Source organism: Vicia villosa, linkage group LG1, assembly GCF_029867415.1.
Source record: "Vicia villosa cultivar HV-30 ecotype Madison, WI linkage group LG1, Vvil1.0, whole genome shotgun sequence".
NCBI lineage: Eukaryota > Viridiplantae > Streptophyta > Magnoliopsida > Fabales > Fabaceae > Vicia > Vicia villosa.
In genome coordinates this window covers 94,743,213-94,887,391 of record NC_081180.1, presented here as the reverse complement: position 1 = coordinate 94,887,391, position 144,179 = coordinate 94,743,213, and the positions used below count along the sequence as shown (strand labels likewise).

At 35.4% G+C, this 144,179-nt stretch overlaps 9 protein-coding genes and 1 long non-coding RNA gene across 11 annotated transcripts; 1 reads left to right on the top strand and 9 right to left on the bottom strand.

The window, feature by feature from the left end:
* Positions 1–725: 725 nt before the first annotated feature.
* On the bottom strand, positions 726–1,730 carry LOC131612786 (heavy metal-associated isoprenylated plant protein 39-like). The gene is made up of 2 exons (XM_058884535.1): positions 1,389–1,730; positions 726–1,237 (listed from the first exon to the last, which is right to left on the bottom strand). The coding sequence occupies exons 1-2, from the start codon at positions 1,392–1,394 to the stop codon at positions 827–829; spliced, it is 417 nt and encodes a 138-aa protein (XP_058740518.1). The 5' UTR covers positions 1,395–1,730; the 3' UTR covers positions 726–826.
* A 3,393-nt stretch (positions 1,731–5,123) lies between these two features.
* Positions 5,124–5,540, bottom strand: LOC131612768 (uncharacterized). Its single transcript, XR_009287475.1, has 3 exons — positions 5,459–5,540; positions 5,270–5,365; positions 5,124–5,185 (listed from the first exon to the last, which is right to left on the bottom strand). It is a non-coding gene; the product is annotated as an uncharacterized LOC131612768 (long non-coding RNA).
* A 49,163-nt stretch (positions 5,541–54,703) lies between these two features.
* On the bottom strand, positions 54,704–55,808 carry LOC131612752 (heavy metal-associated isoprenylated plant protein 39-like). 2 transcript variants are annotated; one of them, XM_058884510.1, is made up of 3 exons: positions 55,670–55,808; positions 55,438–55,513; positions 54,704–55,323 (listed from the first exon to the last, which is right to left on the bottom strand). In XM_058884510.1, exons 1-3 carry the CDS (start codon positions 55,673–55,675, stop codon positions 55,013–55,015), a joined length of 393 nt encoding a protein of 130 aa, XP_058740493.1. In that variant the 5' UTR covers positions 55,676–55,808; the 3' UTR covers positions 54,704–55,012. The 2 variants fall into 2 exon arrangements, with proteins under 2 accessions (XP_058740493.1, XP_058740487.1); XM_058884504.1 differs by having other exon boundaries at positions 55,660–55,732.
* Positions 55,809–58,614: 2,806 nt separating this feature from the next.
* On the bottom strand, positions 58,615–59,646 carry LOC131612739 (heavy metal-associated isoprenylated plant protein 39-like). Its single transcript, XM_058884497.1, has 2 exons — positions 59,486–59,646; positions 58,615–59,329 (listed from the first exon to the last, which is right to left on the bottom strand). The coding sequence occupies exons 1-2, from the start codon at positions 59,489–59,491 to the stop codon at positions 58,769–58,771; spliced, it is 567 nt and encodes a 188-aa protein (XP_058740480.1). The 5' UTR covers positions 59,492–59,646; the 3' UTR covers positions 58,615–58,768.
* A 15,094-nt stretch (positions 59,647–74,740) lies between these two features.
* LOC131643593 (heavy metal-associated isoprenylated plant protein 39-like) lies at positions 74,741–75,636 on the bottom strand. Its single transcript, XM_058913851.1, has 2 exons — positions 75,472–75,636; positions 74,741–75,315 (listed from the first exon to the last, which is right to left on the bottom strand). Exons 1-2 carry the CDS (start codon positions 75,475–75,477, stop codon positions 74,920–74,922), a joined length of 402 nt encoding a protein of 133 aa, XP_058769834.1. The 5' UTR covers positions 75,478–75,636; the 3' UTR covers positions 74,741–74,919.
* On the bottom strand, positions 74,783–116,189 carry LOC131643591 (heavy metal-associated isoprenylated plant protein 39-like). The gene is made up of 3 exons (XM_058913848.1): positions 115,972–116,189; positions 115,326–115,817; positions 74,783–74,795 (listed from the first exon to the last, which is right to left on the bottom strand). The coding sequence occupies exons 1-2, from the start codon at positions 115,975–115,977 to the stop codon at positions 115,422–115,424; spliced, it is 402 nt and encodes a 133-aa protein (XP_058769831.1). The 5' UTR covers positions 115,978–116,189; the 3' UTR covers positions 74,783–74,795; positions 115,326–115,421.
* LOC131643592 (heavy metal-associated isoprenylated plant protein 39-like) lies at positions 80,183–81,597 on the bottom strand. Its single transcript, XM_058913850.1, has 2 exons — positions 81,380–81,597; positions 80,183–81,235 (listed from the first exon to the last, which is right to left on the bottom strand). Exons 1-2 carry the CDS (start codon positions 81,383–81,385, stop codon positions 80,840–80,842), a joined length of 402 nt encoding a protein of 133 aa, XP_058769833.1. The 5' UTR covers positions 81,386–81,597; the 3' UTR covers positions 80,183–80,839.
* Positions 89,832–90,858, bottom strand: LOC131643589 (heavy metal-associated isoprenylated plant protein 39-like). The gene is made up of 2 exons (XM_058913846.1): positions 90,561–90,858; positions 89,832–90,415 (listed from the first exon to the last, which is right to left on the bottom strand). The coding sequence occupies exons 1-2, from the start codon at positions 90,564–90,566 to the stop codon at positions 90,017–90,019; spliced, it is 405 nt and encodes a 134-aa protein (XP_058769829.1). The 5' UTR covers positions 90,567–90,858; the 3' UTR covers positions 89,832–90,016.
* LOC131643590 (heavy metal-associated isoprenylated plant protein 12-like) lies at positions 102,455–103,315 on the bottom strand. Its single transcript, XM_058913847.1, has 2 exons — positions 103,160–103,315; positions 102,455–102,973 (listed from the first exon to the last, which is right to left on the bottom strand). Exons 1-2 carry the CDS (start codon positions 103,163–103,165, stop codon positions 102,575–102,577), a joined length of 405 nt encoding a protein of 134 aa, XP_058769830.1. The 5' UTR covers positions 103,166–103,315; the 3' UTR covers positions 102,455–102,574.
* Positions 116,190–138,540: 22,351 nt separating the features above from the next.
* Positions 138,541–139,015, top strand: LOC131649594 (uncharacterized). The gene is made up of 2 exons (XM_058919349.1): positions 138,541–138,675; positions 138,770–139,015. Exons 1-2 carry the CDS (start codon positions 138,541–138,543, stop codon positions 139,013–139,015), a joined length of 381 nt encoding a protein of 126 aa, XP_058775332.1.
* Positions 139,016–144,179: the final 5,164 nt, after the last annotated feature.

The window sequence follows — 144,179 nt, the reverse complement described above, 5'->3', positions numbered from 1 at the left end:
CGGCTTTCCAGATGCGGGAAGAGATGAAACAGACATCAAATAAATGGGATATCGATTCGTCTTCGGTAAAACAAAAAACGCAACACTTATCTGAGTTCAAATAAATAACTCCTCTCTTTGATAGTTGATCCCGCATGGGCAGTCTGTTAATGATGAGACGCCAACAAAAAATGAGAATTCTTGAAGGAGCCTTTAAGTCCCATAAGAATGCGAGTTCCGTTCTGATTTCAGTGGTCCAGAAGAAGAGAGAATCGGCCTTAGAGATAAGGTTGTAGCAGGACTTCATGGAGAAGTTACCGTCGGAGGTTGCAGCCCAAGAAAACTTATCAGTACCATCCTGGCAAGAATAACCAGCAGTAATACCAGATTGAAAAATTCGTCCGCAATAAACTGTGTGTCGACATCCAATCGCGGCCCGTCTTTAAGAACACTCCTCCACAATTAAATATCTATCTAAGCGAATTAACTATAATTTTAGTGATTAACCAAATGTCTCACGTCTCATGTGTATGAAATATCCCATATTTTGAAACTAGGCATCGAACCTTTATCATGTTTTATAGTTATCTACACCACTGGGCTACACTTTTGTGAAAGAACAAAGTTGTTAATAGTAAATCCAATAACTCAGAGAATTGATGTTTAAGTTTAGATAGTATAATATTGATTAAGAATGTACTTATACAAAGAAAATGCAAAAGAATAGTCTTGCAAAACTCATACGATAATCAATGCTATATACATCATGCTGCTTTTACAAAACAAACAAAAAAATAAATTCAATAAATTTTCAGATTAACTTTTTATGAAACATAATACACAAAACTTAGATGATGACACAGCTATTAGGATCCTCTTCAACGCTAACTGTGCCGTAATAAGGATTGTATTGTGGTCTCATCTGATGATTATAATAAGCATGTGTTCCATAGAACATCAAAGGATCAATAATATTTATTTTTGTTGAATCATTCTTAGCATCTTCCTTCTTTTTAGGCTCGTCCTTTTTAGGTTCATTTTTCTTTTCCTCTTTAGCTGGTCCAACAGAAACGATTTCAGCATGACAAAACTTCCTTAGCTTAGCCACTACTTTTACTGGATCAATATCTCTTATTAAGGTCAATATCTTCTCTTTCATATCCACTGAAACTGACTCAACCCCTGAAAGGCCAGAGACTGCCTTCATAGCTTTTTGCTTGATTCTGTCTTCATTTATTTCCAACTTTAACACTATTTTCTGTAACACAAAATGAACTAGTTGTTAGGACAAAGCAAAGATTCAAAATTCAGTCTTGAAATTTAAAATAAGAAAAGAAAATTCACCAATTATATTTTGGCTATGATATAGAAAATAATAGTAATTAATCAGGTGTAAAGAATTAACTAACCATCATTGTTATGGAAGCTTGTGAAATGTGAGAGGAGAGCTATAAGATAGAACAATTATTGATGCAAAATAGAATAGAATATAGAGATGCAATGAAGAATGGAGATATGATATTTGAAATTGAAAAGAAGTTATCAAGTGAAGATGATAGTTTGAGGGTTTTTATAGTAATGAAAGAAGAGTGATTGATGACAAAGGAGGGATAAACGTAAACAAGTCAAGACAAATAGTGTATGTGGTTTTCTAGGAAACTTAAGCAGCAGAAATAAAGGACCTTTTCCAATATACGTTCCTTCGTGGAACACTGGAACCTACATATACCAAATTCATGTGAGAAATTTATTATTTTAGATATGGCAGGTTCAATGGTGGACCTAAACTAGACTGTACTAAAGAAAAGTATTTATATATGGTCACTCATTAAGCGAGTACATCCATTTGCCCCCATACTACTTGATGGTGGTTGAGGATGCATGGTCGGTGGTAGACTACGGCGGACACCCCTCTTACTGCCACCACTATCTATTATTATATATATTAAAAGTAAATTTTTATCAACCCAACTCAAAAAGTTAGGTAAGATTACCTCCTTTATAAAATGTTTTGAAAACAACAAACAATTGTAGTATTTAATAAATAATTAATTATGTTAAAATTTGATGGTATAATGTGATTGGTTGGAGATATACTATCCAACTTTTTGTGATGGGTAGAAAAGTTGTCCCTATTAAAATATACTTCAGCATCTTAAATTTGTTGGGGGAGTTTTTTTTTTTAAACGGGAGCATTAATACATAGTGTAGGACTAGACATTTTTGGGAGAGAGACACCACTTATTCACCCAAAATTTTTAGGTGATAGGTGAGTGATTCTCCCATGTTCAGATCACCACATTCCTATCCAATGTGAGACTATCTCCCCGCTTACTTACCCTTGTATTATTATTCTAACAAAATTTATTAATTTAACAACTAATTACTAATAGCTTCGATATAAAATAATTTTATAAATTTTAAGAAAATGTTTATATTTTTCTTGCAATCTTTACATCTATTTCATCATTATTAATATATTCTTAAAAAATATAATTAATTTTAATTATTTATTTAATATAGATAAATTATTTAAGTCAATATAATACAAGTTTTGTTTAGAAAAAACAATACAAACTACTTACAAAACTTAGTTAATAGATAAACATATAAAGTATAAAGTAAGACAAAAAAAAAAGTATCAATCTTAAAATATTTACACTAAAATTTCAAATTCGAACGACTCAAACTCTATGTAATCAACCATCACCGTTAAAATCAAGATATAAGATAAATCTCTCTATTTTTCGAAGAATTTACTTTTTATTTTATTCCTAAAAATCATTAAGTTATATCATTAAATTTTATTAAAATGACGTGAATAACCTTATTGAAATAGACAATCTTTTATCTTTTAATTTTTGGTGAATTTGTCTCTCATCCATAAAATAATGAAGATTTAACATTTTCAAAAATATTGGAGTTAAGAAAGAAAAGAAAATATAAAACAAAATTATTAAATTTTTTTACTATGATGATTTGTTGTATAGAGTCTGAGTCGCTCGAATACAGAATTTCTTTCATTCTTAAAATGATGAAGATTTAACGTATTTAAAAATATTGGGAAAAAAAGAAAGAAAATATGAAACAAAATTATTGAAAAATTCTATATTTCCTAAGTCCAAAGACAAAAAAAAAAACTAAAAAAAAATTTTTTTAGCAAGATGCTTATTACTCAACTAAAAAGATTATTTAAAATTTTAATATTGATCAATGACCTCCTTGAAGTTAAAGTTGAGATAAAATTAAGAGCTATATATTATTTGAAGAACAAAATTTTTACACCATATTTGATACTATATCTCAATTGTAGTATACAATTGTCTCTATATCTCTTTTTTTATCTCATATATTTGTACAAATTTTAAAAATACATTGATATACACCATAAAATTACAAATGACACATTTTTGACATTTAATTTTAAGTGTATAAATATAATTTCTCTAAAATTAAAGAGGACGACTTCTCTATCCATCACAAAATGTTTGGTAGTATATTTTCAACAAATCAATTAATGACAAATCATTTTATTGTATTTAATTATATATTTAATAGTTTAAAATTTGGAGATTTTCAATGCACTTTATTCTATGGGATCTTTTTGAAGTGGATAAATAATTTTTTTTCTTAAATATATTATAATAGATAAATTAATATTCGATGTTATGTCTGTATCATTAAATACCTTCGTTTGTCAATAGGGATAAAAGCCACAACCAGACAAAGGTCATAACTCGGATGATCAACTTCTACCATGAGACGTCAAAAATCAAAGGTAAGACAAATGTTTTAAAAATCAGACCGGAGATCGAACCAGTGAACCTTCCAGTTTAAGATTTAATTGGTTCAACCAGTTAAACCTAAGTCGAACAAGTTTTGGTAGGTCCAAAAAAAATTAGACTTAGCGTCGGCTTAGGCCGATACTACACAAATACACATCACTAGACAGTGTTGTAAGAAACCGACACTAAGGAACATGTACAAGATAGATAGTGTCATCTTAGGCTGAAGCTACATAAATGAATACAACACTATAGTGTCTCCAAAGACCGATGATACATGGTTATATAGTAACTAGCGTCTCCCCAAGCCGACACTAGCTAAATGAATACAACATAATAGTGTCGATATAGGTCGATGCCAACACTAAACATGTTTGTACTATAGCGTCGGCTTTTATGTATTATCATCCATTTAACATTTCCTTAAGTTGGCGCTAGATTTAGTGTCAGCTGAATGCCACGCTTTGCTTCCAAATTTGAAGTGTCCGTCCTAACCGCGACACTTAGCTGACACTAACACCCTTTAGAGTTGGTTTTTTTTCCTTTTAGTGAGGCACTACAACGCGCAAGGCTTTTAAAAGCGCTTTTTTTGGCCTTTAACAGCGCTTTAAAGCGCTGCCAAAGCCAGCGCTGGCATAGGCTACGAAAGCGCTTTTAAAAGCGCTCTGGTAGGCCCCCCCTATAAGAGCGCTTTTCTGAAAAAGCGCTCTTGTAGGCCCCCCTTTAAGAGCGCTTTTCAGGAAAAAGCGCTCTGGTAGGCCCCCCTTTAAGTGCGCTTTTTCCAGAAAAATGCTGTGATAGGCCCCCCTGTGAGAGTAAAAAAAAAAAAAAGCAACATACTAAAGCGCTTTTGTAAAAGCGCTCTTATAGGGTGGGCTTTAAGAGCGCTTTTTCCAGAAAAAGCGCTGTTATAGCCCCCCTATAAGAGCGCTTTTACAAAAGCGCTTTAGTATGTTGCTTTTTTTTTTTTTTTTGCTTTTTTATTAATCTTTGGCAGCGCTTTTAAAAAGAAGCGCTTTTGTATGTGGGCCTTTAAGAGCGCTTTTTAAAAAGCGCTTTAGTAGCTAAATGAGGTATTTTAATGTGCAGCCTGTAATTTAATCCTCCCAGTCGACCTGTAATATTTTCGACCTGTAATATGTTTTCAGCCTGTAATATTTTCGACCTGTAATTTATTTTCGACGATATTATTTCAGCCATCAGTAAGACAATATATATATATATATATATATACTAATATAATACCATTATAATATCCAAAATTATATATATACATCATTACAACATCAATAATATTATAGTACTTCAATTCGACACAAATCCTACATGAAAAAGCGCTTAATATAAAAATGACACAAACCCTCTTTTATTTCTTCCAACTTAAGTTTCGGGTATCCAGCGGTACGGAATTCGTCAAGGTACTACAAAACAAAAAAAAATATGAATGATACATTTAGTTAAATGTAATAAATTATATGAAATTATCTTAAGTTATAAATTCATACCGTGAGCGGAATCTCTAATTGATTTGCCTGAAGGATTTCTTTCATAAACCTCAATACAAAGTATCCGCAATCGTAACTGTTTCGCTGTTGCGGACACTACATAGAAAAACAAATAAGATTCTATAGTTGTGCATTGTTTTATCAAGTAGCATAAATATATTATAAGCAACATTGTGAAAAATAATGTACCTGCACTTGGATCCAAGTAATGTTGCTAGATTTAGTTCGGGATACCTGTGCGTCCCGTTGACTTCGGAACACTTGTATTGATCTAATTAACAAATATATAAAAGCATATGTTTAGATCAATCCCACAAATAAGTAAATATATATATAAATATACACGAATATATATTTAGAACGATCCCACTTACAAATCAACGATGTCCTTCATGGCCGGATAATTGGTCCATTCACCATTTACCGAATTCAGATAATACACGACTTCCCTTATAGGGTTGATAGCAAGCAGCAACCAGTGTGCTCTATAAATAAAAAACAATAGTACTTCAGCTACCAAGGTAACACCACTATTTTGCATAGTACTTTTATCATCCTGTTCTTTGGTATAAAATGTGTATCCATTAATAGCGTATGCGCTATAAGAAAGCACAATTACAGTTGGACCATAGGCTAAACATCTCAACCTTTCTGTTACTGAAGCAGGATCTGAACGATACTTTGAATAAATATGATCCCTAAACCACGGTATGAAACTTCGATTGTGCTCTCGTACTATCCAGTTCTCATTTCTATTTGGATTTAAATCTCGGAGAACAACCTTGTGCATTTCAACATACGGCTCAACCTCAATCTCATTGTGCAGAACATACAAGTGCGCTTGATCCCGTTCGAGCATTGATACTGTCACAACTTTATTTCCAATTAGCCTTTTTCCTTCTTTTTTTTCGACAATATGAGATTTGGGGAGTCCAATTGATTGAACATTTGACAGATATTCAGTACAAAACTCAACCGCTTCTTCAACAACGTATCGTTCGGCAATACAACCCTCCGGTCGACTTCTGTTTTTCACGTACCCTTTTAATATTTTCATATAACGTTCAGCAGGGTACATCCATCTCATATAAGCTGGTCCGCACAATTGTGTCTCTTTCACAAGATGAACGACTAGATGAACCATTATGTCAAAAAACGAGGGAGGAAAATACATTTCAAGATCACATAAAGTAACAAATATCTCTTTTTGCAATGTTGGTAAGATCGCGGGATCGACCACCTTACTGCAAATTGACCTGAAGAAGAAACACAACTTAGTTATTGCGCTTCTTACTTTTTCTGGCAGAATAGAACGTATACCTATTGGTAAAAAATGTTCCATTATAACATGACAATCATGCGTCTTCAAACTCTTTAACTTGAGATCTTTCATGGACACAAGTCTTCTAATATCTGAAGAGTAGCCTTCTGGAACTTTAACTTCACTGAGGAACTTACACAATGTTTTCTTCTCCTTTCTAGATAGAGTGTAAACAGCAGGTGGCAGATATGTTCGTCTTCCTTTCGTCACGGGTCCCAATTCAGTTCTCATCCCCATGTTTACCATGTCCTTCCTTATGTTAAGGCCATCCTTAGACTTTCCTTGTATATTGAGTAACGTACCTATGACGCTGTCAAATACATTTTTTTCAATATGCATAACATCCAGGAAATGTCTTACGTACAACGACTTCCAATATGGAAGTTCAAAAAAAATGGACTTCTTCTTCCACCCACCCTTGACAAGTGAATGTGCAAAAGGCTTGCCAAACTGAGTGCTCACATCTTTCACCTTTTCAAAAATTTGATCACCTGACAAAAAAGGCGGGGTTGTACCATGTTCGGCCTTTCCGTTGAATGCTTTTCTCCACCCACGGTAGTGATGATTAGAATTTAAGAATCTACGATGGCCGAGAAAGACATTCTTTTGACAAAGATCCAATCGTGTCGTATCGGTTTCATCTTCACAAACGGGACACGCCTTTTGACCTTTATTGCTGTACCCGGATAGATTTCCGTATGCTGGAAAATCATTAATTGTTCCAAACAACATCGCCCTCAAGTTGAAACTTTCCTTCCTATACCCATCGTAAACCTCCACACCGTTGTCCCACAAAAACTTTAAATCTTCGATTAACGGTGCCAAGTATACGTCTATGTCATTCCCTGGTTGTTTAGGCCCAGAAATTAGCATTGATAACATCATGTACTTACGCTTCATACATAGCCACGGAGGTAGGTTATAGATCATAAGAATCACAGGCCATGTGCTATGCGAGATACTTTGAATACCATGCGGGTTCATTCCATCAGTAGACAATGACAACCGAAGGTTTCTTGCTTCTTTTCCAAATTCAGGATAATCAGTATCAACTTTCATCCATTGTGGTGAGTCTGCCGGATGTCGCAACTTTCCATCAATAATTCTTTCATCTGCATGCCAAGTCAAGTGTCTTGAATCGGTCTCACTACGATACATGCGTCTAAATCTCGCAATTATAGGAAAATACCATAAGACTTTAGCAGGAGACAACTTTTTCTTATATCGAGGGGCACCACATTTAGGACACTCATTCAACGCTGCATACTCGTTTCGAAACAAAACGCAATCGTTTGGACATGCATGTATCTTATCATAGCTCATGCCAATAGAGGACAACATCTTTTTGGCTTCATACGTTCGATTGGGAAGAACATTATCCTCTGGTAGCATATCTTTCATAAGGGCTAATAACTCTGTGAAACTTTTATCCGACCATCCATTGTCCGCCTTTAAGTTGTACAACTTTAACACCGCAGACAATCTTGTGAATTTTGAACAACCATCATACAACGGTTTCTCTGCATCGCTTACCAACCTCTCAAACATTTTGGGACAATCCGCAAGATCTTCTTCAAGCGCTTCTGCAATCTCTTCGACTCGATCACAATCGTATGTGTCTGTGCAATCGTCGTTTGAAGCATACTTCCTATTACAACTCGACCCAGCATTCCCGTTACTTTTCTCACCATGCATTGTCCAACATGTATAACTTCTATCAATTCCAAACCGTAGTAAATGGGATCCCAACTGTTTCCCGTCAACCTTATCCCCATAACAGCAACCCAAGCAAGGACACGACATTCGAAGCGGGTCTTCGGAGTGCGCAACCGCAAACTCAACGAATTTCCATACCCCTTTCTCGTACTCTTTCGACAATCGGTTTGATCTCATCCATGTCTTATCCATGACTTAATTAAGCTAAACAAATGCTTCTTGGTTTCTCTATCAGGTACTAAGGAATTCTGTCAAGATAATAAATAGCTATCATCATAATAGAATACCTAATCAGAATACCTGATTTCTTAAAGAAGACATTACCTTATTTCAAGGTAATATAAGTCCACAAACCAAAAAATTGGTTGAGAGACACTAAATTGATATTAAAATTTAAAAAGAAGAAAATAACAAACTATAACAAACTATAAATTTAAAAAGTGAAATTTCTTTTTATATTAAAATTCAAACATTTTTTATGAAAGCAAATTTGAACTAAAAAATAGAGAAACACATGTTCCTTATATTATAAATAAAAATAGAGAAACACATGTAACCAAAAAAAAAAAATAGAGAAACACATGTATATATATTTTTTATTAAAATGAACTAAAGTGCATGCAATAAAATTATTCATTTTTAAAGAAAACAAAAAGTGTCAAGTTTTAACATTTTAAAAGGATGAATTCAAGTATTTTTGGAAAATAAGAGGGTGTTATTTCTCTTAAGAAGCAAAAAGTTTAAAATGCAACTCTTAATTTCTATTACTATAGCAACCGTTTGTTATAGTTTTTGTTTTTTTTTATAAATTTCTTTGTATCATTAAAAGTGGTTTTTTTTAATGATACAACAACCATATTTCCATCTTCTAATTTTACTCCAATTCAACAAACCACAACAACCAACAAACAAAAAGCTACGCCAATATTATGGCATAAGAATGACCCCTAATTATTTCCTAATTTTGATCTATCACCATTCATGGAACAAGTTATACACATGTTTTAACTATCAAAACACCATATTTCCATCTTTTAATTTTACTCCAATTCATCATTGAATCTTAGTTTTATGTCACAACTCAAACCACCTAAACTCTCATAAAACTAATAAGGAAGATTCAAAACTCATAATCATACATGTAAGATTTACTAAATCATAATTCTACCATGATTATCCAAACAACAACACAAAACATGATCATCCAATTTCATCAATTCACCATAACTATGAAACTCCCCAGAATTTCAGAATTTCCTCAATCTTTCCACCAAAACTCAGTGTTGTTCCAAATGTCAGTGTTGTTCTAAATGTCAGTTCTAAAGATTCTAAATGTTCCATATAAAATTCCAAACAAATTCTCATAAGCATATTCAAAAACATATAGCAGTATGAATAAGAACATATAGCAACCCACATACAGCATATTCAAAAACTTAGAAATTACCTAAAGGGATGCAGGGAGAACGGAGAACGGAGGGAGAACGGAGAACGGACGGAGGCGGAAACGGCGAACGGAGGCGGAGACGGAGGCGGAAACGGCGGCGGAGACGGAGGACGGAGGAACTGAAATTGATTTAGGGAAGAATCTGAGATTTAGGGATTCTGGGTGTTTGTTCGCGAGGAGAAGAAGAGAAAGATACTGAGAAGCGCTTCTGAAATTAATTGGGGCAAGTTTAATTTGTTTTATTTTAAAACACCTACGAGGGCGCTTCTGAAAAGCGCTTTAGAAGGGCCACCTATGCCAGCGCTTTCTCTTAAAAAGCGCTTTTGTAACCCCCCCTTTAAGAGCGCTTTCAAAAGCGCTTTCATATCCCCCACTATAAGACCCCTATAAGAGCGCTTTTGAAAAGCGCTGTCATACCCCCCCCCCCCTTTAGGAGCGCTTTTAGAAAGCGCTTTCATAGCCCCCCCTATAAGAGCGCTTTTGAAAAGCGCTTTCATTACCCCCCCCCCTTTAAGAGCGCTTTTTTAGCGTGTTTTTTTATTTTGTTTTTAGTGCAACCTATAACAGCGCTTTTTACTAGAAGCGCTTTAGTAGGTGTGCTGCTAAAACTTAAATTTGGCGTAGTGAGGGCTTTTAGTGGATGTTATAATTCAGTTTTCTTGGATTGAAAGTTGTTAAATATTGTGATTGAATTTTAAATCCACTGGTTTCTCTACATAGCCTACAAATACTAGCCCAATAGAATTTATGGAGATATTGTACCCCCTTCAGTCGACTTCCTATAGTTTAGACTTAAACTCTTTGCCTGGAGAATATAGATTTCAAGGATCTAAGGGCTATGCATACTTAATGTGGTGTTACCCGGTCCTTCAAATCGAGTATATCAATCTCTTATGTTAGTTCTGTGATTTTATGATAAGAATCAATTTTGATAAAACAGTATCATAGAAAGATGTTGTGTAAGATGTCTAGACATACTGGTCAAAAATCACTGCAGATAGATGTTAAGCAGGATATCTTGACATGTTGTACCAAACATCAGTGCAGGTTCAGGTTTTACTTCTTGGAAGATTTGATTTATTTAATGAGAGATCCTATGTTATTTTATCTCTCATATTTTTGTAGTACAAGAATGATTTATTTTGGAACAACCGTTTCTATTCCAGTCGTGCACTTGTTTCATAAAATAGGTCAATGTTGAGACATTTTAGGAAACATGTGATATTTGTTCGTTATTTTAAGGAGAAGATTATGTAGAAGATTTGGACCTGCTATTTTTGGATATGCGTTTCAAATCAACTAAAGAGCACGAAGCCCGTGCTTATGAAAATCTATTCAATAGAACATTCTAAACCTAATGGTGTAACTAAGTTGTGCGATTGAAGTGTTTTTTTAGGGTTTTAGTTTGTTCATTGTTCATTGTGAGTCACTCTATTATCATCTTGATATTAGAGTTGGATTGAGTTTGAGTTGTAATTTGTCAATCACTCATAAGCTTTTAAACAAAAGTGGATTGTGTGTCTTGGAAGAGTGTCTTCTATATTTGATTGTCTTTGTTGTTATCACTGTTGTGTGTTTGATGGGAAGTGAGAATGGTCTCATATCTAGGAGTGTCTTAGATAGAAATAGCACGGGTAGTGATTAGGTGAGAAAATTGTAAACAAGAGGTTGTTTACTTAGGCTTCTAACTAATACAAATTTGGTGGATTTCCTCCCTAGCTTGGATGTCCTTAGAGTAGGTGATGTTGCACTGAACTGGGTTAACAATTACCTATGTTATTTACTTTCAACAACGTATTATATCATTATAATTGTTATTGTTGTTAGGACTGGTCTATTATCAGTGTCGTGACATTTGATTTGACATCTAGTATTTGTGTACCAGAATTTCATCTTATGTGGTATGGTATTTGGTATGTGTTTTATCTTTTCTGGTGCATGTTGTATCAAACAAAGATTATCTGAATCGATTGCTGCAAGCCACTAAGGTAGAATGTTCGACAGTGATTTGAATGCGGTTTGGGGCAAATTATAATACATAGAATAAAATGTTGTGATGGGAGGCAAAAGGTAAGAGGAAGTTTTTGGAGAATAAAGTTTAACACACGTGTCCTATTAAATCACACACACACACACACACACACACACACACACACACACACATATTTTATGACCCACTGTTGGATGTTAAGTGTGAAGTGTAGTTTAATTTTCATGCAAAATTGTGACACTTTTAAGCCTTTTCCTTGGCTTTTGATTAAAATAGCTTATGTAAATAAGTGATTCTTGCAAAATGTACATATTTGGTATTTTTAACGTGTTTGCTAGTTTTTCAGTGTTTTATGATCACAAAAGTGCAACAAAAGTTGGGAGAAAAGTCGAATAATCAAAGATTTGGTCGACGCAGAAGGTGTCTGTGTTTAGAACGGCTGGCCCGACGAATTGTGTGGTGTGTAGGCGAGCGTTCGCCCGACGAAGCTCAGGAATATCCGGGCGAGTGAAGGCAGTAGTCCCTGGAGTGATTGGCTTGGGGATTTTCCCGACAAAAGGGAAGGCGAGCGAGATTCGCCAGGCGAGATATCTGGTCTGGCCGGCGAATGGAGATATTTTCTACTTCTCTTGTGCACTATTGTTGGCACGTGTTTTTTGTAAAGGGGATTCGCCCGACGAATCTGGGTGTGCGGCTCTTGTGTATTTAGGCACTTTTGTAGTTATTTTGGGAATATTATCATCATAACACACTTTTGTGACCTAGAAACATTGTGAGAGCAAAAATACCTTTTTCTTCATTTCTTAACGAAAAGCGTAGTTTTTAATCTTCAATCTTTGATCTTTCAAGTTTGAATATCCAAAAGCTTTGTTTGTTGCTTGTTATGCAAGTCATTAGGGAAATGGGTGGCTAAACATCTCTTTGTGTCAAGATTAGAGGTAGATAATCTTATCATGTGTATGTATTTCTCTTAATCTTGTGTTTGTGAACAAGTGATGATTAATATATGGTGAAAAACCTTGTTTTATGGTTTATATTTGATTTGGATCATTATTAAGAAATGAGTTTCATATCTTGACATAGGTTTTTAATCTACCAACAATCAATCTCTAGAAATAATCTTGTGAGTTGATATTCACTAATATCAAGCTTGTATAGTAATCATTTTGATAGTTAGGTTAAGAGATCATATATGGATCAAAATGATAAAACTCACAATATGTTTTAGAGATGAAACATATTGAGAGGATATATGTGATTATATTAATCATTTATGAGTTCACATGCTTTATTAAGAAAATACGTACGAAATAGAATATCAAATCCTAATCTTGACACGTTTTTACTAATCGTTTTTAAAACCAAAACTCGTTTACTGTTACTTAAACTTTTTATGTGATCATTCCGTTGCGAAACAAAAACTCTTTTGAACCTTATGCTCAAAATAATTTCAACTATAGAACGGCGGTAATATCACCAATCCATGTGGATGTGGTAAAGAAAATACCTGTCCTATAAAATGTTTCAACACTGGACACAACAAGAAGCATATTGCATGAAACTGGACAAGCTCAAAGAAGAGATAAGGATCCAACTAAAGAAGAGTGATATATATTTTTCCTAATTGTAATTCATAATGTTGAATGATGCACTATTGGACACAACAAGAAGCATATTGCATAGAACTGGCCAAGCTCATAGAAGAGATAAGGATTCAACTAAAGAAGAGTGATATATATATTTTTCCTAATTGTAATTCACAATGTTGAATGTGTTCCGTGTGACTTTACTAGGTTGTTGGTTGAATATTTGTTGCATTAGTTACTATATGAAAATGTTCGGAAAGTAAGTTATTGTATATGTAGGTGTGGAGTTTCTTGAATTTGGCTTGCAAGCACGTGATCAGTTATTGTATATGTATTTTTCAATGTGATGTTATGCTCAAACTCATTTTGTTGTATTGAGTAGAAGTACCCTTCTACTTCCAATAATACAAATTTTCTTATAAAAAATAAAAAAAAGAAACAAACTAAATTTTTTAAAAAAAGTTACACTCTCATGTCAAAATTGATGGGTCATCAGGAGGATAAGCATTCACATTGAAACAAACACTCAACTAAAATTCAAAGAGTGACCCAAACAAGTTTGAGAGATGTCATATATTCACCAACAACCTTAAGTTAATAAATGTACGGGTCCTCTTACTTATAAAATGTCCAACCTCCACTTTTTCACGCAATACGAGACTTACACAACTCACTTGTTTCTCAACAATCTCTCCTTCAAGAGTCCATCCATTATGCTCCATCTCAAGCGGAAGCTCTATCATTCACATATTTTCACTACCGTTAACATACACTCTTACCACGTCACGAACACATCGACATAACACGCTGCCTGAATACTACTATATCAAGAAGATTTTTGATATAAAGAGTCAGTCTCTTACTTGAACCATTGGCTCTAATATTACTAATAGGTCATTATGAGATGAAAACATTTACATTGAACCTAATAGTAACCTAAAAGTCAAATACTCAGCTAAACAAATATGGGTCTTTTAACATAAAAGTACTCCTCAATGTCCACTTTTTTATGGGGACAACTTCTCTACCCATCACAAAAAATTGGGTAGTGTACATTCCACAAATTATATTGCATTATTTAATTTTGTCCTATTTAATTAATTATTAAATAGTATATTTTTTGATTGTTTCCAAAGCATTTTACATTAAAGGTAACTAATTCCAACTTTTTATGTTGAGTAGATAAGATTCAATTTTTTTTTTATATAAGACATATATAATTCACATTTATTTGTAAAAAAAAAAAACTAAGAAGAATTGAAAGGAGTGTATGGAAAATAGTATACATGTATAAGTACTCTTAAAAGTTAGGTTGGCGAACAAACGCCAAAGATAGATAGCTAACCTCACTTCTTTATGTTAATTCCCACTTTTACCTCTAAACTCTCAATCTCCTATTATTAAATTAAACTTAGTTCATCTTAATATAATGGATATAGTTGACCTTGCAGCTAGCCGCCTTAAAAGATCTCGTTGTCTTATTAAAATGTAAAGTTATGTGTTTTATTAAAGAATAATTTTTTTTTAATAGACATTGGTATTAAGAAATCGCACCAGGAGTGCAACCCTTACAAAATTTTATTTGGAGTTGATACTATTTAGAGGTAATTTATACCAATCATAGAAAATAATCTTAGAGTTGGAATCATTATTACATAACAATCTCCAAGAGTAAAACATAATATTGAATATTCCCGGATTTGTATGATTTATCTCCCAAGAAATTTTGTTCGGTAGCGGAGATTTTGAGTTGGGTTGACGGAAGACATTTGTGGAATGTTCAAGTTTTATTTTCCCGGGAAGACGGTAGTGATTCGGCGGTGGGGGCAGCTGCGGCTTCTTTGCCGACTTGGCACCGGTTTCGTGAGCTAGTGGAGGGTTACATTCCGAGTGATGTTGCGAGTGACACTTACGGTTGGTTCATTAATTCGGATAAGGATTTTACGGTAGCGGGCATTTCGTGGATAATTAATAACTCTAAATCCGTAGCTTGGGATCTTCATGTGATTCGTTCTTTGAAAGTTATGTGGAGCATTCCATTACCGCCAAAGATTAAGATGTTTTCTTGGAGATTTTTCGTCGAGCGCCTTCCATCAAAAGATCTTTTATTGTTAAGAGGAGTCTCTAATTTGGCTAATCCGGATTGTGAGTTTTGTGGTGATCATGTTGAAACTTCTTTTCATCTCTTTTTTCATTGTCATAGGGCGAAAGAGATTTGGAAACATATGTACGCTTGGCTTGGCATACCGGAGGCGATCACCATTGCGGAGTTTCTTGATTTTGGGGTTTTACAAGAAAAGGTGAAGAACATTTGTAGAAAGGCTAAGATCAATGTGGTATGGTTATCTACGATTTGGTGTCTTTGGATCATGCGGAATGCTATCATATTCGACGGGAGTGTTTTTTGTTTTGATGTCGTTTGTTCTAATATTATTTTCCTTTCTTGGAGATGGTTATCTAGCGGATATTCTAAGTTTAGATCCAATTACTACGATTGGTTTAAACTTCCTTTATCCGATGCAATCATTTTCTAGTGTTCTCTATTTGTAAGGGTTGCACCCTTAGTGCGAGCTTTATCAATCAATTGCCTATTAAAAAAAAAAAAAAAAAACAACCCAATAAACTATTAAAGAATAACTTATTGCTCTTGTTTCCGTCATGCATTACATCTAACACATATTTATGTACCGAAAGCTACATGTGATCGTATAATAGTTTTTCAACTAAGTGAGTTTCTAGACCTCATTACCATTTAAACACATAGATTAATGGGAATCATTTCATTTACGCGTTTAAATAAACCATATATTAACTTAGAAAGATCCCAAATAATCAGACCATTGTCATCTAGTATTCATGCAGAAGAGTCAACATTAATTATTAATCTATCTATAATAGATCTATCCTACGTTTGGTGGAATGTTGAACAGTGAGTAACTATATATTGAAAAAATATATAATATTTTACATATGGATCAAAACAGGTGAGATTGTTTTCACACGAGACTAAACAATACAGAGCAAACCTTGGTTCACATGTTTGATTTATATATACAGACGAAGTTGCCAGTAAGGAGTGGAATTATTATAATAAGAAAAAGAAAACTATTAGATCAAGGGTCTATTATTCGTCAAGGGACTTGGACCATTTGGACTATCATATCATTTTTAGGCATGAAGCTACTATGCATTAATAATATTGTGTCAATCTTTGTTTTTGTTAAAGAAACTTGAAATTAATAAACGAGATGGAATTATTATATTGATGACTATTAAATATCGAATCTAATTACTCAAAATAATAAATAGAGTCTACTCCCTTTGGTCTCAAATATAAGCAACAAAAAAAAACTGGGAAGAGTCTATTAAATCACTTGTTTTTGCTTATTTATGACTTGTACATTATCAACTAGTTCATCAACTAGTTGTTCATTTTGTGGGCTATGAAGGTTGGGTTGTTGTCTATGTGTGTTGTATGACGGTAATACAACTAAAGAGACAACAATTTGGGAAGATTTTTTAGGTGAAGAAGATTCTTCATGAGTGTCCATAATATCCACTTTACGTTATTTTTCACTCCCATTGAACTGATCATTTTCAATAAACTGAGCATTACCAAACTCAATTATTTTCGTACTATGACTAGGAAATAAAATATATACCCTTTTAATATTTTAGGATACCCAAGGAAAAAACCAATAATGGTTCTTACATCAAGCTTCTTTTCATGTGGATTATACGCCATTTTGTTGTGGTGTGCCAGACATGATATATTGTGCACATATGCCACTACTTTCAAGAAACTTTGAAAATGGACTTGGACATTGTCATTTCTCGTTATACTTTTCATAATACCCACCACCTCTACCAAACCCCACTATTTTTACTTTTCTATCTAACTTCCTTTCTACCTCATCAATGAATATCTTTGTAATACCCGACATTATATTTATTCGATCTTTATATTTACTAATAAAATCGGTATAAAATAAGATGGATAAATATGATGTATATTCTACTAATTGGTTTTTAGTGCTAACTAAACCTATTAGTGGCAATAGGAGGGGTATAATGGTATTTTTGCCCTTAAGTAGAATAGAGACATGTTTGGATTCCTCATTCTTTCCTTAATCAAAAACAGAATTTTGGGAGAACGAGAAAGAGAAGGAAGCGTGGAAAGAGAGGAAGAGGAAGAAGAGTTCCAAAACTTGGTTCAAGCTTCATCTTTGCATGCAACCGACTTTGTCCCAAATCTTGCTCCTTTCATCATCTCCATCTTGCTTTTAGCTCTGTCATCACCATCTTCTTCAGCCCTAAGGTGAGCCCTTAGTTAGATACTTTGGGTTTGCATGTGAGGGTTTCAATTAGGGTTTAGGGAATATGAGTGATGTATGAATCAATAATGCTAATCATGTTAATTCTGCTATAATCCTTGCCTACTGATGTTTCTAAGTGTGTTTGTATATTATAATTTCGTTAGAACTGAGTTGGAAGTGTAGGGGATACATTTTAGGACTTTGGGACTATCATAGACTCTAGAAAACGCAGAAAAATGATTCTGGTACAGTGTAACCGGTTACGGGTTTTGGTGTGACCAGTTACGCTGTTGAAAATTGGGAAATCTGGGCATTTTGCATGACCGTAACCGGTTACGGTTCCTGGTGTAACCGGTTACACTGGGCGCAGAAGGAAAAATTCAGCAGATTGGGGAATTCATATCTCCCGTTTCGCACGTCCGTTTGATGCGTACCATATACCGTTAGAAAGCTAATTAAGTGTACTATCTAGGAAAATTAGCCTTGGTGTTTAAATAATATTTTTCGGTATATCTGACATACCTTCAGCTAAAGTGCGACACTGATATTGTGTAAATTGTGTATAGTTAGACTGAATTAGCTCATTATTTCTAACTGCTATGTTATGCTGAAATAAGAATGCTATATTATGATGAAATATGATCATTCTATTAATGCCCATTGTTTCGGTTAAATAATTGGGGTTGTGTGCTTGCGTGCTTGTTTATGTGTGTGTGCTGAATCGAAGTAGACCAGGTACTAAGTTACGATTCGGACCGTGGGTCTTTGAGTTGTCTGTGGGACTGCCCTGATCATGAATCTTAGAGGCACATACCTGAACTACCGTTGCAGTGTGCTTGTGAGGGTCTGGAGGCATTTTACTCACTTGCTGTATACACACTCGCGTACTCGGTATGATGGCGTTATGCGGCTAAGTAAGCCTACGCATAACAGGTAAACCATCTCTAATGATGCCATGTAGGCTACATCATTAGGTTCCTACCCGGATGGGCTCATGCGTCGAGACGGCGTGTTGCACTTGCCGTTAACACCACGTGCGTATAGATGGTTAATGGGACGGTGTCGCCTCTTAGGCAAGGTCACCTCGCAGCCGTGTAGGCTTGTGCGAACCCGTTTAACCATGCTTGCAGGGTGCTTGTGCAAGTCTCTTGACAAATAGGCATGGGTGAACCCACCGAGGGTGTGTTAGTAACTTAGTCTGGTGGTATTAACGTACTTCTGGATTCCCCGTTCATGGATGCGGGTTTTGCATACTTGGTTGCTATACTGTGTGTATTTGTTTGAGGCGAGTCCAATGGTGGACAAGTCACTTTGTTTACTCTGTATTTGTACCGGAAGTGAGAATAACCCCGAATCCGTGGTGGATTCGTTCATTTTTGTATGATCCCTATAGATCCGAGCGGACTAATAGGATAGGCGGACTCACTGAGATTTAGTAATCTCATCCCATTCCAATTATTTATTTTTCAGGTGGCTCGAGGCAAGATCGCGGTAAGGGAAAGATGGATTAGATCTCTTGGCGATGCTTGGATGTCTCTTTTAGTTTCTTGTCGTGCTTACTAGTTCGTGTATTTTGGATATGTACTGATATGATGTACTCGTCTTTTGGTCATGATACATTCGACTTATGTATTAGTGTACTTCTATTTCCGCTGCAAACATTATGTAATTGTTGTCCTATGAACCATATATAATACTTTATGCATATTATTCTAGACAAATATGTGTGGGGTGTTACAGTTGGTATCAGAGCAGGTCGATCCTCGACTTTGCTAAGACGCATCATAATGCAGTACAATTCTGCCTCATATGTGTATAATCAGTATGATTCCTTATGTCTTATTTATGGCATTGAGCCTGATCAACTTGATTCCATGCGTAGGACAGACAGGGAGATGGCTGAGCAACGCAGAGGTCCCGGAAGGCCCAGAACTAGGAATGTGGAGCCCGAGCAACCATCCGGAAGTGCAGGCGTGCCTTGGCAACAGATGATGCAACAGATGATGCAACAGAACCAGATGATGGCTCAAATGATGCAAGGCATGCAGGGACAACAACCTCCTACTCAAGCTCCCGTTCCTCAAGCTGCAACTGGACCAGATTTTCGTGCCTTCTTCAGGATGGATCCTCCAGAGTTTGTTGGCGGACTTGATTCACTCTTGGCTCATGATTGGTTAGCTGGTATGGAGAGGGTGTTTCAAGCTATTCAGTGTACTGAAGAAGAGAAGGTGATCTTTGCTACTCAGAAGATGAAGGGACCAGCTCTTAGGTGGTGGAACACTGCATCTACCTATTTCACCACACAAGAGATTCCTAAGGATTGGCAACACTTCAAAGTAGCATTCTTGGAGAAGTATTTCCCTAATAGTGTGAGGACTCAGAAGGAGCGAGAATTCCAGAACTTTAAGCAAGGTGACATGTCTGTTTCAGAATATGTAGAGAAGTTCGAGGACTTGGCAGACTACTCCAGACAAGCTGTTTATGCTCCAGATGAACTATGGAAGATTGATCAGTTCATGATGGGTTTGAGGGCCGACATTGCTCATAGTGTATCTCAAAGAGAGTTCACCACTTATGCTGAGTGTTTGAGGCAATGCTATGTTGCCAAAAACAGTTTGAAGAGGGTTCAAGAAGAGCAGAACCAGAACAGAACTAATTCTAGGGAGCAAGGAAGATCTACTCAACACTTGAGGCCCCGTAATCCTCCCCCAAAGATGAAGCAAAGCCACGGTGACCGTTTCCCTCGACCTCCCTTTTGTGATAAGTGTAGGAGGAAGCACACTGGAAATTGTGACATCTCTTATGTTAGATGTTATGAGTGTGGCGAGCAAGGTCACATGATGAGGAACTGCCCGAAGAGGAGAGCTCCAGAAAAGACAGCAGGTCGTGTTTACACTTTGGATTCAAGAAAGGCCAAGGGAAACAACAATCTCATTGCGGGTACGTGTTATGTTAACAATCAACCTTTATGTGTTTTAGTTGATTGTGGAGCCACTCATTCTTTTGTCTCTACTGAGTGTGTTTACCGACTTGGTTTGGAAGCTACTCCATTACCCAATCCTATGATTATTTCTTCGGCAACGGATGATACCGTGGAAGCTCGACTAATTTGCAAAGATTGTTTGGTGTCTTTTAATGGTCGTGACTTCCCGATTGATCTAATTTTCTTACCCCTCAAGAAGCTTGATGTTATTCTAGGGATGGATTGGTTGTCTCTTAACTCGGTGTACATTGGTTGCAAAGAGAAGGCCATATTCATTCCTGCTGAAGAGATTTCTTCCGATGATGCAATTACCAAATTGATAGAAGGTACAATCAGCACGGTTAATTATCTCTTTTCTCAAGAAAGATCATTTCTTTTGATTCTTTCCAAAGAACCCTCTGTGAGAGTTTAATTGTCGGAGATTCCGGTAGTGTGCGAATTTCCCGATGTGTTTCCTGAGGATATCACTTCTCTTCCTCCGGAGAGGGAAGCGGAATTCTCAATCGATCTTGTTCCTAGAACGGCCCCAGTTTCCATCACTCCTTATAGGATGTCTCCTATTGAACTCAGAGAACTGAAGCGCCAATTGGAAGAGCTTCTTGCTAAGCATTTTATCCAACCCAGTGTTTCTCCATGGGGAGCTCCTGTTCTTTTGGTGAAGAAGAAAGACGGAAGTATGCGCTTGTGCATTGATTACCGTCAGCTGAACAAAGTTACCATAAAGAACAAATATCCTTTACCACGGATTAATGACCTCCTAGATCAGTTGAAAGGAGCCAGTGTGTTCTCGAAGATTGATCTTAGGTCAGGATACCATCAAATCCGAGTGAAGAGCTCAGATGTGCCTAAGACTGCATTCAGGACTCGATATGGTCACTACGAGTTTTTAGTTATGCCTTTTGGTGTGACTAATGCTCCGGCAGTTTTCATGGATTACATGAATCGAATCTTTCAGCCATATCTGGACCAGTTTGTGGTGATTTTCATTGATGATAAGTGTGAATTTTGGCTATCCGAAGTAAGTTTCCTTGGTCATGTCATCTCAGGAGGAGGCGTGGCAGTGGATCCTTCTAAAGTAGAAGCAGTGGTGAATTGGGATCGACCAAAGAGTGTGACTGAAGTCAGAAGCTTCCTAGGTTTGGCAGGTTATTACCGAAGATTTATTATGGGGTTTGCTAAGCTAGCCTTACCATTGACAAGGCTTACGCGAAAGGAAGTTGTTTTTGAATGGACTTCCGAGTGTGAACAGAGTTTCCAGAAAATTAAGAAGAAGTTGACTACTGCACCCGTGTTAGTGATTCCGGATCCAAACCGATCCTATGAGGTATTCTGCGACGCTTCTAAGAAAAGTTTAGGAGGAGTATTGATGAAAGATGGCCAGGTGGTAGCTTATGCGTCTCGAAAATTGAGAACTCATGAAGAGAATTACCCGACCCATGATCTTGAGCTTGCTGCAATAGTTTTTGCACTTAAAGTGTGGCGACATTACCTATATGGCGTCCACTTTGAGATGTTCAGTGACCATAAAAGCTTGAGATATCTTTTCGACCAGAAGGAGTTGAATATGCGACAAAGAAGATGGATGGAGTATCTCAAAGATTATGACTTTGAATTGAAGTATCATCCAGGAAAAGCCAACAAAGTGGCAGATGCCTTAAGTAGGAAAGAATTTCGAGTTGCTGAATTGATGATGTTAGAGCATGGATTGTTGGAGAAGTTTCGAAATCTTAACCTTCAGTTTGAATGGACGCCCAATGGTGTGTTGATTAGTAACTTGAGCATCCAGAATGAGCTACGAGAAAGGATTCGGACATCACAGGAGTATGATGAGCAATTGAAAACGAGCGAAGGCATGTCTGATTTTGTGAGAGCGCCTGATGGAGTAATCTTGTTTAAGCAGAGAATGTGCATACCGAATGATTCTGAGTTGAAGCGTTTGATTCTTGATGAAGCACACAAGAGTAGATTTTCAAATTCATCCTGGATCGACCAAAATGTATCAAGACTTGAAGAAGGACTTTTAGTGGCCAGGTATCAAGAGGGAGATTGCAGAGTATGTAGCACAATGTTCCATTTGCCAACAAGTTAAGATTGAACACCAGAGGCCAGGAGGAATGTTGCAACCACTGGAGGTACCAACGTGGAAATGGGATTCTATCTCTATGGATTTCATTGTGGGATTACCTCGTACTCGAGGCGGACATGATTCTATATGGGTAATAGTGGATAGGTTGACTAAGTCTGCTCACTTTTTACCTGTAAAGACCACTCACAAGGTGATTCATCTTGCAAGGCTTTTCATAGAAGAGATCGTACGGTTGCATGGCGTGCCATCTAGTATAGTGTCCGATCGTGATCCAAAGTTCACTTCGAGATTCTGGAAGATGTTTCATAAGGAATTGGGGACTAGACTGGATATGAGTACGTCTAACCATCCTCAATCCGATGGGCAGACGGAGAGAACAATCCAGACGATAGAAGATATGTTGAGAGCTTGCATTTTAGAAGAAGGTGGGAGTTGGAAGGATCATTTGCCGTTGGTAGAGTTCGCATATAATAACAGTTACCATGCTAGTTTGGGTATGGCTCCCTATGAAGCTCTATACGGGAGAAAATGTCGATCACCATTGTGTTGGGCCGAAGTAGGGGAGAAGAGTATTCTTGGATCGGAGATTATACAAGAAACCACCGAGAAAGTTAAGATGATCCAAGATAATCTCAAGAAAGCCCAAGACCGACAAAAGAACTATGCGGACAAGCGAAGGAGACCTTTAGAATTTGAAGTTTGTGATCATGTGTATTTGAAGGTCACTCCAAGATTGAGATTGGGAGGACCGTTCAAAACACGTAAACTTAGTCCGAGGTATGTGGGACCATATCAGATTACGAGCCGGGTAGGTGAAGTGGCTTATCAGTTGGTATTACCACCTTCACTATCTGGGCTGCATGACGTATTCCACGTATCTCAACTCCGGAAGTTTGTGCCCGATACTTTCCATCCTATCCTTCCGGATTCTGTTGATGTAGAACCAGATCTTTCCTATGATCCTCAACCTTACCGTATCCTGGAGCGTGCAAGCAAGTCTCTACTAAGTAAGGAGATACCTATCGTGAAGGTGATGTGGGATGAGACGCGTCCTGAGGAAGTTACGTGGGAGCTTGAGTCAGAGATGCGAGAATCCTATCCTCACTTGTTTTGGTAAGCTTTCTTTGAATTCGAGGACGAATTCTATTTAAGGGGGGGAGAATGTAATACCCGACATTATATTTATTCGATCTTTATATTTACTAATAAAATCGGTATAAAATAAGATGGATAAATATGATGTATATTCTACTAATTGGTCTTTAATGCTAACTAAACCTATTAGTGGCAATAGGAGGGGTATAATGGTATTTTTGCCCTTAAGTAGAATAGAGACATGTTTGGATTCCTCATTCTTTCCTTAATCAAAAACAGAATTTTGGGAGAAAGAGAAAGAGAAGGAAGCGTGGAAAGAGAGGAAGAGGAAGAAGAGTTCCAAAACTTGGTTCAAGCTTCATCTTTGCATGCAACCGACTTTGTCCCAAATCTTGCTCCTTTCATCATCTCCATCTTGCTTTTAGCTCTGTCATCACCATCTTCTTCAGCCCTAAGGTGAGCCCTTAGTTAGATACTTTGGGTTTGCATGTGAGGGTTTCAATTGGGGTTTAGGGAATATGAGTGATGTATGAATCAATAATGCTAATCATGTTAATTCTGCTATAATCCTTGCCTACTGATGTTTCTAAGTGTGTTTGTATATTATAATTTCGTTAGAACTGAGTTGGAAGTGTAGGGGATACATTTTAGGACTTTGGGACTGTCATAGACTCTAGAAAACGCAGAAAAATGATTCTGGTACAGTGTAACCGGTTACGGGTTTTGGTGTGACCAGTTACGCTGTTGAAAATTGGGAAATCTGGGCATTTTGCGTGACCGTAACCGGTTACGGTTCCTGGTGTAACCGGTTACACTGGGCGCAGAAGGAAAAATTCAGCAGATTGGGGAATTCATATCTCCCGTTTCGCACGTCCGTTTGATGCGTACCATATACCGTTAGAAAGCTAATTAAGTGTACTATCTAGGAAAATTAGCCTTGGTGTTTAAATAATATTTTTCGGTATATCTGACATACCTTCAGCTAAAGTGCGACACTGATATTGTGTAAATTGTGTATAGTTAGACTGAATTAGCTCATTATTTCTAACTGCTATGTTATGCTGAAATAAGAATGCTATATTATGATGAAATATGATCATTCTATTAATGCCCATTGTTTCGGTTAAATAATTGGGGCTGTGTGCTTGCGTGCTTTAGTGCTTGTTTATGTGTGTGTGCTGAATCGAAGTAGACCAGGTACTAAGTTACGATTCGGACCGTGGGTCTTTGAGTTGTCTGTGGGACTGCCCTGATCATGAATCTTAGAGGCACATACCTGAACTACCGTTGCAGTGTGCTTGTGAGGGTCTGGAAGCATTTTACTCACTTGTTGTATACACACTCGCGTACTCGGCATGATGGCGTTATGCGGCTAAGTAAGCCTACGCATAACAGGTAAACCATCTCTAATGATGCCATGTAGGCTACATCATTAGGTTCCTACCCGGATGGGCTCATGCGTCGAGACGGCGTGTTGCACTTGCCGTTAACACCACGTGCGTATAGATGGTTAATGGGACGGTGTCTCCTCTTAGGCAAGGTCACCTCGCAACCGTGTAGGCTTGTGCGAACCCGTTTAACCATGCTTGCAGGGTGCTTGTGCAAGTCTCTTGACAAATAGGCATGGGTGAACCCACCGAGGGTGTGTTAGTAACTTAGTCTGGTGGTATTAACGTACTTCTGGATTCCCCGTTCATGGATGCGGGTTTTGCATACTTGGTTGCTATACCGTGTGTATTTATTTGAGGCGAGTCCAATGGTGGACAAGTCACTTTGTTTACTCTGTATTTGTACCGGAAGTGAGAATAACCCCGAATCCGTGGTGGATTCGTTCATTTTTATATGATCCCTATAGATCCGAGCGGACTAATAGGATAGGCGGACTCACTGAGATTTAGTAATCTCATCCCATTCCAATTATTTATTTTTCAGGTGGCTCGAGGCAAGATCGCGGTAAGAGAAAGATGGATTAGATCTCTTGGCGATGCTTGGATGTCTCTTTTAGTTTCTTGTCGTGCTTACTAGTTCGTGTATTTTGGATATGTACTGATATGATGTACTCGTCTTTTGGCCATGATACATTCGGCTTATGTATTAGTGTACTTCTATTTCCGCTGCAAACATTATGTAATTGTTGTCCTATGAACCATATATAATACTTTATGCATATTATTCTAGACAAATATGTGTGGGGTGTTACAATCTTTATGATGTCAATCGATTGAGACCTTTCATGCAATAGTTACAAATAATAGTAACACGAGATCTCACTAATTAAGGTGATGAAATAATTTTCTCTGCCCCAAGAAAGGACATTGAAGGGACCACAAATATCAGTTTGTATTAATTCAAAGAGTTCATTGTTTCTTGTAGGCGAATTCTTTGATATTTGTTTGGTGTGTTTTCCTTTAATGCAACCCAAACATATGTTCCAGTCACCAAAATCTAATTGAGGTAATATTTCACCTTTCATTAACCCAATTATTCTTTCTTTGGATATGTGACCTATCTTTCATTTTCTTTTATGGGTTGGATCAAAATGAATCCCTGCATAATATGTGACACATGACTAGTCACGCATGAATCAAGCCACAAAGTATTATTCGATGTCTCAATAAGATTTGATTCAAAATTTACAAAAATATTAAAAAAAAATCTTTTTGAACAACATCTTGCTTTTAGGAAAATCCTTTTGAAGTGTCTATTCTCCTTGCAGAAATATCACTTATTTTTCTTTTGGACTCCACCATTTTTAACCTTTAGTGGAGCTTTGCCCTTCTACTTGTCCTTCTTGTCGGGCTTGACTTTACTACAACTGGCTCCATCATGAGTCATGAGATGAATATGACTATCTTTCATCTTCTTTATCTGTTGGAATATGCCTTAAAACCTTTGTTGACGGAGAGAAAGAAAACATATTTTGAGATTGTCAAGAATTCAGAAAGCCGAAAAGTAATGTGGTTCGAGTGATTTACGATATCGGGTTCGGTCGGTTCGGTTCATTGATCCATTCATTAATGTTAGAATATTTTATATTAATTTGGAGATCATATAAATTGATATACAAAGATATTATAATATATTTATAATATTCTAAAAGATATTATAAGATATATTTATAATAGTCTAAAAGATATTATAAGATATATGTTTATAATAGTTTAAGAGATATTATAAGATATTTATAATATTTGAGAGATATTATAAGATTATAATAATATATTTTATTCTAACAATTAAGGAGATATTTTTGGGATTTGGTATGGATTTGTTGGATATTGGCTATTATAAATATGTATCTCTTCTATTATTATAGTGTGACAATCTTAGAGTTTACAGCAACAAGGGAGAATAAGGGTTTAGGGAATTTCAAGGGAAAACTTAGAAAGACAAAGGTTTTTGGAAAACCTTTGGAGTTATCTAATGGGATTGGAAAATACTTCTAAACACCTTGGGTTTGAGTGATTCTTATATTGAGAGTTGGAGAGATTGGGAAACACTTGGGTAGAAAATAGAGTTTGTTCTTTGGGAACTGCGAAGGCTATTTTCTTGTAACTCATCTGTAATCTCTTGTAACAACTTTCTGAGTATAGTGAATTGGAGAGCTGCTCTCTCCCTCAAAGTAGATAGTTTGATCGAACTAGGTAAACAAACCTTTGTCTTTTTCTCGCCTTATTCTGTTATATTATCTGTGTACGAATTATTATTGTTGTATATCATTTATGTTGGTTGCTACTTTTCTTTGCCTCACAAATTGATATTGAATTTTGTCGTAATTAACAAAAAGATTCACAACATTATCTCTTTTCTTCTTGAACCAACGTGACCTTAATTTTTTGAAAGTTCCATTTTTTCTTTGATGGTGTTGAAATTCACCTAAAATTGACAAAACTCTAGGGGAGACGTGTTAATGATAAATTGTATAGGAAAAAATTCATTCACATAGTTTAGACCATTGAACTTTTTCATTGTATTACTCAAACAAATATATTTGTTACAACTGCAAATTTAAGACATGTTCATACATTATGCTTTGAATAAATGTTATGAACTCAAACTAGTTTAACTGCAATCATGTATCTAAATTCCCCCTTGGGCGATGCCTTAATACATTAATTAAAATAAATTGATGCTAAATGAACATACTTTAACGAAAATAATCATACTCAAAACAACATGCATGTCTATCTTTGGATATACAAGCAACAAGTATGAAAAACACATATTTTTAATTTTATTCATTAGAAGTTATGATCCATCTTTTGATGATCTATATATATATATATATATATATATATATATATATATATATATATATATATATATATATATATATATATATATATATATATATATATATATATATATATATATATATATATATAATTATAATTATAATAAATTTTTTTTGAGTAAAAACATGTTGCCCATATAACATCTAAATCAAAATTTATTTCCATAATTTAGAATTGTAGACTTTAATAAATTTGACCACTTTGATGAATAGCAAATTCTTAATATAATAATTCCAAAACAATGAATTATATTTAATTTAAAAGAAAAACTATACACTATTTGAAGCAGAAGCATTTAAAAAGATTAAAATGGCAATGTTACAAGTCAACCAAACCAAGATAAGCACCCAATTTTATTAACCGGTAACAGAGCCTTTAAAAATGACATGCACTAGTACAAATAACATTTTTTATGATGAAGCTTTCACATCGAATATGCTAAAAACCGAGAGTATTAGTCCTGAGAGCGTAATAGTTGATATTTTTAAGAAAATAAACATCATTTTCCGGTTTTCTCAAAAACCGGGGTAACATAGCTATAATTGAGCGCCATATTTGATCCATAAGAAAATAATAAACCTATTCTCTCAGTTTTTTAGAAAACCAAGCGAGTATAGCTATAAAGGATCTCGCTTAGATTCCCTATTTGTTCATGTAAAGTTTTTTTAAATGATTTCCCATTTGGCGTCTTTCCAGATATCATGTTTTTCTTTCTTAATTAGTAATTCTCAAAATATTTGTTATATTACTAAACAAGAATAGGTAATAATAGAAAAGGAAATATTTCATTGATAATAATAAATAGGACAACAAATAACTATTACACATATTCAAACTTCTGACTCCACTCAACTTCAACATTATCCCTATTAACTATCTCTAGCTGAGAGACAAGTTCAGAAAGAACTCTAGCTTCCATATGGTATGAGAAAAATCATTTCACTTCTTCGTTACCTCTCTTCTTTAGTCGAGGTAAAATGCATTTTGCATCCGAGGTTAAAAGCGCTTTTTGTAGTAGTGATGTTATATATATCATGTTTCTGTATATATGCATTGATGGATACTGTAATGTTCCAATGTGCATGGATATATAACTAATACAATGTTACTGAATGTGCAAATGCTTTGATGTATAAAGCTTCAGTACTATGGATACTGTAACGTGTTATGTATTTGTACGTGTTATATACTATTGTTTTGTTCTGTATAGTTAATTCATTAACGTCCATATAACATTACAATATGCTATATATCTTTTCATTTGCATGAAATTCAAATTCGACAACTGATAGAGAGTAGAATTATATTATTTAAGTTAATTTAGAATTTATATTGATGTATTTATGTATTGTTATTTAGTGGGCTCTTATTAAAATTTGGGCTTTTAGTTTTATTATCCATTAAGAGTATTATATAATGTAGTCTCATAGAGACATTTGAAATCATCAAAGAAATCAATGAAGTTTATTTCTCATTCTTGAACATCAAAACCTCCCACGACATACCAATTTCACCCCACCATAGACACCACTCCTACCACACCTTCATTTCCATCTTTTTCATTGGAAATTTTTACACCTTATTATTCTAACACTCACGTTGCATCATCATCACCAAGTTTGTATTTAAATCATGGATATTCTCCACATCTACAACCTACATATGACCATTACGAAAATAGATCATCTGCAGCTTTTTGGGTCCAGCCTTTCCTCATGTTCTCATCAATTGGCTGAAATTTCATCAAAAACTAATAAACAAAAAGTGCAGTTTTGGAAAGAGTGAAAAATTATAAATGAAGAGGTGTGATGAGAGCATAAGAGATAGCAGAAGAGAATTGGCTGGAGAGAATCCAGGTCCGACTATTACATACCATTCTACCAACAAAATATCTCAACTCCTTTTATTCCTCCCTAACAACCCACACCAGAGCTATCAGATTCAACATCTCATCATTCTAACATTTTTCCAAAAGACCACCACAAATATCACCAACAACAAACAACATCTTCCATTTCATCTTATCTACATCCATCCTATAACATTTCCCAGCAAACTCACATGTGCACAGATTCAATTGAAGAAATTTTTCAAGAATGTCTTCCGAAAATATCTCTGGCAGAAGTAAAATACTTCAATAACAAGAAAGCTATTGATGAACAAATATAAGCTTCTTAGAAACTTTTTAAAGAAAGATCTCAACAACGATCTGATTCCTTAAAAAATCACGAGAAAAACTCAATGGAAGTTATGTATTCAAGAGAGATGCAGAACAACAAACACAAGAACAAAAATAAAAAGATAGTTTTTGTTCACACTTAATTTCTCCAACGAAACTTCCGGCGTCATCTCCGACGAAATTTTCGGTGTCTTCTCCAGCGAATTTTTGGATGTTTTCTCTGGCAGTACTTCCAACGATATCTCCGACGAAACAACCATTTTTTCTGTTTACAAACTTGTTTTCGCGAGCACTGGATTTGCAACAGCCATAGATAAAACCATCGAATCTGCAACAACCTCCGGCAAAACTGTCAGATCTGAATTCATAAGTACTGGAACCAACCGATTTTTGCATCTTAGTTTTCGACCCTGGCGGTGTTGAATACTCTTATGGCGATAGACTTACAGATTGCATCATGGTTTTTGATCCCGATGAAAAAAATAAAAGAAGAAAGTATAACGTGAGATGGAAAGAGAGAAAGAAGAAAGAGAAAAAGGAAAAAAGATGTCACGTATGGTAACCGGCTGTCTCTTGCCAACCATATTTCACTCTTGCTTTTACACGTGACACTTTTATTAAAAAAAATTAAAAGAAAAATATGTCCACAATTTGGTATTCGCGTGAATGGCATTTGGATTATGCTAGAGGAATTATGTGTTAAATGGCTAATTCTTTTGTTAAATTCTTTTAATTCTTCTCATTAATTTAGAACCTCCAGGATAAGGTTCAAGTGGACTCCGCGATAATGATAGAGAGTAGAATTATATTATTTAAGTTAATTTAGAATTTATATTGATGTTTTATGTATTGTTATTCAGTGGGCTCTTATTAAAATTTTGGCTTTTAGGTTTATCATCCATTAAGAGTATTATTTAATGTAGTCTCATAGAGACATTTGAAATCATTAAAGAAATCAATGAAGTTTACACTACGCCAAAATTCACTTTAGAAAGCGCTAGAAAGACAGCGCTTTTATCAAAACGCGCTGCAAAAAGTTGAAAAAAATCGCTAAAAAAAGCGCTGCTAAAGGGAATAGCTAAGAAAGCGCTTTAAAAACGCGCTGCTAAAGGGAAAGATAAGAAAGCACTTTTTAAAAAGCGCTGCTAAACACCATAAGTTAGACAGCACTTTCTGAAAACGCTGCTAAAGGGCATAGATTAAAAAGTGCTTTATTATAAAAAAGCGCTGCCTTTTGTCATTATATCTAAATTCTAAAATTAAAATACAAAAACCCTAAAATACCAATACACGATATTTTCTGCAACTCACTCACCTCCATTCTGCAACTCACTCAGCTGTTCTCACCTCTTTCCTCCATTCACCACTCACGGAAACCGTCGGCCTCCGTTCTCACCTCTCACCGTTCACGGAAACCGTTGGTCGCCGTTCTCACCTCTCACCGCTCGTTTTTCCTCTCACGTCTCTTCAATCTACAAGTTCTTCACCAATTCGACTTTGATTCAAACCCTAACAACGAGGATTGAAAACGTTCGCGTTTTGCCCTGCAGTGTATGCATTGTTCTTTTCCTGATTCTTTATGTTTTGATTTCGGCTAGTTTTTGTTGAGTCGTTTTGCTCTCGTTCTTTTTCATGCTGCTTATTCCACCATCCAGTGTAACCATAATCGATTTGTTTTGATATTTACTTGGTTGTAGATAAGAGCTTGTTGAAGGTGGTGATTGAACTGTTTATTGGATTGTTGCTTTGTTTCTGGGCTGCTCTTACTGTGCTTGGGAAGTTTTTGTCCATACACCCACAATCTGATGAAAATAGGTTTGTTTTTCTATCATTTTCTATGTTAGTTTCATTCTATTCAATTATTTAGGGTTCTTGCTATAGTTGTTTGTTTTTAGGTTGCATTTGTTCTGTGTGCTTATTTAGACTAGTGGATGTGAATGGTCTATTAGGAGATTTTGTCTAAGTTATTTGGTTTGAAAGATTTACTTTTATGTTAAAGAAGGGAGAAGACTTGTAGAGTGTAACCTTACTGTTATTTCAATTGATATTATTTTAGAAGAAAGCTCTCTGCTATTGATGATTTAGTTGTCAAATATTTATCATGTTAAATGGCTATATTAAATGGCTATATTAAATGGCTATGTTAAATGGCTATATTAAATGGCTCTTATTCAACAACTGTTTAATTTATGAGTAGTTTTTTAGGTAAATTCAATCTCTTTTCAAGGTTTTTTTTAGGTAAATTCAATCTCTTTTCAGTGATTTTATGAACTTGAGTTTGATCATGATTAGACCTAGAATTGCTATGTTTAACCTCTGACTCCATGTGAGGGAAACCACTGAGCTTGAAGCAGTAGAAAATATAGAGAACAGCCAGTTATAAAGTGATCTAATATTTTTCATGTGAATGATATTGGTGGGGGTTTAGTTAGTGGGATAAGATTGGTGTTTGATGTTTTGTCGTCCTAAACGGATGTGGTAATTGGTTTGCATTGAGTATATTGTTAGCAAATCTTTATAGGATATGTTGGAATTACATAGACTTCACTTTGATGTCAATTGAGTATTTATTATGTGAAATCACATTTCTGTATATGATCGAATGTTCATGATGCCTGGTAATGTACAATTGATCTGACTTGCATGTGCACGAGTTTGCACTTGTGACTTGCTTATGAGCAAAACCTTGACTAATATGGAATTGGAGAAGTTCTTGCATGGTTATGTAGTTTACCTTTTGCCATTTAAATATTGGGTATGTCTATTGGCATTAACTTTTCTTGTTTAATAATTTGCAGCTTCAAAAGATACCTACATTTATAATAGAGCTGTGGAAGGAAGATATATGCTATAAAGACGTAAGGTAAGAAGTATAATACATCTTAAAAAAATTATGACTGATTCTCCCTCCTTCATAATGTATTTGGTACAAGTTTATTCTCCAGTTATATTTTATTTATAGATTGCACCCAATGTTCTGTCTTGTCCTGTTTTAGTCCTAAAATAGAAAAATGTACCAAATATAGATTAGAACCCATATTTTCTATTTCGTATAAATCTATATTGTATACCAAGTACCAACTTTATGTTGGTATAGTACATATAATTCAGTTGTACATAGACACATGTGCAACTTGAATATTGTAAAACTTAGCATTTATGGCTTTAAGTAGTGCATACAGTTGTTACTGAGTAAAACAAGGATAATGATAACTTGATAAAGAAAGTTTATAATGAGTGTCGTTATGTTTTGCTAACAGTTTTGCTTTAGTGTTAGGGATGCCACGAGTTTAGATTTTAAATTTTTATTCAAGATATTATAGCAGGTCGGCATGCCGAGTTAACCTCACCTTGTCAATTGTGAACTTTAACTCATGAGCTGATTGAAAGAGTATAAATTCTGGCCAGACCTACGTGTAGACTTCAGATTCAAATGATGTCCAAAAAAATGTAAGTTGGTGAAGTAATTCCAGGGAGTTTGTTATGAACTTCCTACTTCCTAGCCTGAAAAGGTTGTTGCTAAGAAGACCGCGGCTAAGAAAAAACCTACTCCCAATAAGTTTAGGTCGTGCCTTTTAACTTCTTTACAACACTCTGATATTCCGCAAGGAAACACCCGTCTTGTACCTATGGAGGAAGATGTGTTTGGTATTGAGCATCAAGAAACAATTGGTATGGAGGATTTTGAACAAATTTTTGAACATACGCAATTAGGACTCGGTGTTATTAATACATACATAAGGTATATCCGATCTAATTTGTTTAATTAAATGAACAATTCATTTACTCATTTCAAATGTTAATGAGGTCTTTTATTTAAGGTTTTTGTATGAAAAATTGATGCACCCGAGTGGATTGAGGCAAAGATTCGCTTTCTTAGCTCCCTTCAATACCAACTTAGGGTTAATCATATCTAAACCAGATGAAGTCATGGCGTATGTACTCAACCGTTTTATGGCCAGCATAAATTCAGAAAAGTTGTTCTTTTTACCGTTTAATACCTGCAACGGGTTAGATTTTAATTCTAAATTCATCTATTATAATTTTTCATATTTTTACATTGTGTAGAAAGTTTTCATCTCACATTTGTTTTGCCTTACAGTGGACATTGGTTGTTGGTCGCGATTAATCCTATCAGTGAAGTTGTATATTTTCTGGATTCCTTACACAATCCAGTTAGTACATACGTAGCTATGAAGAAGTTGGTTGATACGTAAGTGAGATTGTTCTAAATATTCGTGTGTATATTTATTTATTTATGGGAATTGTTTTAAATTATGCGTTTATGTTTTATTAGCGTTATACAAGTTTTTCGAGCACAAAGAGGAAGTCAAGTACCAAAGAGTAAAGCCAACAACATCACATGGATTCGAGTGGAGGTATATTAATTAATTATCACAATTTTGATTATATAAATAGTGATGATACGTGATAAAACTTAGGTCTTATCCATATTTTCTTTCCATGTGTAGTGTTCTGGGCAGCATAATGAAGTAGATTGCGGTTTTTACATGTTGCAGTTTATGAAAGAAATTCTTCTTTCGAATCAAATAGAGATTCCGTCCAAGGTATGGATTTCTAACTTAAGAGTTATTTTAATATTTAACACATATTTCTCATATAATTAAATAGTTTTAACTTAAACATACCATGTTATATTATTTTGTAGTACTTTGATGACTTCAAGTGTGCTACTTACTCAAAATCTAAGTTGAATGAACTTAAGTAAGAATGGTGTCAATTCATGATTGAGTTGAAAGTTGTATAGGTATATTGAAATCTTATTATAATTGATGAGAATTTTGAGTATAGCCAAGTGCATGTTGCAATATTTGATTTATCTACATAGATTATTTAGTGATATGTAGGCCGTTTGAAATACATTCGTGGCAAATGTAGAATGGTTTTATGTACACTAATGTAGAATGTTTTTCACCTTTATATTATTTTGTTTTTGGTTTTCTGTTATTCTGTTTTGTGATTGTAATGGTTTGATGCAATTGCAGGATATTGAAGGGTAAAAAGGTTGGCTGGCAAGAAGAAAAAGTAGATATTTAGCATCCTTTTGACTTGTGTAAAAAATAACAATGTTTTGGATGATGCAATTGTTTTCATTGAATTGGATGTAATTTTGTTTTTGTTTATTAATATATTCTTAGCATATAAAAAATCCAAAGTTTATTCGTGTATATATATATATTCTTAGCATCTTAGCTCTGAAAAATAGAGTTTTTTCTTTGTAGTTTATATGTGAAATTTGTAATGGTATATTGTACAAGTGCAAAATGTGGTGAAAACCTGGGGCAAGCCTTTTTTAAATAGATCCATCTAAAAATTTCGTGGACATTAGACAGCGCTTTAAAAGAGAAGCGCTGCCTAAAAGCTATTTAAAAACTTTGTTTTAGAAAAGCGCTGCCTAAAGGGGGCCTTTAACAGCGCATTTAAGAAAAAAGCGCTGACTAAAGTGGGCCTTTAGCAGCGCTTGTAGGAACAGCGCTGCCTAAAGGTGGCCTTCAGCAACGCTTTTAAGAGGCTTTTTCTTAAAAATTGTTTCAGAAAAGCGTTGTCTAAAGGGGGACTTTAGCAGCGCTTTTAATATAAAAGCGCTGTCTAAAGTGGGCCTTTAACAGCGCTTTATAGGTAAAAGTGCTGACTAAAGGGTGCCTTTAGCAGCGTTTTTAAGGTGAAAAAACGCTGCCTTTACCTACGTGTTAGCTGAAGATTTCGTTTGAGAAGAATGTCCTTCGAAGATTTGGAATTCAAAGGAAGATGGTTACTGATGATCATCTTTGAAGATAAAATGACTACTGATGGCCATGCTTCGAGAATGATGTTTAAGTTGGAACAAAGATAGTGAGCGCCGAAGCTAAATTCGAAAAGAATGGTCTTTGGGACTTAGACGTTTTCGTGAAATATGCAAAGTACTGAAGCTTAGCGTATTTTCGTATTCTTGTTTCTAATTATGTTGCCACGCGTCGAAGGGAGATTCAGGCGGGATGATTTGAATTTCGAAGTAGTTTATGTAATCGAACGAAGACAGATGGCATCCCTGGATTTTCTGTGGGCAACGTGGCATTAGATTAGTGTAGGACCGTTAGGGTCGAAACTAGTATAAATAAGGGTCTTAATGTTAGGATTCCGTGTGTTCATTTTGTACAAATCACTCACATATTACTCAAGTATCAAGTGTTAAGAGAAAGAGTTCGCTGAGAAATGTACGTATGACACCAACACCATTTTAAATACATGTGTATTTTTCTTTATTCAAGTATCTTTCGATATTACTGCATTCCATTTACTTTATGTCATTTATATTCCTGCACTCTTTACTTTCATGTCATCTAATTTTCGAAGCATTTAACTTTTCTGCACTTTAAGATTCTTGCACCTTTACAGTTTTGTCTTATGTTTTATCTTTAACTTACCTTTCGCTGATGTTATATTTACGTGTTTAACAAGGTGATTGCTAATCTTTATTTCCATGATTAAGTATTTCTTATTTCGAGACGCACCAACCATAGACATAATTCGAACTATCATGAATAACAACCTTTTTGACTATGTCCTAGGATCAATCTAGTCGATCCTGCGAGTAACCAAATCATATTTATTATAGTTTGGAAGACTAGCGGTTGTTTACCGGAAATCACCGTAAACAAATTGGCACGCCCAGTGGGACAGTGTCAAGCAGATTGTTATTAATCGATTGTTTTGTTTTGTCTAGAAAATATCAAGACCTTGTATGAACCTTAGGAACGGTAAATTAACAAACAGTACACAACCGATTCCCAAACGAAGGTACAACAAGAAAATGGTCGTTACGACCAATGCAGGGGGGATCAAGATCCCCCACAAGGGTCAGGAACAAGAGCGGCAAATTCTACGCATGTTTCGACTTCTACTCAAGGAGCGCAGGATATACCGGGTCCGACTGGATCGAGACCTACGGATAGTTCCCAGGCTATACCTGAAAATAATGCAGCAACGACAGGGACTATTCCAGTTTCAGTGTCGACTACCGCGCCTCCATCCTCAAGTGGGAGCGAAATGCAACTTGCCTCGACAAATGCTGCAAATCAGTTATTTACCCCAGGATCATCCGCGTTCGAATGGAGACCAAACAGTCAATATGGAATGCCATATCCATACATGACAGGTACACGAGGAGCAGGACCTACATACACTGCAACTAACCTAGCAACATTTTCGCCAAATGCTGTTTCAGTGGGTCGAAGTGCACAAAACACTGGCTTCTCTGCCCAAATACCCAATTTTACCACAAGCAATCAAGCAGCATTCCGACAAGAGATGGACGCAAGTAACCACGATATGTTAGGAATTCTGGCCAAAGAATTAGCGTCAATCTTAAATCCATTAGCAACCAATATTGCTAATACTAATCGGGAGAATGTGGAAACTTTTCAAAAAATATCTTCCCAAATGAATCGAATGGCAGAATTCATGGGAGTTCAACAACCCAAGTGGAGAAATAACCAATCCTCTTATCGGGAAGGCGATCCCATTCTAGAGCGTATCCAAAATGCGGTTCCTCCGCCTGGTGCAACCATTGCTGGCGTAATTCCTCCACAAAGAACGACAATGGTCAAAAGGAATCGGGTAATAGATTTAGAGGCTTCGAATCAAAGAACTGTTCCCGTCCAACAAGAGTTTGAGGAGGAAAGACCCAGATTAAGGGTAGTAGGTAGGAATGAATACCCAGACGAAGTAGTTCAGAGAGTCAGGAGAGAAAACCTGGCTACAGAGAATAACCTAACTGCCATGATAGAGAGAGTTATGGCTAATAATGGCCTCTGTACTGGACTTCGACGTCCAAATTATACATCCCCCATAGCGGATTATATTATGCAAACAGAATTACCAAGAGGGACCAAAGTACCCAAATTCACAAAGTTTTCAGGGGACACTAGTGAATCAATGGTGGAACATATTGCCAGGTATCAGACAGAAGCATGAGATTTAGCAGGGAATGAGGATTTAAGGATTAAATACTTCCCTAGTTCGCTGACAAAAAATGCTTTTGTTTGGTTCACTACCTTACCCCCAAATTCGATAGATGCTTGGGCAAACTTGGAAAGATTATTCCATGAACAATTCTACATGGGTCAGACCAAGATAAGTCTGAAAGAATTGGCTAGCATCAAGAGGAAGTTCACAGAACCTATAGATGAGTATCTAAACAGGTTCCGTTTGTTCAAGTCAAGATGTTTCACGACTGTCCTAGAGCATGAACTAGTCGAAATGGCTGCTGGTGGTTTAGATTATTCAATTAGAAAGAAACTGGATACTCAATATCTAAGGGATATGGCCTAGTTGGCAGATAGAGTTCGACAGGTCGAACGCTTAAAAGCAGAAAAGGCTAGGGCAAACAAAGGCTACAAGAAAGAAAGGGTAGCATACATCGAAGCAGAAGACGTTGATAGCGAATCTTTCGAAGACTCATACAGTGTAGAAGAGGTCGAAGTAGATCTAGCCGAACTAAAAGAAGCACCACCTTACGCTTGCAAATTACTTACCCCTGCCAATGGAAAAAATCCAGTAGAGAATGATAAGAGTGATAGATTTCCTAAGAAAACTTATACATTTGATGTCACTAAGTGTGACGAAATATTTGATTTACTAGTGAAAGATGGCCAAATGATAGTGCCTCCTAATTCTAAAATTCCTCCGTTAGAACAACGGAAGAAGAGAGGTTTTTGTAAATATCATGGTTTTTTAGGCCATAAAACCTCACAATGTTTTCTTTTCAGGGATCTAATTCAGAATGCTATCAGAGATGGACGTTTGAAATTTGCTGATAAGGCCAAGAGCCACATGAAGGTCGACACAAACCCCTTGAACATTGCTGACACTAACCTGTGTGAACCACTTGATGTCAACATGGTATAGGTGTCTGAAGTCGAAGTTGCTGAGCCAGAAATGATGTCAACTGGAAAGCAGGCTACTGAAGGCCTAAATAACAATACAGTCTTCAATACTGATGTTGAAGAATCCTATAATGCAGAGACGACTGAAGTTTTGAAAGAAGAAACCAGTGAGGCCACTGAAGACCTCAGGGTGAAACTTCAACAAATTCAGATTTCTGAGGCCCCTCCAGCAGTTGTTAACATGGTCAATGTTAGACGGCCTCTGTCTGAAATTGACGAACTGGAAAAATGGTTGACAAGGCAAAAGGGAAATATTAAAATTCCGCCAAGAGGAGAAACCTTGAAAGATTATCTCTGGAATTGCCATGAAAAGACTGGCGGAAAACAATGGATGTGTCCAAGATGTTCGATCATGCGGAATCGAAGGGTCCAGGCTAACTTCGAAAGGGCCCTGCGAGAAAGATTGGAACAACCATGGAGAGGAGGAAATCCTTTGCTAAAGGTATACCCAAAGATGGAAGAAAGCTTGGTGGGCTTCCTGGTCAAATGCCACAGGGAAAACACTGAAATTGCACTATGTCCCAGATGTGGAGCAGTCTATGACGAAAAACAGGCACGGTCATTCGAAAGGGTGTATTGCTATATGGATAGAGAAACTCAGGGACTTCGTCCTAACCTATATGGTTTCGATATATGGACTCCATCGAAGAGACCTGACAGCCCACATCCTAGAGCTCGAAGAGTCACATTCAAGGTCCCTGCGGACGTACCTAGGGACAGATGGATGCAAGCTGGTGCAAGGACCAACAAATGGCGAAGTTGGGACCAAGGGGGAAGAACTGCAATGGCGTACAGGAAGCAATTCCAAACCTCAAATCGAGAGATGTACAGGTTGGAGAACTACAAAGGCAAAAATCCTATGTCCAGATCCCAATGGAGGAGACACCAGAAGATGAAGAAGGCTCAAAGAGAATACAAACCGAGGGAAATTGGAGAATCTAGTAGTAACCAAGTCCCAACCCAGGGGGCAAGGTCAAGCAAACTTCCAGTGGAACGCAAATTGTTCGATTCTGAAAATGAGAAAGAAGAGGAAAAGATGCATTCCAGCCCTTGGAAAGAAGATGATAGAATGACAAATGATTTTGACTCTGATGGGGTATCATCTATAAACCTCAACTGCAATGTTGTGTCTATACTCCCTCACGAGTTTAATCAAGAAACTGAAGTTGAAGATTGTGAAGAGGCTGACGTCGAAGAGATGGCGAAACACAGACCTGTGTGTTACTATGTGCTGAACAATGGTGCAATTGAAGAGCAGAATGCTTTCTTCGAGAGGCCTGATGCAGGTATGCGAAACCATTTGAAACCACTCTACATAAGGGCTAAGATTGAAAATGTTGGCATTAATAAAGTCCTGGTAGATGGAGGGGCAGCGGTGAACCTAATGCCCCAATACATGCTGAAAAGAATTGGTATGTTTGATACTGATATAAGGCCACATAACATGGTTTTGTCTAACTACGAAGGCAAAATAGGGCAAACCTTGGGAGTTGTCCAAGTAAATCTAACGGTGGGTTCAGTCACGAGGCCAACTATGTTTATGGTCATACCAGCAAAAGCAAATTATAACCTCTTGCTCGGAAGGGAATGAATCCATGGAGTTGCTGCTGTGCCTTCGACAATGCATCAAAGGTTAACCATTTGGAGAGAAGACGGCATAGTAGAGAATATCGAGGGGGATCAGAGTTATTACATGGCTGAAGTTAATCAAGTTAATAAGACTAACTTCGATAAGAACTTGGCAAACATAGGACCTTGCCATGCTGCGGAAGATATATACACCCCAAACAAGAATGCATTGTATTACTTGTCTTTGCACCCAAATGGGTTCCAATGGAATAGGGAAATAATGGACGGCCCAGAAGATACCGCACCAATAGAGCATTATCCAACAATACGGCCAACAGGCTGGGATGACGACGTTGATGATGTCTGAGTAATCATTCTTCGAAAAGATTTCGGCTTATATAGCCGAGAATAAAATAAAGACGGCTCTCGAAGCCGAATTATCAAACATGTTGGTTAATGCAGGTCTAAGAAAGGAAGAAACGACAGATTCGGGGATACATATGATCCCCCAACCACCTGAAGATCCAGTTCGAGTCGAAGAAATCTCAGGAGAAGATTCGAGTCAAAGGTTAGACGCAATCTACGACGAAGAACCCTTGGGATTCGAGAAGGACCCAATGGCATCAAACATAAAAATGTTAGCCCAAGATCCACTCGAAGAAGTAAATCTTGGAGACGAGGATCGAAAGAGGATAACATACGTCAGTGCGAAATTAGACCCAGCGTTGAAATCAAGAGTTATCAAGTTGTTAAAAGAAAACAAAGACTGTTTCGCTTGGGATTATGACGAGATGCCTGGTTTAGGAAGAGACCTGGTTGAACTAAAGTTGCCAATAAAGGAAGGGAAGAAGCCCATAAAGCAGACTCCTAAAAGGTTCGCGCCAGAGATCCATTCAAAGATTAAAGCAGAGGTCGAAAGGCTTTTATGATGCAAGTTCATCAGAACCACGAGGTATGTTGAATGGATTGCTAATATTGTACCGGTTATTAAAAAGAATGGTTCATTAAGAGTATGCATAGATTTTCGTGATCTGAATGCAGCAACTCCTAAGGACGAATATCCCATGCCTGTGGCAGAAATGCTAGTAGATTCAGCCGCAGGCTTCGAATACCTAAGTATGTTGGATGGATACTCTGGGTATAATCAGATCTTCATTGCAGAAGAAGATGTGTCTAAAACAGCTTTTCGTTGCCCAGGGGCAATAGGCACCTATGAGTGGGTTGTAATGCCTTTCGGTTTAAAGAATGCTGGGGCAACCTATCAAAGAGCAATGAACTCTATATTCCATGATTTTATAGAAACATTCATGCAAGTATACATAGATGACAGCGTTGTGAAATCTATTTCAGATTACGATCATCTTGATCATCTAAGCCAATCATTCGAAAGAATGAGAAAACATGGCTTAAAGATGAATCCCCTTAAATGTGCTTTCTTTGTGCAGGCTGGAGAATTCCTGGGCTTCGTGGTCCATAAGAAGGGAATAGAAATTAACCAGAATAAAACGAAGGCTATCATGGAAACTAAGCCTCCATCCACGAAGAAAGAACTGCAGTCCTTATTGGGGAAGATAAACTTCTTGAGAAGGTTTATATCTAATTTGAGTGGACGCACGCAAGCTTTCTCCCCTCTACTTCGACTCAAGCAAGGAAAGTTCGAATGGCGTGCTGAACATCAAGAAGCTTTTGATAAAATCAAGCAATACTTGATCCATCCACCAATTTTGTCTCCCCCAAATGGGAAGAAGCACATGCGCCTGTATATTTCGGCTTCAGATAATACAATTGGCAGTATGTTAGCGCAAGTAGATGAAAATGGCATCGAAAGAGCCATTTATTATTTAAGTAGAGTACTCAATGATGCAGAGACTAGGTATAGCGCAATAGAAAAACTCTGCCTTTGTTTATATTTCTCTTGTATCAAACTTAAGTATTATATCAAGCCAGTTGATGTTTATGTTTCGTCTCATTGTGATGTTATCAAACATATGCTATCAAAGCCAATATTGCATAGTCGAATTGGCAAATGGGCTTTAGCCCTTATTGAATACTCACTGATATTTCAACCTCTTAAGGCAATGAAAGGTCAGATTGTATCAGATTTCATTGTTGACCATGCAGTGGTTGAGAACCCTCAACAATTTGTAGAGTTGAAGCCTTGGAAGCTATACTTCGATGGTTCGACTCATATAGAGGGAACTGGTGTTGGAATGTTGATAATTTCTCCTGATGGAATTCCAATAAAGCTCAAGTACAAGATTGAAGGTCCCTTATGCTCCAACAACGAAGCTGAATATGAAGCACTGATTGCTGGACTTGAAGCTTTGTTAGAATTGGGGGCAACCAGAGTCGAAATTAAAGGAGACTCCGAACTAGTGATTAAGCAACTAACAAAGGAGTACAAATGCATCAAAGAAAACTTGATCATGTACTTTGTCATAGCAAATAGGTTGCTTAAAAAATTTGAATATGTGGAGTTAAATCACGTCTCAAGGACCAAGAATCAAGAAGCAAACGATCTGGCACAGTTAGCCTCAAGATACAGGGTATCAAAAGAGAAATTAGAGGAACTGATCGAAGTAAGAGGAAAAGCAATGGCTACCAAGCTTTCCCTAAGTGATCTGGAGAATTCACAATTAGGTTTTGCCAGCAAAGAAGAGTTTGAAGTACTAAACATAGACTCTTTAGCAGACACAGATTGGAGGAGTCCAATTGTGAACTATCTAAAATATCCTTCGACAGACACGGATAGAAAGGTGAAGTATAGAGCTTTATCATATTTCCTGATGGGGAACGAATTGTTCAAGAAAACTCCTGAAGGAGTCTTGTTGAAATGTCTGGGTGAAGCAGAAGCATATTTGGCTCTCTCAAATGTACACAGTGGAGCATGTGGTGCACACCAAGTGGGACACAAAATGAAATGGCTTCTGTTTCGATAAGGAATGTATTGGCCTTCTATGTTAAAAGACTGCATAGAATTCGCAAAAGGGTGTCAAGAATGCCAAGAGCATGCAGGTATTCAACACGCTCCAGCGAATGAGTTAAGTTCAATAATAAAACCATGGCCTTTCAGAGGCTGGGCACTAGATCTGATTGGAGAAATTCACCCTAAATCCTCTAAGGGTCAAAGATACATACTAGTAGGAATAGACTACTTCACAAAATGGGTCGAAGCGATACCGCTGGCGAATGTGGACCAAGAGGCTGTGATTGAGTTTATTCAGAAACACATCATATACAGATTTGGAATCCCAGAAAGTATAACCACAGATCAAGGATCAGTGTTCACTGGGCGAAAGATGCAAGACTTCGCCAAAGAAATGGGTTTCAAGTTGCTTACTTCTACACCTTACTATGCTCAGGCAAATGGACAAGTCGAATCAGCGAATAAGATAATAATCGGTCTAATAAAGAAACATGTAGGAAAAAATCCTAAGAGTTGGCACAAAACTTTGGACCAAGCGCTTTGGGCTTGTCGAACATCTCCAAAAGAAGCTACAAACACTACGCCTTTCCAACTGACATTTGGACATGATGCAGTACTCCCAGTTGAGATATATTTGCAGTCAGTTCGGATACAAAGACAGGCAGAAATCCCTCCTAACATGTATTGGGAGTTGATGATGAACGAATTAGTATACTTGGACGAAGACAGACTTCGAGCATTGGTGATGATAAAAAGACAAAAAGAAAGGGTGTCTAGAGCATACAACAAAAAGGTGAAAGGTAAAACGTTTATCAATAATGACTTAGTTTGGAAAGTTATTTTACTTATAGATCGAAAGAATCAAACACTTGGTAAATGGTCCCCACACTGGGAGGGACCCTTTCGAATCTTGAAAGTATTCTCGAATAACGCTTATGAGATAGAAGAGTTAGCAGAAGATCGCAGGATCCTAAGAGTAAACGGAAAGTATCTGAAGAGATACAAACCAAGCATGCACGAAATAAAGATTGCAAAAATGTAGATATTAAGGTATACTACGTAAGCCAAAATGGTTGAACTAACACCAAAATGGCTTTGTGTTCAAACAAACATGTATGGCAAATAAAAGAAGACAAAGAAACTTCAAAATATTTTCCATTAATATTAAAGGAGTACATTCATTATAGGAAAGGTGGTTCCCAAAATATTGAAGATTACAAAATCCAAAACATAAAAAACCTAAAACAAACCACCTCCTAGTTGATCCTTTGATCTAAACCCTCTAGGGGCAACATGGGCAAGCTTTCCGCCTCGAACATGTCCATGGATCCAGAGTTACGCATCCTCCTTACTATTCCCTTTTTGAGGAATATGTAAGATAAGAGCCTTCCATATGGAAGACACGTTACGACCCCTTGACGAGCAGCAAACATAGAAACTGCTTCAACAAGCCCTTTGAAAATCATTAAAGGGAAGTTGATTTTCTTCCCACGGAGGGCACAGAGGATAAATTCCAAATCCTCCACCATGATGCTGTTTTGATCATGGTTTCGTGGATGAAAGTTACCCACGAGGAGTTGATGACAAACCCTAATGACCTTGGCGCTGAAAGAATCATTATCCATAAGAGTCCTCAACAGAAGATGAGTAGTCATGTTGAAGCTGTTGTCGTCAAAAGTCTCACCAGAATTATTGCATCTCATCAGGTTAGAGATGGTGGAGGGAGTGATTCTAATGTGGGCACGTCGAACCTCAGAGACTATAGTGGTTCTGCCTTCCGGATTTATGCGTAGAGACGCAAACATCCAAAAGTCTGCTAACATGTTGGGATAAACAGGTCCCTCCAGGATTTCATAGTAGAAATCAAGTTCTTGGTTAGCAAAAAGGGCACTGATGCTTATGAAATTTTCCTCAAGTTCTTCTTCAGAGAGTTTGAACTCCTTTTTTAGGCAAGCCCTAATGTTGTCATGAGTGAGGGGTAGTGCCATGGGGAGAAGAGAAGTTTGAAAAGGGTTTTTTATGACTCTGTGTTTGAGAGAATGCAAGAAGAGAAACGAAGTTTTTGACAAGAGTTTTGAAGCAAGCGTGAAGAAAGAAGTATAATGCTAATCCTTTATATAGACCTGGGGCAATAAAGGAATGGTTTAATTTTAATAATTGATTAGACTGCGTTTGGTATTCCAAAGAGAAGTTATGGCTTCCGCCGTTTCCCGCCCTTGGAAGTTGAGATGTAATCATGAATAACTGGTGCACGCACGTCTCAAAGAGACGTTTTGAAGAAAGTGACGTCATCACTTAATGATGGTTACGGCTAAGGGAGTAGAAACGTCAAGTCTAGGCTAAAAGGGTTGCGAAGGATAGTCAGGTCACGTGCTTACATTTATTAAAATTACTGTGACAATACAAAAAATGTATTTTTGCAAGTTTGGAGAAGTGCTAGGGCATTACTTACGACAATTGCAAAATAAAATATGTGGGGAGATTGAAAGATAAAAGTTGCACATATGTATATATTCCTGGAGGAATTCGATTACAAAACAAAATAAGTGCGCATTACAAAAGGAAGTACAAGGTTCAAAACGACTAATTGAAATCCCTAGGAAGATTGTCCTTTATCTTCGAATATTGAACCTCCCATGAAGACATGCGAAGTTCAATCAAAGCCCGTTGTTTCTTCAATTCTTCGATTTCGGGCACTAGTTTCTGCGCAGCTTCGAAATGCTGGATTCCTAAATTTGCAACTTCAGTCAATTCCTGCTCATTGATTTGTTGAATTGTTGCCTGACGAGATTCATCTTCTTTTATCTTCTCTTCGAGTTTAGTAATTTCATGCTTCCAGGATTTGATATTCTGCTCACATTCGTCATACTCTTTTTGTTTCTCTAAGCGTTTAAGCTTGAGAGCGTCGCCCTTCTTCGTTGCATCAGTAACAGCTTTCCAAGAAGAACTATGAGAAGCCACCTTTGTAGTAAGTTGTTCATCAACATTTTGCTTTCGAAGAATGTTTGACTGAAGCTGTTCGATCAGAGAACCCAGCAAAACAATCACCTCTGAGACTTCTTTGGAAACCAGAAATAGATCCACTTTCTTCAAAAGTTGGTTTAAGTTATGACATTTGGTAGGATCCTTACTTAGAACTTCAACAAGGTTGGTTTCAAAGAACTTTTCCTTTATCTGATGAAGAAGACTAGGAATATCATTTTTGTCACCAGTCTCCGCTTGAACAGTTGAAGAAGCTTCGAGCCCAAGAGGCGAAATGCTATCAATATTCATCATGGCCTTGAGGAAGTTGAGGGGGTCAGTTTGTTTAAGTTTCTCCAATTCTGAAGGAGTAGGCTTTGCTGGGGCAGGCGTCGAAGTAATTTCAGGAGAAACTATGGTCCCAAAGGGTGAAGTTTCGTGAAGACCAGCTGTGGCTACTTTGGAAGTTTCCTCCATAGCATCTTGTTCAGATACAGTATCCTCGCTGCCAGTTAGGTGTCCAGCTGCATTGTTACTACCTGAACATTGACGATCTGCTCCCATATTTTCGCTATTGTGGGTAGGAGGAGAATCATCAGTTGAATGGCTTTCTTCAACTGGCATAGTAGGAATAATGGTCGCAAGGGGCTGAGCGTCTTCGACAACTGGCGAAAGCACGTGAGATTTGTCTGCATTGAGTAATTAGAACACATTATGATGGGAAGGTTGCAAGAAATCTTTTTGTCATAAGAAAGAACATGCACTTACCTTGGAGATTATCAAGGTCGATGGTGAGGTTGAAGGCTTTAAGATCAGAAGTGGCTGTGCCAACATCATCCTACAATCATAAGGTAAAATGTTAACTTAATTGTTTAAGTTAAAATTTATAGAGATGATTATGTTGTGAAATCCAAATACCTTGGTTGGAATGTTATCTGGACTCGAATTGTGGCTTTCCACAACGAGGACATTACTAGCGGCTTTCAGGGGTGACTCTTCAGAAGATACTTTATCACTTGGCGAAGTAATCTTCGAAGAACCAGACCCCTTTTCTTTGCCTGAAAGAGTGACAGTCTTCTGTCTTTTCTTGTGTCCTTGCCTGGTGCGAGGAGGAGATTTGTCTTCATCGTCTGAAACAACTGTATGAGAAGCTTTTTGCTTCGAATGTACCGGAGGTTTCGAAGTCTGAAGAATATAAGTTGAGCAAAGTAACTACTATCCACAAAAATATACAAGTTGGAATATAAAATGCGTATGTACTGTGGGTTTCTTGCCGGTCGTGGTAGAATCACTCCTACTTGTCTTGTTGCTCTTCGAAACTCCAGAATCCTTTTGTACAGCGGCTTCTTTGATCTTTCTCTTTCGAGCAACGACTGTAGTTGAAACTGGAATCAGTATTTCAGCGGAAAAAAGAAAAGTTAGTCGAAATTTGTCTAAACCCAAACCTTCAGGTATTGGAGTCAAGACACGAACATGTTCAAGATCTATATGAAGATGTCCTTTGAAAGTATCCAGGGTATGCTTAGTCGAGACCACTCGTTCAGCGCGTTTTTTAGTGCTTTCCTGAAGAATTTTAAAAGCGTTCCCACACACAAACCAGTCTGGGAAAGGAGGGCTTAAAGCCACACCAAAATCAGCACTTGGCAGTGGAGGGAATTTTGGAGGAATAAGTTTGAAAGCCACTTCATAACGCAGTTCTGGTCGAACAGACGGGGGCAGTTTCAACTTATCCAGTTTAGCAGAAAACTTTTCGCGTAAAATGACTGTAGCTTCACGAACGGTCCGACTAAGATCATTAGGCCTGTAAATAGTCTCAAAGAATTTTTGAAAGGCTTGGATTTCTTTAATATGAGTCGAAGTACCTTTGTGAAAGTTTTCCTGCACATCAGCAAAAGCTTCAGTTAGTTCTCGAGTAAGACTCTCAGCATCGAAGATTTGCATGATGTAGTAATCTGTCCACCATTGTTGGAAATCTGGAGTAGAATAAAAGGAAGGTTCGAAAGGAACAGGAGAGAGATTGGTAACACCAGTGTATCTGACGATTTTTGATTCACACTCATCTTCAGCTAGATACAAAGTATGTAGACACATATGGTTCCTTTTCTCATACAGGCATTTGGGTTTTATTTGAACCAATCCAAATTGTCTTGATACCAGATTTGGTTGGTAGCAGAGAAGAACACATTGGCCTTTGGAGGGTCGAAGACGGTGATAGAATAGCCTTGGGGTAAGAAAAACTTCCCAAATAATCATGGATTCAGTTTGTTGATCTAGGGACATTGCTGGAAACCTTCGAGTGAACCATTCAGGACCCACTGTCCTTTATACGAATGGAGCCATTGAAGGGCTGAATTGATAACACTAAGCAAACATCATGACATATGCTAAAAAAATTTCGCGAAGCTTCCCAGTTTCTTCTTTAGGAGTTAGCAAAGCCAACCTGGTTCCTTCTACAGCTCGATTTTTGATATTTGGATCTTCTTCGTTCACAACACCTCAAAATGGGAGTTGAGTCTCGAAAGTAGCATTGAGCCACAATTGCAGCAGCCAGAAGGGACCGACAAAAAGCAGGGATCCTGTTGTATAATTCTTAACAAGGTCTGTTGCTTCACCTAGATTCTCATAAAGAAACCCTAGAATTAACTGGCTCAGGTTTAGTTGTGTCCCAACGTGTAGTTGATTGGCCATACAAAGATACCTCTTTGCTACCTGTATGGACCTAGAACAGAAAACGCACCTCGAGAGCCATAATGCTAAGAAAGCAATATGCTCTTCGTCCGAGACTACCTCATTATTCTCGTCATGATATTGTTGAATGAATGCAGTATAAGTAACTGTTGCTGCGTTAAAGTTAATGGTATCGATATCCATGACATTGGGGTCAAAGGTTTCTCCGGTTGGTCGAAGCCCTGTGATAGCAGCTATGTCAAAAAGAGTGGGGGTGACCATTCCACATGGAAGATGGAACGTGTTATCGGAAGCATCCCAGAAATGAACTGATGCTACTAACATGGTTTGGTTGTATTCTAAACCTGTCTTAGATAATTGGATTAAGTCATAAATTCCCAGTTGTTTCCAGAAAGAAGCCTTTTGTTTTTCTACTCTTGCTAGCCAGGCGTAGTACAATTCAGGATCTTTTGCTAAAGGAATTGACCTAAAAACTTTCACAAAATTGGTTACATAGTTTAACCTAATTTTCTCTAAGGCTGAAGGGGTTACAGTCGAAGTATCTTCTGCACCATTAGGATCTGCTAAGATTGGACGGCCATCTTCATCTATCTTATTCTTACTAACTAAGGGCCTAGTTTTATAATAAGCAGGAAATAATTTATTCAAAGCAGAATTACTTTCTCCTGGTAAAGGTCCCATAAAGGCATGAGTTTTTCCAGAAAGTTCAAAGGGAATGGTTACCTGAGAAGCATAAATGGCGCACACTTCTGCAGTATTTGGGTTTGGTATGTACTCTTGATCCCCCATATGTGTAGATTTCTGAAGTTTCAAAGCGGGTTGAAGAACGTTTGAGGAAGACGCCATGAGTAAGTTTGATTTGGAAAATGGGTTTGAATGTAATCAAAGACGTTCTTTTTCTGTGGAAAGAATGAGGAAATAAAGGTGAAAGTTATGTGAGGGTAGGAGTTCAGGTATTTAAAGGTTTAACGGAAACCTTTTCAAATCTTTTGGGTAAAAGCCAAGAGACACGCGGCAGGCGTTGATTTAATCCAACGGCGGTCGAATAGTTATTAGCTTTACTCCTAGTATATAGGAGTAATGATCATGAAGTAAGACCAGAACGTGGGAATGTAAGTTATGAGTAGACATCTTTGAAAATGACAAGATGTTTTGGAAACAGAGTCATAAATGATTTTGACGTCAGTCAATAGTCTCGGAACTCTAAAACGAAACCTTATTATAACAAGAAACGCCTATTTCTCTTGTTTTTCGAAATAGGCATTTATTGGGGGCATTTTGTTAGCTGAAGATTTCGTTTGAGAAGAATGTCCTTCGAAGATTTGGAATTCAAAGGAAGATGGTTACTGATGATCATCTTTGAAGATAAAATGGCTACTGATGGCCATGCTTCGAGAATGATGTTTAAGTTGGAACAAAGATAGTGAGCGCCGAAGCTAAATTCGATAAGAATGGTCTTTGGGACTTAGACGTTTTCGCGAAATATGCAAAGTACTGAAGCTTAGCGTATTTTCGTATTCTTGTTTCTAATTATGTTGCCACGCGTCGAAGGGAGATTCAGGCGGGATGATTTGAATTTCGAAGTAGTTTATGTAACCACACGAAGACAGATGGCATCCCTGGATTTTCTGTGGGCAACGTGGCATTAGATTAATGTAGGACCGTTAGGGTCGAAACTAGTGTAGCAACCTGCCCTAAAAATTTAGACTTTTAGAGTCGCCACCTATTCTGAAGGGCGAATAGGAAACCCTACGCAGATATGAGATTCGGGGTAAGTTATTATAATCAGGTCGAGGGAAGGTGTTAGGCACCCTCAACCCTTTCCTATTGGCTTTGAATCTAAGGGTCAAGTTTATGGCTAAAATATTCAGGTTTAATAGCTAAAGAATTGAATAAGGGAAAGATTGAGATTTTAGGGAAGGGGGCGGCGGCCGCTGGCTAGGGTTTGTTAGGTGTTGCCTGCGCTGAAAGATTGGAGAAGGAGGATGAACAGGGTCGGTCGGGTCTTGGGTTTGACCCGGCCCACACGTGAACCGTCCCATGTTGCATCCTTAGCCCAATAACTCATTTGGGTCCAAAAAATGGACAAAAACCAATAACCCAATTAATTAATTTCATTAGTCAACTAATTTCCTATTAATCTTATAACAATTAACTACCAAATTCTTTTAAAGCTAACATTAATAATAATGTCTATCCGGTAAAGATTAGTTTCGATTAACTCTCCAATTAGATTAATAAAATTTTAAATAAATACTAATTTGTTGAAAAATTAATATTTATTGGAAACTTTAGAGAATCTAAATGGGCCTAATGTTGAACCCAATTTTTCTATTCCTCAAAAGACACCCCCTTATCTTTCTTCTCTCTTTTTTTTTTCAAGGAGCAAATTAGGAATGGGCCAAGTATCAATTGGATTTAGAAGAATTTGGCTATTTACACCCTCCCTTTTATTTCAAACCAATTTATACAGGAGTTTTATAGGAGAGCGAGTTTGATAATACATATATCAAACCCTATGGCTCCTAATTTTTAACTCCCTTAATAAATTGACATGAGAATCACATCGGGTAAATTTTGGGGTATGACAACTAGTATAAATAAGGGTCTTAATGTTAGGATTCCGTGTGTTCATTTTGTACAAATCACTCACATATTACTCAAGTATCAAGTGTTAAGAGAAAGAGTTCGCTGATAAATGTACGTATGACACCAACACCATTTTAAATACATGTGTATTTTTCTTTATTCAAGTATCTTTCGATATTACTGCATTCCATTTACTTTATGTCATTTATATTCCTGCACTCGTTACTTTCATGTCATCTAATTTTCGAAGCATTTAACTTTTCTGCACTTTAAGATTCTTGCACCTTTACAGCTTTGTCTTATGTTTTATCTTTAACTTACCTTTCGCTGATGTTATATTTACGTGTATAACAAGGTGATTGCTAATCTTTATTTCCTTGATTAAGTATTTCTTATTTCGAGACGCACCAACCATAGACATAATTCGAACTATCATGAATAACAAACTTTTTGACTATGTCCTAGGATCAATCTAGTCGATCCTGCGAGTAACCAAATTAAATCATATTTATTATAGTTTGGAAGACTAGCGGTTGTTTACCGGAAATCACTGTAAACAAATAGGCACGCACAGTGGGACAGTGTCAAGCAGATTGTATTAAAATTGTATTAAAATTAATAACAATAAAATTCATCAATAAAAGATAGAAACTAAGTCTAACCTCTTCATAAACATAAAATTTTGAAGAAAAAAATCACAAGTTCTAAAACATAAGAAAGATAAATATAAAAGTTAATAACACATCACAATTGATAAGAAATTGGCTATAGAATAAAAGAAATATCATATGAAAGCAACACTTTATATATTAGGTAGAACATAAAAAAATTATTTTAAGTTTATATGAAAGCAACACTTTATATATTAGGTAGAACATAAAAAAATTATTTTAAGTTTTAAAAAATGGAGATGGTGAAAAAGAAACTCAGAATGAGTGGTAGAAAAAAGAAATGATAAATAAAGACACTTACAATTTTTGTTAGTTCCTTTAGCAGTTTGAATAATGAGACAAAATTAAAATGAGATTTGATTTTGATCAACATGAACTTTAACCATGAAATATTGAAGGAATTAATAAGAGAGAAAAAGAAAGAGAACTAAAAACATATGATCTCTAAACTAAGAAAAAAGAGAGAAGAGTGTTTAGATATGATGATGATAGAGTGTTGAAGTGGTAGTATAATGAAGTAGAAAACTAGTAAGATATCCGTGCTTTTGCACGGGTAAATTTATTTAATATTGTATAAAATTTAATTAGATGCGTATAAATTAAAAATGAATGGTTTAATTATAAATTAAAAATGATTATATAAATTCAATTATATTAAATAATCATATAAAAAAAAGATACTATAAGATAGAGATAATAAAAATGAAATATTAACATTTAAAAATAAAAATTATCTCTCAATTAATAGTAATTGTTGATTAAAATAAAATAGCTACTATGTTGATAATGACCCATGAAATAAAAAAATTATTTGATGCGATATAAAATATATTTAAAAACAAATGTAAAATAAACAATAATCATGGAAATTTAATTGTATTAAATAATAATAAAAAATCGTGAGATTGAGAAAAAAATAAAAATAAAGATATTATCTCTCAAATAAAGACAATGATTGATTAAAATAAGATAGACATTATGTTGATAGTGACCCGTGAGATAATAAATAATTAGAGAAGAAAATTAAAATGAAAGTAAGAAAGTGTGAAAAAAAAAGTGAGAGAAATTGGAAATTTTAATTAAGATAGAGAAAATGTGTGATGATCGATTAAAAAAATTAAATATTGAGTTGATAGTGACCCGTGAAATAATTAAATATTTTTGGGGATAATAATTAAATGATCGATTATTAATATTTTTTGTGATAATAGATAAATGTAGAAAAATTAAAATGAAAGTAAGAAAGTATGGAAAAATGAAATGTGAAAGAAATTTGAAATTTTTAGTAAGATTAAAATTTAAAAATAGATTATTAATATTTTTTGTGATGATAAATAAATTAAGAAAAATTAAAATGAAAGTAAGAAAGTGTGGGAAAATGAAATGTAAAAGAAATTTGAAATTTTAAGTAAGAGAGAGAGAAGATGTGTGTTTGAGAGAAAAAGTTGAATCATAAACATGCAATTGACACTTGGCAAAAGAGTTGATTTTCATTGGATAATAGAAAAGTGGTTGAGTGATTTTGTTAGTTACTATTTTGTTCAATTTGTAGTGTAATGGTTTTTAGTGGGAAGGATAATTTTGACAGTTTGGTCAATTTCTTAGTAATAGATAGATAGTAGAAGAGTGATTGTGACGATACATGAAAAAGTTTTAATGTGTTAGTTTGTCTTGAACCAAATTATAAAGTGGATGAGTAAAAGAGACAAATTAGTAAGAAAGAAGAAGTAACTTGAAAATATATATATTAACTAAAGTTAGAAAAAATAAATTTTAGACATCAAATAACCTTGTCTTAACAAAATATCATAATCTTAGATTGTATCATACTCTTTTCTTATATTATAGATTGTATTATTGGTCTTAGCTTGTAATTAGAAATATAGTCCTATTATGAATTATAGCTTCGTATTCATCTCTTTTAAATTGTCTTACTAGGAGATGAATAGCCACCATGACTTTGTTTTTTTGTCTTTGAATACTTCCTATACTCTTTAAATATATCCCCTTTAACTATAAAAAAAAAGTTATGAAAGATCATAAATTTTATACAATTAACATCATCTCTCAAACGCATAAAATAACTTCATTGCTCAACAATTCATAAGCACTAACTCAGCCTCTTACAAACAACTAAATAGCAAGAAAATTAACCATTATGAAAAGAAGATCAAGGAGAAAAAAAAGTATTCCTTGTGGACTTATTTATAAGTAAAGATTCATTTTTAAGGTTCATTAAACAATGAATGTATCTGGTCTACTATGTAGACCAGATACATTCATTACTCAATTAACTTTAAAATAAAATATTTGCTTACAAATAAAGCCGGAGGGAGTACTAAAAACAATGTACTTTTTTTTCTTCCAATTATTCTAAAAGTTAACAGATAACACATGCATTAGGATTCTCTTCCACACTAGTGTAATAGTATTGTGGCTGTGCCATCATAATAGGATAATGATAGGCTTCACAAATCTTGGCAACACCAGGTGCTTCTGACTTTTTACTTTGATCCTTTTTCTCCTCTGTAACCTTCTTTTTCTCTTCTTTCTTAGGCTCCTTGGCTGGTCCAACAGATAATATTTTAGGAAGACACAACTTCCTCAACTTTGTCACTACTTGCACAGGATCCATGTCTCCAGTTAAGGTTAATTTCTGGTCCTTCATATCTAAAGAAACTGACTCAACTCCTACAAAAACCATGATTACTTTATTCTCTTTGATTTGTCTCATTTTTATGTAAGCATGGAATAACAAAGAAAATGCAAGAGAACTTAGAGTGACAACAGATTGAAGTTCCATACCTGAAATATTAGAGATCGCCTTCATGGATTTTTTCTTTGTCTTGTCATCATGTATTTCAACTTGTAGCACAATTTTCTGTCATGAAAAAAAACATTTTGAATATGTGACATGAGATCTCAAACTTTGAACCACAAAAAAACAAAAGTAAAGATTGTATGTAGTTAATTGATGAGATGTGCATGGAATAGGAAACAAAGCAAAACTAAGTAAGAAATGTGTACAAAATCTAACATTCATTGATGCTGACAGGGTTGTTGAAGTGTGAGTGAGGCTGAAACTAGAAGGAATGGTGTAGTGAAGTTTATCTAAGCTTGAGGTATTTAAAAAGAAATGAAGAAGTCAACTTAAGTCTTGGAAAACTTAGCATGAGACTGATGTGTTCAACTTGAATTATTATAAAAAGGGTCTGCACATGATTGACAGTTGTGTTTATAATATTGTCATTATTCACATACAATTAATCAATTCAATGCTTGCTTTGGGATCTACAATACTTTCAACTTCAATTATTTTGAACTTATTCAAGAGTAAACCATATAAGATACTTCCTTCCTTTTATATTCTATCTTATTTTTCAGTAATAATAAGATACTCACTTTTTCTACTAGCTAATCACATTAAAACATGGTAATTCAGTTGGTCAAGTAGTTAATTCAATTTACAAATTAAAATTATAATTAGAGGGCAAACTCATGGGGCAAGGGCAGCATGGCCCCATCACTGCCGCCACGGTGGCTATGCACTTGGCGGTGTGTGGCTTCACCTTTTTGAGTTACTTGCTATATAAGGTAAAGCACATAAACTGTAAAATACAGATTGTGAATAATGCAAATGTGTAGTCTAGTTTCTTCATCTCAATCATGGTCTATATTACAATCCTTCCATGCTTAATTTCAGTTTTAACAAAGCACGAAGGAAAAAACATGTTTTTTCTTATTTACAACGATTTTTTTAATGAAACTAAGGAAAAGCCTAGGTTGAATTTATGACATTAGATCTCAAACTTTGAATGTCAAGTGCTTGTTATTAGAATGGGAAAGGCTTATCTTGCATTACAATCAACAAAGATTTATACACAAACTTGAGTTATTTGTCCAGTAAGTAACAAGTAAACTCAACTAACTATCTCATAACTAACTCATAGTTAGTTATTATTCTAACCAATCAAAGCTCAACAAGCATTCCCCTAATCTGAACACACAACTCAGATTACAACAAAGCAATCATTGAATCAAAACAACACAACCTACAACATACCCTAGTTACATGGATTCAAGAGAACACACTCTAGGCTTTGCTCTTAACTTGCAGAATGACTCCAGCTTCAAAGATTTAGTCACCACATCAGCAAGTTGTTCTTCACTATTGCAATGACTTATCTCTCAATGGTTCCTTCCTTGGTTAAGTCTGTGAGAAAGTGAAACCTCACATCTATGTGTTTACACCTTCCATGCACATGTTTCTTCGATAGCTTGATTGTAGAGCTATTGTCACACCTAATGATTGTGCCTTCCTTTAAAGTTTGTCCAAGTTGAACATTTCGAATCCACAATCCTTGACATGCACGTGAAGCTGCAGTAACAAATTCTGCTTCAATAGTTGAAAGTGTTACAATTGGTTGCTTCTTCGAGGACCATGAATTAGAGCCAGATCCATGTTGGAAGACATATCTTGTGGTTCTTTTTCGATCATCATTGTCCCTTGCATAGTTAGAATCACTCCATCCTTGCCACATCATACGATCTGCCCTCTTGTACAAGATTCCAAGGTGTGCATACCCCTTAAGATACCTGCAGATCCTCCTTTGCTGTAGCTAGATGAGTTTCAGTTGGCCTTTCCATGTATCTTGCTACCAAACACACTAAACAAGCAAGGTCAGGTCTAGTGGCTAGCATGTACATCAAACTTCCCTCCATCTGCTTGAATTTCGTGGCGTAAAGTGGCCTCCCATTTTTATATTTTATTAACTTGAAGCCTGGAACAATGGGATTACAAATTTTGTTACACTGATCCATGCCAAATCTTGTGAGAATTTCATTTGCATACTTCTGCTGATACATGAAGATTCATATGTTGTCTTGCTTTACTTCTACACCAAGAAAGTGTCTCATTTTTCCATATCTGTCATGACTCATGGGAAGTATCTTTCTCATTGATGCTTTGAGATCATCTACATATAGTTGCTCATAACCTAGAAGTTGCTCAACATAGACATCTTTCTTTAGCTCACCATGTAGGAAAGCACTTTTGATATCAAGTTGGTACAACTACCAATTTCTGCATGATGCAAGTGCTAGAACAGTTCTTATGGTCTACCATCTTGCCACAGTTCCTCATTGTCATTCTTGCTCCACTCCCATCATTTGGACTCTGCAAAGACCACATAAGGGATGTGCACAAAAGCTACACATCCTGATACCACTATTATTGGGGTGTTCGAGAAACGACGCCTCGAAGTGTCAATGGGAAAACGTTCATAGTTCAAGAGACCTTGATGCCACAAATCCATCCAAAACCTTGATGCAGACTCTGAATAATGCAAATGTGTAGTCTTCTTTCTTCATCTTAATCATGGTCTTTCTATCATATTTCTTGCCTACTTAATTTCAGTTTTAACAAAACATGAAGAAGAAAAAAAATGCTTTTCCCTATTAAAAATTATTTTTATGAAATTAAGGAGAAGCCTATGTTGAATTTATGATATGAGATCTCAAACTTTGAATGTCAAGTACTTGTACTAGAAAAAACAAAAACAAAAAAATAGTAGTTGGCTAATGAGTTGTACATTGGAAACAGAGCAAAACTGAGTGAGAAGTTTTCAACAAACAATTTGAATTCATTTTATTGGATCATAAAAAACAAAAAGAAAAACTAGGAAGTACAAAATTTAACATTCATTGATGCTGAGTTTGGTGGGGCAGAAGTTACTAGGACTGGTGTAGTGAAGCTTATCTAAGCTTGAAGGTATTTTAAAAGAAAAGAAGACCATATAAGACTGAGAGAATGAGAGAGAAGAAGTCAACTTAAGTCACTTAGCATAAGACACTTGAATTATTATGAAAAGGTTTTATATATTACTGACAGTTCTGTTTATAATATTATCCTTATTTATGAATCAATTAATTGTTGAATATTTGTTCAACTTAGAGAATTAAAGATTAAGTTTAGACTTTATCATATTGATTAATAATGTACTTATTATATAAATAAAATGTATAAGAATAGTCTTGCAAGTCTCATATTATAACTAATTTACTACTTTTACAAAACAAGAAAGAAATATACAATAACTTTTGAGATTAACTTTTTACCAAACATAATAGACAAAATTTAGATGATGACACAGCTATTAGGATCCTCTTCAACACTAACCACGCCATAATAAGGATTGTAGTGTGGTTTCATTTGATGATTATAATATCCAAGTGTTCCATAGAACATCAATGGATCAATAATATGTGTATTTGTTGAATCATTCTTGACGTCTTCCTTCTTTTTAGCCTCGTCTTTTTTAGGTTCATCTTTCTTTTCTTCAACACGGTAATAAGGATTGTATTGTGGTTTCATCTGATGAGTATAGTAAGCATGTGTTCCATGAAACATGAAAGGATTAATCACAACATTTTCTTTTGCTGGATCTTTCTTAGCATCTTCCTTCTTTTTAGCTTCATCTTTCTTTTCTTCTTTAGCTGGTCCAACAGAAATGATTTCAGCGTGACAAAACTTCCTTAGCTTCCCGACTACTCGTACTGGATCGATATCTCCTATTAAGGTTAATTTCTTGTCTTTCATGTCTACTGAAACTGACTCAACCCCTGAAAGGCCAGAGACTGACTTCATAGCTTTTTGCTTGATTTTGTCTTCATGTATATCCAACTTTAACACTACTTTCTGTCACACAAAAGTTCAACTAGTTGTTAGGACAAAGCAATTATTGAAAATTAAGTCTTGAAATTTAAAATAAGAAAAGAAAATTCACCAATTATGTTTTAGCTATGATGAAGAAAATAGAAGAGTGGTTTTAATCAGGGAAGAGAACTAACTAACCATCATTGTTATGGAAGCTTGTGATATGTGAGAGGAGAGCTATAAGGTAGAACAATTCTTGATGCAAAATGGACTAGAATTTAGAGATGCAGTAAAGATATGAAGTTAAGATGTAATAGTTGAAGGGTTTTTATAGTAATGAAAGAAGAGTGATTGATGAGAGAGGCAGAGTCAACATAAACAAGTCAAGACAAATAGTGTGTGTGTGGTTTTCTTCGAAACTTAAGTAGCAGAAATAAATGACTTTTTCAAATCTATAATTTGTTTGATTTCCAAATTCCAATATACCCTTCCTTCGTGGAACACGGCAACCTAAATAAAAGGACATTAGACGGTGAAGAGTAAAGTTGGATTGATCTTTAATAAGAGTATTTGTAGATGTACATACATCCATCAAATATGAGTACATCCATTTGACATTTTACTACTTGTTGGTGGTTAATGTTGTAATTAGTTTAATAGTTAATTTAATGATTAATCTATGCAAGATATTAAAATTGTAAAATTATATTTAGTATGTAACGTTGATCTATAAAAAACTATAGGATTATCTGAAAAAATTCAAAATAAAAAGGTATGTAAGCAGACATGTGTAATCATGAAAGATATGAAAAAAAGAAGAAAAAAAAAACAGAACCAATTTCTCTTGTGAATTATACCTATTTGTTCTTCTCTTTGTATAACATTTTTTATCCGTCTTACACAAAAGTCCGTCAAAGAAAAGAAAACTTAATGTCATAATTAATATTATTATTTTTACTTTAAACTAATGATAATTAAAACACACTATTAACCAGAATAATTGATAAAATTACTTTTATCTCTTTTTCATTTTTCACATTTTTTAATTTGTGTTCTGCCAAAGATCCGAGGATTCATTTCTCCACGGTGGCCTAAGGTCCAATAATACGAGGCTTATTTATCTAACATGTTCCAATAAATTCGAGGTATAAATCTATATAAAGGGTTTTCAAGTATACAATCTCTAATCTCCATGCAAGTACCCCCCACCCCTAGAACTGTCGCATTGGAGATTAGCAACATCGATTCAAGGTTGTCGCTGATTTACAACGTCGATTCAAGATCAACGTTTTTGGTTTAAGAAGCACCGTGATCGCAACCTTGGATCCACGATACCGTATTAGGGAATCAGCGGTGAAGCTTCGCTCGACCGTAACTTTTCCGACCTCATCCATTTTTGGTTTCGCAACAGAATAATGGCGTCGTCTATGGAAATCGATTTCCGATTCCTGCGATTTCCATTCACGTTCGATTTTCAGATCTGAAACCCAAAAGCATTTTTGGTGGAGAAGTCGAAGTCTCACGAGGTTAAAATGTCATATCTACACTGATTGAATCCGTCAAACTCCAACCCAATTCCAATCAATCGTTTATATCGAATTCGAACCGCTGTGAAATGACAACAATAGACATTCTGAGACCGGATCCAATTCTACGAAATTCCTGTCAACTAGACGTCTCGACCTCAATTCCTAGGAAAAGTCTGTCGGTAAACACCCTCGGATCCAAATTCAGATTCACATAAGCAAAATCGATCAATGGAGAAGCATTACGGGACCCTCTCTAGTAAAATGGTCCCATATCTGGACCGTACCAAATGTCTCATCATCTAAATGATAAAAACCCGGTGTTGGGAAATCAACAAAGCCCCGGGACTATACTCGAAGCTTGACTTGATTTCTGCAAATTCAAGGAAGGCACAATATCAATAAAACATAAAAATCCACCTTCCAAAATAATCAACAACAAACACAAGAAATTATAAACATAAAATCAGAGTTGTATCACAAACCAATTATAGACTTGCAAAACAAATTAAACCAAAACTTACTGACATTAGAAAATCAACCTCCCAAAATAATATCAATACAAAAAGAAAAAAAAGGCAAAAAGTTGTATTCACATATTCTTTTAAGATATTTATTTTCTTTAAAAGATAATCAAATGTTTCAAAATAAAATATATGTTTAACACACTAAAAGAAAAGAAAAATATAGAAAAAATATAGAAAGTAAAAGTAAAAAAAAAAAATATACAGAGAAAATAGAGGAGTTGAAGATGAGAAGAATAGAGAAAGAAAATATGACACGGAAAATAACTATTATGATTTGAGTCTCATTTAGAACAGAAAACAATAATTTATTGAATAAATTTTTTGAGTCTGATTTGAGTCTATTCCAAACAATTTTTTTTTTGAATAAAAAAAATCCTCTTATGAAGAAATAGTGGAAGTAGAAACTTGAAGGAACACATACCTTGAAAAAATATCCGAATTTTATGTTAACAATGAAGGTGAAAACAAATCGGCCAAGTATATGTGAAAACAGATCGACCATGTATGTCTCATGACTAAGGTCAAGATACTCCAAAACCAGAAACACATCGTTGGTGACGTCAATCATTTATACATCATCCTTAGTGTTAATAATTTTTAGCCATCCATAAGTAACAACAAACAAAATGAAAATGAAATATAAAAAACCAAAAATGATAGATGAGAATAAAAATAAAGTTAAAAAGGAAAGAAAATATTTTTCTCTAGATTTAAAGAAACACCAAACACACATCATAGCATCATGTCAGATCTAAATCACAAAACAAAACACCATCAATGATAAACATTACGAAGAAGAACATAAAACACACAACAAAACATCATAAACAATATATCAGAAAACCATAAATGGAAGTAAGCACTAAAAAAATCGAAATCAATGATAAACTTAATGAAGAAGATGAATAGTAAAATGGAACATTCTAAATTGTAGAAAATTCTATATTGCTTTAAAATAGAACACTTAAAGCATACATTGTATTGAAAAAACCCTAAATTTCATGAGCATAAATTGTAGATCGTGAATTTTTACCTATATTGTTGAAGTTGTTTGATAATCTTTTCCTTCTTCATAATGTCAGATCTAACCACAACCTGAAAAATAAAAGAGGAAAATATGTTAAAAAGAAGGTGACAAGGAGAAAAATGATAAAGATATTAAAAAAAAGTAAATAAAGATATGGATTTAGGTTGAAGATGAATGAGAATGTAAAAGAATTAGGGCCAAAAATTGTCGGCTGCGGACAGTTTCGGGCCAAAAATTGTCCACGTGTCCGTTTCACATATCGGTTTCTGCGGGTGACGGTTCTGTCGGATGACGGTTTTTGCGGGTGGATTCAATCAGATAAAATAACTCAGAAAAATTAAAAAAAATATAAAAATCAATAACGAAAAATCAAATTTCACTTCTTTTTGAAGTAAGATCCGGAATGTATATAATCTTTGGAGAAGATCTAAGTAGGAGAACAAAATAACAATTTCTTGTTAGTAAATAGTTGGAATAAACTTAAGTATAGAAATGTTAACTAGCCATACATATGGTGGATGAGAAAGCTCGAGATCAACATGTTTTAAAAGCAGGAGTTAAATGGTGTATGACTATGGTATGAAGAGAAAGCTCGAGATTAGCATATTAATTGCAAGTGAGAGAAGAAATGAATTGATTATAAGAATGATTGTAGATAACACATGACACGTGAATATGATCATGGATATAAATTAATTAACTTGTATATAGCATTTAAAGTTGTACTAATCTGTTGTCTCAAAACTGAATAACATTTAAATAATACTAATTGTGGGTTTGAAAATTGAAGTAGTATTTAAATAATATTAATTTGTGGGTCTCAAAGTCGTCTAGGAAACGGTGTAGGAAACAGATACTATTAGTAGTACACTATACTATTCAGATCAAAATAATCACACTTTGGTCAGATATGAGTTTCGATGGATTAATTGTCACCATCCGAACCGAACCTATAGTACTCATTGAAACTCGAATTTATCAGTTTTTTCAACCGACATCCGTCTGTAACCGCCTGTTTCAACATATTTCAAATCGGTCATAGCGGAGCTCGGGCGGGTCTCGAATGGTTGTCCACCCCTATCACCGACAATTAATGCATTATTTTGAACAAATTACTTTGTTCAGTTATAGATATTTGCTTCTTTATATTTCAAGTTTTATAAGTACACAGTATGTATATTAGACATGTTAATGACCAATTTTTAGTCATATCATATCCAATTATTTGCGGTCTTCTTCAATTTAATAGTCTTTCTTTATCCAAAGGACACAACTGCAATATAGTGCATATCTTATCAACAAATAGGTTCTCTCATTTGTATATAGGAAAAAATCTATGATTGATATAAATATTTTTAAATAAGAAAAATAGTATTTATGAAATTATGATCCAATTATTTTTTATTAAAAACGATATTCAGGAAAAAAATTTATTATTAATCTAAATATTTTTAGATACGAAAATTTACTATTCATTAAGATATTCATTAAGATATTTTTTTAAGCAATGCCTAAACAAAAATAATATTTATATACGGAAAAAATCTATTATTGATATAAATATTTTTATATACAAAAAAAATGGTATTTATGACCCAAATATTTATGATTCAAAAATGGTATACGGAAAATAAATCTATTATTAATCTAAATATTTTTATATATAAATATTTTTATTATTGATTTAAATTTTTTTCTTTTAATCTTTTATCAAAATAAATATATTATGAAAATAAAGGTGTGTACCAGATCATAACCCGTGCGAACGCACAGATTTGTTACTGGTTTTAAAAACTTTGAAATACATAAGGCATACCCTCTACGATTTTTAACTCACGTTGCATTACAATGGACGATTCTTTGTAATTTTAATATTCCCTCCAAAATATTGGGCGAGAGTGCCTTGTACCAAAAAAATTTTGTTTAAAAACATAATAATTTGGTATATAGGGTAGAAAAGATGGTATTTTGGTGAAAAAATAGAGAAGTGAGGTACTTCTGTAAAAAGTTATCCACTTGAAGCACTATTTTCTGTCATAAAACAAAAGTAGAGGACTGTTAGGAGTTTAGAACCTCCAAAATCACTTTAAAACATGAAGGAAAAAAACATTTTTCCCAATTAAAAGTGATTTTTTGAAGAAATTAAGGTGAAGCGTAAGTTGAATTTATGACATGAGGTCTGAAACTTTGAATGTAAAGTAGTTACTAGTAAAAACAAAAACAAGGTAGTAGTTGTTTAATGAGTTTTACATGGGATTGAAAACAGAGCAAAATTGTGTGAGAAGTTTTCAATAAACAATTTCAATTCATTTTATTGAATAATAGTAAAATAAAACAAAAACTAGAATGTACAAAATCTAGTATTCATTGATGCTGACTTTGGTGGGGCAGAAGCTACTGTAGTGAAGTTTATCTAAGCTCGAAGGTTTTTAAAAGGAAAAGAAGACCATATAAGACTGAGAGTGAGAGAGAAGAAGAAGTCAACTTAAGTCACTTAGCATGGTTTTAAACTGAATTATTATGAAAAGGGTCTGCACATGATTGACAGTTGTATTTTTAATATTGTCATTATTCACATACAATTAATCATTCAATGCTTGCTTGAAATCTACATTACTTGTTCAACTTCAATTATTTTGAACAATAGTCTCTAGCATGGTTTTAAATTGTGGTTGTAGTAGGTTGTAGTCGCGGATGCATATGCGATTATTGCACTTGCTATGATGTATATTGTGACTGTTGTGTCATAAATTTTAATTGAAAGGTGTTTGAAATATATCATTAAAAAGTATTTGGATGTAAAGATTTTTCAATACATAGGAAGTAACTTGAGTTTCTGTGTTATGAATATTATGAGTCTTGATGAAAATCTTGAAGAAACATTGGAGAAATTGTCTGATATGATTTCTAGTGGAAGATCAGTACCGAAGCTTACTAATACCATGATAGAGAGAAAAATATTGACTGTTCTTTTTCATTGATATGGATAACATATATATACGTTGAATGTATTGGTAATCTAAAGATTAAGATATATTCACTTAAAAACTAACTCATGAATTTTTTAAAGGAATTTATCTTAATCTTTAGATTAATAATAATAAAAGATAGGATTTAGTGTCATGAAACCTTGATGTCAATCGATCATGTCCCAATAAATAATATCCTTTCTTTAGTTCCATACTCTAATATTTTTTTCATTGGAAAAATGTTAGTGGTTACTTTGTTAAAGGATAGGCAACTTATTGTTAGGCATTGAACCTTTGATCATGTTTTAGAGTTCTATGCACCATTGGGCTACAGTTTTGTGACAAATCCCAGTAGTTAATAGATTTTTTTAATAGGCAATGTGATTAAAAACAAAGGAGTATAAGGAATACTCCACCCGAACTACAAACGGAAAACTCCCATCACTCAAAACAAATGAGCGAAAGGATGTTCCAAGAATGAAAATTACAAAAGTCCACTAATTTGTAGGAGGACAATAGCCAATGCCAAGAAATAAGAACTATCTCCGACATGCATTCGGTGAAACTAAAACTCTCCTTCTTGAAAATAATGGCATTACGCTTGAGCCATAAGAACCACATCGTCGTTAGCCAAATCACCTTCACGATGGTTCTTTTAGACGAAGACTTAACCTTATCGCAAAAATAGAAGAACTCAACAAACTCCGCAATAGACAACTCTGTCATACACATAACACAAAGTAATTCATTATTCAGTTTTCTTGATAATTATAGTCACAAAAGAAAACGCTTGGAGAAATGAAGTTATAAGTGTTGGAACATTATGTCATTATTCCAAAATAGGGAGATGAATTGAAAAGTTCCTAAGTCAAGTCCCACATTGTGTGTTAGTTGAAAATGCTCTTTAGTCCCATATTGCTTAGATTAGAAATCTTGGCTAGTTTATTTCATTATATAAGGAAGTCACTTGTTTCATTCCAAAATACACCAAAAACTTATTTTGAGTTTTTCCTTCCTCACTCTCATAACTCCGCATCTTTCAAATTATCGAAGCGCCAACTTCTCCCCCTTTCTTTCTACTCGTTGAATTTTTCGAGTACTTTCTTGAATTCTCCTTAGAGAATAATGTTAATTTCTCCTCGTTTGAGTTGAGAAATTATCAAGTATAATTTTGTCTTGGATTCTCTTAGAGAATTATTGAAATTTCCCTTGCTTTGAGAAATTACTACGACTGGTTATTATACCAGATACTAAGATGGTATTTATACCATATTTGAATGGTCCTAGTACCATCTGAGGGTGTATTTCTAGACCGATTATCTAATGTGCAAGTAGTAATCATATAGTATAGAACTAGACTGTTTTATACTAGAGGCGTCGTGGTTATTAAGAGATGCTTTCCATAATTTTGGAAGTACCGCGAAACGTCTTAAAAAAAGCGTACCGATCTGCGACTCGACCTGGTAATTTCTTTGGTGGCAAACTTGTTAAAATCGTGGTCCAACAATTTTAAGACGTTTCGAATTGCCATGGCTACTGAAGAAATAATTGGTATTTCTGCGGATGCTTTCTTTGACAAACCATTCATGTTTGAGAGATGTCACTTCAAATGTTGGCAACAAATGATGATTTTCTTCTTAATGTTGAAAAAGATAGCTAAAATTTTCACCGAGGACATTTTGTTGCTCCTTTTGGATCAACCGAACAAACTAACAATAAGAAATTTTAGGATCAAAAGGAACATGTAATGGTGTTGAAGCTAAATCTGCCGCACAGATTAAAGCGAACAATTTATAGCTTAGGAAAGAAATCACCTTATAGAAAAAATGATTATAACATTATGAATGGAATCACAAATGATCTGTATGACTATTACAGTAATTGTGATACTTCAAAATATGTTTAAGAGGCTCTAGAAAACAAGTATGACATTGAAGAAGCTGGAGAACAGAAGAATGATTTTAACAGCTACGTGAAGTATCAGATAGTAGTTGAATGGTCCATAGAAACTCAAAGTCAAGAACTTCAAAAGATTGCTCATAAGATCATCACTGAAGGTATGTATTTATAAGAACAATTCGAATTCTTTTATTATTGACAAACTGCCCCTAGTTTGAAAGTTCTTAAGAATTATGTTTTGTTACAAAATAAAATAATTTTTAATTGAGAGACTGATTATTCTCATTAAATAAGAATATTAGAGACATGATTAAATAGAAAATTCTTGGTTGTTTTAAACAACAAAAAGAAATTCGGTGTGGTTCTGAAGCCATAGGGCAAATCATTAAAGAATTAGAACCGCAATATTGTGAACCGAATTAAGAATGGGAACCCTTCTATGGCCCCAATTGCTCCAACTAGACAACAACCACCACCTCAAAGAAATGAAGTTTTCCTTTTGTTTCAACTGTGGAAAACTAAGTCATATGGCTAAGAGATGTAGCCTGTAATGCTTGAACTTGGTGTAGCTCATAATGCACTGGTTAACCTGGCAAATGGAAAATTTATTCATATGATCATCGAAATCAACATGGTTGATGGATCTGATGGTTGGTGGATAAACACATGCGTCTCTCGTCGTGTTTGCAATGACCGTGTTATGTTTTATACATACACGAATACTAAAGATAAGAAAGTGTTGTTGGAAGATGTCCACACCACTAATGTTGTTGATATTGGAGAAGTGGAACAAGGTCCACCTATGAAAAGACTTCAATCTTGAAGGATGTCATGTATGCTCCCGAGATTATAAAGAATCATGTTTATGTTTTTTTTCTTCTTCTAAATAAGGCAAGATGTAATCAGTTTATTGGAGTAGATTTGTACACCATCATCACAAAGAATGATATTTTTGTGAATGAAATTGATAAGTTTAAGAACTTTGTAAGAATTTGTAGTGATAGGTAAACTGTATGATTCTAGTTTATTTCATTATTTTTATAAACAACATGGAATTGTACATGAAACGACTGCTCCATATTCTCATGAAATGAATGGTAAAGCATAAAGAAAGAATAGAACTCTTACTGAACTTGTTGTTGCAATTAGGATGAATTTTGGTGCCGCACCTCACTAGTGGGAAAATTTTATTGACTGTTTGTTATGTCCTGAATATAGTTCCCAAGTCAAAGAGTAATATATCTCCTTATGATATATTAAAGAAAAGACAACCAATCTTGTCTTATTTGAGAACTTTGGGATGTCTGGCTTATGTCAGAAATCCGGATCCGAAACGAGTTAAACTCGCTAGTAGAGCATATGAATGTGTATTCATTAGATATGCAGCAAACAATAAGCATATAGGTTTTATGACCTAAATGCAAAAGCGATCATAAAATCAAATGATGTTGATTTCTATGAATACAAATTTCCCTTAAAATCGAGAAATAGTGGGGGCACTCAATCGAGTCACATTCTTGTGATAAGAAGCACAAAAAGCAACAACAATGTAGAAACAGAACTTCAACGAAGTAAAAGAGTAAGAGTTTCTAAATATCATGGGCCTGATTATGCGGCTTATAATGTAGAAGAATATCCAATAAATCTTCAAGAAGTCTTGTCATCTCTGGATGCAGATTTATGACAAGAAGCTATAAACAATGAGATAGAACCTCTATAATCTAACAAGACTTGGCACTTAGTAGACTTGCCTCCTGGTTGCAAACCAATCGGTTGAAAATGAGTTTTGAAAAAGAAACTAAAACCTGATGGAACAATTGATAAATACAAGGCTTGCCTTGTAGCTAAGGGTTTTAGACAAACAGAAAATACCGATTTCTTCTACACCTTCTCTCTAGTCACCAAGATTACATCCATTAGGATACTTATTTCAAAAGATTCTTGTCATACCCCAAAATTTTCCCTCCTCTTTGCATCTTCAATGGCTCAAGGTTCAAAGGTTTATTCAAGTCACTCTCTCCTAATCGAGGGTCTCAAAATTAGGGTTTTGCAGTTTATCAAAGGATTACTAATCTTTGAGGCCTCAAATGGATCTCAAGGTGTCTCATAGGTATCAAAGCATCTCCATGTCAAAAGTCAAGCTTCTATTCCAAGGATTGCTCGCTCAATGGTTCAGATGATCAATAATCGACTACGTTGACCTAAAAGTCAACTATAATCAAAATGCAGTCAAACTTCAAGATTTTTGGTCAACATCAAGTATGTGAGGATGTATCCATCATTTGATCAGAGGTTGATCATGATCCATCAATAAAAACTCAGAAATGAACAAATGCAAAGGTTCAAATTAGGGTTTTTAAAGGAGAAAGTCAACTCAATTTTGACTGGTCATAACTTTCACATGGAGCATCCAAAATTTCCCAACCAAAGCCTATTTTGAAGGAAATTTGATTCTCTACAATTTTGTCTCTCACAAGCCAAGTCCAGAAATTCTTCATTTGAGAGATATGGTCAAAGAGATTATACGTCCTCCAAAAAGTCAACAAAAACACCTTTTGGGTCAAAGCTCATAACTTGAGCATGGAAGCTTCAATTAAGATGAAACCAAAAGGATCATTTAGAGGACACTATAAGCTTTCTAAATTGATCAAGAACACTTCCATAGAGTTAATGTTGAAAGAGATACAAGGCTTAGAAGTTGATTGATTTTGGAGAAATACATAAAGCCCTAGTTAAATAATTTTGGTTTCCTTGACCAATGGGCCTTACTTTTGGATATTTAACATAACTTTGGGCTTCATATGGACTCCTAAACTAATTATTTCATTTTTATAATATTTATATTATTTATTTGAAAATTTATTCATTTAAATATTTATAAAATATATAAAATATGGAATAATTTTATCTAAATCAAGGATTCATTTTTTTTTAAGTTTCAAACATCCAAATATCAATTATATGGTGTAATGTTCATGGAAAATATGATTGGTGAGAAAAGATTGGGTTTAATCCATTTTTAGAAAGAAAAGATAAAAATTTCTCAATCAAATATCTCTCAAAACCAATCATGGATTTGGTCATATTTGCAACCCTAATGCTACCATATATATATCTCTTATAGTGGCAGCCAAGGGGGGGACGGAAATTTTCCTAAGGGGCTAGGGTTTATGAGTTCAAGTTTACACATAAACTTGGATTTTCAGAAATCTTATTGGAGAGACTTCCTCAGAGCCATTGAACGATTGAATCTTGTTCTGGAGGTAAGAACAGGTAAGAAACATCACTTGCAGAGCCCCCATGCACCCTACGTTACTGTACGTATGTCACACTTTGGAAAAATTATGATCATCATCGTTTTCTTACTTACAGATCTTTTCAATCAAAACTAACATCACTAATGAATTTATATGGTGTTTTAGAGTCAATTCGACTATCCACTCGCAGGTTTTGGTGACCGGACATGGAAGTGCCATTATTAGGGCATGAAGCTCATGGAGCTTTATATCTAAGTTTGCAGGGACCTTTAAGGAGCAAGAATGTCATAACCAAACTCGCAGCCTATTATTTGCTTGATCTGGGCAATTTTCTCATCTTGTGCCAATCGTTTTACTCAAATCGCAGGTATCCCATGGCCGGAGAAGACGACTTCGCTACTGTTCCGGCGGCGTCGAAAGGGCTAGTACCAGGTGACTTGGCTTGCGTGGCGCGTGTGGGCTCTCTGATTGGTCCGTCCAATTCAGCATATCCTCTCTCCGTCTCTGATTGGTGGGTCAACAAGTCCACCTATTCTTTCAGCACCCTATTGGCTTCTTCAGAGGCGTGTGGGCCCGGCTAGGTTAAGTAGTCCATTCATAAAGTATTTGATTATTTATCTATTGTTTTGTATATATTGAATGACTAACTACTACAGCAAGAATGGAAAGAAATAGCGCTGGTGAGTCTTTAGATGGGGGGTTCGATCCCCACCAAAGACAAGATATTTTTACTTACCAACAAGCTGCAGATCCCATGTGTACATCTTACGAAGGGCCACCGTACGTTCTCACATCCAGGCCACAGGATCTCCACTAATCCTGATCTAACGTACGCAAGGCTAAGGTTCATCATGGACCTTCAAAGGCCAGTAACACAGGATCACCCCCAGGTTTTATTTAATATATTTTATTGTTTAGTTAAATATTTAGATTAAAGATTAATGGTTAATTTAATTTAATTAACTTTAATTTAGGATTAGAATATCAAACTAGGATTAGGGTTAGGAGTATAACATTTTCCCTGATTATTCGATTATGTCGATTATTCGACTTAATTGATTTAATTAATTTTAATTAATATTAAAATCACAAAAATCCTAGAAAGGTGAAGGCATTAGGGTTTACCCAATCCCATTGCACTTTTGGCAAGACATTAATCCCCAATCAATTCTCTCCTCGACCCGACTAAAGCTATTAGTCGCATTAGACGAGAGATAAAAAAATTAATATAATTTAAAATACATTTAATTTGCTGCCCGCGACGATCGAATCTATCGATCTGAGTAACCAGCAATGCCCCATTAATCCGTTAGCTATACTGATCAAATCTATTGATCATCGCATCTAACGGTGACATATCAAACCAGGGTTGTACGCCCAAACATAAAACACACTAAACCACGACACTACGGATTTTCATCCTTTTCAATCAGGCAATTCAAAAAGCCTTTCAAATCACAACTTCTAAAACTACGATAGGCCATTCAAAAAGCCTTCAAACCATGTCAAATCAAATTCAAAGGCGTACAACCCTGTGCCCGAACTACGTTGACTCTGATTCTCCATAAGGAGATACGTAGGCACTTGGTAACAAGGCGAGTCTCCCTTCCCTAAAACCTCCATTCAGTTCAAATCTCAATTTTTACCCTTTTCACTTCTTTAGCTATTAACCTTAACTTTTAGCCATAAACTGTTACCTTAGATTCAAAGCCATAGGAAAGGGTTGAGGGTGCCTAACACCTTCCCTCGACCTGCTTATAATAACTTACCCCGATCTCTAAACTGCGTAGGGTTTCCTATTCGCCCTTCAGAATAGGTGGCGACTCTAAGTCTTAATTTTTAGGACAGGTTGCTACGCTTCTATTTATAACTTTATAGTACACCAAATGGATGTTAAAATAGCCTCTTTTTTAAATGGTGACTTAGATGATGAAATCTATATGGAACAACCGGAAGGGTTTGTGATACACGGACAAAAAAACAAGGTCTGTAAGTTAGACAAGTCTTTGTATGAATTACAATAAGCTCCTAAAACTAGCATGAAAAGTTTGATAACTTAATGATATCGAATGGTTATAAATTTAATGAAAGTGATAAATGTGTTTATTACAAATTTGAGAATCGCATTTACACTATCATATGTCTATATGTAGACTATTTACTCAAATTTGTGACCAAACATTCAGACCATTAATGATGTGAAATCATTGTTGAGTAACAACTTTGATATGAAAGATCACGAGATTCTTGGTATCAAGATCACGAGATCCGTGCAAGGAATTTCTTTGGATCAATTACACTATGTGGAGAAGATCTTAAAGAAATATAAATACTTTGATTGTAAACCTGCGTGCACACTTTATGATCCAAGTGTTAAACTGTTTAAGAACACTGGTGAAAGTGTGAGATAAACTGAATATGGAAGCATCATTGGCAGCCTTAGACATGCCACTGATTGTATTAGACCTGACATTGTATATGTCGTAGGATTGTTATGCATATTTACGAGTAGACCGAGTAACGAGCACTAACAAGCTATTAAGCGAGTCATGAGGTACCTTAAAAGGACCATAGATATCGGCCTACATTATCAGAAATTTCCTGTTGTACTTGAAGGATACAGTGATGCGGATTGGAATACCTTGTCAGGTGATTCTGAAGCTACTAGTGGCTATGTATTCAACATAGTTGGAGGAGCTGTATCTTGGAAATCAAAGAAACAGACTATCCTAGCTCAGTCCACGATGGAGTCTGAAATGATAGCATTAGCAAATTCTAGTGAAGAAGCAAGTTGGTTAAGATGCTTGCTAGCTGATATTCCCTTATGGAAAAACCTATGCCGATTGTGTTGATCCACTGCGATAGTACCGCGACTATTTCAAAAATTGAGAACCGTTATTATAATGATAAAGAACGTCAAATAAGAAGAAAGCACAACACCCTTAGAGATTGTATCTCTAAAGGAGCTGTAAGAGTGGATCATATACGCACTGATGAAAATTTAGCAGATTCTTTGACGAAAGGATTAGCTAGAGAGAAAGTTATAATACATCATATAAGATGGGACTAATGCCTATAGGAATATGAGTTGCTCATGATGGTAACTCGACCTAAATGACTGGAGATCCCAAGAAATAGGTTCAATGGGTAATAACAAGTTGTGAGTAATATGAGGCGATCATGCTAGAGTAAATAAGAGAAGCATGAATCCTGAAGTAATAAGAGGATGAGATAATAGAAACTCTTAATGAGATCTATACTCTATATGAGGGAGTACCTAGGCTACAGGAGTACTCTTGATAGACTCACCTATGTGATTGTAGAACTTAGGCCGGTTCTTATGGAATTTCGAGGCAGAATTCCTAGAGCCTTCACTAAATTGGGATACACGTGCAGGGCCATTAAAGCACGGGCTATTAGAATACACCATAAGAAAAGGTTGTGTGTGAGTTTGATGTCTGAGATAGAGTTCAAGACAATCGTGTCACTCTTGTCGAATCGGAATCCTACTTGCTACACAAAGGTTCAAGTCGTAGACACCTTTGCTTATGCACACTCTTAGAAACGTTTGACGTTACTTTTAAAACACTTTTCTAAATTCAAGTGGGGGATTGTTGGAACATTATGTCATTATTCCAAAATAGGGAGATGAATTGAAAAAGTTCCTAAGTCAAGTCCCACATTGTGTGTTAGTTGAAAATGCTCTTTAGTCCCACATTGCTTAGATTAGAAATCTTGGCTAGTTTACTTTATTATATAAGGAAGTCACTTGTTTCATTCCAAAATACACCAAAAACTTATTTTATTTTTTTCCTTCCTCGCTCTCATAACTCCGCGTCTTTCGAATTGTCGAAGCGCCAACTTCTCCCCCCTTTCTTTCTACTCGTTGAATTTTCCGAGTACTTTCTTGAATTCTCCTTAGAGAATAATGTTAATTTCTCCTCGTTTGAGTTGAGAAATTATCAAGTATAATTTTTTCTTGAATTCTCTTTAGAGAATTATTGAAATTTCTCTTGGTTTGAGAAATTACTACGACTGGTTGTTATACCAGATACTAAGATGGTATTTATACCATATTTGAATGGTCCTAGTACCATCTGAGGGTGTATTTCTAGACCGATTATCTACCGTACAAGTAGTAATCGTATATTATTTCTTTGGTGGCAAACTTGTTAAAATCGTGATTCAACTATAAATTTTGACACTATCATGTGTCAAAGAAAAAAAAAATTTAGACAGTATCATACTGATTAAGAATGCACTTATTATATAAAAGCCAATGTAAAAGAATAGTCTTGCAAGCCTCATATTGTAATCAACACTATATACATCATTCTACTTTTACAAAGCATCAAAGAAAAACCAAAAAGTGAGACAAATACAATAGTTTTTCAGATTAACTTTTTATCAAACATAATACATAAAATTTAGATGATAACACAGCTATTAGGATCCTCTTCCACGCTAACAGCACCGTAATAAGGATTGTATTGTGGCTTCATTTGATGATTATAATAGCCATGTGTTCCATAGAACATGAAAGGATTAATCACAATATTTTCTTTTGTTGAATCCTTCTTAGCATCTTTCTGTTTAGGTTCATCTTTCTTTTCTTCTTTAGCAGGTCCAACAGAAATGATTTCAGCATGACAAAATTTCCTTAACTTACCAACTACACGTACTGGATCAATATCACCTATTAAGGTTAATTTCTTGTCTTTCATGTCCACTGAAACTGACTCAACCCCTGAAAGGCCCGAGACTGACTTCATAGCTTTTTGCTTGATTCTGTCTTCATTTATTTCCAACTTTAACACTACTTTCTGTAACACAAAAGTTCAACTAGTTAGGGTTGAACACTCACTTTCTTAATTTATAGTACATCATGCATGAAATTAACAAAATATAAAGCACAGGTTGAAAAATTGGAATAATGATGAAGAAAATAAGAGTTGTTTAAATCAGGATAAAGCACTTACCATCATTGTTAGCGAAGCTTCTTGTATGTGAGACAAGAGGTATAAGGTAGAAGAACACTTGATGCAAATTGTAATAGAATACAGAGATTCAAGGAAGATGTAAGTTTTCAAATTGAAAAGAAGTTATGAAGTGAAGATGATTGTTGGAGGGTTTTTATAGTAATGAAAGAAGAGTGATTGATGAGATAGGAAGGGTCAACGTAAACAAGTCAAGACAAGTAGGGTGTGGTCTTCTTCGAAACTTAAGCAGCGGATATAAATGACTTTTTCAAATCTATAATTTGTTTGATTTCCAAATTCCAATATACCCTTCCTTCGTGGAACACGGCAACCTACATAAAAGGTCATTAAGAAGGTGAAAATTAAAGTGGGAAATTTACTATTTTAGTTATGACCAGTTCGAAGGTACACCTAAGCTGGATTAATCCTTAAAATCATGCAAGTACATTCATCAAATGTGTACGAGTACATCCATTTGCCATTTTTTTTACTGCAATACCATGTATTTGAAATTAAAACACCACTTTACCAAAGTTTGAAAAAAAATTAAAACACACACTTGCATTATTATTTGAACATACTCAGCCATCCATTGACTAAACAAATGAAAGTGTTTTTTAGTTTTCATTTTTTTAAATTACTTAAATGTATTAATTAATATATATTCAAAGTTTATCATCAAAGTTTTTTTTATTTTCCTTCACGTGCCAATGGATGGTCGAGCCTACAAAGAGAAGAATTAATGTTTCTGCTCGTCAAATCAATGGCCATGCATCAGAGTAAAAAATGGCATCCTAAATTTTTTTATTCAAACTGTGACAATTTGGTATTTTAATTTCAAAAACATGGCAGTGTAGTAAAAAAATCTTCATTTGCACTATACTATTTAGTGGAGTTCAATGTTGTAATTAATTTAAAGGTTTAAGCTTAGCCTAGAACTACCTTGAAAACGGCCGCGAACCACCGCGCCACCCTAGTTTTCGATAGATGTTAATTCAAATATCCATACTACCCGCCCTACCGGATCGATTATGGTAATCAAAACAACAACATAACAATGATATCACACCATTGGTCAGCGGCCAAAAAACAGCAAATCCGCCGTCAACCACCAACGCACCGTCAGAAACTCCCCAAAAACTACGTTTCACCTACCCTAAACCACATGCATTTTACAAAATAACAGAAATATAGCGAAAAAAGTAGAGGAAACGAGAGAACTTACGTGTTCGATGAGAGATTTGACGGTGGTTAGAAGCTTGGCATGGCGCCGAACGACAGAGATAACTCAGAGCAGGTGACGAGCAGAAAACTGGGAAAGAAAGGGAAGTGAAAGCAACAAATAGCTAGGTTCCCTCCTATTTATAGAGGGTCCCCCCAGCGCGTGACCGAGCAAGCGGCTAAAACTAGCCTAGCGTAGCCATCATTGCGTCTTTATGATGGCACGTCACTGATTCGCTTTTCATCAGCTACTTGTCTCCTCGGCAACGCTTAATCTCCTCGGCAACCCTTACTCTCCTTGGTAGTTTCCATCCCTCGAGTAAGCCGAAGCATGAAACCCCTCAGAAAACGAGAATGTCCTCGTAAACTCTTTCTCGAATCAAGGCCTACTCTTAAGTTGCACTCCCACACTCGGAGCAACGACTAGAGGGCTCATGTTCCGGACTAGCCTGATGGTCAGGCATGGCCCAATCCAAGCCTACTCCCAGAACGACCCAATGACGATTGTCCCAATCACCTGAGGGCAGGGGAGGCTCCCCTCGAGTCGAGGACTGTCGTCTTGATCGAACAAATTCCGTCCCAGTAATATGGCACACACCATGCTCCCTTCAGGGGCGAACAACCTCTGCTCGACAAACGATCATGTCGACCAGGAATCCCCAATCTGCCCGATCAACGGCTAGTTTCGGATAACCTCCCAGAATTCCTAGACATGCTCCTAGAATCCTAACAGTCACGCGTTTTGGGCATAAATCCACGATCTAACCCAAACCGTGGACCAATGGCCAAGCGCTTGGAGACAATATAAAATCCCTCTCATTTGAGGGTTAGGTAACACAATTTTAATCTTTGAAACACTCTCACGTATTTGTACTCTTACTTACTTGCTCGTCGGAGTGTCTTGCTGGTACACCCTCTCCTCCTGTTCATCAGCATCGTGCAGATGTCTCTGACCCACTTTTTGATCTGATCACCCTCCAGATTAATTACCTACAAATTTGAAAGGATAACCCAGAAAATGATCATAAGAAAATGTAGCAAATATAAAAATCTAAAGAAGAGATGCATTTGGCAATGAAGATGAAGGTACTACACGATCAGGTAGGATAACTATCCATTCTTACTGAAGACAATGATGATAAGACAAGTTGTGAAAAGGCTAGGGGAAGATTCATATAGACTTAAAGTCGAAAAGGCATGTTTTTTGTGGACAGAATTTGAAAATGGAACCAAATCAAACTTTTCCACATTTACTAAATGTTCTTTACCCACCTTGCCATAAAAACAAAACCATACCAAAAAGATGAGAAGGTAAAAATAAATAAAGTTGATGGAAGCTTTAACATAGAGTATCATCCTTAACTTGGAAAGTGAGACGTCAATCTAATGACCTTAAACAAGCGATGGATAGAAGGCAACCAATTTGAATCAGGTTTTATCGTTTTATTTATATTTTACTTTTTTTTGTCATTAAGGTAAAATTAAATTTACTATGAGAGAAAAAATAGAATAAATTTGGAGTAGAAAAGATGATCTTGAAAGAAAAATTTAAAAGTTAGAGATTTTTAAAATTTTGCATGCAATAGTGTAGCACCGTCCGTGCATATGAACATAGAGTTGCGGTTATTTGGCTTTTAGTCGTTATGCATCGCTTTGCTCATTTCCTTCCCTACTTTCATATTTTCTTACACCCAAGTCACCTAAACTTTAAGCCATGCATTCTTTTTCATCTATTTTCTTAAACTCGCCATGACTCAACCATAAGCAAAGTAAATTCCTTGCATCCTCAAGTCAGCAAGAAATGTCCCATAATAAGTTTGTTAGTGAAAATACTTTAGCATATTAGTAAAAAGTAGATCATGCAATGTTAATGCTAAAATGATATTTCAATGAAGTGGTCTACACGAGCATCTAGAAATTTAATCTAATTTAGAGGGTGAGGCTAGAGATCAGGAGTAATTTCATTGCATCTTTCATAAATTTCACTGAAGCCTAGGTGGAATTTATGACATGAGATCTTAAACTTTGAATGTCAAGAACTTGTACTAGAAAAAACAAAAGAAAAAAAGATAGTAGTTGGTTAATGGTTGTACATGGGATTTGAAACAGCAAAATTGAATGAGAAATTTTCAGCAAACAATTTGAATTCATTTTATTGGATCATAAAAAATTAAAGCAAAAAGGGTTAAATATATGATGCCCCCCTGCCTGAGTTTTGATTTTGCCCCTATCCCTTGTGGTTGCTTCCTATGTTTAATAAGCAAAAATCATTCCAAATTTTTGCCACAGCCAGGAATCGAACCTGGTCCTTGCATGAAGCCATGATGCATCTCGCACCAACTGAACTAGTACATCTTATAGATTTTTTTTCGTTTCAAACTCAATTTAATATATATTATTTACGTTTTAACTATTTTTATAAAAAATATATAGATTAACGTTAATATTAATAATTAAAAAAACTAAACAATAATTATACATATTAAAAACATTAATATATTATAAAAAAACGTTAATGTATATTTAAAATGTACTTTATATATTATAAAAAATATTAATATATTATAAAACATTAATATATTAATGTACTTTATATATTAATGTACTTTCTAATTGAACTTTTAAAGTTTTTGGTTTTTATAAATTGATAATTCTTTTATAAATTAAATTTTTATAACTTTAATATTGTTTTTAATTAACGTTTTTATATATATACTGAATGTTTAAATTTAATTAACATATAAAATAAAAAAATTTAGTATATATGTTACATAAAAAACTAATTATATAAAATGATTTTATATAAAACATAATAAACTATTAATATATATACTTTTATATAAAATATATTTATATTAAAACTGTACATATAAAATGATTTTTTTTTTAAAAAAAAAACTGTACATATAAAATGATTTATATAATATATATTAGAATCATTATAAAAAACTGTACATATAAAAAAACTATATATTATAACACTGTACATAATATAATATATACTAACAAAATAAATAAACTATACATATTAAAAAAACTGTACATATACTAACAAAATGTACATATAAAAAAACTGTACACAATTAATATATATTAGAATCATTATAAAAATATTTATAAATGATTTATAACACAATTAATTTAAAAGTATATACATATATAAAAGTATATATATTAAAAATTTAACACAATTAATTTTTATATATAACGTTTTATATTATAGCACAATTAATTTAAGAATTTATAAATTTAAAATATTATATAAAACATTTTATATTAATATACTAACTTTTTATGCTAATATAAAATACATTAATATGTTCAGTTTTTAAGCTTGATGCTGACTTTTTATGCTAATATAAATTTACATTGATGCTGACTTTGTTGGGGCAAAAGCTAGAAAAATTGGTGTAGTGAAGTTTATTTAAGCTTGAAGGTATTTAAAATGAAATGTAGACCATATAGGATTCACTGAGAATGAGGGAGAAGAAGTCAACTTAAGTCACTTAGCAGCATAAGACACTTTGTTGATCCAACTATTATGAAAACGGTCTGCACATGATTGACAGTTGTGTTTTTAATATTGTCCTTATACACTTGCAATTAATCAATTAATGCTTTTTGGAATGTACAATACTTGTTCAAGTTCAATCATTTTTAACATTGGTCCAGAGTAAACCATGCAAGACAATTCTTCCTCTTATACTCTATCATAAATTTCAGAATTAATCAGATACTCATTTTTTCTTACATGGGCATCACCTTGTTAATTGCTATATTAAACTCGCAGTTAATTCAGTTAAGTAAGTAGCTAATTCAGTTAATGGTAAAAATTCATTAAATTAACTGCAATCTCACAATTTTGAAAGTAATCTAAAATCTAAATTAACTATTTTTTCAACCGAGATAACAACATTTTTAGAGATTAATGAGATGTCGCACTTGATGGAAAATCCTATATTTCGACATTAATGAATGGTTTTGTCTCTTGTTGCACTATGTTTCTTTCTTCTTTCTTTTTTCTTTTTTAATTTTCCCTGTAAGGCAAGTATTGTTGGTAAAGTTGCCCAAAACATGGTTCTTTTTTTTTTATAAACAAATACAATAACTATCAGATTAACTTTTTATCAAATATAATATAAAAAATTTAAATGATAACACAGCTGTTAGGATCCTCTTCAACACTAACAGCACCGTAATAAGGGTTGTATTGTGGTTTCATTTGATGATTATAATAGGCTTGTGTTCCATAGAACATCAAAGGATTAATCACAGTTTCTTTTGTTGCATCCTTCTTAACATCTTCCTTCTTTTTAGGTTCTTCTTTCTTTTCTTCTTTAGCTGGTCCAACAGAAAGGATTTCAGCGTGACAAAACTTTCTTAGCTTAGCCACTACTCTTACTGGATCAATATCTCCAATTAAGGTTAATTTTTTGTCTTTCATGTCCACTGAAACTGACTCAACTCCTGAAAGGCCAGAGACTGCCTTCATAGCTTTTTGCTTGATTCTGTCTTCATTTATCTCCAACTTTAATACAACTTTCTGTAACACAAAAGTTCAAGTAGTTGTTAGGATTGAACACTCACTTTCTTAATTTATAACACAACGTGCAAGAAATTAACAAAAAAATAAAGCACAGATTGAAAAATTGGAATAATGATGAAGAAACTAAGGATAAGAACTTACCATCATTGTAAGATAAGAGCTATAAGGTAGAAGAACACTTGATGCAGATTGTAATAGAAAATTGAAAAGAAGTTATAAAATGAAGATGATTGTTTGAGGCTTTTTATAGCAATGAAATAAGAGTGGTTGATAAGAGATGAAGGGTCAACGAAAACAAGTCAAGAGAGTAGTGGGTGGTCTTCTTCGAAACTTAAGCAGCAGACTTGAAGGACTTTTTCTAATCTATAATTTGTTTGATCTCCAAATTCCAAAATACCATTCCTTCGTGGAACATGGCAACCTACATAAAAGGACATTAGAAGGTGAACATTATAGTGGGAAATTTACTATTTTAGTTATGACCAGTTCTAAATACAAGTACATCCATCAAATGAGTATGAGTACATATAACTCTTACTATTTGGTGGTGGTTAATGTTGTAATTAATTTAATAATTATTTTATGCAAAATATTGAAATTGTAATTATATTTTAATGTGGAAGCTATACTATACAAATGAACATGCATATAAAATAAGTCTTATCATCTAGAGCTGTCAAAAACGGGCCGGTCTTGACGGACTCTGGGTTTTTAGGACTGAACCAAAAAAGGTCTATGTAATACGGACTCGAAATTTACTACGCGAGTCTGGCCCTAGATGAGCTTCGGGCTTCACAGCCCTAAATGGACCTTTTTTTTATAAAAAAAATTAAAATGAAAATTCCATAATATTTATTATAAATAAAATTAAAAATGATTTTTTTAAACATAATATATTTTTAAATAGTATATTATCTCTTATAAATACTATAATGTGTTTCTAAATACAATATATGTCTAAATTGTATAAAATAATACTTGAATATTTATTATAAGAGAAAAACTAATATAATACGGTAAAAAAATGTTGTTTAAAAGAGAAAGATTAAATAGAATAGAGATAAAATTTAGTGAAGTGAGAAAAATCAATATGTTATTTTGGAGTAAGATAATATAAATATTAATATATTTTTTAAAAATTTATAATTATGCGGGCCTAATGGGCACGATTCATATGGGTAGCGCGCTTTTTAGGGCTGGGCTAAAAAGACCCTGAAAAATATGGGTTCTAATTTTAAGGCCCAAGCCCTATAATTTTTCGGGCCTGGCGGGCTGATCCGTTCAGGCTAGCCCATTTTAACAACTCTATTATCATCTATCTATGTCATGTTGATATATCAAAGATTATAGGATTATTTGAATAGATTCAAATTACAAATTATGTAAAAGTAGTCGTCACTAATCTTGAAAGACAAGTAAAAGAAAGAAAGTCAGAATCAAATTCTTTTGTGAATTGTGTATATTTGTTTTTCTTGTCTTCTTTTCCTTATATAGCAGTTTCGATAGTAACGAGAGCTCCTATAATGATATTTCAGATTGCGAATCGCCTAGTCATATGTACACAAAATTAGTGGCTTCTTCCCCAGGTATGGCTAAATCTATCATGGCGTTCACAATTTCTAATTTATGTTCCTTTTGTAAAGATTTCATGCATATTGATTTGATATATCTTAAAGAATACTTGACTGAAACTTTCTACTTAGATCCTGAGTTGTCCAACACTAAAAATGAGGTCGGTGTGATTTGGGAATCGTGCTTGTCGTGTGAGAAGATTTTCATGTGACACCCCCAAGGGAAAGAGGACGAGAATTTTTATTTTTACACTGAGGTGATATAAGATTTTAAAGTAGGTATCCCTTTCAACATCTTGCATTCCTAGATCTTGAAGATTATTAATGTTGCCCCCTCCTAGCTACATCTGAATAGTTGTGTGTTTATGTGAGGTTTCGAGATGCTATGCTAAGGTCTCAACATTACCCTACATCGAGAAATATTTTTATTCTACGAGACCAATAAGGGTTAACATGGGTGCATTGGTTTTCATTAGTACCATCCATGGGCAAGCTCTTCTATCCCCTTACACCTCTAACTACAAACATTGGAAAGACACATCTGTCTAAGTCAAAGGTAATACCTGATGTCCCCAGATTATGTGCTAAGTGGATGGACTCATAGGTTCCTTTTGTACCGAACAAGCAAGCCCTTGCTATAATGGTCTATGACCCAACCAAGATTAGTGAGACAGAGAGGGAGACAATCAGTATATTTAAGTGGTTTCCATTATGGGGATGCAAGACCTTATTAGGATTGAGGGAAACCTCCCCACACTATTGAACTTTTTGTGTAAAATGATCTATTGAATGTTGAAGTTGTATATCGGCAAGCAACAAAAGATTTGGAAATATTACTCCAGGATTTATCGTGTTCACAGAGATGGTGAGAATGCCATTCAACAATTTATATGGTTTCGAAATCGGGTTTGAATGAACAAAAGTGTAAAAAAAGGAAAAGTAAATATGAACATAAACATAATTCATTCTTAGGAAATATAAGATTTATCAAGCATTGCATACAATCTACTTCTTACAAACTTAAATGTATCGACCAGTTATACTCAACCTACGATACTCGTCAATGTTATCACGTATCTCTCACATCAGTGTCCATCTCTGGAGCACCTACGAGATCAACTCAAAACCAAGGTTATCTCTAACGCAAAGTCACGAGAACATCCGTATTCTCGCGTCAGCGATCTCTCGCGCGCCACTCAAACACGAAAGCATTAAGAACGGATACACAAGTGATGGTCAACTCTAAATCTATCTCTAGAGTTCAGAAACTAAGAGATAATCATCCTAGATAAGGATTCAAGAAGTTTATCTCTAAAACAACCTAAATCTCGAGCACAGAGCAAAAATCTAAGTCAACAATAAACACAGAGTTTTTAAGCAACTTTTATATAACGCCATGGGCGACAAATATACATGAGTTCAAAGTAAATACATACACAAAACCCAACTATAAGAGAAAACACAAAGATGAAGATAAATGAACCAAAAATCTCCTAGTTTGTCAGCTCCAATTAATGAGCAATCCATGTCCCATCATCCAAATGCAAGCTCCATAGTTATTTTCTAACCTAATCTAACCTAAAAATTATAATTTGATGAGTTGGGAACAAATACCCCAAAACATAACCTAAAAAATTTGATTTTTTCCCCTTTTAACGAGTTGTTGTCTCAGGCAATCTCGCTTAGCGAGTAGCAGAAAAAATCAAATTCCATTTTTGCCATAACTTGAGAACCGTAACTCCGAATTACGCCTGGTTCGAAATGTTGGAAAGCTTATTCAATGCTATATCTAACAATGATAAAATGGAAACCAAATTGATGATTATTCTCATCCTTATTTTGAGCCTATGGAAGCGCGCTTGAAGGTGGCTAAGCGAGCTTTTGCATGATTTTCTTTTTATTGCTCCAAAACTGCGAAATCAAAGTCGTGCCTTCGACACATTATTTCTCGAGGCTCCGATATGCATAAATACCTATAAAAAAGGAAAAACTATCAAACGGTACACAAAATGAATAAAAACTCAAGAATACGAATATTTACACAAAAGTTGGGCTTTTATTACAAAAACCAAAAGAATTGAATCGATAAGTGCCATAATTATACACTCAAAATAACGATATTTTGGCACTTATCATTGACCTAATTCCCTTTTACATTATTTACTAATTTATTCTTAATTGTTTTTTTCCATATTTTTTGTAGTGATGATGACCCCTTTCATTAACTGAGAGAAAAGTGACGATGATGAAGGTTGAAGTTTTCCACTGTGAGGTGGACCTGTTTCATCAGAGGGATCCCTTCGGCTTCAATGCCCATGAAAAGGAACTTGGCCACAAAGGGGAAAGTCGTTAAGGTTGTTCCTATTTCCATTGTCTTGCCATCTCATTATGAGAATACCATGTCACTTCATGGTAAGAAGAATAGGGTGAATCATGGTAAATGGCCTACTGATGTGGATTTCTTTACCTCCATAGATCAGAAGATGGGAAACTTTATTTAAGGTGGTGGTAATGGCTATTTAAAAGGTGGATCTTCTATCGTTCCTGGTTAAAAAAGGTTTAATTTTAGGGATAGGAGATTGAATGAGATGGCATTAACCAATGATCACCTTTATGCCATTGGTGATGTGGATAGGGGGAAGTTGTTAGGCTTTTAGAAGTATTTCTATCTACTCAAAACTTTCCTACTAAGGAGCGGTGTCTTGGGTTGGGCCCTATTAGAAGACTGTGATGCTTCGTAAAATAAAGACCGTGACTTGAAAGTTGAAATCAAAAGGGTGCAAGAAGGATATAAACTTGGTCAAACAATGCTAACTTCTTCTAATGAGAGGATTGCTTCTCTTTAGAGGGAGATATCTAGGGCCATGCTTGTCGCTTGAAAGGCCAGAAAAAAAGAGAAGGATAAGTTATTGGAATAAAATGAAACTCTCAAGGAGAATCTTTAGACTAAAAGTAATAAACGTGCTAAAGTCGAATCTCAGTTAGTAGTCCCAAGGTGGACCTTGAAGAGGTCCGCATGGATGACCTCGTTTCTGAGGAAAAGAGATTGAAAAGGCAAGGGAGTGGGTATGTTGTTGGAGTAAGCCCTAATAAACAAACAATATTGGCTGTATATGGTTTTTGAATCATGACCTTGATATATATTGTATGTTAATATATATACTTATTTGGCATTATATTTATTATGTTATTTGTATATGACATAATAAAGTCCTTAGAATAATTAGTCTATTTAATGGCATATTAAGTGTGACTTAATCGTGAGACCTCATTAAACATAAGGACGTTATTCTTAAAGTATCTGTAGTTAAGCTTTACTGTCAAATATGACAACAATAATGCATACAGACTATTATGTGAGTAGACTGACGACTGTGTCTCACAAGTCATGGATATGAGATATCAAGTCTTCACGTAGGTATAAATATTAGGAGTAATATTTATACTGGATTGACCCACCATGAGACTACTATATAGTTTTTTATGTAAGTGTCATAAGTTATTCTCATAGTGATAGTGGTGTATACCACCCTTCGACCTGAAACCACTATGGACCCTAGATGTGAAGTTGGGTACTTTATTGTCAATCAAACGTTGTCCGTAATAGGATGGTTGATGGGTACTTTACAAATCATGCTGAGGGACATGAGTGACCTAGATGGGATTTACCCCTCCTACATATACGGGAGTAATATCTGTGGTCCCATTGATAGAGTATGACTGTAAAATGCATGGCCGGGCTCAAATAAGTTGATATCAGATATTGGACTTTTTTATTGTTATCAAGTATACCCGGGGATCAAGGAATAAAATACTGGACTATACAAGGGTGACACATTCTATGCCTTGTGTTTAATATATATATAAGGGCAAAAGGGTAATTATACACATGATCATTATCACATAAAGGTTATATCAGATCACACGACATTCTCGTCACTTGGGTAGCAGTGACGTGTTGCTAGATACCGCTCACCTTTTATAATATTAAATAGGTGAGTTAATATCATTGCCAACGTTACGAGAACCTACAAGGTGACACGCATATGGTGCTTATCGTGGAATGGACAGTTTAATTTAATATGATTTAATAAATGAGGATTGACATGTGATTAAATTAAATATGATTTAATTTAATTAATATTTATTTTATTTTATTAAAAGAGTGTAAATAAATATAAATAATATTTATTTAATTAAATAGTTTAATTAAATAAGATTGGGCTTATTTTGAAGAAGTCCAAAATAAGAGCATTAGGGTTTTAGAAGCTCTCTATAAATATATGAGCTCTTTCCTCTAATAAAGCTAATTGTCAATTTTCTCAAAGCAAGAACGGCTAGCACCGCCTTCCACTTTGCACTCACGTGGACTACGTCGAGACGCCGGTATCTTCTGTCGTTCGTGATCAAAAGATAAAGCACACTTCAAGAGGTAGTTCTTGAACCCTTATCGGTATTTGGTCTGTGATTAATGATTTAATCAAGATCCGTTCATCGGATTAGATCCGTTCATCTATATTGTTCCGCTAAGAGGATAAAAAATTTGAAAAACCCCTCTTAAATCCCAACAAATATTTGTACGTCGGACTTGTTCTCAATGAGATGGATTATTTCAAGGTGGGAGTGGATGGACTTCTGTTGGAAGTAATCGATGGAAAAAGAGATAGAGACCACCATCTCTCCCAAGGAAACAACTCCCATTAGTGAGGGTGGTAGCGAGGCAGACACTTTCTCAATAGAGGTTTCGCCCAAAAATGTACCCTCTTCTAGGATGTTAGTTTCCATTTTTTATAAATATTTTGTAATTTATTCTACTAATCTCACATCCCTTGTTAGGGCCTTTTGTATTCCTTCCACTATTTAATGAATTTTGTTTTATTTAAACTTTTTTTTATGATTTTGTTGAACTGGATCTTGAATTTTACTAGAATTTTACTTATAATTTGGTTTGAATTTCACATGTGTATAAGGTCTCACCCATAAGCATAGAAGTCCTTGGAAGGTTCTTTCATATATGCCTTTTGGCTTCATAGTTCCACTAGGGTTCTGAAGGATTTCCTAAGGGACTTCAGAGTCATACTAGGGTTATGATGGAAACTCTAGGGGACTTCAGAGTCCTGCTAAGGTTTTGATGGATTCCCCGAAGGATTTCAGAGTCCTGCTAAGGTTCTGATAAATACCCAAGAGGGCTTCAGAGTCCTACTATGATTCAAATAAATAGCCCGGAGGGCATCATAATCCTACTAAGGTTTTGATGGATACCTCCGAAGGACTGCAGAGTTCTACTAAGATTTTGATGGATACCTGAGAGGGCTTCACAGTCCTACTAATGTTTTGATGGATACTCTTAAGGAATTAATTGTCCTACTGAGTTTATGCTTGATACTCTGAAGCTTCATAGTCCCATTCTGGTTCTGATGATGAACCATTTGGTAGACTCTGTTCAATAAATCTTCGGCTCCTTCAATGTCCAGATTAACTAATAAAAGTTTAAAGTTGGGAAGTGTTTCTTGTTCGAGCATTGAAGGCGGTAGCAGAGGTCTGAGTGAAGGTTTGTCTAGGTGAAACTGCAGTGTAGATCCATGGAATGAAGTAGGTTGAAACACTCTTTGATATGCTTTAGGTCGGAAAAAATTTTGCGGCTGGGAATGGATGGGACAATTTTCAGGATTTGGTTGTCATTCCCTTGAAGAAGAAGCAGAAAATTCCTAGTAGCTTCGTCGGCAACAACATTTTGTCAGAGCTAGTAACATTGGAAGCTACTATCATCGAGTGATCTGATGTAGGAGAGTTTGAATATAAAACTGACAGAATTGATTAGAAAATGGAAATTTGTGGTTTAATCGAAGGAGATCTAGATTTCTATCGTAGGAGATTCGGTAGAATTTGTAGAAGTTAGATCGTGGAGAATCGTAGGAATCAGAAGTCAATTTTTCATAGAGGGTGTCAATGTTTCGTACTGGAACTGGAGATGACTAGAAAGAGAGGGTTCACGGTCTACTCTGGTGGTTCGTAGCTTCTGATGCGGTGGGGAGGAGGATGGCGGATGACCTACAAGTTTAGCACTCCAATGCTCAAGTCAGTAAAAGATTGAAAAGTGAAGTTTGAATGAGATTGAATTTGAATACATTTTAAGTGGTTCACTTCCCTTGTTAAATTCACGAGATGGTTGATAATTACATGCAAGTCATTCTTTGGATTAATCAAGTTGTTAGCATGCTACTCTCATGAGAGGTTATTCGTGACTCGTGGAAAAGGATACACGTCCGCGTTTAGTAACTTGTTAATTTATAATTGAGTCTTCGTCTTCTAAGTCTTGGAACGGTTCGAAACAATTGTGAATAATTATAGTTTCTTCATCTCAATCATGGTCTTCCTATTACATTTCTATCATGCTTAATTTCAGTTTTATCAAAATGTAGAAAGAAAAAAAAACGTTTTTCCCTATTAAAAATGATTTCTATGGTGAAATTGAGGAGAAGCCTAGGTTGACGTTATAAGATGAGATCTCAAGCTTTGAATGTCAATTACTTCAACTTGTACTAGTAAAACAAGAACAAAAAAAATTAGTTGGTTAATGAGTGAGAAGTTTTCAACAAACAATTTGAATTCATTTTATTGGAACATAAAAAATTAAAGAAAAACTAGTACTTCCATTCATTGATGTTGAATATATTTTAAAGGAATAGAAGACCATATAAGAGAAGCAGTCAACTTAAGTCAATTAGAATTATTATGGAAAGGGACTGCACATGATTGACAGCTGTGTGTATAATATTGTCATTATTCATATGAAATTAATCATTCAAAGCTTTCTTGGGACCTAAGTACTCGTTCAACTTCAATTATTTTGAACATTAGTCTCAAGAGTAAACCATATAAACCATTTCTTCCACTTATACTTTATCATGCCATATCAGTAATAATCACAAACTCATTTTGTTATATCATTAATTAAATCCCTTAATTTGAAATGATATCAAAATTAGTTATCTATGTAACAAAAATAAACCACAATTTTAGTGATTAATCCGATGTCTCATCATATTGATTAAGAATGTTCTTATTACATAAAGAAAATGTAAAGGAATAGTCTTGCAAGCTTCATATTATAATCAATGCTATATACTACACTTACAAAACAAATAGAAAGCAAATATACAATAACTTTTCAGATTAACTTTTTATCAAATATAATAGACAAAATTTAGATGATAACACAGCTATTAGGATCCTCTTCAACGCTAACAGCACCGTAATAAGGATTATATTGTGGTTTCATCTGATGACTATAGTAAGCATGTGTTCCATGAAACATGAAAGGATTAATCACAATATTTTCTTTTGCTGGATCTTTCTTAGCATCTTCCTTCTTTTTAGCTTCATCTTTCTTTTCTTCTTTAGCAGGTCCAACTGAAATGATTTCAGCATGACAAAACTTCCTTAGCTTACCAACTACTCGTACTGGATCAATATCTCCTATTAAGGTTAATTTCTTGTCTTTCATGTCCACTGAAACTGATTCAACCCCTGAAAGGCCAGAGACTGCCTTCATAGCTTTTTGCTTTATTCTGTCTTCATTTATTTCCAACTTTAACACTACTTTCTGTAACACAAAAGTTCAACAAGTTGTTAGGATTGAACACTCACTTTCTTATAATTTATAGTACAACGTGCATGAAATTAACAAAAAATAAAGCACAGATTGAAAAATTGGAATAATGATGAAGAAAATAAGGATAAGAACTTACCATCATTGTTATGGAAGCTTGTGATATGTGAGATAAGAGGTATAAGGTAGAAGAACACTTGATGCAAATTGTAATAGAATATAGAGATTCAGGGAAGATGTAAATTTTCAAATTGAAATGAAGTTATGAAGTGAAGATGATTGTTTGAGGATTTTTATAGTATTGAAAGAAGAGTGATTGATGAGATAGGAAGGGTCAATGAAAACAAGTCAAGAGAGTAGTGTGTGGTCTTCTTCGAAACTTAAGCAGCAGACTTGAAGGACTTTTTCTAATCTATAATTTGTTTGATTTCCAAATTCCAATATACCATTCCTTCGTGGAACACGGCAACCTAAATAAAAGGACATTAGAAGTTGAAAATTAAAGTGGGAAATTTACTATTTTAATTATGACCAGTTCTAAGGTACAACTAAGCTGGATTAATCCTTAAGAGAGCATTCATACAAGTACATCCATCAAATGAATATGAATACATCCATTTGCATTTTACTATTTGCTGGTGGTTAATGTTGTAATTAATTTAATAATTAATTTATGCAATCTAAGCAAGTGCAAACCTCCATTGTAGATGGAGAAGAATGTAACACAGTTTGCACGAAGAAAGAGAAGAGAAAATCACAAGAGGAAAAGAGTGCAAAGTAGTGTTCAAGATTCAATGAATAAGCAAGTTAGTTACAAAGCATCAACTATATACAACTAACTGTAACTAACTAAGAGAGTACGTGATCACATGTGTGATAATCCACGCTAATCTACATGGAACCTCATATAACAAGCAGGTCAAACATGTGGCATGAGTTATTTTTCTTCATAATCTTCAGCTGCTAATACCCCCCCACAAGCATGAGGTTGGTAGATATCAACCAAGCCAAGCTTGCTCATGCAGTCATGGAAAGGTCGGGGACCAAGTGCCTTAGTAAACATGTCTGCAGCTTGGTCTGAAGAACGAACGGGAAGTAAACGCATAACTCCAGCTAGAAGTTTCTCACGGACCAAATGACAATCAATGTCAAGATGTTTTGTACGTTCATGGAACACAGGATTAGAAGAGATTTGTATGGCGCTTTGGTTGTCGCAGTATAGAACGGGAAGACGAGATGGATGTTGGAGAAGATCATGTAGTAAGAAGCACATCCACTGAAGCTCTCGGGTGGCAGATGCAAGTGCACGATACTCAGCTTCAGTGGAGGAGCAGCTAACGGTGGGTTGCTTCTTTGATTTCCAAGAGACCAACGAATTGCCAATGAAGAAGAAATATCCAGAAATAGACCTACGCGTTTCAATGCATCCGCCCCAGTCAGCATCGCTGAAGCCAAGGATTTGTAAAGGAGAGGAAGAAGAGAGGAACACACCACGTGCAGGTGAGCGTTTAAGGTATCGAAGAACCCGTAAAGCTGCTCGATAATGTGTCTCAGTAGGAGCACTCATGAATTGGCTAAGTTGTTGGGTGGCAAATGCAATATCTGGACGTGTTGTGGTGAGGTAAATCAAACGACCAACAAGCCTGCGATATGCCGTGATGTCTGAAAAAGTAGAACCCTTGTCTTGGTGAAGACGTACAGAGGCATCTAAAGGAGTAGAAACAGGTTTACACCCTGTAAGACCAGCATCTTGAAGGAGATCCAAACAATATTTTCGCTGACAAAGGGTAATACCTGAAGATGAACGAGCAACCTCGAGCCCTAAGAAGAATTTTAAACTCCCCAGGTCTTTAATGCAAAAGGTGCTGTGCAAAGCTTGTTTTAAATCTTTGAAAGTGTCCAAAGAAGTGCCAGCTAGGATGATATCATCTACGTAAACAAGCAGTGCAGTGAAAGAAGTAGGGCAGGATTTTATAAAAAGCGTATGGTCAGCTGCTGCATGTTTAAAACCTTGTGCCATAAGAAAAGTGGTGAGCTTCTCAAACCACTGCCTACTTGCCTGCTTCAATCCATAAAGAGACTTGGTCAGCTTGCATACTTGGCCAGGCTTTGGAGGCATAACACCTTGTGGGACACGCATATAGACGGATTCGTGTAAGTCTCCATGCAAGAACGCATTGTTGACATCTAATTGGTGTAGATGCCAACCATGTATAGCAGCTAGGGCCAAAAGAACTCTGACTGTAGTCATTTTAGCAACTGGAGAGAAGGTTTCAAGGTAATCCAAACCTTCAGTTTGATTGAACCCTTGAGCTACAAGTCGTGCTTTGAAACGTTCAATTGTACCATCAGCATGCCTCTTAACTTTATAGACCCATTTGCTCCCAATTGTAGAGGCATCTTGAGGGAGATCTACAAATTTCCATGTATGATTGTTGTTAAGGGCTTCAATCTCTTTGTGCATTGCCTGAACCCACCTAGGATCTTTGGAAGCAGCCAAGTAATTCGGAGGTTCAGTATCAGATGAAAGAGACATAATATAAGCTTGATGCTTAGGTGAAATGTTAGAATAAGAAAGGCACTCTTCAATGGGATAATGACACTGGACATTATTGGAGTCACACACATAATCCCTAAGATGTGAAGGTGTTTTTGTAGTTCTGCTAGACTTTCTAGTAGACTCAATGGGATTAAGATTATTGGATGAAAAAGAAGCATCGGGCAAATTATGAGAAACAGGTTCAGAGGAAGTATCGGGCAAGACATGAGGGGCAGTCTCAGAATCAGGTATTATGGGAATGTCTGAGGTAATATGGTCAGAAACAACAAGGGAGTCATCAGCTGAATCTGGAATTATTACAGGAATGGAACCAGATGTGGATACTGGAATTGAATCAGGTGAAGTGACTCTAATGGACTCTCTATTGCTGCTACTACCCAATGAGTTATCAAGATATATGTTTGTATGAATATGGGACTCAGATGACTCAAGAAAAGGGAATGTCATATCAAAAAACGTAACATTCCTAGATACAAAGATATCATGTGTGCCAATGTCTAGAAGAGTGAAACCTTTCATACCTGCCTTGAATCCCAAGAAAACGCATTTCCTTGCCCTTGAATCAAATTTATGCCTATTGTTTGGAAGTGTAGAGGCATAACTGAGGCAGCCAAAAACTCTCAAGGTGCTCAGATCAGGAACAGTCCCATATAGAAGTTCAAAGGAGGATTTGTTACTCAGTAATTTTGTTGGAATTCTGTTCATGAGATACACTGCATGAACAACTGCATATGACCAGAACTGTTTTGGCAAGTTTGATTGGAACATAAGGGCACGACTTATGTTAAGAATATGCTGATGTCGCCTCTCAACTCTTCCATTTTGCTGAGGTGTGTACACACAGCATCTTTGATGCACTATTCCTTTTGATGCATAAAACTTTGGCAACATTAGTTCAGGACCATTGTCACTCCTAATCACCTTGATCTTTTTGCTGAATTGAGTTTCAACCATGTTAACATACTCCATTATTCTTGTCCCAACTTCAGCTTTGGATTTTAACATCACAACCCAGACATGCCTACTATGATCATCCAATATAGTAAGAAAGTACTTAAAACCATGGATAGAAGCAGTACTGAAAGGGCCCCAAACATCAATATGAATTAGATCAAAAACATTACAGGCATTGTTATTGCTAATAGCAAAAGGTAAATGTTTTTGTCTAGCTTGTTGACATACATCACAGGCTTTATGAATACTACTAGGAATATAGCTATACTTTGTGCTAATACATTGCATTCTATCATGAGATAGATGCCCTAATCTCAAATGCCAAAGGATGGCAGGTGCAGTGTCTACATGTCTTTTGCCTGTGAAAGTGCTCGATACAAATCCTTCTTTGCTGCTGCCATGATTGTGATCCATCTCCAATCCCAAGTAGTATAATCCATCTAGCTCATTAGCTGAACCAATCTTCTTCAAATCCCTCTTTGCCTGTATAATGCACCTATTAGTTTCAAAAAACAAAGTGCAGTCTTGCTCTTTACAAAGCTTCGAAACAGAAATCAAATTCACTTCAAACTTAGGCAAAAAAAGAACTCCTCTTATGATAAGATCTTCAGAGATTTTAATGTCTCCACAAATAGATGTTGTTATAGAACTTCCATTTGGAAGATTCACTATAATAGGCTCAATCTTACTATGTTTGGAAAACCAAGTCAGATTGTTACAAATATGGTGTGTTGCTCCTGTATCCAATATCCATCTAATACCACTAATAGCATTGAAACTAGCAATGTAAGGTTTACCTCCCTTTGCCATATTCACTGAGGCTGAAGGTGTATTCTTTTCAAGAAGCATCATCAAATTGTTGTATTGTTCTTTTGTTAAAGTCATGTTGCCATCCTCATTGGAAGAACCAGCTCCTGCAGTGCCATTTGCTTCAACTTGATTGATGTGTACTGAGGTTCCTCGGCCAAAATTTGGAGGATATCCATGCTTCTTGTAGCAATTGTCAATTATATGTCCACTTTTCCCACAGTGAGTGCACACTTTGAAGTTACCTCTACCTCTACCATTGCCAATTCCACTATTTGATCCTCTGCCTGATCCACCATTACCTCTTCCTTTTCCAGCTTGTTTGGAACTGTCAACTGCATTAACCATTCCAGTGCCATCTTCAATGTTCCCAGTCAATGTAACTCCTGCTCCACATATCTTTCTCTCTTGTTGAAGCACCATGGAAAACACTTTATTTATTTGTGGTAGAGGATCCATGAGCAGCACTTGAGAAACTACTCCATGAAACTCTTCATTCAGACCAATTAAGAACTGTATGATGCGATCTTCAGCTCTAAAACTCCTACTATTCCTCATGGCAACGCATGCACAGGTCACAGGGCACGTGCAATTAGGCATTGGCCTATATTGATCCAGCTCCTCCCATAAGCTTCTCAATTCTGTGAAGTAATCAGAGTTCTTTTTGCTTCCTTGCTTCAGATTAGAAATCTCTTGGTACAATTGTGCAACACGAATCTTATCACCTCTCATAAATCGATCCTTAAGATCGTTCCACACGTCTACAACGTTTTCAATGAACACCACACTTTGAGCGATAGAAGGTGTTATTGAATTAACAATCCACGTGTGAACAAGATTGTTGCATCTTTGCCATGCAACGTAATTGAGATCACTGCTATCAGGAATCTCGATCGATCCATCAACAAACTGAAACTTATTCTTCATTGCTAGGGCTCTCCTCATCTTCATAGACCAAGCATGGTAGTTTTCTCCTGATAAAGCTGGAGTAACAACCACCGTTGAAGGATTTTCAGAAGGATGGATGTAATATGGATCAAGTTGATCCTGCATTTGATTATTGCTACTCTTTTTCCTAGCCATCGCGATGGTGACAATGGCGAATCAAAGAATCAAGAACAACGAACAAATCAATCGATGCAAATCGAATGATGGAACAAGAAGGAGCAAGGACTGAAGCTTGCGTGACGATTGCAGCGGAAACAGAACAGGATTAACCTGCTCTGATACCATCTAAGCAAGTGCAAACCTCCATTGTAGATGGAGAAGAATGTAACACAGTTTGCACGAAGAAAGAGAAGAGAAAATCACAAGAGGAAAAGAGTGCAAAGTAGTGTTCAAGATTCAATGAATAAGCAAGTTAGTTACAAAGCATCAACTATATACAACTAACTGTAACTAACTAAGAGAGTACGTGATCACATGTGTGATAATCCACGCTAATCTACATGGAACCTCATATAACAAGCAGGTCAAACATGTGGCATGAGTTATTTTTCTTCATAATCTTCAGCTGCTAATATGCAAAATATTAAAATTGTAATTATAATTTAGTGTGGAAGCTATACTATACAAATGAACATGCATATAAAATAGTCTTATCATCTATGTCATGTTGATAGATCCAAATTAAAAGGTATGTAAAACTAGTCCTCACTAATCCTCAAAGACACACAAAAGAAAAAAAAGGCAGAATCAAATTCTCTTGTGAATTGTGTATATTTGTTTTTCTTGTCTTCTTCCTCTTGTATAATAGGTTTGACTTCACAAAAGTTCGTCAGATGCAATTTTATGTGATTGCTCCAGATTCATATGACCACTTAATGGTTATTAGGAATTAATTAGGCTTGATTGTTTACAATCCTAGATCATGGTATCCTCTATCGTCCATAAATGTGTTCATAATCATATCTCAATCAAATATTTATATATGCTAGATTTGGGTTGACATAATCAATATGGTCCAATAGCTATTTCATCTCCCATGTCTTTTTTTGGGTGGGTCATTAATTTGAGTGGACTTCATTGGTCTAAGTTGACTCATGCCCACTTTAGAACTCGTCTAAAAAAACTGAACATATACAAGCCCCTCAATCATGAATCGTATAAGGGTGAAGTGTTTTCTTAAGGTACATCAAGAATTTGGACATGTTCACATCCCCTCAAACACGGTACAGAGAGAGTAGATTGGATGTTCGTAGAAATTGAGCTCTTGGATAGTTATGAGAGCTCATATAATGATAGTTGATCACGTGAATCCGCAAGTATACAGAGCCTATCAGGGTAATATAAAAGATTGTCGAACCCACAGAGACCTAATGGTCAATCTATCATTTTCTATTTTTACGGTGCTTATCTAAGGATATCGTTAGAAGGTTTGAAATAAGCAGAACAAAATAAATAATAACTTTTAGGATTACTTACTGTCGCTCTCGCGTATTCAAAACTGAATTTTACTCTCTAATCTTTATTGTGGTTGTGTTTACGGTGATTTCCGGTAAACAACCGCTAGTCCTCCAAACTATAAATATACTTTGGTTACTCGCAGGATCGACTAGATTAATCATAGGACATAGTCAAATAGTTGTCTTTCGAGATAATTTGGTTCATATTTGTTGGTCTTTTGCTTCGAAACTTGGTTATAGTATGGACATGTAAACAACTTGCGAAATAAACTAACAAAGAATGTACACAACTGAAACATAAACTGGTTATAAATGTAAGTAAAACTTTGACGAGAAGATAAAGGAATGTAATTTTCATAAACGTAAAGTACAGAAATATAAAGTGCAATAATGTAAAGACTTATCGAAAAGAAAACTGGAATTGAAGGAAAGACTGGGCGAAAAGTAAAGGAAATTTAAAGAGACTTTGATTCTGTAAATACAAATACAAACATATTAAAAGAGTGGTGTCATACGTACATTTCTCAGCGAACTCTTTCTATTAACACTTGATACTTGAGTGATTTGTGAGTGATTTGTACAAAATGAACACCCTGGATCCTGATACTAAGACCCTTATTTATACTAATTCGACCCTAACGGTCCTACGCTAACGAAATGCCACGTTGCTCACATGCATGCGTTTCGAATTCCTGGGGCGCCATCTGTCCTTGTTCGGTTACACAGAATATTTCGAAATTCAAATCCTCCCGCCTGAATCCTCTTTCGATTAGTGGCAACGTGATCTTTAATGAGAATGCAACGAAATACTCTAAGCTTCAGTACTCTTGTATTTCGAAAAACGCTTAAGTCTCAAAGACAATCTATCTCGATTTAGCTTTGATTTCAATCATCTTCATCATAAATAACATCCTCGGAAATGGCCTTGAAAAAGCCATTTATTCTCAAGAATAGCCATCGAAAGTCATTTTATTCTTCGAACTCTAATTCTTCAAGAAACATATTCTTCAATCGAAATCTCCAGCTAACAGGTTGTCACGTTCCACAGTTACGTACTGCGTTAAAGTAGTAAATCTTTTTTTAAGAAATTAAGTCTTTTACTTAGTTGAAAAGTAGTTTTGACAGGAAAGTTTAACTTAAAAGGGTTTTCGGGATTTGCTCGGATAACTCGATCCTAAACCTATAAACGCGTCCGCCAATAGTTTCAAAATCACTTTCTAGAAATATTAAGTTTTCCTAATTAGTTAACAAAGTGCTTTCGCGGTATTTATTAACCAAAACAAACCAATTTTAGTCTTTAGTATCGGACGACTTTCGATCTTACCCGATAAATTCACGGTTCTAGTTTTGTAGTAACCGATAGAATTAAGTTCAGAAAAATTGTATTAAAATCAAAACAGCCTCAATTGCAATCCTAAAGAAACAACATAAAGAGTACCGTCAAATCAACGGTCCTCACATTCTAGCAATTAAGAAATTAGTTGGACACAATTGCGATAAAAGTAAAAGTTTTTGTTTGAAAGACAGAATTAAACATGCTGATAAATAAGAACGTGTGATTGAATAAGCGTGCAAAATAAAGTAAAGAAAATAGAATATAAATAATACTGAATTAAATAAGAACCTGCTCTAAACGGAGGCTTGAATTTGGCACAATGGAAATAAAATTCGACTGAAAGTAAATCTAGGAAATAAACTTCTCTGAATGTAAATGCGGGAAGATAAATTGCTTCAAAATAAAAGTGCTCCAAACCCGACAACAACATGAGATAATCCTCCAGTGTGGAGAATTAAAGCCTTTTTTAATCTAAATTTATGCCTAAGTTGCACTAAGTTTGGATGAATCAAAACGTGAAAAGTAACTGCTATTTATAATGCATAGAAACCCTAGAATATGCCTTGGCGGTTGCTGAAAACGTGTGAGAAAATATAGGGACGAGTGGAAAAAGTGGAGACCAAGTCCAGGTCCACTTTCTCCACGCTTGGAAAAATCAAAGGGTGGCGAACGCCATGCTCTAAAAATGGGGAAGACTAATTCTTCCTGATCATTAGTGGTTGGAATAGGTCGCTCGGCTCTTGGCTTTCTCCATAGCGAACGCCATCATGAGCGCCTTTAGTGCAAATTACTCATTTTCCTTCGTTTTATGTCCAGTTTGCTTCGTTTCTTCGTGTAAGCCTTTCCTAAGGTCAAATACTTGGAAAACAAACAAAACACCGGCATAGCACTACCAATAATAACAAAACTAAGATAAAAACATTTGCAAATCGAGTCAAATATGTGATGTGTTTCAGTGTTGTCAATAATTCAGATTTCGAATCGCCTAGTGATATGTACACAAAATTAGTGTCTTCTTCCTCATGTATGGCTAAATATATCATGGCGTTCGTAGTTTCTAATTTGGGCTCCTTTTGTGAAGATTTCATGCATATTGATTTGATATATCTTAAAGAATAATACACTTAAAATTTCTGGTTAGATATTGAGTTGTCCAACACCAAAAAAAAGGTTGGTGTGATTTGGAATCGTGTTTGTCGTGTGAGAAGATTTTCATGTGACAACCTCAAAGGGTGGAGGGCAAGAATTTTTATTTTTAAGCTGACGTGATAGAAGATTTTAGAGTAGGTATCTCTTTCACCATCCTGCATTCCTAGATCTTGAAGATTATTAATGTTGCCCCATCCTAGCTACATCTGAATAGTTAGGTGTTTATGTGAGGTTTCAAAATGTTACGCTAGAGTCTCAACATTACCCTATATCGAGTACATTTTTTATTCTACGAGACCAAAAGGGTTAACATGGGTGGGTTGGTTTTTATTAGTACCATCCATGGGCAAGCTCTTCTATCCCATTACACGTCTAACTACAAACATTGGGTAGACACATTTGTATGAGTCAGATGTAATACCTAATGTCTCGAGATTATATGCAAAGTGGATGGACTCATAGGTTCCCTTTATACAAGACAGGCGATTCTTTGCTATAATGGGCTATGACCCGACCAAGATTAGTGAGATGGAGAAGGAGGCAATCAATATATTTAAGTGGTTTTCCATTATAGGGATGCAATACCTTATTAGGCTTAAGGGAGACCTTCCCACACTATTGAAATTTTTATGTAAGATGATCTCTTGACCTACTTCCCCTTTACATTGTTTACTAATTTATTCTCAATTGTTTTTTCTATATTTTTTGCAGTGATGATGACCCCCTTCCATTAGTGTCATACCCCAATTTTTGACCCTAAGATCTCACCTCATTTACAAATTTGCCTTTGCATCTTTTTAAAGTAAAAAATAACCGAAAATCGCATTTCATTGCATTTCATGCATTTTTAGCGCCTCAAGCGTCTTTTTGAATTATTTTACCGTCTTCAGAAAAAATTTGGTTCTACAGGTAGACGGGTAAAAAACGATTTGACCCTGTACGAAAACTAGAAAGCAAAATATTTCGAGTTTTGATCTTTAATTGTCTGCTTTATGGATCTACGTTTCGCGTAGACCACGTTTGTATGCTCGCTTTATTTTTTCGGTATAGTTTGCAATCGCTTTTTTTATCGTCAGTGTCGGTTTAACCGGGTATTTTAATATTTGATTTTTATCGTCAGTCCCATTCGGATTCTGATGATGAACCATTTTGTAGACTCTGTTCAATAACTCGTTGACTCCCTAAAAGCCAAGATTAATTAATAAAAGTTGAAAAGTTAGGGAGTGTTTCTTGTTCGAGCATTGTAGGCGGTAACACAGGTATGAGTTAAGGTTTTTCTAGGTGAAACTGCAGTGTTGATCCAGGGAATGAAGTAGGTTGAAACACTCCTTGATATGCTTTAGGTCGGACAAAATTTTGCGGCTGGGAATGGATGGAACAATTGTCAGGATTTGGTTGTCCTTACCTTAAAGAAGAAACAGAGAATTCCTAGCAGCTTCGGCGGCAACAACATTTTTGTCATAAGATGGCAGAGATAGTAACATTGGAAGCTAATATCATCGAGTGATCTGATATAGAAGATTTTGAATATGAAATTGACATAATTGATTAGAAAATGGGAATTTTTGGTTCAATCGAAGGAGATCTGGAGAATCTGGAGAATCTGGAGAAGTTAGATCGGGGAGAATTATTTGGAATTAGAAGTCAATTTTTGTAGAGACTAGAAAGACGGGGTTCACTGTCTGCTATGGTGGTTCGTAACTTCTGATGCGGTGGGGAGAAGGATGACCTACAAAGTTAGCACTCCAATGCTCAAATCAGTAAGAGATTAAAAAGTGAAGTTTGAATGAGGAAGAATTTGAATACTTGTCAAGTGGTTCACTTCCCTTGCTAAATTCGGGAGATGGTTGATAATTGCATGCAAGTCATCCATTGGATTAATCCGAGTTGTTAGCATGATACTCTCGTGAGAGGTTTTCGGTGACATGTAGGAAAAGGATACACTTGGTCCGCGTTTGGTAACTTGTTTAGTAACTTGTTGCTTTGTAAATGAGTCTTCGTCTTCTAAGCCTTGGAGACGGTCAGAAACAATTGTAAATAATTATAGTTTCTTCATGGTATTTCTATTACATTTCTTCCATGCTTAATTTCAGTTTTATCAAAACATAGGAAAGAAAACGTTTTTCCCTATTAATTAAAAATTACTTCTATGGTGAAATTGAGGAGTAGTCTAGGTTGAAGTTATGAGATGAGCTCTCAAGCTTTGAATGTCAATTACTTGTATTAGAAAAAACAAAAACAAAAATAGTAGTAGTTGGTTAATGAGTTTTACTTGGGATTGGAAACAAATGAGTAAGAAGTTTTCAACAAACAATATGAATTCATTTTATGGGAACATAAAAAATTAAAGAAAAACTAGTACTTTGGTGGGGCAGAAACTCCAAGGATTCGTATTAAAGTTTATCAATACTTGAATGTATTTTAAAAGAATAGAAGACCATATAAGAGAGAAGTAGTCAACTTAAGTCAATTTGAATTATTATGAAAAGGGAGTGCACATGATTGACAGTTGTGTATAATATTGTCATTATTCATATGCAATTAATCATTCAAAGCATGGTTGGAATCTAAGTACTTGTTCAACTTCAATTATTTTAAACAAGTCTCAAGAGTAAACCATATCAACCACTTCTTCCTCATATACTTTATCATGCCATTTCAGTAATAATCACAAACTCATTTTGTTATATCAATAATTAAATCCCTTAATTTTAGATGATATCAAAATTAGCTATCTATGTAACAAAAATTAACCACAATTTTAGTGATTAATCCGATGTCTCATCATATTGATTAACAATGTTCTTATTACATAAAGAAAATGTAAAAGAATAGTCATGCAAGCCTCATATTATAATCAATATACTAATTTTACAAGACAAAAAGAAACAACTATACAATTACTTTTCTGTTAACTTTTTATCAAATATAATATAAAAAATTTAAATGATAACACAACTATTAGGATCCTCTTCAACGCTAACAGCACCGTAATAAGGATTGTATTGTGGTTTCATTTGATGATTATAATAGCCTTGTGTTCCATAGAACATGAAAGGATTTATCACAATATTTTCTTTTGTTGAATCCTTCTTAGCATCTTCTTTCTTTTTAGGTTCATCTTTCTTTTCCTCTTTAGCTGGCCCAACAGAAATGATTTCAGCGTGACAAAACTTCCTTAGCTTACCAACTACTTTTACTGCATCAATATCTCCTATTAAGGTTAATTTCTTGTCTTTCATGTCCACTGAAACTGACTCAACTCCTGAAATGCCAGAGACTGCCTTCATAGCTTTTTGCTTGATTCTGTCTTCATTTATCTCCAACTTTAACACAACTTTCTGTAACACAAAAAGTTAAGTACTTGTTAGTTAGTTGAAAAAATGGAATACTAATAATTAAAACAAAAAACTATTGGAAATTCTGGCTTGAAATTTTACATAAGAAAAGCAAATTCACCAATTATGTTTTATCTATGATGAAGAAAATAAAAGAGTAGTTTCAATCAAGGTAAAGAACTAACTAACCATCATTGTTATGGAAAGCTTCTGATATGTGAGATGAGAGCAGTAAGGTAGAAGAACTCTTGATTCAAATTGTAAGCGAAGTGAAAGGAAGAGATGATATTTGAAATTGAAAAGAAGTTATGAAGTGAAGATAATTGTTGGAGGGTTTTTATAGTAATGAAAGAAGAGTGATTGATGAGATAGGAAGAGTCAACGTAAACAAGTCAAGACAAGTAGTGTGTGGTTTTCTACGAAACTGAAGAAGCAGATATAATTGACTTTTTCTATTCTATAATTTGTTTGATTTCTAAATTCCAATATACCGTTCTTTCGAAGAACATTACAACCTTCATAAAGGATTTTATTAGACAGTAAATATTAAAGTGGAAAATTTATTATTTTACTTATAACCAATTCTTCAATACACTATAGTTGGATTGATGATGCATGTAACTTAAGAATGTTAGTTTTTGTTATGTGAATTTTGTTATTCTAGAAAATGGCGCCATAACTCTTTTAAATAGGAGAGTTGGTCAACAATTAAAATGTTAGAGTGATTATGAGACATACATAACCGTTAGATGGATCGTGAGATGTGGATGACTGTTAGATGGTGCGAAATGTAAAATATGTCCATCCTCGTATTGATTTTCCCCTTTCTTGTACTGGACTTTCATGAATTTTGTGTTAGTGCACTCTGTAAAAATATGAACTCTTTGACCGGATAAGAGTTTCTTATCCCGACCTCCTTGATTTCTGTTTTAGTGCACTTCGTGAAAATCCTCTCTCATGAGGTGTTCAAAGGTATATAGGAGTTAAATTCTAAACGAGGCCTTTGCTCAAGATCCTCTCTAGATTTTTCGAAATCTTTCTCTGACGTTTTACTAGATCCGAGATTCCTCAGTCCCTTGTTGCCTCCATTAACCAACAGTTTCTCCTCATAGTTAATGTAGGGTTGCACCCTACTCAACAAGTCTTTCGGGTTATGAGCCTCCTTGCACCCAACATTTTGAGGCTTTCATCTGATCCTCCGACGGTCATTGTGATCTTGATGAACTAGTCGATGTACCCATGTAGGGTTTCCTTCTTGCCCTAAGTTGTTGGTTGTCTCTTCATGGCAGTGAAATATGTGGTGAAAGTCTCACAAAGTTCTAACTTCTAAACAAGAATCTATGATTCAGTTTATAAGGGACTTAAGTTTGAATTTTATGTCTTAGCATGTGTGATAGTACTCTAATTGTCCACCCACGTGCTCGTTAGTGTTCCCGTTTCCATTATAACTCTTTAGTTTCAGGGGTTTCTCTAGAGACTTAGGAATTCTAGTGTCCAGTTTGTGGATGGTCAACAGGTTCTTCTTCCTCATTTGAGTGGGGGATCCTTCTTCCTTTCGTCCCCTTCTGGTCGATCCATGGTTCTTTTTGGGAGTGTGGCTGCCTCTCCCTTTAGGATCAAGAGAAGAAGTGTGACACTTGTATCTTCGGTGATCCGAGGATTTTTAGACCTCTTTTACGTTTTTCTTGGCTCGACAGCCTTTGGAAATGTTGCCTCCTAAAATTTTTGGTTAATTGGAATAGTGTTGTGCAAGCTCACTTTTATCTGAGTAAATTTGTCTACGAGAGCTTGAGAATCTTGCTGCTGAATCATCTAGAACATGTCGCTCAGTAACTCATGAGCTCCTTGTGGACAAAAACTAACGTGTAAAAAATGAAAGTCGGTGACTGCAGGAGGTAGCGCTGGGATGACGAAAGGTTTCGGCCCATATGTCCAATTGTAAAGAAGAATTGACGAATCGAGGAAACTTAGGGGCTCCAGAACAGTTACAGGTTGTGCGAGATTTGGTGGAGGAGGAACATAAGAAGTAGATGTTAAGTTTGACCGCCATTTCTTTGTGGAGGTGTGCAAAGATTTCCCGGTGCTTCAGCGGTGGTGGTAGCTTGTCGTTGAGCGGAGAAACGAGTGGCTTTCAATGGTGTCATTGCTTAATAAATTTGGTGAGAGGAATCTGACTGCTAACTTTGACGAGATTAACTCAAAATGAATATTTATGCTTCAATTGAAGGAGATCTGGATTTGATTAAATTAAATTTGAAATCATTGGACTTAGTAGTCAAAGGTTGATTCCCACTAAGACGATAATATTATGGACGAGAGAAAAACTATGATCGGAGAGGTTGAACTGACGTTGTGTTATGGTTATCCATGGTCCGGACACGGATGAGAGGGGCTGACATCTACGGTTATTCAATAATAGAGTGAGATATGTAGTGTCAATAAGTAATAGAGTTCATATCTTGAAAAGGGCACACTCTCATTTAAATAGGAGAGTCAGTTAGCAACCGAAACGTGAGAGTGAGCATGAAGAGAATGGTTGTTAGATGAATCTAGACGGTGATGACAAGTTTCACAAGTGAGATGATTTGGTTAGTTCGAAAAGAAAAATCGGTCCATCCTCGTCTTGATTTGCCCTTTTTGAGGATTTAACCTGCCACCCCCAGTTATACCTGACACCCTCACATATTGCTTGCTTTAACCGTTATTCCCTTGCCTAAAGTTATCGATTTCATAAAGTATGAGTAATATCGAAAATTTCAAAATACATCAGAAATTTCGAAATTTTTTTGAAATTTCCAACAAAAAATCATAACTTGCATGAGCTTTTATCAAAAAAACTCGATAAAACTCTTGTATTTTAAACTAGAAATTTCGAAATGTATTAGTTTTTACCGAAAATTTCAAAATTTATGGTAAATATTCTTGTAATTTTTACCAAAATTTTTAAAATGAGTTTTTATTAGATATTTCAAAAACTCTAGTAAAATTTAATACCAGATATTTGGTCTGTTACCAAAAATTTCACATTAACAATCGAAAATTTTATTCGCACTTTTGACTCAAATTTATTCATGGACATTTTGAGAAATAGTAAAAAATATGAGGGTGCTAAATATAACTAGGGTGACAAGGTGTGAGGTATAACTGGAGTTGGCAGGTAAAATTTTGACAATTTCTTTATAGACTCCTATGGCTTCTTAGGAACCCGCGGAGAAATTCCGTAAATGTCCCTATATTTCAAAAGTGCATCTCCAAATGCACATTTTTTTGAAAAAAAAGATGATTTCGGATGTGCACATCTAAAAATACCATTTTTTTAAGAAAAAAAGTGCATTTGGAGATGCACTTCCAAAATTACCCCTTAGGATATTTCGGAAATGCACTTCCGAAATATCATCAAGCATAAACAACTCCCTTTTTGCTCTGAATACCTGGTGATTTCACAAACATAAGCAGCAAACACCGATTCACAATATCACCATCATTGCATATCATAACCTTTTCAACCTATCACATAGATTAGAACCTCCATACTCACCCAACCAACTGAAACCCATCAATTTGTGGATCCACCTCTTCGTTGGTATCTTTTTTGCATTTTTAGATGTTTGCTACCACAAAATTTAAAATTCTTGCTTTTATGTTTGATTTAGACTGTCATTGAGATTTGGAGTTCAATTTTGGATCATTGAATTTGAGGTTGTTGTTTGTTGATTTTGAGAATTTGGGTGGTTGGTTCAATGTTTGAAAGAAGAAGAAGCCATGACCATGGAAGGTTTTCGTTTTCGGAGATGCATATTCAAAAACACCAAAAAATGGATGTTTTTGGATATGTATCTCCGAAATAATTGTAAATGTAAAAAATGAATAATTTCGGAGATGCATCTCTAAAATTTAAGAGTATTTTGAGGTTTTTAGCATGGGTCTTCACTCCATAGAATATTGTCAAAATTTTTTGTCCCTTTCTAGTGTTGGACCTTCATACTTTTTAGCCTTTGGACCGGTTCAAAAGAGGAATAATTTTAAATAACGCGTTGAAATAAATCATATAGTACTAACTAGACCATTGTCATTGTCACAAAGAAGTGTCAAATTAATTAATGTGTACAAAGTTCAAAGGCAGAATATTATATGAAAATTATCATTCTTCTGGTAAATGTTTATATAAAAAGTTCAAACAGATCAGATTGCTTTCACACGCAATAATCAAAACAGATGAGTTTCTTCTATCTTAATAATGAGTTTTATTTTATATTCAGACATAAAAATGTAGTAGTAATCTCTGCAATTTTTTATCTATAAAAAAAAGTTTATACCATACAACTTGCACCTTATTTGATTAAAGATGGATTTTTGGAGGATACATAAACTTGCTTTTATTATATAATATGAAATTTATAATAAAATAATGTTAATGTAAAATTATAATTTCAACTGAGTTAGACCATTTACAAAAATTATGATATATTTTAGAGTTAAATTAATTTTTGATCCCTATAAATATTATAATATTTGAGGCTCCTTATGTTCCAAAGAAGCATGACTAATTCCCCAATGCAAAGTTGTCTGTTTCCTTCACACCACATAAAGCTTACAATAAGCTCCTCCTAATCCTTTTAAACTTTTATTAAAAGTTCGTTAGTAATTTATCATATTTAAGCATCCAAATGAAACACCTCACCCGGTCTTAGACTTTCATTTTCCGAATGTTTTTCCAACTACTACCAATGGTTTCATCTTTCCTTACCATGCTTACATACATAATTTGTAATTTCTAATTTGTAATTAATAATTTATAGTTATTTAAATCTCTGTAACCGCCAAATTTTGTAATTAAGTATAAATTTTTTTAAATTCTTCACTAAATAATTCTATAACTGATTTCCAAAATATATATATCAATCAAATAACTTTAATTATATTATTTATTTAATTGACATTATAATAATAATAATTATAATAATAATAATATTAATAATAATAATAATAATAATAATAATAATAATAATAATAAGGTTTAAACTATACGAAATTATTTATATAAAAAATTTAATTTAATTTTATCACTTTAAATTAACACATTTATGTCACAAAAAATTCTCACTATCTCCGATTATTGACTTTATTTTAAAATTTTATCTTATCCCGTTAATTCTCACATTTTGTAACATCATTTCTTCTAATTATTTTTTTAATTTTTATTTATAGAGGTCTTTTTTTAGTACATTCTAATGTAAAATATTCTACCACATGTTTTTGCTTTTGTCAATTAAAAAGCGAAAAATTAAGATTTAAATATATTATGACAAAGACTTTTATAAATTTATGATATTTTTATAATATAATTTTCATAGCTAAATTTTGATATTATCATATAAAATTAAATATGATTATTAGAATTCTCTTATATTTCTTAATTGACATTCATTTTTTAAAATTTTCTTCCTTAACTTTTCATTATATTGCACGTGTCAAACTTCTTACATTTTTGGAAGAAAAATATCTCCTCTATCTCTTAATTGACATTCACTATTTTTTTTCTTTAACTATTCATTTAATTGTCCGTTTCAAATTTTTATAACTTTAATTCTCACAAAATATTCAGTTTTATTTCTCATATCATAAATAGAAAAAATTGACATTCACTATTTTTTTCTTTAACTATTCATTTAATTGTCCGTTTCAAATTTTTATAACTTTAATTCTCACAAAATATTCAGTTTTATTTCTCATATCATAAATAGAAAATGACAGCTCATAACTTCTCATATCAAAAATAGAAAATGACAGCTCATAACATTAATGATAATATAATAAAACACTAATAAAATGCCAAGTCTCTTTGTATTCCTCCACATATATATATATATATATATATATATATATATATATATATATAACCTCACTTAATCTCATATTCATATGCATTGTCTACTGCATATTTCACAGACTTACCATTTTATATGATTTTTTTTATCATGTATGCTACTGATACAACTTCAACAAGTAAGTTGTTTTTTTTGTTTTTTCCTAATGTTTTTTAAATTAGTGTATTTTAAAGGTAAATTTGTAAGTAAGTTTATCTTATTATTAAATTTCATATTCAATTATTATATTTTCATGTAAAATAGATTATATGTTTTTGTTGATCAGATGTAAATGAGTTTATTATTGAAGTAAATCTAATTGAGAAGATCATACATACAAATGTTGATATCAAGTCCCTCAATATTTAAAGAATCAAAGACACATAGATTACAAATTGTGTAAGCTTAAACAATATTTGTCTACTTTTTATTCGGATACATCTCTTTGTCCAAATCGACTATTGGAGATCTAAGTGATGTTATGGGAGATTTAGATCATCAACCATTAAAGAGTTGATAACAAAAGAAGAAGGATATTATGTATATTAATAATTTCTATTATACTATAGTAAATTAATAGTAGTAAACATGCTTATATTATTAAATTATTTGAGAGATTTTTATTCACTTTTTAAATTGATGTTATTGAACATGTGTCATATATTATGAAATTGTATTAAAAAATCTTTTACTCTAATTATGACTATTTTGAAAATATTGATTCAATATTACGTTATTTTAAAAAAAAACATTAATTAAAAAAATCTCACAACCGTTTTTTTAATATTCTATACACTCTTATATTATTATTTACTTATAATTTTGAAATTCTTAAATGTATCTACTATGCTATTAAACAGAAAATAAATTTACTAATAATAATCATATATATTTAGTACCAATAGAGAGACAAAAGTTATTTATTTGATATGATTTTTAATTGAATATACTTTTTTTTATAAATAATATAATATATTTTATTTTAATAATATATAATAATAAAATATAATAATCAATTCCATTCAGTTAATTTTTAAATATTTTTTAATTGAGTTATATTTTATTTTAATATTTAATACTCAAATCATTTTTTCATTTTTTGAATAAAAATGATTGGTCATAAGATTAATATATTACAGATTCTAAATATAGATTATTTAGAAATACATTCGTCTCTTACAATTCTCCTATACATTTTTAACTATTATAATTGCATATTATAATCGACACTTTAATAATATAGTATCAGATATTTTTTAACACATTATTTTCAATAATCAAATAATTTTATATTTTAAATTTTAATTTTATGGTTGCCTAAATCAATTTAAATTCTCATAGCATTAGGAGAATTTTTGAGGTTGAGTGAAATATAAATTTCAAAAAAAATATTTTTAAATAAATTGTTTTTTTTCATATATCAATGAAAAAGAATGTTCTAATCATTATAATTTATAAAAAAAAAAAAAAAAAAAAGTAATACATTTTAACATTATTATTTTTGTTTCCGCCTCTTATACCACTTTTGTTATCATTTATCCTCACTGTTTTAATATCGAATACGATTTTTTCTTCTTTTATTATAGAAGCAAGCAAATCTTTAATCATATACATGTAAAGCTATTTTAATCATAAAAAATATGGACGTTTTTCTCAAGCCATAATTTTTATTTTTATTTCTCCAACAAATAATAAAGTTAATTTTCATAATTATACATATCAAAATTATTATTTTATTATATATAATTATGTACAAACCATATACAATTATTTATATAAAAAAAATTATAAAAAATCAAGTAAACCAAAATAATTTATTTTCCTATCATAAAATTTTTATTTAAATACATTCTAATTAATCCCGTGCAATGCACGGGTTTATTAGCTAGTTAGTTATTAATATTAGGAGTTAATTAGCATTTTCTATCTCTAAATCTATTAAAATATAGGGTTAAATATAAATATTGCATTTTCATTTTTAGCCCCTCATGAGTTTTGACAACGGTTTTAGCTGATTTTAGCAACGGTTTTTTCATAAAAACCGTTGCCTAAAAACAGGGAGTGAATTGGATTTTTTTTCTCTATAGATTTGACTGCTTGGGTTGATTTTAAATGTGAGAAAGCAATAGTTGAGTTAGTTTTTGGCCGGTTGGTTGTCGTAGTTTATGGTTTTGGTGTAACATGGAGATGCATGACGTGAATTATCATAGACATTTGTTTTCGGAAATCTATGTTCAAAGAATAGTGGAAGAGTATGGGGAAGCTATGAAGAACAATGTCATTGTTGCTCGTGGTGATAAATTATTTGTGGTTATGGTTGGAGGGAAACCTCTAGAAGGAAATTGGGTCAAGCTTAATACAGATGGAGCTTGTATTGTAGGAAGAGCGTCAGGATGTAGAGGTATTATTCGAGATATGCATGGTGATTATAAGAGATATTTTTCAAAATATATTGGGGAATGCAGTGCCCTTAGAGCGAAATTATGCAGAATATATGAAAGGATATTCCTCATGAAGAAATTAGGTTTTCAAAAAGTAGAGTTGAAAATTGATTCCTAAATCATTGTCAAAATGCTTGAAACAGGCAAAGTAAAAATTATGGGTGGAGTTTCGATGGTCAATCAAATTTTACTTCTCATGGAGAGGAATGAAGACGTGGAGGTTATACATTCCTATAGAAAAGCGAAGAAAAGTTTCATATCCTAGACCCGACGACTCCAAAGATGGTTTGGGACAAACTGAAGAGCCAATTATGTCAAAGATGTTGATGAATAAATTATTCGCGAAGCTGCGACTATACTGTTTGAAGATGTTGGAAGGATTTGATTTAAAATATTTCAATGTCTTCAACAACATAATCACCTATCTGTGAGGCTTGTAGTGAAGTTTCATGACAAAGATAAGGCAATTATCTTGCTCTAGCCTTTACCCGGCTCTTATGATTTGGTGACAACTCTTACATATAGGAAAAACAATATCACTCTTGATTTGATTGGTTGTACACTTTTGTCTTATTCTTAAAGGAGACAACGTGTATAGGAACAAATTCAAGGTGACAGTCTATTTGTGAAAGGGGGTCAAGATCGTGGACAAAACAAGGTTAATGGAGATTATGGAAACAAGAGGTCTAAATATAGAAATCGTGAAACAATTGAGTGTTATAGTTGCAAATTGATCAGTCATTGGAAGATGGACTATTCAAATCAAACAAAAAATATGGTTCATCTAGTTCTACAAATGTGGTTCAAACTAATGATTATGGCAATGAAGTAGATATACTATGTGTTTCATCCAACAAATGCACATAAGTGTGGATTCTTGACTTTGGTTGTGCTTACCACATGGCGATGCATCAGGAATGGTTCTCTACATTCAGATCGGTAATTTTGGATTTGTTTATCTTGGTGGTGATAAAGCATGTACTATCACTAAAACGAAACAATTTAAAATTGCTATGGACGATGGTGATGGCGAATATTGAACAAACTCACATATATTTCAGAGTTGAGGAAGAATTTGATTTCCTTAATACTCTATAGGAAAATATTTTCTCCTACAAGCAACATGAGGGAGCATTTATGTTTGGGCATTTCTTTATAAGCAACACTTGTGAAAGACACGCCACATATTTATCACATATTTACTTAAAACCTTAAGATAATATGTGTATTGTGGATTCTAATCTCTACTTTTTTTAATTAATGAGAGATTTCGCGATAACATGATGTACCGTATAATTGGCCTAAACTCAAATTGTACTTGTAATTTCTATGATTTTCATGTAGCCGCTATAGAAAGTCTTGAAGAGAATTTGAATTTCAAGATGAAAAGTGGAGAATGTTGTCTATCTATGTAAGATAAAAAGTAACACATGTACTCTACATCAATTAATTTGTTTATAAGAAAATAATAATACTCGACGCCACTGGCCTAGACTTTTGCATACGAACACCCCTTTGGAGAGGAGGAAATCAAAACGGCAATATGGAGTTGTGACGGTTCTAAGAGTCCGGGCCCGGACGGTTATTCCCTTTCGTTTTTCAAGAGAGGATGGTCTTTTCTAAAACACGATTTGGTGGCTTGCTTTAGAGATTTCCACTCGGGGGCAGTTCTTTCTAAATCCATAACGTCATCTTTCTTGGCTTTGATTCCTAAATTGGATAATCTGTTGGAGCTTGACGACTATAGACCAATTTGCTTGGTTGGGAGCATTTACAAGATATTGTCAAAACTATTGGCGGGTAGAATCAAAAGCATTATTGGAAAGGTCATATCTCCAAGCCAAAGCGCTTTCGTTCCAGGTAGGCAATTACTAGACGGGGTATTGGTGGCCAATGAGTTGGTGGATTTCGCGACCAAGGAAAATAATAGTTGTTTTCTTTTCAAGGTCGACTTCGAGAAAGCCTATGATAAGGTAAGTTGGTTGTTTCTTCGTTTTATGCTCTTATCCATGGGGTTCGGGGAGAAGTGGATGAAGTGGATGGAAGCGTTGATTTTTGTGAGCAATATGTCGGTGTTGGTGAATGGTAGTGCGACGAGGGAGTTTAAAGTGGAGAGGGGGTTGAGACAAGGAGATTCGATCTCTCCATTTCTTTTCGTCATTGTGGCGGAAGGATTAAAGGGTTTGATCAACAAGGCGGTGGTGAATGGCTCTTATGCAAGATTTTATTTCAATAGAAATTGCTTTGTAGACGTCTTACAATTTGCCGACGATACGCTTTTAGTGGGAGACGGTAGTTGGAATCACCTTTGGGCCATTAAAACGGTTCTAAGGGGGTTTGAGCTAATTTCGGGGCTTGGTATCAACTTCCATAAAAGCAAACTTATCAGCATAAACATCAATTCAAATTTCATGGAAGTGGCTACGACGTTTTTAGCTTGCAAACGAGAACACAAGGAGTTTTTGTTCCTCGGTATTCCTATTGGTAGTAATCCTAGGAGGATTGCCACTTGGAACTCGCTTTTGAGGAAAATCAAGAAGAGGTTGGCTAATTGGAAAGGAAGATTTCTAAGCTTTGGAGGTAGAATAACGCTTCTAAAGTCGGTTCTTGGTAGCTTGGCGATATTCATGTTATCTTTTTACAAGGCTCCAAAGTTTGTCGTAAAGGAGATAAAGAAAATTCAGAGCAATTTCTTGTGGGGCAAAACGGAAGAGAAAAGAAGCATTCATTGGGCGAGTTGGGATACGGTATGTTCAGCGGTAAAAAATGGGGGATTGGGATTAAGAAGGATAGAGGACTTTAATGTGGCGCTCCTATGTAAATGGAAATGGAGGATTCTAGCGGAACCGGATTCGGTTTGGCACAGCGTTTTGAAAGCTAGATACGGAGACTTAGCGCTTTCGGTGACTTTCGGAGGACGAAGAGGCAAGGGGAATGGTTCTTTTTCTTCTTGGTGGGATGACATCCTTAAGCTAGAAAAATTCATTGAGAAGGATTTCTTTAACTATTACTGTAGGCATACAGTAGGCAATGACTTCGGTGTATCTTTCTGGAGGTCCTTTTGGTTGGAAGCATGAATCCTCATGGATCTTTTTCCTGTGCAGTTTTATGTCTCCAAATTACAAGACGTATCCATAGCGGGAATGGGCGGATGGAACAATGGTATTTGGCATTGGGGAGATTTCGGTGTTGAGATAGAAGCAGTCGATAGTGCTGATTGCGTTAATGAGCTGCTGCGTATGAAGATCTTGCTGCGCCATCAACAGCCGGCCCACAACAGCAGGAACGTTGTGGCGTGGCTCAAAGAGCCTGACAGCTGTTTCTCAGTCAGCAGCTGCCACAAGAATATTTGCGATACTCGTGTGCGGTATGGTCCGAAGGAAAAATACGATTCTGTCTTAGTGAATGTGTGGAGGTTAGAGGTTCCCGTCAAGATCAAAGCTTTCGGTTGGAAATGTTTTACCAACATTCTTCCAACAAAAGTCTTACATTATTATAGAGGTATCATTTCTTCTAATAACTCTTGTGTTTTTGTGGCCGGAACAGGGAAACTTCGCTTCATTCCATCTTGCATTACCACGCCGTGGATTTGGTTTGGAAAGATGTCGCCGCGTGGATTGGAACGATTATAAAGCGTGAAATTTTAAAGAAAGTTTCTCGAAATGGGCGTCGTTTTGCAAGCTTTCGGAAGTTAGGAGAGATAAGGAGGGAGTGGTGTGGCTGGCTACTTGTTGGTTTATTTGGTTGACTAGAAACGAGATAGTGTTCCGAGGAGATACGTGGAACATATCGGATATCGTGTGGGGAATCAAGACGTTGTCTTGGAGATGGGCTTTCATAGGAAAAATTAGGCAATCCAATTGCAATTTTTACGAATTTAGTAAAAATCCTTTGTTTTACTTATCGTAGCTTTCAATTGGCGTGTAATTTTTCTTCTCGAGTTAGTGCTTGGTTTCTTTGTAGCTCTATGGAGAACTCTTGTTCCCTTATTAATGGATTCTTGCTTTTTTTTTTAAAAAAAAAAACAGTTGTCAATAGTATAATCACCTCATATTATAATCAATATACTACTTTTACAAACAAAAAGAAATAAATATACAATTACTTTTCTATTAACTTTTTATCAAACATAATACACAAAATTTAGATGATAACACAGCTATTAGGATCCTCTTCCACGCTAACAGCACCGTAATAAGGATTGTATTGTGGCTTCATTTGATGATTATAATAACCATGTGTTCCATAAAATATGAAAGGGTTAATCACATTTTCTTTTGCTGAATCTTTCTTATCATCTTCCTTCTTCTTAGGTTCATCTTTCTTTTCTTCTTTAGCTGGTCCAACAGAAATGATTTCAGCGTGACAAAACTTCCTTAGCTTAGCCACTACTTTTACAGGATCAATATCTCCTATTAGTGTTAATTTCTTGTCTTTCATGTCCACTGAAACTGATTCAACACCTGAAAGGCCAGAGACTGCTTTCATAGCTTTTTGCTTGATTTTGTCTTCATGTATATCCAACTTTAACACTACTTTCTGTCACACAAAAATTAACTAGTTATTAGGACAAAGCAAAGATTGAAAATTCAGTCTTGAAATTTTAAACAAGAAAAGAAAATTCACCAATTATATTTTAGCTGTGATAAAGAAAATAGAAGAGTACGGTAATCAGGGTAAAGAACCAACTAACCATCATTGTTATGGAAGCTTGTGATATGTGAGAGGAGAGCTATAAGGTAGAACAATTATTGATGCAAAATGGAATAGAATTTAGAGATGCTGTGAAGATATGAAGTGAAGAAGTAATTGTTGGAGGGTTTTTATAGTAATGAAAGAAGAGTGATTGATGACAAAGGAAGGGTCAACGAAAGCAAGTCAAGACAAATAGTGTGTGGTTTTCTACGAAACTTAAGCAGCAGATATAAAGGACATTTTTCCAATATAGTTCCTTCGTGGAACACTGGAACCTACATATACCAAATTCAGGTGAGATATTTAATATTTTAGATATGACTCGTTCTCTGGTGGACCTAATTAACTGGGTTTTACTTAAAAGGCTTAAATGTAGATTCTTATTTTGATAATTTTCATTTTAATTTTCTACTTTACAGTTTAGTTTTTTGGAAGTCTATTTTATAATTTGTGAATTTTTTTTTAGAAGTGGCAATCATTGATTAGAACATAATTAGTATTTTTCAGTTCCACTAATATCTATAATTTAATAAATAATTTATTAAAATATTTAAATTGATATATGTTGAAGTGAAATTCAAATTTGACATATTTTAGATTTGCATTTCAATTTAATTTGAGTTGCATTTAAATTTGGTATATTGTATAAATATTGAAGTTAGTTTCAATTCGTTGTAGTATGAGAATTCATAATTTCAGTTTTCAATTTGAGGTAGAAAGTAAGTTACAGTTTCTCTCTCTTTCTCTTTCTCTCACTTCTTTCATCTTCATCTTCAATCTTATACACCAATAATTGATATCTAGAGCTCTAGTTAGATTCATAGGAAAACATGGGTGTACGTGAGGTGTGTGTGATTGATTTTATTTCTTGAATTCGCGTTGAATTTACAATCGAAATCAGAAGAGAATCACATTTTGTGATTCTGCGCGATTGGGAAACACGATTGTTGGTGCAATCTAAGTGAATTTGCACAAGAACGAGACGAACGACGGAAATGATAGCTTGAAGCATTTGATGGAAAGAACTGTAATCAGTGGATGGTTCAGATGCGTGTGTTACATAAGTTTAGTATTCTCCCGATTTAATTTATTAATTTTTTTGGTAATGGCATTTGAGTTGATTGAAATAGTATGTTATTGATGTAAACATTGCTGGGTAAATTTGATTAATTGAACTTACATAAGATGTAATATGAAATTATTCATGCAAATTGTCGATATTACAAAGGAATGCACAATTAGTCGGATAATTACGTATTTAGAAAACTGACAATAATATACAGGATGTTAATTAGAAGGAGAAATAATCTTTAAAATATGTTGAAAATAAAATGTCATGTGATGAGGGGCACCACAATCAAAGATCCAAGCACTCTTTGACTAAGTATCAATAAAATTAGAGAATTTCTTTATTGACCCCAGCAAAATTTTCAAGTTGCCCCTGCTTCGGAGATGTATCTCCGAAGTATTTTTTTTTAAAATTTTTTCCAGACTTCGGAAGTGCACTTCCGAAAACACCAAATGGGGGGTGTTTTCGGAGATGCACTTCTGAAAACACCTTTTTCACATTTTTGGGGGTTTTCGGAAATGCACTTCCGAATTATGCAGAAATTGTGTGTTTTTTTTAATGTTTTTCTTAACACTCCTGGATTTTTAATTAAACGAAAACGCCGAATAAAATAAACGACATATCAACATAAAATACTAATATAATAATACAATCCGAATAATATATACAAACCGAATAAAATAGTAATAGTGTGTGAAATACAAGCCGAATACAAGAAAAATAATCTGGAACCCCTACTGTGTATGCCTAACCCTCTCTCCCTGGGACCTCCTCTGCCTCCTATATGCTGCCGCACGGCCCGCATCGCTGACCATCCTCTTCACCACGGCGACTGCCTCTGGACCGCCCTGATCAATGATACTTCGCTCCAACGCGTCCCGCCCAAGCATCTCTATCCGCTGACATATCGGCAGGAGATCCATGGCATGGTCATCCTCGGCCTACTGGTTCTCCATAATCTCCTCGTATGCTGGCCTAGGAGCGTCGGGAGCGTCGGCTGTCATCAGAGGATGTGACACCCGATAGAACCATGTGACGTACCCCTCTATACAATGCCAGTCATGGGTGGCCTGCATGCGACGATACTCCTCCGGGACCACATGACGCTCCCAGTCTGCAAATATGGCAGTGAGCTCCACTCAGGTAACTGTATCGGGAGCAACCTAAAACGGTGACCTCGGTATCATCTGCACATGTCCAAACTGCCGCATGCACCGCTCAGGGAGATACCTCACCATAGTGTTGGTCCCGCATGCCAACCAGCCAAAATATAACGCGATGCGGTCAAAGGCGACAACAGGAGTGTAGTCACTGAATGGCCTCCAACGAATGTCATCGTGAGTTGTGCGGTCGAGGTACCCACGATATGGTCCCACTGCATTGTTCCCCCTTTGGAGAACATATTGGGCGGCGCTGGGCATGGCGTCCTCGTACGCAGGATCAATGGCGAAGCCGTGGATGCGGGGGAAGTAGGAGATGATCCAGCCCTAAAACATAAACACGATAATGTATTAAAAATAAATACGAACCATAAATAAATGTGAAACAATTAAAATGAAACGTATCGTCAGGAGTGTGGCAGATCCGGTCAACTGTCTGGTCCTCTAGTTGGAGGCCTCATTCAGCTTCTGGTATAGGTATACCAGAATAGCTGACCCCCAGTTCCACTGGTGAATGGTAGTCAAGTCCATGATGTAGCGGAGGTAGGTCATGTAACACCCCAAATCTACCCGATAATTTATACGGAAAATCAGAGTTTAAAATTTAAAACATACAATCATTTGGGATATCACATATTCGTCATTCAAAACAATTACGGCTTAATTGCCTTAACATAGATACATAGCACAAGAATTTAAAGCGACAATTAAGTCATTACTCAAAAATCACTTTGCTCAAATTAAACAATTAACTCGCAGCGGAATCAACAAACTTCATGAATATTCAAATAACGTCGTAGCATTTTTGCACGGTAACTTTAAGTTACAATTTAAATTAAAACCATATAAAATTCAGCAAATAAAACAATAATTAAAACAATCGTTCATCCCCCCGAGTGCTACGTATCAGAGCGACCACCGACTTAACTCACGACGTCTAAATCTTCATCAAGCTATCACCTGCACTTTACCAGTATAAAGGTAACGGCGAAACAAAAGAAAGGGGTGAGATATCAAACAATATAAACAAGGTGATGATAAACAGTATATTCAGGTTCAAGTTATAATAATTATCGCTTTGCGGTATAATCGTTTCGATCTAGTTTACTTCACTGTTTTAATCAACAACATAAGTCACAATGTCTCACATAAGATCATATTCAAAGTTCACAACAAGTCACATAAATTCATACATCAAAACTGTTGTGAATTCAATGCCAAGAACAAGGTATAAAACAAGGAAGAATAAAGGACAAGGAAGAAGAGGAACACAAGAATTGGTTATAACTGCTATTCTTTCACTTTCTCTTAAAACAAGATTACAAGTTTACAAGAATAACAAATAACCTCTCTCACCCTAGCATTAGGATTTGCAGCTTAGCAATGATGAGAGACTAGTATGCTATTTATAATAAAACCTAACATACTAACTAATGGGCTTTTTCAGCAAGGCCCATTACACAAGCCAACTTAATAAACAAGCTAACTTAACAAATTAGGGTTTAAACACTAAAACCTAATTTAACATGCTAACAACCCTAGCATCTTCGACATCTGCATGCTAGACCCATCTTCGACTACAGCATGCACACTTCGACACCAGTATGTGAACAATCCTTCGACTTCATGCTTAACTCTGTCGAACTGTCGAACCAAGAAACTACCCTTCGACAATACTAGAGTTCGATCCAATATCTCACAAATCTCCACCTTGGACCTAACTCTACAACGCCAAGGAACAAACTAGCTTTCTTCATGCAGCTTTATCAACTGCATACAGTGGAAAAACTTACAACTCGGCAATGTCTTGGTGATCATATCAGCAGCATTGTCTTCAGTCGAAACCTTCAGCACTTGGACTTCTCCACGCTCGATTACTCCTCTGACGAAATGCAGCCTCACATGAATGTGCTTAGTTCGCTCATGATAGGCTGAATTCTTTGACAGGTGTATTGCACTTTGACTATCACATTTAACAGTGATACCTCGACCTTGAAGTTTCAGCTCATTCGCAAAACCTTCAAGCCACAATGCTTCTTTCACAGCTTCAGTTAGGGCAATATACTCCGCTTCAGTGGTTGATAGAGCAACAACCTTCTGAAGTGTTGCTTTCCAACTAATTGCAGTGCCAAACATAGTGAAAACATATCCAGAAATAGATTTTCTGGAATCCATACAACCTGCATAATCAGAGTCGACATATCCTTCTATTACTGCTTTACTATCTTCACTCAAGGTTCCACCATAAATTAGGACTCTATTCAGAGACCCATTTATGTACCTTAAAATCCACTTCAATGCTTGCCAGTGAGCCTTTCCAGGGTTCGCCATGTACCTGCTTACAAGACTTACTGCGTATGCTATGTCGGGTCTAGTACAGACCATAGCATACATCAAAGAACCAACTATATTAGCATATGGGATGCTATTCATATAGGCTCTTTCGACATCAGTACTGGGACACTGATCAATACTCAGCTTGAATTGAGGGTTTGTTGGAGTCACAACTGGCTTCGAATTCGACATACCAAACTTTTCAAGAATCTTCCGTAGATATGCCTCTTGAGATAGGCATAACTTCGACTTTTTTCTATCTCTTCGAATGTCAATTCCAAGAATCCTGGAAGCAGCTCCCAGATCCTTCATATCGAACTCCTTATTGAGTTCAGCCTTCACCCTCATCACATCTTCGACACTGTTGCTTGCTATGAGAATATCATCCACATAAAGCAACAAAATAACAAATGAATTACCAGGTCGAAATATGAGGTAAACGCAGTGGTCGAACTGACTTCTAATGAAACTTATGCGTGCCATGAACTTGTCGAATCTCCTATTCCACTGTCGAGGAGATTGTTTCAGCCCATACAAAGATCTCTTTAACTTGCACACATAATCTTCCTTCCCCTTTTCGACATACCCTTCAGGTTGCCTCATCAGGATCGTTTCATCTAGATCACCATACAAGAACGCAGTCTTCACATCCATCTGTTCCAGTTCAAGATCAAACTGTGCCACCATGGCAAGCAACATTCGAATGGACCTATGCTTCACAACAGGAGAAAACACATCATTGAAGTCGACACCTTCTTTCTGAGTGAAACCCCTTGCAACTAACCTTGCCTTGTATCTTTTCGACGTCACTCCTTCAATTCCTTCCTTAACTTTGAAAATCCATTTATAGCTGACTAACCTTGCCCCAACAGGTTTCTTGATCAGTTCCCAAGTATGATTATCATGAAGAGATTTCATCTCATCATCCATGGCCTTCAGCCATTCGGTCTTATTTCGACTCCTCATAACTTCCTTATAGTCTCTAGGTTCTTCGTCTAGAACCTCACTTGCAGAGATTAAGGCATAAGCTATAAGATCTGCATATCCAAGTCTCTGAGGTGGCTTGATGACTCTTCTCGACCTATCTCTCGACAATAGGTAGTCATCGTCAGTTTCCTCAACTTCAGCATCTTCTGCTTCTTCTTCGACTTCATCTGGGATATGCAATTCAGCATCAACATGCTCCACCTCAATAGGAATCTCTACCTGTTCCAGCTCTTCGTCAGATGTTTCTGTACTTCGACCAACATCATCAGTTTTCTTAAAAGCCATTTCAGCTTCATTGAAAACTACATCTCGACTGGTGATACACCTCCTGTGACCTGGCTCTAGGCACCATAGCCTATAAGCTTTGACTCCTTCAGGGTATCCCATGAACATGCATTTCAGAGCTCTAGGTTCGACCTTGTCTTGCCTAATGTGAGCATAGGCCACGCAGCCAAATACTCTCAGTTTGTCGAGATCTGGTGGATGTCCCGACCAAACTTCTTCAGGTGTCTTCATATCTAACGCTGTCGAAGGACATCTGTTTATCAGATATGTTGCTGTCGAAACAGCCTCAGCCCAGAACACCTTTGTTAACCCTGCACTAGTCAACATGCATCTGACTCTCTCCAAAATAGTTCGATTAAACCTTTCAGCCAAACCATTTTGCTGTGGAGTACCTGCAGTAGTTCTATGCCTTGCAATACCAGAGGCAGCACAAAAACTGTCGAATGCCTCATTGCAAAATTCAAGGCCATTGTCGGTTCTCAACCTCTTGACCTTCCTGCCAGTCTGATTTTCAACCAGAGTCTTCCAACTTTTGAAATTCTCAAAAGTTTCATCCTTAGTCTTCTGGATGAATACCCATAATTTCCTGGAATAATCATCTACTATGGATAGAAAATACCTTGCTCCTGAATGTGATGCACACCTTGCAGGCCCCCAAAGATCAGCATGGATGTAATCAAGGGATCCATGTGTTCTTTGTTTGCCTTTGTTGAACGTCACTCTGCAAGATTTTCCAAGTACACAGGGTTCACAAAACTTCAGCTTTTCGACTTTGTCTCCACCAAGAAGATTTTGTTTCCCTAATTCGACCAGACCCCTTTCACTGACATGGCCCAATCTCATGTGCCATATTTCTGTCTTCGACAACGGTTTCGTGGATACAACATTTGTCGAACCACTTACAACTTCAGCCTCAAGGGTATACAAGCCTTGTTTCTTCACGCCTCTCAAGACTTCCTTCGACCCCTTCATGACTCTTAGGATACTTTTCTCTCCTTGGAAAACATATCCTTTCTTGTCGAATTCACCAAGAGAAAGCAAATTTCTCTTCAAATCAGGAACATACCTGACTTCAGTCAACAACCTTATTGACTCATCATGGAGCTTGAATCTCACAGATCCAACACCTGCAATCTTGCAAGCCTTGTTGTTTCCCAGCAATACTGATCCACCATCTTGATCACATAATTCCTCGAACAAGTCTTTGTTTGGAGTCATGTGCCAAGTGCAACCTGAATCCATAATCCACTCCTTCTTAGAGTCACTGCTTGAAACCACAAGAACATCAGATGATTCGAAATCATCTTGAACAATGGCAGCGTTGCCATTATCCTTACCTCCATGATATTTCAGGCGTTCAGGGCACACCTTTCTTGTGTGACCCTCCTTCTTACAATGGTAGCATCGAATGCCAGATGCTTCGCCACCGTAAGACTTCGACTGGCTTTTGCCTTTCTTCTTGTCAAACTTACCATCCTTTCGTAAGAGTTTTCCTTTAACGGCCAAACCTTCGCCAACAGTCGAAGGTTTATGCTCCTTTCGTTCATTCAAGTCCTTAGAGTACAAGGCTGATTGAACTTCTTCAAACGTCAGGGACTCCCTTCCATACAAGAGAGTTTCTTTGAAGTGAGCATGTGATCGAGGCAAAGAACACAATAGTAGCAGCGCTTGATCTTCATCATCGATCTTCACATCAATATTTTCAAGATCAAGAATCAGCTTGTTGAACATATCCAACTGCTCAGCCAATACTTTGTCTTCAATCATCTTGAATGAATACAAAGCTTGCTTCAGGTAGAGTCGATTTACCAGCGATTTGGTCATATACAAACTTTCAAGTTTCACCCATAACCCTGATGTCGTCGTCTCCTTTGATACCTGCCGGAGAACCTTATCACCAAGGCTCAACAGAATTGCGCTGTGTGCTTTCTCGATCATAGTTGTCTTCTCCGCTGCCGTTAATGCAGCATTCATGGCTGCCTCTCCCTTCAACGCTTCCAAACAACCCTGCTGAACCAGTAGGGCTTTCATCTTCAAGCGCCACAGACCGAAATCATTCATTCCGGTGAACTTTTCAATCTCATACTTTGGTGAAGGCATCTTCTCCACGCTCACCGCACCAATTTGTTGTGAATTCAATGCCAAGAACAAGGTATAAAACAAGGAAGAATAAAGGACAAGGAAGAAGAGGAACACAAGAATTGGTTATAACTGCTATTCTTTCACTTTCTCTTAAAACAAGATTACAAGTTTACAAGAATAACAAATAACCTCTCTCACCCTAGCATTAGGATTTGCAGCTTAGCAATGATGAGAGACTAGTATGCTATTTATAATAAAACATAACATACTAACTAATGGGCTTTTTCAGCAAGGCCCATTACACAAGCCAACTTAATAAACAAGCTAACTTAACAAATTAGGGTTTAAACACTAAAACCTAATTTAACATGCTAACAACCCTAGCATCTTCGACATCTGCATGCTAGACCCATCTTCGACTACAGCATGCACACTTCGACACCAGCATGTGAACAATCCTTCGACTTCATGCTTAACTCTGTCGAACTGTCGAACCAAGAAACTACCCTTCGACAATACTAGAGTTCGATCCAATATCTCACAAAAACACATAACATTATAATCACATAAATGAAATGCGACTCTAACAAATGCACATGCATGTGGTACCCAGGGCTTCAGCCCCATCGCCAATTGCCAGATAATAGAGGCATCAAAACAGGCATAAGCCTTCGTCGCTGTTTGCCAATCCAGACCGTCGCTAAAACATGCAAATCATGAGACACTGATGAAATGAAACAAATCACAAACACATCGCCAAACATCGTCACAAAGGCATTCGCCTACGTCGGCAAAATATATCAATCATTATTGATAAACAATCGTCACCTTAAATCCTGCACTTTGCAATAACTCCCAAAAACTCATCCCAACGTCGCAATATGTATCACACAACGGATAATTCACCAACAATCAATCACAGATAATTCACGCAAACATCTCTATATTTCACAAAAATTTATAAATATTTACCGAGTAACAACATCGCCAAACAATCACAAAACAACGGTTAACAGACTAATCATGGACACCCGGATTATTATCCTAACCGCTATTTAATCTCCGTCTAATATTCATCTTCTGTTCACCAATCGCTTACACTGCCAACTGCTATTTATTATTCTGCTATCTATCATTTAGAATTTATACTGATATACTGTTTGCTGTTATCAATTACACTAAGAATTCATCGCAGTTAGTTCCAATGTTAATTCCGCCAGGCGCTTACAGTGATATGCCAATTCTTTTCCAAACTAATCCATGCAATCCATTTTATCCTTCCTAAATAATTATATATTATAATTACTATTATTGTTATTAACTAAAATAATGAAATATAGTTATTGGTAACTTGGAAACATGCTGGCATGCTGCTACGTCTACAGTATTCAATTCTATCTCACCTAAGAAAACATGTGCTTTAGATAATTATTACCTATGATAAATAACATCACTAACACCATATATATATATATATATATATATATATATATATATATATATATATATATATATATATATATATATATATATATATATATATATATATATATATATATATATATATATTTATGTATCATCAAGTTTTCCACCCACTTGTACTTTTATTTCTAGATATAATGTTGTTGTTACCAACACATTTCACTAATTAAATCTTGGTTCCTATTCTTTTTTTTTTTAATAAACTTCTAACTTCACCCTTGATTTAATAATAATATAGTTAAAAGAAGTATATCACTTGTACCTTAATACTCACACATAGCAACAAAACTTAATATACTGGTTATAAGGAATCACATTTATAGGACGGTCACCCCATCTTAGTGGCCAGCGTCCTCTCCTTTTGCTTAACAAGGGGCGTGCGCCCTCCTTCTATGTGGTGGCATGGCCACTTCTCTCCTAGCTATGAGGGACGGTCGTCCCTCCATTTAGGCCCCCGTCCTTTACTATTTTTTCGTTTAATCTTTCCTTCATCCTCATTAACTAACAACTCAGAAAATTCGTCATCGGAGATTCATTAACACACATCACAGAGTTATATTCAACACGAGCAATTGTTCATCGATCACAATTTCAATTTATCCCAAAATCACAGGACAATAATCAAATAGCATCACACGCAATTTTCCAGAAACGACACACCACAATACCACACATATCAGAAAAAAAATCAACCGAAACAAAGAGATTATATTAATTCCCTAAACCCCACATACGATTCATCATATCTCTGTTTATAGAGCAAGAACCCCACCCTTACCTTATATTCGGAGTCCGCTCTACAATTCCGGTCGAATCCAAGCTTTTCGGCTTCGCGTAATTCATCCGTTTTCCCTCTTCCCGGCACAACTCTTGTATCCCTTTTCTTTTCCTCTTCTCTACACAAGCACTTCCACGTTCTCTTCTTTTCTCTACAAACCCTTATTTTCTTTTACTGATACCAAAACCTAATATTTTCCTTTTACTTTACAATATTATTATTATTCTCACAAACTCCTTAATGGGCCTATATTCACACCGCTTACTACTAGCATCACCAACCAAGTTAATTAAACAAATACTCCAATAAAGTAATAATATCCCTAATATTGTTTCTCCGATTAATGGACGAATTTAATCCGATTTTCCATTCAACCGCTCGAACGATATAATAACTCACTTACATTCCTTAGATTAATTCCGGTAAATTCCAAACTTCGACAATTCCAATTAATTAAATCCTTAATTAATTTAATTAACCAATTAATTAAATTCGGGGTGTTACAACTCTCCCCCACTTAGAATATTTTCGTCCTCGAAAATTTATGCAACACAACCCCTCTCAACTTGACATCTTGCTTCAGCTGCGCCACTCTAATCACCCATCTTAATTCACCATCCTTATCAAAGTTCCTATCAACTTATACGGTTCGCAAGCTTCAACCAAGTTTCAGACTTTCTTTAGCATCCATCACTTTGAACATCATTAGGTTAGCAAGATACGTACATAACATCCAATACAATTCCGTCTACTATTAACAAAAGATTAAGGGTGATCAAGTCCTCAATTTGTCAATAGATATCCGACAATCATAATGGAGTATAACCATCATTACTAACTACAACAGTGTTCCTCTAAACTTATACTTACTAAAAGTACCATACTTCAACAATTTCCAAAATCATCCGAACACGCTAACACCAACGTCTTGTAGCTACATACTACTACACATCCTGTGATAATATCCAATCAAAATTCCGTTATGCTTTCATCAACACTTCTTATCCTTGAAATTCTATTCTTCGCATTCTCAACAACTTCAACAACTCTTATAATTACTTACTAATTATTCATAACAAGATCTACAACAATTCGTCACTTACTCATTGTTCCTTCGTCAACAGTTTACACGATAACTACTCAAACCGACAACTTCATCTCTTTCCAACATCATCCTGCTACCAATAAATTTGTTACAGCTGCTGCCACTAATTTAATAAGAAGGTTCATCTCGTTAGCTTTCCAACGCTTCAAACGGGACTCAAATCGGACGTCCAGAACTCCAATTATGAATTTTCGAAGTTTCATAACGATTCAGAAATTTTTCTGCGTTTTGCTTATGGAAATTTCGCTCAAAAACTCATTCTCTTCAACTCAATCACTTTCCAAACAGTCCTTAACACAACTCCTCGCTCCCAAACTTTTTATATCTCGAGAGGCAAATTCTTTCAGCGACTTCAGTTTCCGAAACACCAAGACAACAATCCTCTCTGCAACTTCCAACTAAAACACATCCGAGAAGCAAAGCTTCTCCCCCACTTCGCTCAAACTAATACCTTCAACAACCAGAAAGCAACAAGTACCGACAGTGTTTCACACACTTGTCGCGTACAGAGGAATAAACAACATTAGACAACTCTGGCCGGACGGACCGACCTGCTCTGATACCACTAATGTAACACCCCAAATCTACCCGATAATTTATACGGAAAATCAGAGTTTAAAATTTAAAACATACAATCATTTGGGCGCGACGCGCCCTACAGCGCGCGAAGCGCCCTGCACCAGAACAGCAGAATTATTTCCTCTTTGCTCTCGCAGCCGTGTCTTCGACACTTTATTCCTCCAGGCTCCAAAAACGCAAGAATACCTACAAAAATACAACAAAACTATCAAACGGTATAAAAGTGTATGAAAATACATCTATTCACAAAGTATACGTATTTACACAAAAACGGGGAATTATTCAAACGGTATTAACAAAAAGCATTGATAAGTGCCACTATTTACATACACAAAATAACTACAATTTGGCACTTAACAACTCTCCCCAACTAGAATCTGTTTGTCCTCAAACAGGGCCAAACATTCAAAGAATCAAAAGTAAAAATCCAAAGAATCAAGAATCAACAAGATTTGGAAAAACGAAACAATTGTACGGTTCAAACAAAAACGTACGAACAAAGTAAACACTTACCACAATCCTACAACGAACATGAAAATGAAACAAATCCTAAGTACAGAAGTCATACAAAACATTCTAAAACAAAACAAGCTCAATAATGAATCACGCCTAGCAAAAACTCATCGGTAGATGAAAAACACCGAAAGGTGAGGACTTTGAACACTCATCCAACAATCTTGCAAACAATGGACAAAATTATGCGTTCATCTAAAAATAGTATTGAAAATGCAACGACACGAATCACAAGGGCTTTTAAGGTTGTAATGTGGCTCAGTCCTAAAGCTAATCGAAACAAAAACTTGTCTAAACCTAAGGGAGTAATTACTTCCACAAAGTTTCAAACAATACAATTTCAATCCAACTTTTCTCTTCATCACAAATTTCACACCAAACACAAAACTTATTAGCACACTCTTATTCAAAACTTTTTTGTTCTTTTCTTTTTCAAGCTTTTCTCTTTTTTTTTTCTTTCTTTTTCTTTTCTTTCTTTCTCACTTTTTTTTTTCTTTTTCTTTTTCTTTTCTTAACCTCACATCAATCACAACATAAAGAGGCAAACACCTTCTCCCCAACTTGAATTCAACCATAACATAAAGTGAATACTCCCTACTTTCTAAGGCAAGGTAAAAATCCAACTAAACATCATAGTTAAGGTCAAGAAAACAAAGATAATCAAAATCCATCAAAAAGGGTGAACTATGTCTCAAGTTCAAAAACAAAATGGACAATGACAAAAAGGCTCAAAGGGGGTACGAATGGTCACACACTCACAAGGTAAAATGACATTTGGCTTATGGTAGTTGTGCTCAAAATCAAACAAGTGCCTTGATCACTTTCGTGCATTCACAAAATCGATACAGACGAAAGATTAAACATAATAATATCCAGTTAAAACAAGAAATGTCGGTCACTCACATATATATACACAATGGAAAGCCACATCACATTTATGGTAAAAAGGGGAAACTAATTGTGATTCAAGTCATGAGCAAGTTATGCAAAAAGAATGAATAGTATGAAAATTGTACTTAGGATTCGTTTCATTTTCATGTTCGTTGTAGGATTGTGGTAAGTATTTACTTTGTTCGTACGTTTTTGTTTGAACCGTACAATTGTTTCGTTTTTCCAAATCTTGTTGATTCTTGATTCTTTGGATTTTTACTTTTGATTCTTTGAATGTTTGGCCCTGTTTGAGGACAAACTGAGAATTTCATCAATAAGTTCATTGCATTCAACTTCGTCTTCATTTCTGCTACTCTTGTATTAGCTTCATCCAATCTAGCCCTTTCATGCTCCAATTTTTTCTGCTGGGAGTAGATAATTTCCTTGGCCCTTGATGAGAGTTCATCGTCGTACCAAACAAAGTGGCTACACCTTTTACGCCCCTGTACCTGCAAACCAAACATATGAAGAATCACAAATTAATTTTGCTGCTACACATGAGATGAAATTGTAGACTATCAGTTACAGTGAAAGTAACGTTACCTTGTACATCCCACACCCAAAAAAACGTCTGCCTGGGTTCGAATCAGTCCATGAGGTCATCAATGGAGCTTCAAGCCCACACCTGCACTGGCTTCGAAACTGACATGAACGTGTAGCCCCGATACTACTCGCCATCGTGCATTGAGACATCTCTGAAAAACGAAACGAAACAAGAAGAGAAGAAGCAGGGAAGAAACGAAACAAGAAGAGAAGAAGAAGAGTAGAAACGAAACAACGAGAGAAGAGGGCGAAGGCGAATGATGAAGAATCTCTGATTAAGCTTTTGCCCTAGTTCTGTGTAACCTTGCTGAAGAACGAAGAAGACAACTGTTAAGTGCCAAATTGTAGTTATTTTGTGTATGTAAATAGTGGCACTTATCAATGCTTTTTGTTAATACCGTTTGAATAATTCCCCGTTTTTGTGTAAATACGTATACTTTGTGAATAGATGTATTTTCATACACTTTTATACCGTTTGATAGTTTTGTTGTATTTTTGTAGGTATTCTTGCGTTTTTGGAGCCTGGAGGAATAAAGTGTCGAAGACACGGCTGCGAGAGCAAAGAGGAAATAATTCTGCTGTTCTGGTGCAGGGCGCTTCGCGCGCTGTAGGGCGCGTCGCGCCCTCTTTGAGTTTGAAGAACATAAGCTGGCAGAAGTTAGGGCGCGTCGCGCCGGATTAGGGCGCGTCGCGCGCTAGGGCGGTTTGGTAAATTTATACAGGGCGCGTCGCACTGAAGTAGGGCGCGTCGCGCCCACTGCGAAACTCAGTTTTGTATAAATAGTTAATAACAGATTTTTTAGGTTTTTTGATCACCTCTTCTTGACAAGTTGAGCTCTGATCCTTTTTTTGGTAGTTTAGAGGCTCAGGAAACACCATTGGGTGCGACGTCATGTGGATTGATCATGGATCTGACTCGATTTCATTGTACCGGTGAGATCTTTCCGGTTCATCTTCTCTCTTCCCTTTGTTTCATTCCAATGGTGGGTGTTGTATGTATGTTTCTACTCTTATTGTATGTATATTTGTGGATCTTGGGATCGTTTATATATTCGCTTTACAAATCATCATTGTTGTTGTTCTTGATCTTTTTGCTTAAATGCTCTGGATTTGTGTTGTTGCAGACATGGACACCATAGATCTTGATTAGGAATGATAACTGTTAGTTTCTGGGTTGCAGACATGGATTTAGGACTAACAATCGTAGTGGGTATCGAGTTTAATGCCTCCGTGTTGTTTGATTAGTGGAGAAATCGCTGATGTGAATAGTACGGTTGAGCTTTCGTCGGTGTTGCAGACATGGGCACCGATGTGGCATCTCGAGTGATGCCCGGTGATGTTGATGCGTATTGTGAGTGTCGAGCGATAGATCTTCAGATTTAAGTATTAGACGGGTAGAACGAAATGCAACTCCATAACTATTTCTCTTAGACTATTGAGATTGTTTATATGCTTTTATTTACTTTTCCCGCATTTACTTTCCGCACCCAATTCATGAAACTTAGAACACGAGATAGTCGAACGGCAGTTCTTCTCACCGATCTCTGTGGACACGATAAATTCCCGGATAAATACTTCCAAAACTTTTGTTGCTTGCCGCTTTACCGCCACAACAAAATGGCATCGTTGTGATTCGTGTCGTTGCATTTTCAATACTATTTTTAGATGAACGCATAATTTTGTCTATTGTTTGCAAGATTGTTGGATGAGTGTTCAAACTCCTCACCTTTCGGTGTTTTTCATCTACCGATGAGTTTTTGCTAGGCGTTGTCATACCCCAATTTTTGACCTAAGATACCACCTCATATCATTTGCATATGCATCATTTGCATCTCTAACAAATTGCATAGCTTGTGTTTGCTACTTGTGACTCAGCAGGGTTTAATCAAGAAACCACTCATCAGTACAAGTAACAATCAACTAGGGTTTTGTTCTCCCTTCATCTCAAAAGAACTATCTTCATCAATAATCAACATTTGGTCCTCAGAGATTCATTTTAAACAAGCTCAACAGCTTTGAATTGACTGAATTAGGGTTTTGACTGAAGACAGCACACTCCTGACTTTTGCTCAGAATTTGACCTAATGGCTTGGGACATGATATCAAGACCTCAAGTGCATCATTTTAACCTAATCCATTGGCTCAAGATATCTCCTACACAAAGATTGATCAGACAAATCCTCAGATCAGGGTTTTGAACTATCAGGGACCAAAATCAGGGATCACATTTGGGAAACCCTAAAAATCCCCAGGAAGTCAATCAAAGGTTTCAATCATCCTCAAATATTCCCTATGACAACATACAATGGAAATTGTATCTCAATTCAAGACCCACAGTCATCAATTTCATCAGGTCGACAATTAGGGTTTTTGACCTAATTCATCTGAACAACTGACTTTTTAATCAGAACAGGATGTCACAACTCAAACCATGGCTCAATATCCTCTAATGCTTCAATGTGATCCATTCATACCATTCATTTGATGAGGATAGCCTGTTTCATTTGAAATCTCCAGAAACGCGATTCGTCTGAAAAAGTCAACTGTACAAGATCACCATTGACTTTTGGGGAATTTTGGTCAACCATGACTTTTGAAGTTTTAAATCATCAATATATGATATGAGAAGTCATTTGATCAAGAAAAATCAAGAAAATCAATCAAGAATCAAAAAGTCAAAAGTTTGACTTTCATACTTAGAAAAATTTCTAAGTGTTTTTCAATGGTTTTTTCCAAACTTTGAAAGGGAATAACTCAAAATTTCACCTACAAACTGAAAAAAACTTCCAACATGAAAGTTGTAGATTTTGATCCAATGAACAACTTTGTCACATATAATTGTTTTTCATAAGATCAACCATTTAAGAGATATGGAGCTTCAAAGTTGGCATCTTTGGAAAATTTCACTTGAAACTTCATTTTTCTCAAAGTTCATGGATCTTTTTCACCCACTTCCTTAAGGATCTTGAAGAAACTTTCAACTAGGGTTTTGAAGTGTGTAATATGAGCTTTCCAAAATGTCCAAGAGCATGAAAAAATATGGAGTGTAGCCATGGTTTTGAATTTTGACATTAGTGAACTTTTCACTTGAAATTACATGCCATTTTCACTAAGTTATGAACCAATTTGCCAAATGATCCAAGTAATGATGCATAGAAGCAATAATTGGTAGATATTTTCTGATTTGAGATCAGAATGGAAGAGGATAAGAAGCTTGAGAAATAACCATGGTTAAGTCACTTTTAACCATTTGCATTTAATGTGAAAGATTCCATTTTATCTCTTAAGCCAAATCATCATTCTTGATCAACTTGCAAGAGCTTTGTATTCAGAAACTTTGGCCTATAAATAGAGGTGCAAATCACTCTTCAATTCACACCAAAACCTCACAATTATAGGTTTTCTCTCTTCTTTGTTGAATTACAAGTTTCATAGTTTTCAAAGAGGTAGAAAACTCAACCTCCAAATCATTGAAGTTATGGCCAAAGTGATGGTTCTAACAACTCATAAACATCATATGGGATGTGTTTGAACCACTCACACACCCCAAATCACCCCAAAACTCAGATTCACTTTTCAACCTCCATATGAACATCAAATGAGCCTTATCATGCCAAAATCCACACAAGCTCATTTCTGTCCAAACTAATGCTTCAAACACATTCCATATATCATATATGAGCTATACCAATCATCATCCATGACCTGAAACACCTCCATCATCAGATTCGATCCTCACTCCAAGCAACTGCAGATCGGGTCCCATGACTATGCTCAGATGAATTCAATTTGTTCCAGACATCCAGACACCTTCCATAATCATCATAGAAGCTATTCAGATTGATACAAAGCATCTGTAACACCTCCAGATCAAAATCCAATTCTCAGTTTGGCCGTTTTTGAGGTAAGTGCACTTGAACTTCAAACTCTACTCTCCACGCATCATAAATGAAATATGAACATACCATCTCATTTCTGCACACATGAGGATCATTAACCCTCAATCAATTGCATCATAACTTGCACATACACGATTTCACGATCAAATTTTGTTTTAGGGTTCTTCATGTTCATGCGAAAATTGACCCCCTTAGAGTGAAAATAAATGAAATTAAAGGTCATCATCATGTTCCTCGTGAAAAACCGAGTGAGATAGACCCTTTGATTAATCAAAACAACACAGTTTTGAAGATTTTTGAAAATCAGTTGAAGGTGTGTTCTTGGCGCCAGTTTTGGTTTGGAAATTTCAAATGCTAAGTTTAAAATATAATTCAATAGAAGCGTGTATATTACAAGCTGCGCGCGCAGCTCAGTTGGCAAGTGTTTTGAGTTGTGAGAGAGAGGGCGTGGGTTCAAACCCTAGTGGAGACAAAACCAATTTTTTACCACTTGTTTTCTTTCATTTTTTAACAAACTTCATCAATTAATTTAACCAATCAAAATTCATTATTTTTTCTTCATTTTTTACACACTTCTTATTTAATATACCTATTTTGACAATATCAAAAAAAAATCATCAAAAAATATTTATTTAATATGTTTTTATTTAGGTTTAAAATGACTTATTTTTAAGTATTTTTAATACTTTAAATATTGTTTTTTCATTTAATTTTTAACCTAATCACTTGTAAATATTTTTGTGATCAAACCCTAATCATTTAGGTCTTAATTAAGCATTAAAACTTGTTTTAACTTAATTAAGTTGACTTTTGTCAAATTCAAATCGTTTTAAGACGAGCGATCGCGATTCTTTTTTCAAAACGATAAACCACTTCTTTTTGATTAAATCTTTTTAATTGATCAATTGATTTTCAAAACGAAGTGGGGCCTCTCGAATATTAGAGAGTGTAAGTCCCATTTCTTTTCTTTCTATACAGTTTTCAAAACATTCTTCAAAACAATAAAACTTCTTCAAAATAAACAATTTTCAAACAATTTTCAAATCATTTTCAAAGCAACAAAACTCCAAAGAAACAAAACTTTTCAATATACCATGGGCCTCCATGTAGGTATAAGTCCCGAGCCCTTTCGTACATACCCATTCCAGTACATGAAATTAGGTATTTCATTGTACGCCTTTTTGTACATACACCTTTTGTACATATCTCAATCTGTTTTTTAACTTTGAATAACAAACCAAAAATGAAGGTTTCTTTAAATCTTCCCAAAAATACCATGGGCCTCCATGTAGGTATAAGTCCCAAGCCCCTTTGTAAATACCTGTTTACATAGCTTTGAATAAATTCAAGTGGACCTCTCCCCGAGTGTGAGTCCCGAGCCCTATGTATACAAATGGAGCATGCTTACAGGTATATTTCCTTCATAAACTCCATTATATACACACACTTTGTCATATATATATGTGCTTGTTCATACTTGTTCATATCTGTTCATATATAATTGTTCATATTTGTTCATGTACTCGTTCATATTTGTTCGTACTTGTTCATGTTTGTGATTGTGTTATATATATTTGTTCAACTTAGTACAACACTAGGTTCCCCATAGCCTCCTATTGGGCTTTGTGCAAAGAATCTCCACTAGTTTAGGTTAGGACATAGAGTATGGTTTCCCGGTGAAATCGCTCTAAGAGCTCAAACCAACTATACCATGCCTCCCCTTGGGCTTTGTACAAACGATTGTCCCTCCCATAGCCTCCTCTTGGGCTTACAATGCAAGGACCCTGGATTGTCCCTCCCATAGCCTCCTCTTGGGCTTACAATGCAAGGACCCTCGGATAGCCTCCTCTTGGGCTTCGTACAAGGACCCACGGGCTTCTTATAAGCATCCCCAATATCCAAAACCAAATACCCTAGGAGATTAGACATTTTTCATCTCTATGCTAGGAGTATCTCTTATATATCATCACAAACAATCAATCAATCAAACTTTTTTGCCACAAGTCTGGCTAATCAATCAAACTTTTTTGCCACAAGGCTGGCTAATCAATCAAACTGTTTTACCACCGTACTGGATGATTAATCAAAGTTTTTGTCACAAGGCTGACTTCATTGAAACTTTTGCCACGAGGCTGGCTGATTAATCAAAACTTTTTGTCACAAGGCTGACTTCATTGAAAGTTTTTGCCACAAGGCTGGTTAAACAAACAAAAATCAAACAGATGTATGTGATGATATAGATTAGATACATCTAGCATTTAGACGACATTTGTCTATTTTTCTTTGCTTCCACTAGCATAAGTGGGAACTACGATTGCTCTGACTTTCTCAACATCCCTTTGAGAATACGTAGGCACAAGGTCGATCCTTGGCGAGCAAAACAAAACCATTCAAACCTTAGCACCCGTAGACCCCGAGCTACAGATGCTTTGATTCCCTTTAAGGGATATGTATGCAGAGGATCGCAATGATCTTTGCGAGCATAATCAAACAAACACCTTAGGTCCCACCTATTTCACAACAGAACCTTCACCGTAGCATAGAATAAAAAACAATAAAGAACCCTGTAGAGTACTACAGATACGTTGGGTGCTAATACCTTCCCTTCGTATAACCAACCCTCTTACCCAAGATCTCCCCCCACTTTTAGGTTATTGCAGCTTTTTTCCTTTTCCTCTTTTGGAAACAATAAAAAGTTTGGTCCGTACAAAAGAAAAATCATTTTTTTGAGCACTCGAGCCCAAAGAAGGCATCAGGTGTCTCATCCCACAAAAAAGAGGAACAAAACGGTTTTTCGCCCGCGACAGGCGTGATTCATTATTGAGCTTGTTTTGTTTTAGAATGTTTTGTATGACTTCTGTACTTAGGATTCGTTTCATTTTCATGTTCGTTGTAGGATTGTGGTAAGTGTTTACTTTGTTCGTACGTTTTTGTTTGAACCGTACAATTGTTTCGTTTTTCCAAATCTTGTTGATTCTTGATTCTTTGGATTTTTACTTTTGATTCTTTGAATGTTTGGCCCTGTTTGAGGACAAACAGATTCTAGTTGGGGAGAGTTGTTAAGTGTCAAATTGTAGTTATTTTGTGTATGTAAATAGTGGCACTTATCAATGCTTTTTGTTAATACCGTTTGAATAATTCCTCGTTTTTGCGTAAATACGTATACTTTGTGAATAGATGTATTTTCATACACTTTTATACCGTTTGATAGTTTTGTTGTATTTTTGTAGGTATTCTTGCGTTTTTGGAGCCTGGAGGAATAAAGTGTCGAAGACACGGCTGCGAGAGCAAAGAGGAAATAATTCTGCTGTTCTGGTGCAGGGCGCTTCGCGCGCTGTAGGGCGCGTCGCGCCCTCTTTGAGTTTGAAGAAAATAAGCTGGCAGAAGTTAGGGCGCGTCGCGCCGGATTAGGGCGCGTCGCGCGCTAGGGCGGTTTGGTAAATTTATACAGGGCGCGTCGCACTGAAGTGGGGCGCGTCGCGCCCACTGCGAAACTCAGTTTTGTATAAATAGTTAATAACATATTTTTTAGGTTTTTTGATCACCTCTTCTTGACAAGTTGAGCTCTGATCCTTTTTTTGGTAGTTTAGAGGCTCAGGAAACACCATTGGGTGCGACGTCATGTGGATTGATCATGGATCTGACTCGATTTCATTGTACCGGTGAGATCTTTCAGGTTCATCTTCTCTCTTCCCTTTGTTTCATTCCAATGGTGGGTGTTGTATGTATGTTTCTACTCTTATTGTATGTATATTTGTGGATCTTGGGATCGTTTATATATTCGCTTTACAAATCATCATTGTTGTTGTTCTTGATCTTTTTGCTTAAATGCTCTGGATTTGTGTTGTTGCAGACATGGACACCGTAGATCTTGATTAGGAATGATAACTGTTAGTTTCTGGGTTGCAGACATGGATTTAGGACTAACAATCGTAGTGGGTATCGAGTTTAATGCCTCCGTGTTGTTTGATTAGTGGAGAAATCGCTGATGTGAATAGTACGGTTGAGCTTTCGTCGGTGTTGCAGACATGGGCACCGATGTGGCATCTCGAGTGATGCCCGGTGATGTTGATGCGTATTGTGAGTGTCGAGCGATAGATCTTCAGATTTAAGTATTAGACGGGTAGAACGAAATGCAACTCCATAACTATTTCTCTTAGACTATTGAGATTGTTTATATGCTTTTATTTACTTTTCCCGCATTTACTTTCCGCACCCAATTCATGAAACTTAGAACACGAGATAGTCGAACGGCAGTTCTTCTCACCGATCTCTGTGGACACGATAAATTCCCGGATAAATACTTCCAAAACTTTTGTTGCTTGCCGCTTTACCGCCACAACAAAATGAGCGCGCGAAGCGCCCTGCACCAGAACAGCAGAATTATTTCCTCTTTGCTCTCGCAGCCGTGTCTTCGACACTTTATTCCTCCAGGCTCCAAAAACGCAAGAATACCTACAAAAATACAACAAAACTATCAAACGGTATAAAAGTGTATGAAAATACATCTATTCACAAAGTATACGTATTTACACAAAAACGGGGAATTATTCAAACGGTATTAACAAAAAGCATTGATAAGTGCCACTATTTACATACACAAAATAACTACAATTTGGCACTTAACAGTTGTCTTCTTCGTTCTTCAGCAAGGTTACACAGAACTAGGGCAAAAGCTTAATCAGAGATTCTTCATCATTCGCCTTCGCCCTCTTCTCTCGTTGTTTCGTTTCTACTCTTCTTCTTCTCTTCTTGTTTCGTTTCTTCCCTGCTTCTTCTCTTCTTGTTTCGTTTCGTTTTTCAGAGATGTCTCAATGCACGATGGCGAGTAGTATCGGGGCTACACGTTCATGTCAGTTTCGAAGCCAGTGCAGGTGTGGGCTTGAAGCTCCATTGATGACCTCATGGACTGATTCGAACCCAGGCAGACGTTTTTTTGGGTGTGGGATGTACAAGGTAACGTTACTTTCACTGTAACTGATAGTCTACAATTTCATCTCATGTGTAGCAGCAAAATTAATTTGTGATTCTTCATATGTTTGGTTTGCAGGTACAGGGGCGTAAAAGGTGTAGCCACTTTGTTTGGTACGACGATGAACTCTCATCAAGGGCCAAGGAAATTATCTACTCCCTGCAGAAAAAATTGGAGCATGAAAGGGCTAGATTGGATGAAGCTAATACAAGAGTAGCAGAAATGAAGACGAAGTTGAATGCAATGAACTTATTGATGAAATTCTCAGTTTCCATGACATTAGTTATGGTAGTAGGACTTGTGATGCTTAATGTAATGAAGTAGGGTTTATGTGATTTTAGGGCATTTGTGTTGTTAGTTCAGTTTCTTTGCAGCCTTGGTCTTTGATGTCAATTGTAATGGATGTTATCCCATTTGAAATCTAATGTAAACTTGTGTTTTGCCATAACATTCTGATATATAATTGAATTGGAAACTGAGAAATTCTGATATAGTTGGCTTGTAGCATATAGTTGATTTGAAACTGTAAAATTCTGATATACAAATGAATTGACAGCATATGAACATAATAAACTGAGAAATTCCACTATGAATGGACAAAGTAAACAGATGTTGCCATAACATTAAACAAGACATTGTTTTAACTTGTTCATGACAATAAACATTAAACATTGTTCTAACTTGTTCATAACAGATCTTGCCAAATAAATAACAGGATAGCTTAACAAAATAGACATAACAAACACTTGTTCATGAACTTGTCAAAAAAGCTTAATCAATATAAACATTACATAAAGGATAATCCTATAACTATTCTTGAGTAGGTTGTGTGGCAGGTGGTCCTTGTGATGATGAAGCAATGTCAGGTTCATTTGTCTTTGCCTTTGTATAGCTGATCTGAGTCCTCATCCACAACATTCTCAGTTGGCATTGATGATGTATCTGTAGGTAACACTGTAGTCCAATCCACTTCTATAGACTCTTCATCAGTATCAGGTGCCCAGTCATCATCATCTGTATCACCAAACATATTGTTTTCAGCATCATTCATGTTATCACCCTGACCAACAACATTGTCCTCTACACCATCACCACCCTCACCATCAGCATTTGCCTCTACACCTTCATCACCCTGACCACCAACATTGTCTTATACACCATCACCCCCCTCACCATCAGCATTTGCCTCTACACCTTCATCACCCTCATTGTCCTCTACACCAGCATTGTCCTCTACACCATCAGCATTGTCCTCTACACCATCACCACCATCACCATTTACATTTGCCTCTACACCTTCATCACCCTCACCACCAGCATTGGCACCTTCAGTATTTTCCACTCCTATATTGGTACCATCCACATCCATTTCTACACCCTCATCAACAATTTCAGGAATATCAATGCCATGCTCGACATATATATTCACAACATCAAATCCTTCAACATCCTTGATAAACCTTAGTACATCCCTGTCATTTTCTATAGCTGTCAGACCCCTGGCAAAACTGAACCTAGGGTTCACATACCAAATACACTTCAAACTGTTATATCCCACCTCACGAATCAATTTCTCTAGTTCTATGTAGGATATATAATCAACATCCCATGCCCAATTCAATTCTGTAACTATCCCATCTAGGTACCATTTAACAGGACTATGCACAAGGGAACCACGATGGTGAATCCTTAGCCTAATTCTTTGAGCAATAGCTGGCCTGAATAAGACAAATTTTAGGGTTAGGTTTTTACATTAAACAACATTTCATTTTCATTCGTAGGGACCACAATCAATACATATAAAATTAGGGTTTCTAATACCTGGGACCACAGACAATATAAAACACATTGGGACCACAGACAAAGATGTTCAGATACGTACCTGAAGCAAAACTTTGCATCTTCTTTCAACTTTGATGAAAGTGGAACTGGGAACTCTTCTGACATTGCAACGAAGGTGGATGCACAATGGAGATGAACAAGGTTGAGCAGAAGTTACGCGAAGGAGATGAACAAGGATGAACAAGGTTGAGCAGAAGTTACGCGAAGGAGATGAACAAGGATGAACAAGGTTGAAGAAGAATCAGAATGAAAATGAAATGAGGAAGACGAGGAGAAACCCAGAATGCTTAAGTATATGAAGGGTTCAAATTAATCCATATAATAATTACATTAAAATCTTTTATGAAAATATTACATATTAAGTTAATTAAGTTAATAATTAAAAAATGAAATTAAAATAAAAATAGTGATGTGGCAAGTGACTGGACCAAATATTCCTTGCCATGTCATTAAAATTGCACTTAAGTGATGGGGGACCTTCAAATATTCATCAAAAATTAAAATGGGGGACCTGAAACTTGGCTTTTTTAGTTTGGGGACTAAAAAGTTAAAAACACCAAAATAGGGGGACTAAAAGTGCATTTAAGCCAAAAATTTATTTAATTTTAACTTTATTAAAAATCTGATATGGGTCCCACAACTTTATCTCATAACTTGATTTGATTGGGTACTACAATCTTTTAGTTGTTGCATTGCAATGCAACTCTATTATGACATGACAATTTTTTTAAATATTTAGTTATTAAATTAATGGTACATGTGAATAACTCAATAGAAGAAACTACCATTGGAGATGGTCTAAGAAGGCATCACGATGCTTCTAGTTTGCTTTTGGATGGTACGACTCTCGTGCTACATGTGTGGATTCATTTGTTTCTGCGTCTGCACCCTTAGCCATCGATCACGCGCATTCGAGTTACTTACTATATATGGAAAGTTACACATCAAGCGAGCAATATAAAATGGTACTGTAACTATAAAGTACATCCAGTTTTTGATATATTTTGTTCAAAAAATAAATAAAAGTGCAAAGTGACTTTTTTTTTACACAAATAACCAACTTTCCCAACTTAAATTCCAATATACCCAATAGCGTTAAAGTGGCCTATTTGATTTTCAAAAGAGGGTGCCAATAGTAATAAAGTGATCTCTTTGATTTTCAAAAGGGATGCCAATTGAATATAATGTTGCCTTTTTCAAAATTTCATTTATTTTGTAATATATATTATATAATATAATTGTATAATATTTTATATTATATTTTTAGTAGAAAATTTTGTATAAATAAAAGTGTGATGTGAATCATTTTCTCATACCTCTTAATTTCTCCCAATTTTTTTGTTAATTTGTTCTAACAAGCATTAGTTTGGGGATGCTTTTTACTCTAGCTCCAAGCCTCTGATGAAAACCTATTTTTGGCGTAACTGGAGTTTTGAGCAATTGGAGACTAACTTGAAATGTAGGTTACTTTAAGAGATTGAAGATGGTGAAAGAGTTGGAAGAATAGACAGACTTGTTTCGTACATGTCCACTGCAGATGACAATGACGAAATCCAACAATATTGGTTGCCATTCAAGAATGAAAATCATGTTACATATATGATGCCTGGAACAATTAATATAGTTTTGATTGTTGTAAGCTCTTAGATATTGTGCAGTATTAAGTGTTTTTATTTGTGTTGTTGTTTTAGACGGATTGGTGTTTATTTTCATGTAACCAAAAGTTGTCATCCATATTAAGAGAAAAGTTTACAAAAAAAATGTCACAACATAAATAAATCTATCTAAATCTTGTTCCAACATTAGGACAATCTTTCTGTGTGTGACCGGTAAGACAACATATTCCACACTTTCTTTCCATTTTGTCAGTCGTATCCATTTCGACTCTAATGCGTGTGCTAGTGGGGCTATCTTTTTTATTCCTTCTCATATTTTTTTGTTTTGCTAGATTATGTACCCTTGATCTGTAGGTCAATATTCCTCTCTAGCTACCACCGAGGAGTTATTGGTGTAAACAACGAATACATGTACAACCTTGTAGACGTCAGAAAGATGCAATAATGTGTCTTAATGAATAATGAAACATGTTACAATGACATAAGAGCAAGGCATACAAAAGACTTAAAACTGTATGTAGTCCCACACATGTAACACCCCGAAAATTATTTCTAATTATTTAATTTAAGTAGGAAAATTATTTAATTGGAATAATTGATTTTATGATGAATATTGAGAAATATTGGAAAATAGTTATTGGGCTGTGTTGTGGTTAGTGAGAAAGGGAGGTGTTAACTTGTTAGGCCCATAAACCAAAGTTATTCCATTCCTCATAAAATAGAAGGAAATTGTGGAATAGGAGGGTTACAGCAATTGGGAAAAGAGAAAGAACGTGAAAATAACTAAAGAGCTCTGGAGAGGGGAAGACCGAAGATCAAATCTAAGGTAAGGAGGGATTCTTCCTATTACTAAGTATTATGTGATTCTAGGTGATAGGATTGAATATCTTGTGGTTCGATTCAATTATGATGTTTTGGATTGAATTGTTAGGTTTTGATAATTTTGATGAAATTGATGAATGTTTGATGTTAGATGACCTCTAAAATGTGTTATAATTGTAGTATACCATGTTATTTGATGATGTTTTGATGTGGGAATGATTTTGGTGTGATTGGATTGGAATTGGGAGAAGAAGGAGGTCTGAATCGCAGTAAAATTCTGCATAAAACGCAGCATGCGTCGACCTAAGTGTCAGTTGCGTCGACCTGAGTATCAGTATGCGTCGACCTATAGTGTCAGCGTGCGCTTACCCGAGAGTGGTAGAAGTGCTATGCGTTGACCTGAAGGAAGCTATGCGTCGACTCACTGCATGCAATTTTTGAAAAATATTCTGAAGGTCATAACTTTTGATTCGGTCGTCCGATTTAGGTGCCGTTTTGGGCGTTGCGAAGCTAATTAGATGTTTTATTTGATAAAGTGATAAAATGGGCAGTAGCCGACTTTATTTTTAAAACTCAATTTAATTGTTTTGATGAATTGAAATATTGTATATGTATATGTACTTATATATATGACAATGTGTTGTGTGATGAAAATACGTTATGCGATTGTGAATAGTATTAATTGTGAATGACTATTTGATGCATGTATTTGTGTTGGTGATTGGGCTACGATATCCATTGAGTGCTGTTGGTATATAACATGTCGTAGATGATGCATGTTTCGTGATTATACTGTTGGGTTGTTTTGGCAATTTATTACATTGTGTGCAATGACGATAGATGTAACGATGTATGATTGTGGTGATGATTGATGATTTGTGAATATTAATATGCTATTAATATTAATATGTTGATTGTGGTGAACGTATGTGAATGACTGAATGATGCTTGGACATGTACATACTTGTTTGTGATGATATCGGTGAGATGAAATGAGACGATGTTAAGCATCGGATCGGTGATGGTATAAGTATGTGATATGTGTGCATTCATTCATAAATCACTTGCATTGGATCCCGTTGATGAGTGGATCGTTGGTGGCTAATTCCCATTGTGCGGAGATTAGTAAGCAGTCACCGTGTGCCCATGGGGGTGTGAGCGATGAGGTTAGTCGTGTGCCCATGTGGGGTGTGAGCGACTTGAAGGGC

Coding starts and splice junctions, on each gene's coding strand:
- LOC131612752 (XM_058884504.1), bottom strand. Junction 55,324..55,437: donor GGCGATCTCTAATATTTCAG/GTATGGAACTTC, acceptor TGGTTTTTGTAG/GAGTTGAGTCAGTTTCTTTA.
- LOC131649594 (XM_058919349.1), top strand. CDS start 138,541: ATGGCGAGTAGTATCGGGGCTACACGTTCATGTCAGTTTCGAAGCCAG. Junction 138,676..138,769: donor TTGGGTGTGGGATGTACAAG/GTAACGTTACTT, acceptor TTTGGTTTGCAG/GTACAGGGGCGTAAAAGGTG.